The sequence below is a fragment of the Pogoniulus pusillus genome, chromosome 12 (assembly GCF_015220805.1).
Source record: "Pogoniulus pusillus isolate bPogPus1 chromosome 12, bPogPus1.pri, whole genome shotgun sequence".
Taxonomy (NCBI): domain Eukaryota; kingdom Metazoa; phylum Chordata; class Aves; order Piciformes; family Lybiidae; genus Pogoniulus; species Pogoniulus pusillus.
Window position 1 is genome coordinate 21,858,227 of NC_087275.1, and position 144,179 is coordinate 22,002,405.

The following is a 144,179-nucleotide window of genomic DNA, read 5'->3' on the forward strand; positions in this document are numbered from 1 at the left end:
AATTGATATTACCATGCAGTAAACAGTTGTTGCAAGTTGGTTGGGAATCGTCCAGATTCTCTGATGTTCTTTTTTGAATCTAGATATGCAAATAGTGAAGGCTACTCATAATCTACTGTGTAGCTTTCTAAGTAGGTGCAATGGTGGTCATGTGTGCCCTTTACTTGATGGCTTCCAGGCTGGATTATCATGGTAGCACAGTCTCATACTCAAGTATACAAGAAGCTCACCTAATATGACATGATACCTCCTCTGCTAAATAACAGCAATACTCTGAAGTGATGCTCTCAATATCAGTCACTCTTTGAAGGCAGTGAGTTAGAGGAATTAAGGAACCAGCTCCTCTTCAGTGCCTGAAATGCTTTTCAAGGGAGTTACAAAACACAAGTTATTAATACAGTGTTGTCAGTACTGCAAGCTTGACCATTTCATGAAGGTGGAGCCAACCAGGGAAATCAAAGGCAAAATTTTATTCTCAGCAATAATCACATGATAGAGCCCTTCTCTTACCCTTCTTTTTTTTCCTCATCACTGGAAGGTAACATTTTTAAGGGAGAAGTAATCATGCACCAGAATTGCCTTTTTTATTCTCTTTATTTTCACAGTAATGTGCTGAGTACAAACCTTTTCTGGATACTTTAAAATTATTTTTTCTACTTTTTTTATTAATAGAATGACTTTTAAATTTGTCAGCGGATACAAGACTGTCCTCTTGGCCTTCAGCCAGTGTAAACTTGCAGGGAAATTCCTTGTGCATTTAGAGATTAGTACAGACGTTTGTCTGCCAAGCTGTGTTTTTCCTTTCCTTCCATAGGGCTGTTTGGAGCTGCTGAGGGATTTGATGGTTTAAGTAAGTGGACAGAAGTTCATGATTCATATGTTTTGTTAAATGCCATCAGAAATAAGTGAATGAATTCTTCAAGCCTCCACAAGGAGGCATGCAGTACCCAGCCTACCCATCCTGACAGTTTTATCATAGAATCATAGCATGGTCCGGGCTGGAAAGGACCTCCTAAAGTCATCTAGTCCAACCCCCTTCTGCAGTCATCAGGGGCATCCTCAACTAGATCAGGTTGCCCAGAGCCCTGTTGAGCCTGATCTTGAATCTCTCCAGGGAAGGGGCCTCAATCACTCCCTGGGCAACCTGTTCCAGTGCTCCTCATAGTAAAGAACCTGTTCCTAAAATTCAATCTAAATCTGCTGTTCTCTACTTTGAAGCCATTGTCCCTCATCCTGTCACTGAAGGCCTTTGTATACAGTCTCTCTCCCTCCTTCTTGTAGGTCCCCTTCAGGTCCTGAAAGACTGCTATTAGGTTTCCCTGGAGCCTCCTCTTCTCCAGGCTGAATACCCCCAGCTTCCTCAGCCTGTCCTCATAGCAGAGGTGCTCCAACCCCCTGATCTTTTTCTTGGCTTTCCTCTGGATCTGCTTCATCAGGGCCATGCTCTTCATATATTCAGGACCTGGAAGGAGTACTCCAGGTAAGGTCTTACCAGAGCAGAGTAAAGTGATAGAATCAACTCTCTGGGTCTGCTGGCCACGCTTCTTTGGATGCAGCTCAGGATGTGATTTGCCTTCTGGGCTGCAAGTGCACAGCATCTGCTCATGTCCTATTTCAGAAAGCATTTGAGAACTTTGTCTTTCTGAGAGGAAATGGTAAATAAACGCCTCTCCTGCACTCTTTTGGTTGTCTAGTGATGCGGTGAGGTTAACTTAACCGGTGTGGGGAGGAGTTCTCACCTTGGAGTTGTTTCTACCTGCCCTATTTTGCCCTCATTGATGATTGCACACACATGAAAAAGTCACAGAGTGTTTTTTGGCAGATTGTTGCAGTATTCACAGGTCAACAGTGTTTTTTTCTTTTAAAGGCAGAAATGAGTTGGGGGTGGAGGTGCTGTTTTGGTTTTAACCATTCGGTTTGTGGCTACAACAGGGACATGTTTTGGGTAAATGAGATGTCAGCAGGGGGCACTTTGCCAACGATGTTCTGTGCAGGTTTTCACTTAGCCAGCTGTTGTTTGTGACATTTTTGTGTTGACGTTTTGGACTGGTTGAGGGAGTCAAACGCTGCTTCCTGCTTGTTAAGCAAAAATAAATAGGAAATCCAGTTCCATCACAATGTATATATTTGTCCCATGAGTCTTCAACACGATGATTTGTTTGTCCCCTCAAAAGTATAATATCAAGTATACTTGCATTAGTCTCTAAAGCCTTCCTGTAATGTAATTATCACTGAAAAATGAGGAGAAGTGTAGTATAAAGTCATAAAGGTATAGAATGAGGGAGTGCTTTTTGTTGTTTGGTTTGTGACGGGCCTGGAGCACAGAACCTATGAGGAGCATCTGAGGGAGGGGAGCTGGGATTGTTCAGTATGGAGCAGAGGACACTGAGGGGAAACCTTATTGCTCTCTACAACTACCTGAAGGAAGTTTGGAGCAAGGAGAGTGCAGTCTCTTCCTGATGTCACATGACAGGACTAAAGGAAATGGTTTCAAGCTGAATGTTAGGAAATATTTCTTCACTGAAAGGGTTCTCAAACCTTGAAATCTTCTGCCCCAGGGCATTGGTGGAGTCACCATCTCTGGAGATGTTTAAGGAGCGTGAGAACTTTGCACTTAAGGACACAGTTTGGTGTTGATTCTTCAGTGCTGGGTTGAGGGCTGGACTGAATGATCTCTGAGGTTCCTTCCAAACAGATGTTTTCTGGCATTCTGTGACCTTTTTTTTGCTGTGTTTTGTTGTTTTATTAAAAATTAATAGTAACAGCCAATGTGACTGAAACCCAAGGTTTCTAGGGAGGTCTTTTTTCAGGCCAAGAAGTACTGCTGGAAGGAAGCACATTGTTTGTGGAAGGGGCTGTGAGTTTGCAAGCTGACAGTATCTTATGTGTGTGTATATACATACATTTTTTTGGTCAATATTTTTTTTCAGAATGGGAGTTCAGCAAATTCCTCATATGCAAGTAGTTGAGAGTTGCCACGTATGCATGTTGTGTGCCTCACCATCTTTTCAGAAGTGGAGGGCTGCATAAGTGACTGTCAGATTTTTTAGAAGTCCCTGAGATTGAGGACAAGCTGTTTTGAAGTTTGGAACTCACAAACCTGTACAGATTCCACTTTCTGGACTTTGTGATTAGGCAATTAGCTTTACTAACTGTAGGAACAAGTGGAATACACATAAAGAACTCCTAGAGACCCAGCAATTGCTCTCATCATTTTTTCATTTGTGTGGGATTTTTTAAAGTCTTTATTTTTAATCCACTTTTGTTTTGAAAAATACATGGAATCTGAGACAAACATTTGGAGTGCAAGGCACAACAAGATAATAGCAATTCTTATATTTAACATTTGCTTTGAAGTGGGACCCCAGCTATTACACTAAACTGCTTCGTTCTCAGGGTAGCGTAAATACCTATGGAGCTTCAGCTCAGCAGCAGCACAGGCTGTGCGTGGGGCTTTGTCCCTTCCAGTGGGAAAGGGCCCTGTGCTAAGGAATTCAAAGTTAACTATCTCCTTTACCTCAGTGGATACCACACTAAGCTCTTTTTTGATTCTCTTCCCTTTCTTGCATGAACAATCCTTTCTTTCCTTTGCAAAGAGTGGAAGTGTTACAAACCAAAATGACTTTATGTGGGCCTCTCTGAGTCACTTCCCTCTGCTTGAGGGCTCAGCCAGGAATGCATCGTCGCAGTCACCACTGTTCACCAGCCTGGGCGAGGTAGTTCTCCAGGCAGTTCTCAGTTCTGTAAGAGTGATTGCAGCAGCTCTGGTCTGCAGCAAAACTTCTACAGTTTCTTGATAATGTTGATATACAGGATCCTTTCCATCTTAGTCTTCCACAAGACATCTATGCTACCTGAATTGAACATTGCCAGAACTGAAACCCATTTAACTTGCTTAGGTATCAGTTACAATTATTCTTTCCAGTTTTTAATTATTTTTTCCTCCCAAAGGTACCATTTTGAAAGAAGTGACATTATCACAGCAGCAATTTCTTATTGCACAGTTTAGCTTAAGACTCCAGCTTTTGCATAATGATCACATTTACCTTGCTGTATTTCTGACAAAAAGAAAAAGATTTAATTCAGCCTTCTAACTCCTGTGGCTTGTTTAGAAGTGGATTTTGTAATGATACATCACTTTGTTTATGCTGATGTTTTATGAACTTCCATCTTTCTCAGTCAGCTTCACCTTTCCACTGAAGAAATACTTTATTTCTTTTGGAAAAAAATGTTGTTATTGATAACCCATGATGCTTAAGAATTAAAATAGAAACTGAAGTTCCACAGGCTCAGGTCTCAGAAGGCTTCTGCCCTTATGTTCCACAGAATGCAAGCATCTTCCTACTTTCAGTTGTCATCTGATGCAGAGGGTAATTACCTTTTCTCCTTTCAATTCTCTTGAGATTTAAGGCCAAAGACCTCACTAAGGTCAGTTATAATGTGACCTTTTTTATGAGTCTTTTGCCCTGTGATTAAAGCAAATCCACAAATTCAAATGAAATGGTTCATACCAGCGTTGCTAAAGCTGGGATCTAAGAAACAACTGAAAAGCAGACTTGCCTCCTCTGAGTTTGGCTGCCTCTGGTGTTGTGGGACATAAGCAGCTGGTGCTGGCTCTGTTTTGAGTTATTGGTCTTTCACATGGCTCTGAAGCCATTTGCATGCTTACCCTATAGAGCTGTTTATGTCCATCAAGGTCTTCTGGTGAGGAGAACTTCCCAAAGAGAAGTTTGTCTTCCCCAATTACAAGTGCCCAAACCCCAGTATTACAAGAAAGTGGAAAGAGAGGGGAAGCATGGCCAGACATGGCATAGCTGCAGGGCTTCTGGAGGAGATCTTCATGCGTTCTGAAAAACATTGAAAGAGAAAGTCAGCAGGTGACCAGTGGCTTCACAACTCTATTCAAAGTTTGTGGATTATATTTTACATGAACACATCCATGGAAGACTCTAGAATCATGGGGATTGTGGCTCAATTTCAAAATTCCCCTTTGTTTTTCTTTGAGGTGTGTGTGCTATCCAGAAAAAAAAAGTCTCAAGGTGCTATGATAAATAATGTTTACTCCTTCATAGAAAAGGCACTGACACTCAGAAACAATGAATGAAGCTTCCTTTTTTAGTGACTGAGAATACTTGTTAAAAATACTTATGGAACGACTGAAAGAGTGTTAAATACAGTATCATTCTTGCTGCTCAGGGCCTGAGGTAGGCATCATGATTAATAGCCTGTGAATAATGAATATGAGTATTAAAAAGTTTAGACCACAGATGCTTAGGTGGCCGTGGTGCAGAAGCTGCTTGCAGCCCCTTGCTGGATGTATGGGGCCATTTGAGCTATATTTCTAGCTTAGACATAAAAAATCAGGAACAGACAAACTTAGACACTGGTTTTAAAATGAAAAAGTACCAGAGTCTCCAAGTGAAAAGGTAAACATGCCAGGGATAGGGTACAGAATGGCAACAATAGATAAGTTCATGTAATTCCTTTGAAGTGTTGAAAGCTTTATACCTGGAAGCAGAGCTTGTATCTGACTTTCTCACTCCTGGTGCTCTCACTGCTCTCTCTCTTGCTACTGCTGCTTTGGCTGCTGCTTGGCTTTGCAGTGCTGCTTACTTCATCTCTATTCCCTCTAAGGTTGCTATATTCTGTAATAATTTATTTGTGTTTTTGTTTGGTTGGTTTTGGGGGGTTTCAGTGGTGGTTTTTGTTTAGTTGGTTGGTTTGGTTTTGCTTGTTTGTTTGTCTATCCTGCTATATTTAGTCTACTTGTAAAAATACAATTTCATTATCTGACTTTTCCAAATCCTGAGTTGTGGTGAATTTGCTCTCTGGGGGAGATTTACAATAAGTTATTGGAGAGAGGGATCCACTCCAATCCATAACAATGTGGTATGCAGGTACAAAAAGATTTTGAACCTCTCATTTAAGCAGCAGAGAATTTTTTCCTATGAGATCCAACTTCTTTTCCATGAAGAAGTACGATACTAGGCTCTGGAGGGATGAGTTGTCACACTCTGCTGGGTGAGACTGCATGGAGAAATTGGATTGTGGTGTTCTGCCAGGAGTGAAAACAACAGCTCCCTGAAGCACTTCTACAGACTGAGCCATTTCCTAGATCAGTTTTCTCAATTCCTTTGCTCTAAAACTTGCCCAGGGAGGTGTGGATGCCCCTCTCTGGAGGTGTGCAGGGCCAGACTGAATGAGGCCTTGAGCAACCTGGTCTAGTGGAAGATGTCTCTGCACATGACTAGGGGGCTGGAACTAGATGATTTTAAAGGTCCTTTTGAATCTAAACCTTTTTAGGAATCTAGGAAGATCAGGTTGTACATTGTTTTCTATACCAATTCCTACACTGTTCCTCTTGCTATGTTATCAGCTTCCCGTGTGTTGCTGTGGTTAATTTATTGCTAGGAGGGGTGCTTCCTCCTGCTCCTTCTATAAGGAGCAACACCAGCTACTGCTTTGCAATAATTGAAGAGTTATAGCAAGGCTCCTGCCCTCCTGTGACCTCTTCCATCCTGAATACTTTAATTTTCCTCTGAAAAGGCATAAAATGAGTTTTGATTGAGCCAGATAAAGAGCTTCACAAAGCCAGAGTGACAGACAATTTAGACTCTTTGAAACAATTAGAAGAAACAATGCAGCGAATAAAGAGAAATGAAGCAGGAGTGAAACAGCCCAAACCTGTTTCTGTTTAAAAAGATAATAAATATCTGCTGATGTGATTATGATGACACCAAAGCATGATAACTGTTTCTGCTTACAGTGTCTTTGTTCTCAGCAGGACATTTACGAATTTTAAGTTCCTCCCAAAATAACTACTACAGAACTGATTTTCCTACTCCCTTTCTTAAGAAATTGATGAAAATAGTCAATAAATAAATAAAAGGAACCGTGGCTGATATTTTTCTTTAAAAGAAGCTGAGAACAAGAATCTTGTGAGAGTTTTTAAAAGATTTTTTGTTTCAAATCTAGGTTTTTGGTTTTTCCTTCCTAAAATCCAGCAATCCAATACAGGAGTACCTTCAGGTGTCTAAAGTGTGTAAATTCAGTTTGTTCTCCTGTAGCAAAGCTGAAATGTTCCACTTTGTCCCAGTCAGATAGGGGTTTTGTGGGTTTTTCTTTGGGTTTTTTGTTTGTTTGGGTTCTTTGGTGCTGTTTGTTTGTTTGTTTTTTCCCCAGTGAAAACTAACTTTTCATACTAAGAAATAGTTTATAATAAGGAAAACTTGCAGGAAAGTTGTCAGTTGGGTCTGGCATATATACAGCTAGCTCCTTTAAATACAATCTACTTACCAGTTGGTTTTGAGAGACTTCCATTGCTACTGCATTAAAAAAATTGAACCTTAATAATGTCTATTTTTTTTCCCTTGTAGAAGGTAAGAGATTGCTAAGGGTTGGAGTGGATCCCCCCAGCAATAACTTCATGTAAATCTGCTCTAGAGAGCAAATTCACCACAACTCAGGATTTGGAAAATCAGAGAGTGGTGGAGCTACTTTTTTCTTTCTGGGATGGCTGTATTTTGCTACACTTAGTAAGAAAGAACAAGAACCATTAAGTCTATTGGACTTTCTCTACTCATTGTATTTTATCAATCTTGCAAATTCAAGTCAAAACACTGAAATATCATGTAGCCACTCTACAAGTTAAGGGGTATTGCCTTACCAGAAGGGAAAGGAGTCTCCTCAATCGTAGGTGGAACTGGAAAAAAAAGCAACACAATAATCAAAGTTAGTTGTTTGAGGCTAGAACAGAAAAAGGGTACCAATAAGTGATCAGAGAGTTAGTATTTTGTTGATTGGTTTTGCTAAGAAAGCATACACTAGTCAGCTAAATGGAGAGGCTGAGGGAGCTGGGATTGGTTAGCCTGGAGAAGAGGAGGCTCAGGGGTGATCTTATTGCTGTCTACAACTACCTGAGGGGTGATTGTGGCCAGGAGGAGGTTGCTCTCTTCTCTCAGGTGGCCAGCACCAGAACGAGAGGACACAGCCTCAAGCTACTTCAGGGGAAATTTAGGCTGGAGGTGAGGAGAAAGTTCTTCACTGAGAGAGTCATTGGACACTGGAATGGGCTGCCCGGGGAGGTGGTGGAGTCGCCATCCCTGGGGCTGTTCAAGGCAGGTCTGGACGTGGCACTTGGTGCCATGGTCTAGCCTTGAGCTCTGTGGTAAAGGGTTGGACTTGATGATCTATGAGGTCTCTTCCAACCTTGGTGATACTGTGATACTGTGACTGTTCCATCAGTTTAAGTGTGATCACGGAATTAAATCAGAGTAAAGGACACCTTACTGTTCCCAAAAATCAGACCATGAGAACACTCTGGTTCTACATTTTCCAAACACTTCATTTTGAATACTGCCTAACATTTCACTTTGAAAATTTCTGCACATGCCACTTCACTTTAAAAAATATTTTTCTCTTGAGAAGGATATGCATTAAAACAAAGATATTAAAGAGCTTGTATTACTTTAAAACTATTTTCTTTTTCTAGTTTAAGCATAATTAGTTGTGTGCTGTTAACCATAATGAACATTTTCAGATGATTTATTCAAGGAAGATGGCTTAAAAACCTATGTTTTGTTTTGACATGTATCCCATCTTCTTAATTTGGTTTTCAAGTTAGCCAGCTGGTCAAAACCTAGTGCCCCATCTTTCTGCTGGCCATGCTTGTAGGCAGTTTAAACGTGGTAGCTCAGTTGTTTGTCATTACTCAAGCATGTGTCATGGTCTCACTCATTTTCCTAAGGAAGGAAAATAATAATTCTTGTTGTGTGTGTCCAGCCTTGCCACCAGATCCATAACTTCCAGCCGCAAGGGATAAGGTAATTAGCAGTTGCCTGTCTTTCATCTGAAAGGGTGTATGGCCTGGACTTTGGATTGAATTGCCAGAGATGAAACAGATCTGAGTGCAAACTGAAATAAACTCTTGTTCCTCTGGAGCAGGGTGGATCAAGGACAATACAAGCTCATAAATAACCAAATACTTGAAAGGTAGGGAGACCTCAGTACTTACTAATGTCTCCTGTGAAGGGAGGGGGGAAAGGGCAGGCAGCTTTCCTTCAGGAGGCCCGCTGCTTCTGAGAATATGCTGTGCTGGAGCTTAACAAAGATGATTTTTTTTCATTTTTTCCTCTTCTCACGCTTTCAACAGAAGCAAGGAATGGAGTGAAAACCAGTAAAGGTTTGCTTTAAAATCTGAACTCATCCTTGCTGTAAAATATAGCTTTATCTTACTTCCAAGCCATCTGAGATGGTCTAGTAAATTTTAGTGGAGATGTGTGTATGCGTGTGTGTGCATGTGTAATTTCCCAACCCACCACACTTGTCAACAAGAAATGCTACCTTCAATTTCCTTCCTATGAACTACAAAAAAAATGTATCTTACCTGTTACAATTAGTTTAACTTTAGATTTCTGTGTTTTGTTGGGATTATCTCCAATCTGTTTGTAGATGCAAGTATATGTTGCTGCGTCCAGTAGCTGGACATTGGAAAGCTTTAAGGAAAAGTTGCCATGCTTAATTTGGTCCAAAAAAAGGCTTGTTCTGCCATGGTAATGTTTGTCCTGGAACTTCAACAGGTTCTGCCCGCTTTGAAAGAAGTGCACTACGTGAGAGTCTATCTGCCAGTACAGCCTTGAAGTGGAAGGGTTCAGTTCCCCAGGAGAGGTGGCGGTGCAAGGCAAAATGACAGTTTCTCCAACAAAGGCGTTGCATGTTTTGTCTGGCTGACCTGGAATAAAAAACAAGTAAATTTCTCAGTGTTCACCAGAGCTATGGAGACCAAGTTTCCTATAACTTGGCTTCATCGTGTCGTTATTGCTTCTCTTCCTCCTCCTTCTGCTCATGCTCTCCTGCTCTATATGCTGTGACATGACCAAGGGACATGTATACTTAGTGCTCAGACAGCTGTGCAGCAGGACAGATGTTGCTGTGTGCAAGCTGCCTTCACTTTGTTGGTGTGGAGGCTGCTTGAACTTGTTTCCATAGCCGGTGACTTTAATCTGAGCTTCTGGCCATCTTAGTTTTTGAAATCATGTGTCTGGTTTGATTTTAATTGATCTATCACAAGAGGAAAAGGGCATGCAGAGAAGTGAAGATGGGCAGACACAATTAAGCAAGCTTTGGTTTTGTAGGAAGTCTGGCTAAAAAAGGAGAAGTGTGAAAAGGGTGTTGTATCAGCAAGAAAAAAGTCCTGGGTGAGTCTCCTCAGACTCACCTGTCAGACTGTGGCTCCCGACTTGTAAATAGTGTGCTAGAGTCCTCCATTTCCCATCCCTTGTGGCACCTTGCAGAGGGTGTGACAGAACAGAGCTTTTTTGTCTGCAGGTCCTGCTTGGTGCACTCTTGTTTATACCTGTCCTGTGACCTCCCATATTTTTCAGCATATTTATTCTCCCAGAAATAAGGTCTGTTGTTCCCACTTTAGGTAAATAACTTTTCCAAGGCCTTGAGGAGACATACTTCATACAAGTGGCCTGGACGTCAGGCAGAAATATGACCAACTTTACAAACCAATTCCACAACACACAAGAACCAGGGTGAGGGTAGCCTGCTGGTGAGCAGATGTGCAGGGCAGGAAGCCAGATGTGTCTCACTTATGCACACTGTTCACTTAATAACTTTGATAATACTTATTTATATAAATTCTTCCAAGTTAGCTGTGATTATACTAAAATTTGCACAAATAAGGGAGTCTGCCAGTATCATGTGGGACAACTCTTAGTAAATTGTGGTGTTACATTTTCTAGGGGAAGGCTGGGTTGTGTGCAGCTACAATGCAGAGACAACTAGATATTTTCAGCACAGAATGTGGGCTTAAATTAACACTTTGACCAGACCGGTTTCATAAAATGATTTTATAAACTAAAATGCAAATCAATTAATTTGGATGGAAAACTCATTCCCAGCAGGGAGCAGAACAAAAGCAGTGCCATTCTGCAGTTATGCCAAGAAGAGAAGCTAAAATTCACTGTGAAACAACACAAAATTCTTTGAAGCATGAGGAGCAAGCAGACTCAATATAAAGTAGGTGTTCTTGGTCACAGTGTAGTCGATCCTGTGTTCTAACCCATCTCTCTGCATATATTAGGGTGAAGACTAAAAAGTGCCCCAGGTTTCCCTTGAATTCACTGATGTCAGCCAGAGCTAAGCTTGCCACATGCTTGGGCCTCTGTTTCCATATTAATCAGTGTCTGTTTTGAGGTTTGTTTGGTGTCACACTGTGTCCAGACAGACAAAAGCAGAAGGAAAAGAGTAATTCAAAAAGCTTGATCACTGAGCCAAGTAAGTGTCTTTGATTATAACTCTACCACCAAATGTCTGCTTTCCTTGGGTTTTCAGACTTTTCAGCTGAACATCAAAGTTTACTTTTGTCCAACAAGGTATACTTTTGGCTGGAAAGAACACATATCCCCAGTCATATCTCTGGTTGTCAGTGGAAGGAGACTTCCAAACACATATCCCCAGTCATATCTCTGGTTGTCAGTGGAAGGAGACTTCCAAACACATATCCCCAGTCATATCTCTGGTTGTCAGTGGAAGGAGACTTTCAAACACATATCCCCAGTCATATCTCTGGTTGTCAGTGGAAGGAGACTTTCAAACACATATCCCCAGTCATATCTCTGGTTCTCAGTGGAAGGAGATCTCCCTTATGACATGGAGAGCTCAACCATTTTCAGATTGTGTGACTCACTGACCAAGTTTTGCTCCTCCAGGGGAACCTGAACTAAACCAGTATTCAAACAGGGGGCTTATGTTATTTATAATAAGGCTTAGCCTCCACTGCACTATCCCCTTACTGTCACTGCGTGTATCACCCTACGCTCCCCAAAGAAACTGCCTCAGCCCTGCAGTTAGTGACATACCACCCAGGATCGTGGGATGTTAGGGGTTGGAAAGGACCTCTGGAGATCACTGAGCCCAGCCACCCCTGTCAGAGCAGGACCATAGAATCTAGCACAGGTCACACAGGAACGCATCCAGACAGGTCTTGAAGGTCTCCAGAGAAGGAGACCGCACAGCCTCTCTGTGGAGCCTGTTCCAGTGCTCTGTGGTACCTAAGGAAGTTCCTCCTCGCGTTGAGGTGGCACTTGCTGTGCTGTACTTTATATCCACTGCCCCTTGTCCTGTCAGGGCACAACTGAGCAGAGCCTGTCCCCTCCTTCTTGACCCCCAGCCCTCAGATATTTATAAACATTGATTAGACCCCTCTAAGTCTTCTCTTCACCAGATCGAAAAGCCCCTGGTCCCTCAGCCTCCCCTCTCAGGACAGTGCTCCAGTCCCCTAAACACCGTCATAGCTCTCTGCTGGACTCTTTCAAGTAGAGTCCCTCTCGAACCGAGGGGCCCAAAGCTGAATACAATATTCCGGGTGAGGTCTCACCAGGGCAAAGTAGAGGGGGAGGAGAACCCGCCTTGATCTGCTGGACACACTGCTCTTAACGCACCCCAGGCAAGGCCATCAGCTGTGCCCAGCCCCTGAAGGGCCCCACCAGCTGAGGAAGGGCCTGCAGGGGCGGGAGAAGCCTGAGAGCCGCGGCTGAGCTGTTCAGGCCCAGGCAGCTGGGTACGGCTGCGCTCAGCAGAGCCTCTCTGAGGCAAGGCCGTGTCTGGAAGCAGACTGTGGTTGTGGCTGGCTGTGGTTAGCAAACCACAGCAGGAAGATGAGCGTGCCCGAGGCTGCTGCAGGTGGTTTATGAGCCCTGGAAAAAAATGAATCTCCAGAGGAGCTTTCTGGTAGGAATCCTGTCCCCAGGATGCCATTGAGAGAGGGAGTGCTCCTGGTGTGTGGCATGGCACTTGGACGAGGAGAAAGTCCTGCCATGAGGAGAACTTGTAACTCTAGTCAGAAAACAGACAACAAGCGTTTGCTCAATGAGCAAAAGAGGCAGAAAGAATATTGGTGTTACCTCCCTATTGCAGTCACTTCTAAACTGGTTTTAGAAGTTAATTTTTGTTTTGCTTTTTGTCTCTTTATTCTTTTTCTGAAGGTGGAGGGCACCAATGCTCAGCATACCTGAGCCTAGCATAACCTTTCCTTTCCTGCATGTTACACTCTACAAGCCCTGCAACACTTAAGAACGACTCTACAAACACCCAGCGGGGGCAGCCCATATCTGCCCTACATTGCTTTCACCTGGGGAAACTGTGGCAGCAGGGGGCAAAACAGGAGGCACTGCTGAAGTTGCCTGGAACAAGAGCAGGTGACTGAAATCTGGCTGTAATGGGTTACTTAACAGAGCCTACAGGTGTGTGAGCTCTTTTGTGGGTGGGAAGAGTGGACTTCTGGGGACAAGCTAAAGAAGTGTCTTCATAGAAGCCAGTCTTGAGAAGACAAAAGTTACATTGAAGATTGGTGATGCTTTCTTAAGCTTCTTACTGAGAGTGTGGATGCACCAGGAGGTGTGGAAACAGATTTTTGGCCAGACAACTGAAGCAGTCCTGCAGTGAGCAGTAGGGATGGTGGAAGCTGCTGCTGAGGTGTACAAGAGAAAACAACATTTTCCAGGTCTTTCTGGTAAGCTTTGTATGTGGAAGGTGCAATTCTGTACCTCAGAAGAATTGTGTGGTGACAAACAGCTTTCACTTGAAGTTGTAAGACTTAAAGGTAAGATGAAATTATTTTATTTTGTGATTTTTTTTTTTTAAGTTGTGTGGTTTAAATGCTGCCTGAATGCTTAAGGCTGTTAAGGTGAAATTGAGCATGCTAACTTAAATATCTGTAAGAGTCCTATAATGGCAAAACTGCTGCTTCAGTACCCAAAGTGTCGTGCAAGGAAACTCATAAAGACTGGGCTTTTTTGTTTCTCCCTCCTTTCCTTTCCTGAAGATGATCTGGGCTAATCATCTTTGTTTATTGATTATGTATTGCTTGTAATGGAGACATCTGAGTAGGTGATGTAGAGTTTCTGACTTGTGGAAAAAGGCCTGGAAATGGAATGCTCTTGAACGTATTTCTTAAGTTCAGTCTGGTGGTATTAGCACAGTTCTACTGCTATATGAAGTAGTTTAATAGAAGAAATACCAGATTAAGTAGAAACTGTTTCATTGTTTTAAAACAGGGTGACAGGGTTCCCGTGTTTCTGGGTACTTGTGAACTGAAATGTGTTACCCTGACGAGGTTGAGTTGTGTGATTCTTCAGAGGTTTGTGCAAAAGTATTTTGGGGAGGTGTAGAGGGCTGTTTGAAACACCAGTTACTTGCTCAGAAACACTAAACTTGAACTCTCTTTTACTGAGGAGGAAAAGAGATTATCCTTTGATAGTCACTTAGAAGGCTCCACATGCATGCAGGTGCACTTAGCTGCCGAAGGAGTGCATCTTGACAGTAGTTTTTTCACACTGTTCTGTGGAAACGTGGAAGTTTTCCCTAAAAATCAGTTGTGCTTCCAGAAGAGAGACGGGGACTAGTTCAAGGTGAAGTATAACCTCCTGAATCACCACACCTGGTAAATACAAGCTATTTATAGGAAAACAGAGTCTTGACCAAACACAGGGGTCTTTATATTGCTGACTGGGGTAAGAAAATTACAATGAGTTGCCTCTATAGCTTGTAATACACTCTCTCACCAGCATATACTAGGGAAGATTACATCTAATCCATATAATGCCAGAAAACCAACTTTACTAGAACTTGGCTGAGCATTTGCAAAGATTCAGGGAGAGAGGACTGCTGCTGGGCTCCAGTCCTTCCACTTAACTGCGAGCTCAGTGCCACAATGATTTTAACTACAAAAACTGTTGCAAGGCAGTTGGGAGTTGTAAAAGATGAGATTCCAAATCATCTTTAATGTTATGGAAATGTTAAGGATATTTTATTCTGCCCACATCCTTAAAATGTTATAGATAAGAATTGTGGGCCCAAAACATCTCAACCTTGAAACCACATCTTTTAGATATAGAGGTTTATCTGAAGGTTGTTATCTGTTATTGCAAACCTTGGACTATGATGAAATATATTCAAAGCAAAGTATGTAATTGTTTTGTTTTGCACCAGGATTCCAAGTTTGCAGTTCATGTATTTGCATGTAAGTATTTCCAGAAACTCTTAGGTGTGTATTATAGCATATTTACCTCTAGGTAGAGACCAAAACAGTGAGCAGGCAACCATCCAGAGAGCAGTCTCCCTAATGAAGTGAGAGAGAAATGCCAAATAGTTTGTTAGAATGCTAGAGCAGACATCAAAGACTTTGTTTTTTCTGGCACAGATTAGGTTCTGTTTCATGTTATCTGTGAAGATAGTGTAGATATGAAGCTGGATGGGTTAGAAGACCTCTCTTGTTTTGCTGTTTAGTATTGGTGTGTATTGCATCTTCTGCCTGTAGGTATGAGGTTTCTCTGCATTGGTAATGGGATGGGGCTTCAGACATAAACACCAGACCTGTGCTTCCTGCTTGCGTTGTCACGTGGACAAAATTACAGAATCCCAGAATTAACCAGGTTGGGAAAGACCTCTGAGATTGAGTCCAACCTATCACCTAACACCTCCTAATTAATTAAACCATGGCACCAAGTGCCTCATCCAGCCTCCTCTTAAACACCTCCAGGGATGGTGACTCCACCACCTCCCTGAGCAGCCCATTCCCGTGGGCAGTCACACTTTCTGTGACCAATTTCTTCCTAATGTCCAGCCTAAATCTGCCCTGGTGTAGTTTGAGACTGTATTCTCTTGTTCTGTCACTGGGTGTCTGGGAGAAAAGATCAACCCTCACCTGCCTACAACCTCCCTTCAGGTAGTTGTAGACAGCAATGAGGTCTCCTCTGAGCCTCCTCTTCTACAGGATGCACATCCCCAGATCCCTCAGCCTCTCCCCACAGGGCTGTCCTCCAGCCCCCTCACCAGCCTTGTTGCCCTTCTCTGGACATGTTCGAGCACCACTCGAACTAGGTGTGGCCTAACTAGTGTTGAGTACAAGGGCATAAAGACTCCTCTGGTCCTGATACAGCACTTTCTGATTTGTTCTGGCATATAAACTAGAAAGAAAACTGCACAGCCTCTGAGATCTCAAACATTGATGCTGATTCAGTTGGTGACAAGGCAGTACAATGCCTTGATTAACTGCATATATGTAGTTATAGTTTGCTCTTAAGGTTTTGTATTGGTAGGTAAATGAAGTTCCCTTTGCCTCTAAAATTCAGCTGCTTTGCAGCACAGGAAAAGCATAGCTCACCATTTCATTTTTTGTGCCTTCCCAGCCTTTATGAATCCCTCCCTGTTGGAAGCTTCATCAGGTGCTCCAGCTGCTTCTTCAGTCTGTGCAAAAGGAAAAGAGCGAGAGGCTCTTAATTTTTGTTGCTATAAGCACTTCTCCAGAAGGGGATAGGTTATTTACAAGTACTTAATTTGTTCTGGTTCAGTCTGTTTTCTTTTACTTCGTGAATGTAATACAGGGAGTGTATACAACAGTGTGTATTTACACTGAGCACACACTTACAATACACAGAGTGTGTTTATTTTCACGTGTAGGATGGATATGAGTCACCAGCTGTGCACTGACTAGTCTTAAGCTTCCAACCAAGTGAAGGGATGCTTCTCTATAGGAGACAACTGAGATCAAAGAAGGTGGTGAAACATAATGGGTATTGCATTTATTAATAAGTGTAAATGCTGTCTCTCAGATTACCAAATACCACCCAAGCTGCCTATCTACCCACAAAATACAAACACAGCTAATAAACATGTAAGTAAAATGCTGCTTAAAGGACTTGCTTGCTTGAGGAGGTTGTTAAATCTGGTACTTTCTTGGGGTGGGGGAGAAGAGAACCATGATTAGAGGAAGTATGTGGATTTGGGGTTGGCTCTCCCAGTCCTCACAGCATCGGGTAGCTTAAGAATTACAAGTATCTGACTGATTGTTCCTCCCTGGAGGGCTCCAGAGATAATGCTGGTGGTGAAAGTAGTGGTTTATTCAAAGCACACTTTCTGCTGAGGCAACTCTGTCTGGGGAAGGTGCTGGTGTCTTTCTCCTGCCTGTTGCTCCTAGTGCCTTCTGAGGTGAGCAGGACCCAAGAGCTGGGTTTCTCTTTGGTCTTGGTTATGCTTCAGTGACTTGGTGCAATTTAACTGCTGTCTTTTTCTTCCTTGGCATTAAGATCAGTGCAACCTGTATGTTTTTAATGAACTTCTGTGGATGCCTCTCTCACTGTTGCAAAAGTTATTGCTTCAAGAAAGAGTGTAAATTTATGCAAAGTGATCTTATTCTATATGTTTCTTTCCTACCTTCCTTTTGTAAAAGAAACTGGCCATTCTTATGGCCAGATGCCTGACAGATTCTCTGTGGTGTCCCATGCAGTTTGTCTTCCCTCTCAGCTTTCTATATATCTTCTACTCTAGAGTGTTGTGCGAAAAAAACAGAATCTTATCCTGTGTGTTTGCCTGGTGCTGGGGCAAGAATGAAGTGGATCTAAAGAAACGAGAGCTCTGTGCAAAGTTGCTGTTAGGTAGCAGCAAGGTCATTTGCCAGCCTGGCAGCTGGAGCAGTGCAGCTGTGCTCTATAGTAGTACAGTTGCCATGCCTACTTTCACTGTAGGTAAAGAGGATCCTTATGGTATATCCTATGCAGAAAGAATTTAAAATTTGGTAGGTGTGGCCAGTGAACAGATGTGTGTAAAGGTGTGACAGCAGCAGACAGGAATGACCCAAAACTCAGAGCTTGTCATGGTTTTAAAGAGCAGACAGATATAATTTTTCTCCCATGTGAGAGTAAAATAAAATGCTCTTGAATTGGAAAGAAACACAGAATTACACTTCAGAAAAGGTAGAGTAATACGGAGCATACAGTTCTTTAATACCTATACAGGATATATGAAAATCCCCTTAAACCTTCCTCCAACTTGACTAAACTGCACTCCCCAATGCTCCTCTGCTGCCCTTAGGCCTAAACAGGCCAAGTTAGTCAGGATACTGCAAGCCATAAACAGGATTACTCCCACATGTTACTGGATAAGGGCCTTTCACTGGAGGCACAGCAGGCAGGAGGGAGAGGAGGAGAACAAGTTTGCCTCACTGCCAATTTATAAAGAGATAGCATAATTAACAACATTACAATTCTGTGACTGAATTAACAACATAACAATTTCCTGGGTCTGCCTCCTGGACTGGCTAGTCCCTGGAGGATTTTTCAACTCCATGTTAAACCTATTACAGAGCTCCTAGAAGCCATTTCTCTGAAGAGTCAGGCATTTTCTAACAGTTTTGATTCTGACTCAAGAACCACATGAAGGTGCTTGTTTCAGCTTAGCCAGCTTGTTTGTGATTTTGGCTTTGGCTGGAGTACTCTCATGGAGTCCCTGAGGGATTTCTGGTTCTCAAAAGTGCCTCTGCAAAAATGTTGGACTGGGGAGGAAGTGGGATCAGATACACTGAATTGCATCTGAACTGCATGCGAATGTTCAGCTCTCTTGTCATCTGCATGCTTTTGTTACTTCCCTGCCAGAGCTTAGCCTTATTCATAAAGAAGGAGGCAAATTAGGCCTCGTTTTAGAAAGCACTATCTTAACTGCAGGAATGCTTCAGACCAGTTTAGCTGGAGCATCTGACCCTTTACTTAATCAAATCCTGTGCTGCTCAGTTGAAATAACGTTTCTTTTTGGAATGAGCTGCCTCTGGAACAAAATGTTTACAATGAGCCTCCAGAAGAGTTATCCTTGTTTTGTTGAAGACGAGACCTATTTCTATCAGTGTAGTTCAACTGGTGCAAGATGTTTCAGTCACTGTATAGACCAGCATTAAAAAAATAGTTTCTATTTGATGTTTCATGTATATTTTCTCTCTAGTTTTGAAGTGCTGGTTTGAATGAAATGAAACTTTGGGAAATTAACAACTTGTTTTTTTTTTTCTTTTTTCAAATGTAGAAGTTGATCCCTTTTAATCTGACAAAGCAACTGAGGACTTATTTTTCAGAGGTTAAAACAATTAACTGAATAAGGCTTTGTAACTAGGAATCACTTCCGGAGTAATTAATACTAATCAGTTAACATAGTAACCTACTTAGAACAACTAAGACATGATGTAATGAAATTTTATGATTAAATTACATAACTTTGAACCTTTTGGCAAAGTCTGGCATGTAGCTGTTGTCACGTGAGGCCATTTATTGAGTGTGTTAACACAGACTTCAATAAAATTAATCAAGCAGGGAAGAAAACAAATTTTCCCAGTGCCTGTAGAATAGCAGGACTTTATCCCAAAGTTGATTCAAGTTGTCTTTTTTCAGTCAAAGGTGGATTGAGATGAAAGAGGGTCTAAATGCTACACTTGAAGGCTTTATGCTCTTGGATTCCTATGACTCTCCATTTAAGTTCAGAAAAATGTCATTTTTCTATAAATGTTCTGTTAACCCTGGAAAATAGTGTGGTTGCAATAGATACCAAAGACATTCTCCTGTGAACAGCTCTGCTAGTCAAAACAGCTGGCATGTGTTTTCCTATTCTCATAGTCCTTTCTCTTAATTTTTGTGGTAAGTGGGTGGCAGTTTTGGTGGCTGAGTGGACAGGTTATGATACTAGAGAAAAACAAACCACAAAGCAACAGCTAGTTTCAGTCATCAGTCCACCAATAGCTTGTGGCCACTGTGCACCTGTACAATCTAATTGCAAAGAGGGTTCAGTTCAGGAGCTGAAAATCTAGAGTGGGATCATGAGAGGCTGTTATGGGACAATGGGCTGAAGTTGGATGCTGGCCAGGGCAGGGAGAGAGATGCTGAGGCTGACCCTGATGAGATGAAATTTTTCAGACTGAGGAGGTACCTCGGTGGTGACAACCAAGCTTGATGCTTTTAAAAGTCATTGTTACTTAAGTGGACATGACAATTTGGATGTTATAATATTGATTTCTTTGTGAGCTCTTCGACTTCATTTGTCAGCCCCTGGTACTGGCTAAGGCTGATAATGCAGCTGGGCACTGAATGGATGGTGATACGAGTTGGAACAAGCTCCAGCTGGAGAAGACACCAATAACCCTGATATCACTTAGGAGATGAATGAAGGCCATTGTCAAGAAGGAAGCTGCTCATTTTGCCCCTGGCAAAGTTTTGTGGCTTAGTCATCCTTAGTTTCTTCAAGTGTATGTAGAGTTTTGTGTTTGTTTTTTGAGGATGGCTTTTACTTGTGGGAGGTTGTTGTATGGATTGGCTTGTTTGTTGGTAGGGGTGATTTTGTGGAGGTTTGGCATTTTTTGGTTGTTGGAGTTCTTGTTTGTTCAGGTTTTTGTGGGGATTAGGTGTTGGTTGTTTTTTTTTTCCCTCCTTCCCTTTCTTGTAAGCCTTTGGCTTTTGAGAACAGAATTATGTAAGCAAACTGTTATTACTGATGTGTGTAGGAGTATGGGGATACTCTTATCACTGACTAAAATCCTGTGAGTGCCCTGATCATAGAAATGTAGCCTTACTATTCCTTATATCAAGGCAATTTTCTGCCATTCCTTAAATGTTCTCCCCTCAGGTTACCACAGTCTTCTAGCTTTAGTTAAAAGCCAATAGCTATTAGGAAAGTAACGACTGAAGCAATCAAAAATAACTGACTTCTTGGGGAAAGTTTTTATGATGTAACTGGGTGATAACTTCTTATCTGAAAGCAATGTGTGAACAAAATGAGGCATCATTTAGTGACCTGTCCTGTATTAGTTCAAGGAAAGGTATTTAAGAGATCTCTGTGTGGGACGTGCTGGCGTGCATCGAAAAATAACAGTGGGTATATCTTTTAGGGGTTTAGACTTTGAAATAATACTCATTTGAAAGCTGTTTTCTGGGAATTTGTGAGCAGTACCTAGCTACTGTGTGATTCTCCATCTCAGCTCAAGGCAGTGGGAAGATGTGTCCTTTACAGCCTGGGGGACTGTCCAGATCTTCAGCCTGCAAAATGTGCTGTTGTGGCAGCTTAGTCTTAGACTGAGTTCTTTATCATCAGGTATCAAGTTTCATTCACTTGTGAGGGCAAGTGATCTGGTTTCCATGCTTGTTTGTCTTGGCAGTGTTTATAGTTGTTTGAAACTCTTTGAACTTGTTCTTATCTGCTGTGCACTGGAGTGTTGTGTACTTTACCTATGCTCCTTCTCTTCTCTCCCTGTGCTCTAGTTGCACTACCTATGCTATGAAGGTGGCATATGGTGGGTGGAGTGCTGCCTTTTGACTTGCTCGTGTTTCACTCTGCTGCTGTAAATTCCCATTGCCTATTTAAGGCTTGCTGTTGACTGTAGCAGACCCTGGGATTGAAAGAGTGTTATCAGATATATATCTAAGCAGAAAAGTGATTCTTGCTCAGAGTTAGTGAAGGAGTGATGGTGTATGACTTGCTTCCACTGAAAAGCTGTACCTCACACAGGATACTGCAGCAGGAAGTTAGGCACCTCCCTTTGACTTTTAGAAAGTAGCTTTGGTAAGAAGAATTTTATCCGTGTGTATAGAAGCCAAATGTGTGTGGTAAACAAATTGCAGATTACATCTAATTAGATTTTTTGGGATTCAAACACACAAACATCTTCCCTAAAGGTCTGGAGGAAAACAGCAAAACTCTGAATGTGTCTAGCCAAAATGAGAGTTTGCATGTGTTGTCAGCTTGAGAAACTGGAATTCTGAGGAAATTTAGGCTTTCTTCTTGAGTTCAGAATAACCTTTCTAAATAGCTCTTGGACTAAATGTGAGTTGTTTCTGACCTTGTAAAATGTGAAAGGTTTAGGTGGATCAAGAGGCTGATGTTAAAAGCAGCATGCTTCATTTCGAGTTTTGGAAGGAAGGAAGCAAATGATGCTGCAGACTTGTGGGTCTTCAGTGGTTTCATGTTATTTTTGGTCCGATTAATTTCTCACAATCAAAGTCCATGCCATCTGTATTTCCAGCTATCATTTCCAGTTCATGAGGAATTTAATATCTGTCATCTCCTTGATTCCCTTTTATCCAGGTACTAGAAGAATGTCTGTATATAGATGTCAGAGGGACACTGTGTCACTGCTGCCTGTGAAGTCTGTGTTGGACTGTTCAGCATGACAACTGTCTAGAATACATTTTCTGTAGGTGGGCTGTTATCCTATTATCTTCAAACCTGTATTATCTTCTCTGCAACAGAGTTTTTGTGCTAGATTTAGCAAGATGTCAAGAAGATGCCACTGCTGTGATGAATGGCAGGGCAAAGGCTTTTGCTGTTTTGCTTTCTGTCAGAAAACCTTGAATTAGAAATTTCCACCCTCCACATTCCCAGCAAGTGTTCCCAGACCCATCTATCCCTGTCTTGTCTATCATAAGGCCTCCTGGATTTTTGACTGCTGCAGGTTGGATGCTGCCACGGTGGAAGCTCAGAAAGCACAAGCTAAGAAACACATGGTTTATCCCACCCACTGACAGTCCTTGTGCTTACTGGGAGGGAATTACTCCCTGTGATTGCGTGATGTGGCCTCATGCTCTTTTGTGAAACTTCTGAAGAGAACCCAAAAAGTCATTGTTCCTTCTTGTGTTGTCTTTGACAGCTTCCCCCACAGTTCCTCTTTTTATCAATTCCTTTTTACTTTTCTGAGAGTTTCCACTGCTCTTTATCTGCCCGTTCCAACAAAATGTTTTTTCTCTCTTTGTTCTGAAGAATTTATTCAAGAGATGGTCTTTGAAGACATTGCAATCACATGAGAAAAAAAAAATCATAGGTGTGGAGTGTTTTGATTTTGTATTGTGTTTTTTTTTTATTTAATGTACTCTTAAAGAAGTCTCACATGAACATCAATGCAGAAAGAAGTAAAGCTTCCTTTAGCTACATCAACAGAATGTGTTTTCCCTCCTGACTTTTGAATCAGTATAATTTTTTTTTCTTTCTGACTTTGGAGGCAATTTGGAATATCTGCAGCTAGCAGTCTCTGTTTTACTGTTGTTAAACCTCTTGAGACAGAGGTATTGTGAAGCAAAATGTTAACACAGAAATAAGAAATTTATTTTTTAATCTTTCACTTCTTGATTTTTTTTCCCTCTGCTAAAACTAAGCCTTAAATCAGTAGCACTACCTGATTATGGGATGCTCTATTAAACAACCAAACAGCTAAAACAATGCTTAGATTTGTGTGTATGAGGAGTCCTGGAGACATCATTAAGGTAAATGTTTTCAGTAAAAATGTGTTTGATGAATACAACATTGACCAATGCTAGTATTTTTCAAGTGGATGATCTGAAGCTAATTGTGTAAATGAGACCTGGTTTTGAAGAGAGAGTTGATCCAGTTTATGCTACTAATATTGCTTTGGAGTAGAGAGCTCAGTTTATTCCATGAATATGGCTCTCAGTTGCTGTTTACTTATTGCCATAGCTTCTAAAACGTTTTGTTAGCACTGAGGATCATGCCAGTCATAAGCCAAAGAGAAATTTTCTAGGCTGTATTGGGGTATGAGGGAAGATGGGTGAAGTTGTTTTACTGCACTTATCCTGAACCTCCTAAGTACCTAAACATCTTTTTTTTTTTTTTTAACATGAATCCCTGTACATAGCTACTCATAAACCAGACAGAGGAAAAAGAACAATCAACCGGAACACACTGAAGTTCTTGAGTACTATGGGTGTGGTTGATGGGTATTTCTCCTTGCCCTTCTATGTCTGCCTCATAACCTTTTACTCCCACTGATTTGTAATTTGCTTTACAAGGTTTTGTGCTTCCTGGTTTAGAGAGTCATTATGCAAAGCAATTCTTTCTCATTGAAGGATGGCATCATCTAATGTTGCTGTTAATGTTATTTGTAGAAGCATCTCTACCCCAAAATATCTGCACCTAGATTAAATTTCTGCAAAGAGTTTGTAACTCCATCATTCATTGGGCTGAGTTCCTCAACTTGTATCTACATAGGAAATCTTGTGATGACTTGAACGTTTCCTTTATCTAAGCTCCAGCAGAGGGCTGAGGACACCTTGGTACATGCATAGCTACAGATGTGCAGAGCTGGTTCAAGCTTCTTGAAAAAGTAGGCTAAAGAGGACACTGCTGCTGGAAATCATGGAAAGGACAGAGCAGGCCTAGTGGTTGGCAGAGATAGATGACATGAGGTGCTTCCTTCTGCTATGGAGGGATGGGTGTTGCAGGAGCAGCAGCTGCTTTGTGCTTCCCAGCTCAAGCCAGCTACTAGCCCTTTGGTTCAGCAGAGCTCTGGGTGATTTAAGGGAGAGCATGCTTTGCCTGCATTTCCAGCTGGGCCTGCTGTCCTGCAAATGCTGAAGCAGGCATAAGGTCTGGCCTTGGCTCTCTGCCTGATACCTTGGTTATCTCAGCAGTCTTGGATCTCTTACACTGATTACAACTAATAAGTCTTTAAAAGGAAACACATTTGTGAGGTTTTATCCTTGTTCTCCATCCTATGTGTACGGCATCTTGAAAGAGTTGAAGCACCATAAAACTTAAAGAGGTGTTCCTGAACAGAAAATAAGAACAGTATTGAGCTATATATATTGTAACAGTCTGCATTTCACAAGTATGTCTTTTCTCAACAGCCAGCAGTTATCTTTCACACCAGGCCAGGTTTGTAAAAACCCCTTGGTAAATGTCATCAGTCCAAAGGAGGAGAGGAAAACTCCCTCCCTCTTGAAATTTCAGATTTTTATAGTGGATAAAGGCTGGTCACAAGGAAAAGTGAGAAAGGGAAATTCTGGAGGACTTTCCTTGGAAGCAGAAGGGAAACTGTTTGAGGCTCAAGAAACTGCTTTGAGCTGATGGGATTGTCAATAGAGTGACTTCTTCACTTTTGTTTAATGCCTTGTCTAGAAGGAAGTATAGCACACTGACAACAGAGAATTTCCATTCCCCAAAATTATTTTTCATCTCAGTTCTGTGAGAACAGGGAAAATCCTGGCCTACAGATGTTTATTTTTGCTGACAACAGTTGCCACTAACAGGCTCAAGAAGTATCAGTTGTTTATGCATTGTGAGCCCTCTCTTCTCTTAACTATGTTTGATTAGTATATTGCAGAAAAAAAGCTCTTTGCAAGACAAGATGTTAGCAGAATTGCATACATGTAATACTAAGATTCAATATTTTATTCTTTATCAGAACTATTGCTATACAATACATCCCCTCTGACTTTTAACCCTATAATTATTTGGGCCTGTGTTCTCTGACAGGTGAGAAAAGGAAGAGAGTTGGATGAAGCATATTCAGAAAAATAATTGATTGTCCTTTTGGGGGAGTTGTTAAGTATTTGTTAATGAGGTGATGAACTTCACAGGCAAATGAGGCTAGTTAGTAGCCAACACTGTTGCAGTTGCTGCAGTAGATGAGGTGTTGGAAATGGTGGGTCTGAAAATGCAAGCTCAGGATGTCAAAGTGAAAGGAATAGAAACTTGAGGTTAACTAAAGTTGGTGTAACTTGCCTTGGCTCTTCCCCACAAAATGGTGTTAACTCGACTGCCCAAGCCTCTGCTAGACGCCTTGCTGAGGGTTTATATGTATAGAAGACAAACTTTATGCCAATGGCCTTGCTGAGTGAGAGAAATCACCTGAATTACATCCCCTAATTTTCTAAACTCCAAAATGCAATTATGTTCGTGAAGATTTTCTAGCCCTTGAACAAATCCTGAGACCCATCAAAGGCATTAACTTCTTAGTATTGGAGCTACTGAATCCAAAGGAGCCAGTCTGCATGAGACTATCTGCTCTTTCTAGAAACATGACTCTGTTAAAGCAAAAGCGAAGGTGCCTGGGTTTTACTTGTGGTTTGTTGTCTTTTAATTGTTGCAAACAGATCTGCAGCTGCAGTTTGTGAGAACTTCTTAAGGGAGGAACTGTTCATAGCACAACTTTCCTTCGCAGCATACACTCAGTATCATCTATCTTCTAGCAGAGTATCTCTGATACTCCTCCTTGGCATGGTGTTATGCAAGATGGCACCTGGTGTGATGCAAGAAAAAAGTACAGTCAGATAATTGTAGTGAATGTAAACAGCTAAGAAAAGGAAGAGCTATCCCCTTCTCCAGGAGCTCATCTTTGCCTCCTTCATGTAGCCACACAGTGCAAAATGCAAAGTGCTCATGTGATACTTCAACAGCTCTTGAACCAGTGGCAAAAATAAGACTGATAACTGCCAAATATTGCAGGAAGTCTTTAGTTGTATGGCTGTTACAAGTATTGGTATGCTAATGTTGGACTTCCAGACATCAGAGATGAACACAGATGGAGCTTCTAAAAGTGCCTGTAAGCACTTCATGATTGTTTTGCTAAGCTGTAAATAATTGTTCCAAACAGAACAGTCAGAGGTGATGTGATGTACATATAATATACAACACGGGATTGTGCTTGAGATGCCCAAATTATTGTGCCCAAGTGTGGGAGGACTAGAATATTTGCTATAGCTGAGAGAGATATTTGTTGTCTGAAAGAGATTTTGAACAACCAGTTTAAGGAGAAAGAAGAGTGGGGAACATAAATACTTCCTGCAGGCACTCTATTCTAATGTTTCTCAATACTCCTAAGAACTTAAAGATTTTGCTGTTAATGCTCAATCATATCCATTTCAGCCAGAAAAGAAGTTGAAGGGAAGCTCTTACTGCTCTCTGCAGCTACCTGAAAGGAGGTTGGAATGAGTCTGGTGTTGGTCTCTTCTCCCAAGTAAGGAGAAAGTGAAAGGATGAGAAGAAATGGGGTTAAGTTGTGTCAGGGAAGTTTTTGATTGGATGCTAGGAAAAATTGCATTGTTGAGAGAGTCATGAGGCACTGGAACAGGCTGTCCAGGGAGGTGGTGGAGTCAACATCTCTGGAGGTGTTCAAGAAGCTGTAGATGTGGTGCTTCAGGACATGGTCTAGTGGTCATGGAAGCTGGGTTATGGTTAGATTTAAAGGTCTTTTCCAGCCTTAGTTATTCTATGATCCTAAATCATCTGCAAGCTGAAACTCAAACATTGTAAGCATCATCAGATCTTATTCTTGTCCCACTAGCAAAAGCCTTTCTGTTACCAGTGCAATAGCATTATGGTTTTTTAGCTCCATCTAATGTAACCATGACCACACAGAGTTGCTGTCTTCTCTTCAAAGTAGTGAGCTTGGGGTTTGGAAACAAAGCAAGGGACTACTTTCTTTCAAAGCATTCTGAAAGACCACTTGTGTTTGCACCTTGAAAACGTGTTTCTCTTCAGAATCAGCTCTTTAGCAGGCATCCTCACACTTACCTTTTTCTGGCAACAGTACCCTGTTCTTCCTATGGCCACATGTGTGTACAAATCTTGCACATTCCCTGCTGTGTCCTTTAGGTCTGTGTAGAGAATCTCTTGTAAGTTATTCCATTATTTCCACCTGTGCATGTGTTTTGGCGGGAGGGTGTGTATGTGTTCCTTTTTCTGTCATGATTCAGTGTCTTGACTTTGCTCTTGGAAACGGTAGGAGTTCAACAGAGTTTCTTCTGAATTATTTTAAGTGAGGGCTGTAGCTGGCTGAAGTGTTGCTCTTCCAGGAATAAATGATTCTCAACAATGTTTGGGGTAGGCTTTACATTTGGTTTAAAAAAAACCCAAAAGCATAATCCAACATCACCATCTCCTATTCCTTCTCTGTCCATTCCACCACTGGACTGCTTTGCAGTGAAGCATCTTTTCCCCCAGAAGGCGGCAGAGGAACAACGTAAGCTGGAAGTCATGATTTTTAAATAATATCATATTTCTTGCTGCAGTAGTATATTTCTTGGACTTGATTTTCCTGTTGCAAACCAGCGCTAGCAGCCTTGCAAGCTGTCATCTTAGGGCACAACTGATTTCTTCTGTGCTTGTTTTTCTCCATAGGAGATTGTGGCTTCTGGTTTATGCACTAACATGTTTTGAACTGACAATGGGTTAGACTTCATGCACAGTGACTTTAGCAGCTGTATTACAGCTGAGGCAGTGAGAAAACAAGCTTAAGTTTATAAACTCAAATTCTTTCTGGATCCAAGTTCTGTTTTGAACCCCTAACTTCTGGTGTGCTTTTGGACATTAATACTGCCTCAGATAAGTTTGGAGCTGTTAGAGGGAAAAAACGTTAGAAACCACTGTTCCAAGCCTAGGAAAATCTGGAGGAACCACTTCTCTACTGTTGGTCTAGACCACATGGTTCCTCTTCTGCCCTGTAGCACGTGGATGCAATGTGATGATGGAGCTGAGGTAGCGCAACAAAGAAATCTAGGAGAATAAGGTGTGGCTAGGGATCACCTGGACTAGTCTGCACTGTCAGCCTGGTGCTAGGAAAGGCCTGAGATGGATCTACAGGAGAGGATTCTGAAAATCAGGTACAAAAGTGTACCACTCATATCTGATCCTTACAGTTAACAAATGCTGATTACTGTTATGACTTGGGCAGTATATGTGTTCCTGCTCTGGCTTCAATCCTAATTAGCACATGTAGGCAGCCAAACTTTACTTTGCAGGACTATACGAATTGTGGATGCGAGGCGGGGGGGGGGGGAGGGAGTATAAATGCAGTGAAAGCCTGGCCAGTATCAGAGATACCTGTTCTTCTTTCAATACAGTTTCCTGTTGTTAGGATCCTGTGGGAGACTTCTGATGTGGGCAAGAGCTGCAGAGCGTAAATCTCATCTTTGTCTTAAACACAAGAAATAATTAGGATAAAGAGTCTAGGAAGTTCAACTGATATTACTACAACAGTACAGGTTGCCTGAAGAGCAGAATTGCCAGTACCCAAGCTGGAAATGGTTTGCCTTGGATGTTGTAGAATGCCTGTGTCACAGGGAAGACAAACTGGTGTTCCATAACTGCTGTAAGAAAACTATGCAGAAGTTCATGGAATAGGCAAATGAATTCTGACATGGATTCTGTAATGTCTCCTGCTATTCACACTTTTCCTCCATAACAAAAGTTCTCTGGACTCTTGCAAGAGCTGACTTTCCAGGACTGTCTTTGTTTTGTTGTCTTCTCTTGCCTTTAGAAGACTGCTAACAATCTCCTTTTCTTTTTTCTTCTTTTTTTTTTTTGCTGCTTCTTATTGTGGGAAGACCTGTACAAGAGCTACAAGTGATGTTTGGGAGGAACTAGGCAGATACTTTTCTTGACCACTTGAGCCTTACTTTTCTCAAGAAACCAGATTGTGAGCTGTTAATTGCATTTTTATACATTTGGCCTATACTGCTCTTTCTGGACTGGGAGAACAGAAAGGATAGACCAGTCTTTGAATGTAGCAAGTGAAGGCAGCAGCATAGTATGCAACCTGATTATAGCTCCTAAGAACTATGTGGATGATACAAATCCCAAAAGTTGCTGATTTTTTTCAAGTGGTCTTTATTTTGGCTTTCTAAGGTGGTACAATTTGGTGATTAATGCAGCTCTGATAGCGAAGAGCTTACTTCTCAAAGAAAGCTTACTTCAATTGTAGCCATGTAACCCTTTCACCAGTTACTGTGTTTATCAGAGAGAGAGCATAACACTTGTCATCTGAAAGTAGGACACAGCTGGAAGGAAGCTGGAGATTTAATATCTGAAGGCAACTAGGTGTTGCCAAGCTTATGAATGCTACCAGATGTCTTGTGTTGTAATAGCATCTCATAGTTGCTTGATAATGGGCACCAAGGTCATGGTGAGGTTTGTGCAGAATATCACTTTAGAAGTGACTCTGAGCCTAAAGTAGTTTAGCAAGAAGCCACTGCATCAACTTTGTACACCTCTACTACAAGGGCAACTTGCTAGGAAGGCAAACTACATGCAGACTAGGAGAGCAATGCATGGGAAACTGTTGCCACCTCTTTTCTGTAATCAGGAGCTCACCGGACTTAACTTTTCTTAGTGTCAGACATGCTGAACAGGATTTTTATACGTTTATGCTCTTTCAAGTTGTTACTTACCAACATGCTTAAAAAGGAAGAGGACCAGATTGTGCAAAACCACAACTTTTCATGCTATGAAGGAGCAGCCTGACCTCTCTGCAGTTCTAAACTTTCAGTGCAGGAAAACCCCTGTGAAAGTTAGGTGAACTTAGCTGTACAATGTATTTTCAACTAGCCCCAAACTGGAAGTTGAAAGTGAAATGCACATCCCAAATAAGGTTTACAAGTTCAGCAGTGTGTTTCACTGACCTACAGTTCTGTGTCTAGATCTCTTTTCTCCATTGAGGATATGAGCTTTGTGAATGGATTAAATTATCAGCTTTGCAAACGATAGATATGTTCAAACATCTTTGCAGTCACTGAACTGATCTAATGCAAGATCATCTGAAATTTTTTAAGAATTTAGTCCTTTGTGGTGGGACTTTGAACTGAGACCTTGGGTCTGCAAACCACAAACAAGCACAGGAAGCAGCTGCCTAAGGCACTGGTCTACAAGGAGCAGCTAGAATCTGAGGAAGCATCAGCCTCCAAGGTGTAAGAATTGGCAGCTGCTCTTTGAGGACAGGGTGGTAGAAGATGGAGAATTCTCCTCTGCAATTTTTACACCTTCCCATCCCTCACTCTTCCTCTTTGCTCTGTAGTGGCAGAAGGGACTAAACTATTTCCTTTCCACAACAGCAACATTTAGCTTCACTAGTGCTGTTGAGAAGTCTAAATGTCTGAAGCACTCATGTGACATATCTGTTCCCATCTCCCTTCTATGCCTGCTCTTTCACTTCCATTGACAAATACATGTGAAATACTTTCTGACAGCATCTCGCATCAGGACCTTTTTGCTAGAATGATCCAGGCCTGACAGCTGCTTCTTCAAGGGCTGAAGACCCACTGGTTGTGATCAAGTAGCTGTGGATAGCTGGAGCTGCTGGTTTGGTCTCTGCTGTTGTAACAAACATACAAGCTCTTCTGTACAATAACAGGGGCCAGTGGCACATATATTTCGACATCCTTCAGGCTCTTGGCTGAAGTTGTGCAGAAATGATGCAGTGTAAAGCATACAAGTGTGCCCTATTTTCCTAAATGCATTAAAAACCAAGACATGAGAGGAAATCTCTCAAAATACCACCTCAACTCTGCATCCTTATGTACCTTATCCAAGAATGTCAGAACCAACATAATTTGAGAGGCCGCATATAACTGAGCAGATGGCTACTATTGTGTAGCTGCAGGGCTAGTCTTCTCAAGTGTTTCTGCCCACATATCCTAGCGCCATCGTTCTATCACTTCTTTAATGATCTCCTAAGGTGCATATTTACCCAAGTCAGGGTCTTTGCTTTCTGTCATGTCACATACACATTCTGAAGACTGTAAACACCAGTGAAATAGCTCTGCTTTCTGTGAGAACGTGACATGTAAAATACCAACTGAGGGATTGTGCTTCTGTATATGTAAGAGTTTCTCTAACTGAAACCTATTACACTCGTTTAAACCCTACTTTATTAATTTCTTGCAGAAGATCCATTTATAAGTATAGGTCAAATTCTCTTAAAGTAGTATTTACCCATGTGTACAGTATAGAGTCGGGATCGTGCCTTGTTAGGTGTTCTGGCACCTTGTGGATATCATATTAGGATTAAAGAGTTGTCCAATCTTTCATGTCTCAAAGTACTTAAGAGTATTTTTCTGATACAGCCAATCTTTCATAAGACAGTAGTATTCAATGCACAACAGTTACAGTAGAGCATTTTCTGCTTTGCCATCAGATTCTAGGGAAGTAGACACTTGTAGGGAGACATCTAACAAAGCTGTAGGCAGGAGGATTTTTGTCACTAATTTATTATTGGCTTTTATTCTTGACAGATGTAGCAACTGATTGAGTCTTCCTACTGCTGCTGAGAAGGGATATGCTTCCTTGGCCACAACTAGGCTACTTGAATTCACACCCTCTTGCCACTAACACTTTATGAAAACACATCTTATGAAGATGGCCCAAGCCATCTGAGTATTTGTGGTAATGTATGACAAGACTTGAGGTCTCAGAAATGACTAAGCTTGGCATCACCAAATATCAGTCAATTTACGTTCTCATTGAATGCATCAGCTCTCTTTACGAGCGAGCAAATGCAGTGGGAGAGGGAATCCTGTCTTTCTAAATCACACTTTCTGTATAGTTTTGATGCCAGTGTGGAGATCACCTACTGCTTAACTCAGCCTGCATCTTCTAATTTCAACTGGGGATGGGACTTGCAGTGTAACCTACTGGATACATAACTCTCACAGAAAAAAAGGGCTATGCTGTGCTCAGCTAATGAAAGTGCAAAGTGCTACTTGATATGCCATTGTGCTTTACTTTACCGACAGCTGCCAAACATCTTGAGGACTCATAATGCAAGCAAACAAAATATTTTGGTTTGCCCTATTAAATGACATTAAACATTATAGCTGCCCTTGTATACATGACAATGTGTAATGCAGCAAGCTTTTATTTCCCCTCCCTTGTGGACGTATTTTTGGAGAGTTAACTAACATTAAGTGTGATTGATACTATGCTTTAGCTGATAACTGTTAAAGTAGAGGCTTATGAGTTGAACACACTGGAGAAATCACTGATAGAAAACACTGAAGCTACGTAAACTTTAAGTGCCCTAATTTTGAAGTACTTCCTCTGAACATAATCTATGATGACAGACATTTTCTGTGAAGAAATTTAAAGACCTCCCAGCCAGACCTGCCATAAGACCTTGATAGTTCTTTAATTTGGTATTTTGGTTTGAGAATATTAAGAATTCGTTCAGACTGTAGTGCAGCCACATCCAGGTACTAGAAAGGGATTCTGTGTTCAGCAACATGGTGCTATGCTCCTTGGCTGCAATGGACCCTAACTGTGGGCTCAAGAGCTCTGGTTTCCTCAGAGTATGCTTTTTGGGTGGAAGATGATGCTTCAGACAAATGAATATGCTCTGTTCTGCTTCATTGCTGTGCAAGGAGCAAAGAAATGAGGGAGAAGGTAGTAAAATGGTGTTATAGGGTTTTACATTTTTATCACAGATGAAATGCTGACCCCTGACTCTAGCTTTGCAGTTATTTCCCAGCCCATCTTTCAGAGGAGACTTTTCCCAAGAAAACCTTTTAGCCTCAGAGTTGTTGTTTGTTTGTTTTGGTGGTTGTTATGGGTGGACTTTGTTGTTGTTGTCGTTTTTTTTCTTCCCTCTCCCCCAGCAAAGGCCTTGGAAAACACAAGAGATGCAGCACAACATGAGTACTTGAGAGCTCTCATTCCTATCCTCTGAACTTCATGTTGCAATCTTCTTAGGCAAAATTCCTTCCTCTAAATTAAAAACAACAACAGCAACAAAACAAACCTAACCCCGAAAAACCCACACTGTAGAAATAAACGCAAATTTTGCAGTAGGAGACAGTAGAAACTCTAATAGCTTCTACTCTACAAATCCTAGCACAAAAGGACTTCAAATGCCTCATGTCACTCTCTGCTTTCAAAACTGTCTTGGAGATAAAATCTCCACTGTAGTGGCTGCAGGATGAGCAGATGCCTAAGCCAGCTGTTAAGCAGCTGCTGTGCATTTTAGCAGCAGATGAGCAGTGCATGGCAGCACAGGAGTTGGAGTGGGCAGCAATGAGTGGTGCTGCAACTGGCTGTACAGTGTTTGACATGGGCTAGCCCCACTCTAGCCGTAATTCTACCAGCTGCAAGGACAATGTAGCACGCAGCCTGAGTAGTCAGAAGCATTGCTGAGGAGTGCTTGAGAGTGAATTCGCCATGGAATGACTCTTGCTGTGTATGCAATACAGCTGGAGAAGTGGTGACATTCCCTTTATCACCTCCTCTGGGGTTTGCAAATGTTTCTGGACATTCCCTTCTCCCCTCTCCTATTTAGGAAGTCCTGAATATGTATTTCTGATGGGTAGGGAGAAAGAATGTAGATTACTTCATCACAGCATTTAAGAGATACACTCTTCTCTGGGTAGTACACGTGGGAAAGAGGAAATTGTTTCTCAGGAGGAAGAGTTCATGTTAACTGCAAGATAAGTGTGTTCTGGGTGCAGCTGAGTGTTGTTTGCACTGTGCAATGGGGATGAGGGCGAGACAATTTTAGCTCCTCCAAAGCTGGGTAGCTGGCACATGCTCAGTCTGCAGGTAGACCAAATAGTCAGTTTGTAGGCAAGCACGGCTGCAGAAGACAAAATGCATCAAATCCCTATAGGCTTTGTAAATCTATTCTTTAAAAAGAACAAGTAGGTTTAAGCTGGACCACCTCAGTAAGGAAAATGTTGGAAGTTCTGGATGCTTTTCCCTTTCCTCATGTCAAAAGAAAATTATTCTTTTCAGAAATGATGGCAAGAATCTTCTTGGCTTTAGTTCAGCTCTCTGGCTCTGGTGACAAGTGACATCACTCTGGCAAGATTACTGAGAAAGGAGCTGAAACTTCTGCTTTGGAACTTGAGCACATGGTAATGTAGAACATGGGGAAACTCAGATGTCAGGAAATGGCATCTGCGAAGCCAGAGGTGAAAAGGTTATACTTCAAACACATTTAGTTGAGAAATACACTTGGACTCTACAACTATCTAACTTTTATTCATAAACTAAAGGGGGAAAAAAACCAAACAACAAACAGAAACAACCAATTTAAAAAAAACCCCACAAACCCAAGAAAATAGTACTCCACTTCATCTCATTGTACTTAGTCTTTCCAGCAGACTTGCAAGGAAATTAAGTGAAATAAAACAATGTAGAAAAGTGCACAATATTATGTGCACAAGGAAGTGCAAAACCAGGTTGTAGAAAACTTTTTTTTTTTAATTAAAAACTCTTCAGTGTTCTCTGGATGAATAATTTGCCTGTTTCCTCTAGCTTCCCCACTCCTATTAAAGCTGCACTTTTCAGTTGCACCAGAAAAAAAATAAACTACACCTGTCACCAGCACTCCTTGTTTATAGAAAAAAAGTGCATTTGGAGGGAACCTTTGGTAAACTGTAGTAACTGAAACTAAGAGACTTGGATTCTTGCAAATGACACTGAGTCCTGTGATTTCATTCCCTGCACTCTCAGGATGCTGCTGTGTGCTCTTTACTGTTAGACTGCCTTAATGCTGACTGCTCAGTAGGTGGGCTGGGTGCCTGAGATGTGTAGTACAATTCTGCTTTCTGGGCTAGATTGCTATATGGATCCTATAGTTGTAGGTTTTGGTTCTTGATGCTTTTGCAGATCTATGCAAATGAACTTTACTCTTCTTGAAATCTTGCCTTTTCACTGCCTTTCAAGTTTCTTGCTTGAAAGGGCACAGTTGAGTCACTTCCCCTAAGAGTAAAGGGTCCGGAGGGTGTGATAAAACAATTTATATGTGAGGAGCATTTGCCAGTATTTATTTTTTAAGTATGATAATGTGGGTTTGAGGCCTTTCCTTCTACACAAACTTGACAGGAGATGGACACTGAGATAGTAGCTGGACTAGTTATCTGAGCTCCTCTCCCAGACCAGCAGCAGCAGCAGAGCCCTGTGAAGCCTGTTGGGAAACTGCAATTAGTAACTCAGCGTCAGCACAGGGAATTCATGCCAGTACAAGACTGCACCAAGATAGCAGCACTTCTCCAGACCCTGTTAGCACAAGTACTTCTGCTCCACGCCTCGGCATGTGGTTAGGATGTGCCTGAAGATGCTGAGATGACATTTTAAAGACATATGTGAAGACATGAATGTGAAACTAATGTCTGAGGTCAGGTTGCTTTGAAAAACCTGTGCGCAGGTTTATCTACTGTATATATGCATCCCTATATGCCTCTGAAAAATCAAGTGTTCATTGAGAGATTTCACTGAGTATATATTCACATTCTGCATGTGTGTGTAGGGATTTACTAGACTGTGGCTGAAACATTTCATTGTTCAAAGGACTGTTAATATTTTATTACTCCCTTCCCCTTTTTTCTCTCACCTGTTAAAGCTAGTCTCTCAATTAACATGTGCCTGCAATGTCCTGTTGCCTGGACTGGACTGCCACCTTCTGTGTGTGTTTAAGTATGTTCAGCTTCTGGGGGGGGGGGGGGGGGGGGGGGCGGCGGGAGGGGTGGCTGGTTCTATGGCTCCCACTCAGGATGACACTAAAGCTGTGTAGCACACTTCAGAAAAGGAATCTAAGTAGAGGTGTGAGAAACGAAAACCAGATCAATTCTCTGATTGATTGTTAAATACTAATCATAGAAGCCTAGGCTGGGTTGGAAAGGATCCTTAAAGATTATCTACTCCAACCCACTGCCACATGAAGAGGCATTTTTTTCTGGATTAGATTACTCAAATCACTATTCAGTGTTACCTTGAACCATCCACAATTTCTTTGGGTATCCTGTTCCAGTGCCTCACCACCCTCATAATAATTAATATCACTCTTACAACCGATCTAAATCTACCCTATTTCAGTTAAAAAGTCACTGCCCCTTGTCCTGCCACTATAGACCCTGGTGAAAAGTCTCTTATATGCCTCTTTACTTAAAAGCTGCTTTAAGATCTCCGTGGAGACTTAATTTTCTCCTATGCTGAACAACCCTAATGTTCAGCCTTTCTTCAGATGAGAGGTTTCCCATCACTGGCCACTTCTGTAGACCTTTTCCAACAATTCAATGTCTGTCTTCTGTGCTAGCAGCAAATGTAGATGCCATCTACAGTGATAATGTGAGACATATCAGCAAGCTTCCTGAAGAGCTGAATGCACTGTTGCACACGTGTTTTTTTGTTGTTGTTGGGCTTTTTTTGTTTGGTCGGTTTTTAAGAGGAAAATCCTCTACCACTGCCCCGTAGTAGCTTCTCTGGCACACAAGATGTCAAGAAGTGGTAACTGTTCCACCACAATATCCGTCTTCTGAATGTAGTGTGTATCTGCACAATCTTATTTTAGGGCTTTCATAACTGCAGTGTATTGGAGACTTCTTTTGGTTTTTGTGGTGCTCACCTTGGTAAATATTTCAGTAGCCACGTCTGCATTACAAGAAGAGGGCTCAGAGCTGAAAATTTCATAGCCCCTTTCCAGATATAACTGATTAAGTCTGCTAGAAGGAAAAATACATCCTGATCTCTGGCTTTACTTTGCTTACACTTGTATTATCAGATTAAACTCAAAGCAATTGCTTTTTGATTTTGTGAGAATTGAAATCTATAGCTGTGAGGTCTCACTGCTAACTCAGGATTCAGTTTTAGTCAAGTGCTAAAATACTTCTGTCAAGTTAATCTACAGAAAGGCAAAATTATCCTGATTTCAAGCTCACATAGATGTATGAGAAATTGCCTTCATATCATCAGTTGCTTTGTACTTTTCCAGGGTGATTTTCCTCCACTCTTCTTTATCCTAAGACCCCACATGGAGTACCATGTTCAGCTCTGGGGACCCCAACATAAGAAAGACAGTAACCTGTAGGAGCAAGTTCAGAGGACTGGAGCACCTCCCCTATGAGGATAGACTGAGATTTAGTATTGTTCAGCATAGTGGGAAAAAAAACTAAAAGGTCTGAGAAGACCTTAGAGCAATCTTCCAGTAAGTAGAAAAGGTCTACAGAAAATGGGAAGAAGGACTTTATACAAGGGCTTGTAGTGACAGGAGAAGGGGTCACTGCTTTAAGCTGAAAGACAGTAGGTTTAGATTAGATGCAAGGAAGAAGGTCTTTACTGTGAGGCTGGTGAGGCACTGGAACTGGTTGCCCAGAGATGACATGGATGCGCCTTCCCTGGAGGTGACTGAGGTCAGTTTGAATGAGGCTTTGAGTATCCTGTTCTAATGAAAATTGTCCCTGTCCATGGCAGGGGTGTTGGAACTGGATGATTTTTAAGAGCTTTCCAACCCAAACCATTCTATGAAATACCCTACTCTAGGAACTGGTGGCTGCATGTGGGTTTATGAGTTCTCTAATAGAAATCTTCCCTCAAAACTCAAAGGCAACAAATTAATCTGAAACCTACATGTGCAAAAATATCTTGTTATCTTGTTTTTCAAAGTCCACGTTGATTTGTATTAGAAAAGCATGATGACTCATGACTTGGGCAAATCCTTCTGTGTGATTTCTTGCCACCTTATCTTTTCTTTCACATTTGATTTCTTTGCTAGCTGCAAACTGACACCTGGGCTTTTGTGCAGCACTGACTTTGTGACTCTGTGTGTGCTACGTAGTGCAAGGAAGCTCCTTGTGTAGGAGGTTTTAGCTGCTGTGGCATGCTGTGAGTTTGTAAACAGTGACCACTCATAACCCGAGTAGTTAAGCAGGGTTTCGGGTTTTGGTGTGACTAGTAAGCTGGATGTTTTGTCTGAGTCTTTTCTCTTATTCAGCTGGCATGTTGAGGCACCAAAGTGCCTGTGCTTATTTTCAGCCTAGTGTTCGTTCTCCGACCTTCGCTAAACTGGAGCTCAGCACGTTCAGTTCAAGGACTCGGGAAAAGCAAAAGGTTAAAGAGTAGAAATAAAGGCAAAACTGTATTTGAGAAAAATAGTTGGGGGTGCCTTTTGGGGTGTCGGGTGAAAGCTGCCTTTTGCGTTACCGATAGCCTGAGCCTCACTTCTCATTTTGCAGCCGAAGGGCTCCCCGTCTGGCAGTCAGTGGAGCGGAATTACAGGGCTGAAACGTTTTAACCAGGAAACCTTTCAGCCGGTGTCTTTTCTCTCTCCAGCTAACTGCCACTTAGTACAAAGAAAAACAACCAACCCAAACTCAGCTTTTCTTTTTCACTTTTCCCGTTTCCACATCGGAAGCAATTCTAAAAGACTTTAGCAAAAAACTCATATTCCAGATACTCAGTTTTAGCACTTAATACAAGATAGAAAACTTTAATCTCTTACTTACCTATGTGGAACCTCTCAGTTTCTGTGCGAATGTGCTGAGATTCAAACACGCTGCTGTGAGGAACTGGTGCCTTGAATGAGGAAATGCTGGTGCAGGGCAGGACGTGGAGCAATGACTCAGATCACAAGGGCTGTGTTTCTTGACAAGCCGAGGAATAAAAGGACTTATTGACAGTGCTCACTCTAGTGTGCTCAGCTGATGTAAGAACTTGCTGTCTACCACTTCAGCCAGAGACAAAAGCTCAGGAACATTAAATATCTCATCTCCTAACTTTCCCCAAGTTTTAGCTGTTTATGATAATGCAGTATTCTGGTATTGCAGTCCTTTCCAGGAGAACTGTCTGCCTATGGCTGACAGAACACATGTTCCTGTTAAGAAGCATTTCTTCGCATGAATGTGCCACTTGAAGATGTTCAGGGTAAGCATTTTGGTAATGCTTCTGAAGTAACTTTTGTCTCTTAGCTCAATCAGGCACTTGAGATTTTGCTTGCTTCTTTTCCTTAGGAAAACTACAAAACCCAAACCAATCAAACAAAACCCCTCAAAGCCAAATGAACAAATAACAAATACAAAAAACCCCAACACATACATTTTTGCAATTATTTGTAATTGACATTCATGTATTTAATGTCCTAGACACTGAAACATGGAAGCTACCATCATGCCTCTCCAAACTTGTGTTGTCAAAAAGCTATCTGTTGTTTGCTGTACAATCAAGCACTGTTCTTTCACAGGCACTCTGCTCTTGATGCATAGCTACTGAGCAATGTTTAGCCCTCAAGTTTTAAAACAACTGAGGTAGAAACCTTTATCTTTCTCCTAGAGAGAACTCTTGTTTGCACCTTGCTGAGCTGTTGCCTTGGGTATGGGTGCCTAGGGTGCTCTGCTATGTCATCTCCCTCTCTGGAGATATTCAAAACCTGCCCAGATGCATTCCTGTGTGATCTGGTATAGATGATCCTGCTCTGGCAGGGGGCTTCAACTGGATGATTTTTTGAGGTACTTTCCAGCCCCTGACGTTCTGTGATTTCATACAGGAACGTAACTTTTCTTTGTTTGGGCATTTGCTTCCATGGATAATATGCACACATCAGAATTGGAGAAATACACTAGGTGGATTACATTCAACTTTTGTCTTTACTAGTTTCTGGGAGGGCTCTTTTGAGTTTTCCTTTTGTTTTAAGTAGCATGTGTGAATATGCACTTAAAATGTGCTGTTAGTGTTGAACTTTTCATTTACATAAACATGCCATAAATAGCATACCAATTGATTTAAAAGAGTTGGTATCCTAAACATTTTTCTCCATCTCAACTTCTCTGCTTATTCCTTTTCTGCTTTGGTAAGGCTACAAAATCCCTTTTCTCACCCTGTTGCTGTTCTAGCTTGCAGAAGATGATAGATCTGGATTATTAATAATGCATTCATCTAAAACTGCTCAACATACAAACCAGTCATGTGAAGACCATTATGTGGTCATGTGGCTGGAGAACATGGCCATAGAGCTATTACCTAATTTGATTTTTTTCAGTGATAAAACCAAAGAAATCCTGCTGGTCTTTACTTACCAGGATAAACCACAATAACACGTACAGAGAGTGTGGTTATGTTTTTGGTTTGCTGTGGACAAAACCACCACAATTGACAAGTCTTACTAGTTGCTCACAAGACAGAAGGGAGGTACAGTGGTTCCTTGATGTTCCACTACACTGAGTACAGTTAAATACAGTTAAATATGAAATATGATAACTCAGTAGAAGTGCTGCCATGGCTTTTCACAGTACTAGGTCCACACCCCCCCACACCCCCCCCCCCCCCCCCCCCCGCCAAAGCAGGAGATACCTAGGGCAGGCTGCACAGGAATGCAAAAAGGCAGGTTTTGAAAGTCTCCAGAGAAGGAGACTCCATAAACCTGTTCCAGTGCTTGGTTACCCTCATGGTAAAGAAGTCTCCTCATGTTTAGGTGGAACCTCCTGTCTTCTAACTTGTAGCCTTTGTTCCTTGTCCTATCACTGGGCATCACTGAAAAGAGACTATAACCTTCATCTTCACACCCACTCCTCAGATATTTATAGACATTTCAGTCTTCTTAAGGCTAAGAAGCCTTAGGCCTCTCTGCTTTTCTTCATAAGAGAGAGAGAGATGTTCAAGTCCCCCAGTCATCCTTGTAGCTCTCTATTGGAGTCTCTCCAGCAGGTCCCTGTTTCTCTCTTTGGAGAAAACTGGGGAGCCCAAAACTGGATACAGTATTCCAGGTGTGCTCTCACTAGGGTGAAGTAGAGGGGGAGGAGACATTCTCATATTTTCCTGTGTAACCAGATTTTCTGTCTCCATCAGTGGGCTCACTATTTCCCTAGCCTTCGTTTTGTCCTCTCTGTGTCTGCAGAAGCCTTTATTGTTGTCTTTGACATCCTTAACTTGATCCAGTTTTAGGTGGCCTTTAGCTTTCTTAACAATATTTCTGCATGCTCAGACAGTTCTTCTTTATTCCTTTCAGGTAACCCACCCTTGTTTTCCCTGTCTGTATGCTTCATCATTGTATTTGAGCATTGACAGGAGCTCCTTGTTCATCTATGCAGAAATCTTGGCGCCTTTCCTGACTTCCTACTTGTTGGGACCAAACACAGAACATATGTATGTTGAGACAAGCTACCAAACCAACAGCAAATGTTTAAGCTGATGGATGCACTAAAGGCCATTGCCTAATGCCTTGTTGATTTTTTTTCGGTCTCTGAGACTGCTCATTTCAGTGTTTGGAGATGTTTGAATGGTCAGTACATTTTCATGCTGCTTTTCTCAGTCTTGCTTTTTTCTATTCTCATCACCCTCTTTGCTGTGTCCTTCATATTTGCTCAAAAGCTTTCAACAGAAGCAAAATGCAGTCTGCTTTTCCATAGAATACAGCAGTCTGTTTAAAATAACTTCCTGTTTTTGTTATACAACAGCTGCCCACACATCTGCTCATTCACACACTTAATCAAATGCTTTTCAAAGCTGGAGCTAGACTATTTTCACTGCATATAGGTGGACAAATAGAAGGGAGGCTTATATAGTTTTATTTCCAATATTTGGAACTAGATGATATTTGAGGTCCCTTCCAACCTAAACCATTCCATGAATCTGGAATATAAACTTGGTTTCAAGTAAGTATTGCTGTAGGCAGGACAAGGGACCTGTGTAATCTCCTTCAGTCCTACATCAGCAGATTGTAGCCTTGTGTTCATAATCAGACTGGCTTCTGACCCTGATGGCAGAAAACTCCAAATAAGTCACTGTTTTTTTTATTATTATATGTCACTGTCACTGCTGACCTTACCTGACATTATCAATACATTTAGAAATTTTTATCTCCCCTCAACTCCCCTGCTGTTATCAGTTGAACAAGACAATGCAAACAGCCTTACTCAGGCTCAGTTCAAAAGGAAAATACAACCTCTATTAGTCACTAGTCTCAGAAGATGGGTCTTTTGTGGGTAGGCAGTATAGATCAGCTGTAGCTTGTTTACTCTATCTACTTGATTTTGGTAAATCTTACCTCCTTTTCAGACTGGTTGGAAACTAAAAAGGTATTTATATCAGGCTGATGTGCTCTTGAGATCTGTGTACTTGACTGTAGACTGAGGCTTTACTGTCTCTGAGAAGCATTTCAGTTGTGACTGGTCTCATTGCTTCTGCTCACTGGAGGTTATCTCTCTCCATTCATGTTACATGACTAGGACTCAGTCCAGAATGACAGAGGATGCAGAGATGCAAAGAAATAATGAGTGTTCATTCTGGCTTTGGAATCATTTGAGCAATAGTGAAGGTCCTCTCACAGCAAAACAACTGGAGTAGTAAAAACTGAAGAAGTGTGTTCATTTGCAAACAAAGAGGCAGCATTCATCAGTGTTCCCATCCAAGATGAGAAATGTTCTTTCAAATTCTGGCAACAGGACGTACTTGGCAAGAAATGCGCATACATGGCTGAGCCCTAATGAACTGAATGTACAAACAGAAGTGGGAATAAAAATTCAGCTCAACTGTGAGAAAGGAATGAGAGTGGAGTTGATGTCAGCCCAATCCCTTAAGCAACAAGGTTTTCTGGCCAGCTGATTAGCTGCTTGCTCCTCTCCCCCCAGTATACCCTGAAGCAGGTGACTGCACAGGTACTTAGGATTTTGGGCACTCAGGGTGGAGAAGGATTTGTGTTTTTTCTGCAGAAGTTTCCATGTTTGCCAAGGCTTCTGGGATTTCCCAGGGAATAGCAGCAAGCTAAGGGACACTCTGAAAGCGTGAATTGATCCACCTATCTGTTTTTTCTCCAGGCATAGGGTACAGTGTTTTGCTATGAAGGGACCTACAGTGATCATCTCATTTAAATCCCTAACCACTTTAGGGCTGACCAAAGGTCAAAGCATGTTAATGGCATTGTCCAAATGACTCTTAAATGTTGATAGGCTTAGGGCATCAACTACTCTTTCTAGGAAGCTTGTTCCAGTGTTTGACCACTGTCTTGGTGAGGAAATATGCCCTTGTGTTGAGTCTGAACCTCTCCTAGGATCATAGAATATTTTGACCTGGAAAGATTGAGTCACGCTCTTCACAGGACTACCTAAAACTAAACCATCTTATTAAGAGCACCACCCACATGCTTCTTGGCAGGTATAGTGCCGTGACCACTTCTCTAGCACAGTTTGGAACCTTTCCCGCATGTCCTGTCACATAACGCCACACAGAAGAGATCAGCACCTCCCTCTCCACTTCCCATTCTAACAAAGATGTAGGGAACAAGGAGGTCACACCTCAATCTCCTTTTATCCAAACCAGACAAAATGATGTGAACTGTCCTTGTTGGTTAGATGAGCAGGGCAAGGCCTGAGTAGTCTGAGCAAGGATACCTACCTCTGCTGCAGCAAGGGGACCCTGATTTGTGCTTGGCAAATAATTCTGATGAGCAAACTGTCATTACAGGCTTGACTCACCCCACCTTCTCCACCACCCCAGTTGTATATTGGCCTTCCTAGCTTTCCTGGTGCTGCTGCCCCATCTCTCAAGCCCTCTGGGTGACTCACTGAAAAGGCATGTTTTTTGTTTCATCTCTTCATTGGATTCTGGCACATCTCAACGTGTGTTACCTATCTCTTCCACAGACACTTTCCTCCCTTCATTTCTACATGCCAGCCACAGGCCTACCTGTGCTGGCCAGAACAGAGTTGATGAAACTGCCCAAGGTGGAAATCTGAATGATGGTGTAGAATCTGGTCTTGTTCTTGGGGCTGGCTCAGTAGTGGCAGGGAGAGGGCTCTCCTCTGTCTAGGATTACATAGGTGAGCATACCATCTTCTGATGGATATTTCACATTCCAACCAGCTATCCATCAGAGATATGTACTTCAGACCTTCGGCATAGTCACAGGAATGATGTTTGCAGTCCTTCGGAGATCCAACTGCTCAGACTATTGCTAGTTATAGGAGTAGTCTTTTCATTCAGTCATGACAGGGAAACCATGTAATCCAAACGCCAAAGCCCTACAACTTGATTTATATATGACCCTATATATGCTGTGTGGTATCTTGTGCAAGGTATGTCAAACCTAATACATACATTCTAAACACAAGTAATTCCTGCACCCAACAGTGCAACTCTCCATGGGTGGTACTCTTCTAGATCTCATTTTTGGGTTCCTAAAGTGCCACTCTCTACCATGGAAGAGGAGCTGCCTAGGGCATTCCTATCATTCAGGTTTTAGGCTGCTTTCCAGGAAACCTTTCAGCTCTGCTTTCTTCTAAATCTGTTTTCTTGCTTGACTGATGATCTGTCTGCATGCCAACCTTAAGACATGTCTACCATCTGTGTCTTAAGCAGCTGCTGCCAGCCACAGCATCTTGAGTATTCTCAAGCCTTGTTTCCATTGTGTAAGGCAGGGCTATATAAATCATCATGCTTTTCTTAAGGCCTGTGACACCTTGGCTCACATCCTCCCTGAAGGAGAGATGCCTTCTGTGGTTAACTGAACCATGTGTTGAGACAAAACGTCCTGTTTTATCTCTATGCAGCACAAATCCTGCTCTTGCAGTGGTCATGGCCATGCTGAAAGCACTCCCTTCCTCTGCAGAATGCTCCAGTTCTGGGGGCAAAGGAACTCCCTTTTTCCATCTTGATGAAATCTGACCTTTGCTGAATATAGTGCTGCAGCTCCAGTCACTCCTGGTAGATATACATATAAATTTTATTTTTCCCACAGAGATTTCTTGTTCCCGAAAGATTATGCTCTGTGAATACTAGTAGCAATGAAGTGCCTATTTTCCAGGTGCTATCTGCAGTTCTTTACTCCTAAACTGTCAGACATTGGTCTAATAGTCAATTCATTTTGGCAACTGCTGCTGTGCTGTGAGTGTCCAAAGGCCTGTGTAGCCCAACCCATTCTCTATGGCTGTGACTCACGCAGATACTGAAATGAGCAAAGACTTTGTGTCTGCAGAACCATCTGACAGTAAGTTCAGATCTCTCCATGTCCTTCACCTAGAAACACGCTATTGAAGTTTAGCTAAGTTTCATGAGAAGCAGCAGACCTTTTCCAAGTGTGAAAGTTCAGGTAGACTTTAATAACTGCCAGTGTAATTAAGTTCTGCCAACCTGTGGGATGCATTATGTCAAGAAGGTGAAAGAAGCACATGTTGCTTCAGCAGTAAACAGTGACACTAGCTTTGGTATGTTGGAATTGGAGGGCAGATAGGATTCCAATCTTTCCTCCCTGAAAAGTAAATAGTGTGAATGAAAGTAGTGATGTTGGGATTGTTTGCATTCAGAGTGGGGTAGACTTGCCACTCAGATAAGGATGTGTGTTTTGCTGGAGCCACACATTTTCTCATCTTGCAAAACCTGACCTGCTTTTGGTGTGCTGCTCCATGGCACTTTGCATGTTCAATTACACTTTGGTGTGCTGCTCTGTTGTGCTCACGTCTGCAATTACACTGACTGCTTGCATGGAGCTTCCAGTCAGCAGAGATACGTTACACAGTTATTTATCTGCAGACTGAGTGATCTAACCCAGCACCTAGGTGTGCAGTGATTAAGAATATAGTATGCTTTGTGAAATGTGTAGCGAATGATGTGTGAGAGTGCTGGGTTGTAAATCTAGACTTCCACAGGTGGGGATTAGGATCTACTTCCAGCTTCAAAGCAAATTTCTTAATCTGTTTTTTTGACTAGGTCTATAAATCAGGTAGTTTCCTCCTAGTTTGTCTGGAGCAGCAGCCTACAGATTAAAACAAAACTCCTTTCTTCACCTGTCTTCAAACCCTACCCCAAAGGCTTCTGAAAAGTATGCAGACAAGGGTCACACCTTTATTTCTGCAATCCCACAGGGCTGTGAAGTGCTCAAGCCTGAGCACCTGTGACCTGGGGACAATCAAACCAGTTTTAATGGAAAAAATGGTTCACACCAGAAGAGATAGTTGAAGTGGAATGCCTGTTACCTTTTCTCAAGACTTGAAGACCCAGCAATGCCTTAAATGCACATACAGATACTGGTGGATTACTTTTGCCAAGTTTTCAGAGGAACAGTTTATTTGACTTTGTTTGTTTAGAAATAATTTTCCATCCAGATCTGTTGTGATGCAATAAGACTTGCTCAAAAGTGAAGCTAAAACACATTGTATGAAGCCTGTCAGCAGCTGCCACATTGCCAAGAACGCTAAGGAAAGGCACTGGCTCACTGTGCATAGCCTGGTAGGTTTTGTGGTTGGTAATTCCAGTTGGATCATATGTTTCTGAAGAGGGGCTCATATGAAGGGCCAGGCCTTTTTTTTTTTTTTTCTTAATTAAAAAGAAAAAGCAAAAATTTCCCACACAGAGCTTTATCTCCAGAGGAATGGTGAAGTGTCACTGGGCTCGAGCAGACTGAAAGACTTTCTTTTGTTATTCTCTTCTTTCTTCTTCCTTCTCTCAGTTGGATAAAATTGTTCCATGAGAAATACCTTAACAAGCAGCCATCTGCCTCATGCAGGCATGTAAAATACAACTTAAAAAAAACCCACAAATCTGAAATCAAACAGAACAGATGTGTGGACTTCATGGTTTTGTTTAATTCTTTTGCTTTTCACCACTTGAAGGCACCCCTCAGATCTGAGCTATGCCCTGACACGCTAGAACTCCTGACTGGGAGTCTCTCCTGAGCAGAGACCTGGCATAGTGGCTCACCCTGGCTGATAATCCCTGAAGACCTGTCTATGTAACTACTTGCTCTCCTTCTCCAATCCTTCAGTTTCTGGGTGTGGTTCTTGCGTGAGCTGGTGCTAGGGGCCTAGGTGACCTTCTTGGGATGCCAACTCCCTGCCTCGCCCTATGCACAAATGGTCAATACATTTTCCTGGAAGGGACTTTCATTATCTTGGCAGTTTTATTGCTTGGTTCAGGAGGTCAGGAACCAACACAGAGGTGGACTTATCATTCTGGTATGAGCATTCAATAGTGCATCTCAACTGAAAGAGTAAACCCCTATGCTGCAGACAGTACTGATGTGGAAACAGGCATGTGCATGTGGAAAAAGAAAGAGGCTTTAAAAGACCAGTTCTATGATAGGACTTGTGGTATTTTGCTTATACAGAGTTTAATGTCATTGGCAGTTTATCAAACTGATTTGAGCTGGCTAATAAGGTTTCCAATAAGGTTCTAGAAATACCTCAAGTTTGCCTTTTGGTGAAAAAGCAGCTGCAGTGGTTTGGCAATAGTTCAAACATTGTACACTTTTATCCCTTGACCTCATTTTAGTTACTACGATTGCAATAGTGATGCATTTTATAAGTTAGGTAAAATAATAATGGAACATCTGACTGGCAAAAGAGATGAACTGAGGAACAGCATGATGCTGTGGAAAACGTTTTGGAAGCAAACAGTTGTGTTTTGAAGCTACAAATTCAGCCTTGTTAGAGGGATGACATGTGACAGCAGAGATCTCCTGCCAGAAGAAATTAAGAAGGAAATATTAGCACTCACCTGCTGTATTAACGTTGCTTCTTACTGACACATTCTTAAAAAGTTTTCCAGTCTCAACTGAAAGGCATTTTGTCAGCTTTTTTCCTCTTTCCTTTTTTTTTTTTTTTTAAGGGCAAACTTTTTTGTTACGCAACAGATATGAAAGTATAGTCTGACAGCTTGTATGCAATCCTATCCAAAAATAGCAAACAGATTCTGTCGACTTATGACCTCACTCCCGTAGACTGTTGCAAGAAGTAGACTTTCCAGACCAGCAAGTGAAAGGGAAGAAGGTCTCTGCGTGCTGGAGATGAGAGTTCAAGTGCCAACTCAGTTACAGCCTTATGTGATGGTGACCATGGGACTCGGGTGTCCAAATTTCCCAATTAGAAAACATCCCTAGGCAGCACTCCTTGGAATCATGAGTTTTATTATTAAACTCTCAGACTTATTTTGAGGAAGTTGGAAGGTCAGCCTAAGCCTCTGTTGATTAAAAGAGCATCTATCTCGACATAGCAACTTTCTCTGACAAACTGAAACAGGAGACAGGCTTTTTCCTAACAAACTACTTGAAGTTGTCATTAATGGTGAGGTCATTATTGAGCAGTTCCCAACAACTTGGGTTCTGCAGTATGGGACACTGATTTGGACAATCTACTTATGCTTATCAGTGGTGCTGAGAACATACCAAGTGTTGGAAGCATTTTTGTCGTTGTCGTTTTGGAAAGTAGTTGTACAAATTGACACATTGTATAAGTGCCTTGAAAGATGAATGAGACAGGCTACTGGTCTGTGGCATTTAATACTCTGGGCTGAGGAGATCAGCTCAAGGAACATGTAGGGTGCCTTTTAAAATCCTCAAATGAGGGTCAATTCACAATGATTTTATCTTGTATCGTTCAATGAATATGGTGAAGGTCCTGATGCCGCATCGCACATCGAGAAGAAAAGTCCAAAGAGCCTAATTAACTTCTATAGGGATGGAGTGTGCTCTCTACAGAGCTGGGCTGAAATTGGTTATTTTTTAGAGCAGTTTCCATTCCTCTGGGAAAGAGAGAGGTTAAAGAGATTACCCTCATGCAGTAATGTGAACTTTTGTGCATATGTACTACAATTAAGAGAAGAATTGACTTTGCAGTTTGGAAAAGTATCTAATAACCTTACTTTGACATAGCACAAGAGGCTATGAAGAAAGAGTTTGGAATCAGGGTTGTTGAAGTGAAAAAAGGGAAATAGGGTTTTGAGCAAAGGAGGTATTTCAGATCTCACAGGTGAAAATATTTAAATAACGAATTTGACTACAGGATGGATGGATTCGGACTACTAAGCAGCAATAAATGTGTTCTCTTGGGGCTTTCCATCTATGGTTTACCAGCTGTGCCATAATGAAAGCCTTTCTCTTTTCTGTGAAAGTGAATCTGTTTCTTAGTCTTCCCACAAAGCTGTGGTGCTTTCCTCTGCATATATTTAAGTTGCCTGTGACATGCAGTTCATGTGAGTTCATCTCTAATGAAGAGAAGCAACTGAAGAGATGCTGGTGCTTAAGTGCAACGATGACCTAGGACCATGCAATGAGACAATTTCTGTTCTGGAAGCAGAAGAGTCTGTTGTACCTTTGCTTGGCTAAAGGATATTATGTTGGGTGAGGAAAAGGCCATACTAGCCTAGGCTTAGTGCTGCCTTCATTGTGCCATTGTGTCATTGACTTTGTTCATGGTATTTTGTTGTATGACCCATAACAGAGCAAAGATTGCCATGTCTGTGTTGTGTCAGTTTCTCCTCATCTGAGAGCTTTGGAAAAAGCACTTGCACACCCTGAGTGATGCTGCTGAAAGTAAAACTGCTGCTTTGGGGTTTGGAGTGCCTTGTCTGCGCATTGTGATAGAGATTTAGGCAAATATCCAGAGGAATGAATGGATTTTATTTAAAATATAAACATGGTATGTGATATGCTGCTATTACAAAATTCTGAAGTAGTTTGAATAGTAACAAACAACTGTCATCTAGGACTTATTTGCCTCTAAAAGTAGCTGGAAACCCAAACCAATTGAAAGTATGGATTTTGCAAGAGCAGGCTGTTGCATTTAGATATTTGCTATGTACCATGAAGTAGCCTAGGAGTAAGAAAATCCACCCAGTCTATATTAGCTTAACATCATATTGCAAAGCAACTGTTAGGCTACTTCTTGCATCTCTAAATGATTACAGCTTCTTGCAGTTGCAAAACGTAAAGGCGGAAAACCATTTTTAGAAAAGGCTTTTGTCAGTTGCAGCAGCAGCAGCAAAGACGCTGCACAAAACAGCTTTACATGGTAGGGAGGGAGGAAATGTCTGCAGGACTTCTTACTGAGCCACTAGGAAATGGTTACCCTCCATGCCTGCACAGACGTTGTTCACATTTTTAAGGTCTCTGCAAGCTTGCACTGAGGACAAGACACGGATTCAGAAAACGGATGTGAGAGAAGACAAGGAAAGGCTGACATTTAAAGTATTTTATGGGACCTCAGCAATTTTAACTGACAAATCCCTACCTGATAGGGTATGTTACATTTGTAGATTGGAAGGCTACAGGTGACAAAGGTGAAATGAATAAAACAGTATTTTTTTTCACAGATGCTAAAGATTCTAGCAAATATGCAATGTACTCTTTTGGACATTAATAATGTCTCTAGGAATCTACAATTGTGCACAGTTATTTGCAGTCGAGACAGGAGCTTAATTATTTAGTTGCAGCTTGTTTTTTTGTTTTGTTTGGTTTTAAACAACTTCCCTAACCTGGTAAAATTGGTGACTAAGCCTAGATAGTAGCATCAAGTGATGCTGCTCTTAAATGCTATGGAGGCTGAGTCTGTGCAGCCCTCCCACAAGATACTGGTGCAGCAGTGGTGCAAAGCTATCCAACTTGGAGACTTCTTGGGGGGTGCTGCTAACTATACTGTTGCCAAATGGTTCAGGACTCCACATGGTGGAAGAGCAAGACAACAAAATTTATTTTCACTTGGCTGAGATGTGGAATGATCTTGGTATGAAAAATTGTACATCCTGTCTCACAGTTGATGCTGGAGTGTCTTTCCACACAAGAGCTAGGACAAAGCAAGCTGTGCTTATTCACAGAAATGGTAGAATTTTAATCTAGCAATTGGTGCAGGAGAAGAGAAGTGTTTCCAGGGCTCAGTGTTTTGAGGTGGAGGGAGAGGTTCACTTAAAAACTCAGTTTAAAGTCTGTCCCTGGATACCACAGGAGTGTGCTTCTATAAAGACTAGGAGAGCTTGACCAGAGTTTTTGTTCCACCCTGAAAAGGTAAGTCCAGATAACCTGACATTAACATAGCAGAGCCCACTATTTTTGGGTAGATTTCCACAGCATGTTCTTTCACACAGTAAGCACTGGCTTCTGTCAAAAGTGGAAGTTCCCTCTTTAGTGGAATATTCAGTAAAAACAATGTCAATACCATTTAAAAAATGCAGATTCCCTTACGTTAACATATCCAGTGCTTAAACTCATCAGAGCAACTCCTATTTTTGGAGAACTAGGCCAAAATGTTCTACCTAGTTCTGTACACAATAACGTGCAGCTGGCAAAAACAGACAATGAAAGGATGTGCTGTAGAGAGGGGAAGGTGGAAAAAGTCACAAATCTCACTTTGCAAAGAGATCTTCAGAATTCTTTCTTCCTTTTTTTTTTTCACTTCAGCTGCCTTTCTTCACATTCAGTAGTCATTGTCAGGGTAAGGAGCTAGACCCTCCCATGCTCCTGAAATGCAGCTGCTTTTGCTGCTAGGAAAGTCCTCGTGGGTGATGCACTCACCAGCTTTCACTGGTCTGGCACAGAGTAGCTAAGTCCCAGGCTTACTTCTTTCATTAGTGCAGCAGCTCAAAACACTGACAGACTGTCCAAAGAGGTTAGCTGGTGTGGTAACACAGCTTGTGTGGATACCACCAATGGCTGGAACAGAAATCCAGAAGATTTTGCTGTCTCTTGTATTGGAGAAGCTTTTTCTTGCCACTTCCCTTGGCCCACTCTGCAGAAATTTGTCACTTGTATTACAAGCAATGCTGCTGCTGATATGGGGGGTGATGCTTCTCTTGACACATCTCCAGGTGCCCCAAATGTTGGCAGACTTTCCATTTAGACAGAAGCTGTGAAAACAAACCAACTTTTACAAAACAAAGAAATGGAAGAAAATCCCCTAGAAGTAATCATATCCCAGAGCTGGTTTTCCTGTACAACCAGTGGAGCAAGCTGCAAAGCTATGGAGAAGACAATACTGAGAGAGAATCAGATGGGGTGAAGCCCTGTCTCTGCCTGAGAACCTGGGGCACTGGGAGCCCTCTGCCCTCTTGCTACACACTAGAAGTGAGTGTCTTTGTGCAAAAGCCAACAGTGCTCTCCTGCTAATATCCCCTGCCCAGTGAAGGGATGTCAGCATCACCTTTTGTGCATTTGAAACTATTTCAGGGAACGAGATGCACAAAGCCTATGGTCAAGGGAAACCAACTTCATGAGGCTCCTCTACAGTCAGTGAACTTTCTTCCACAGAGCAATTCAGAATTGCTCTAGCTTTGAATTTCTCCTCACAGAGCATCCTGTCCTAGTGATAGTAACGGGTGTATGGAGAGACTAACCCAACTAGGATGAAGTTACCCTTCTTTGCAACCTGCCTTCCTCAGTTTCCAAAACTTTTTGGAGTTAGTCTCAGTGGGTTCTCTTTCTTTCGCAGTATTTAGGTTTCCCATCCCTTGGGAAACAATATGATATTCTTCATAAAAGGAAATCACTGGAAACAGAATCAGTATTGAAAAGCAAAATGCTTTTGCTTTTGCAGTGTCCCCATGGGTGAACATCCACAATGAATTACTTCCCTCACACACAACTTGCTTTAAAATATCAAACAATGTTTGAACTAGGCTAGAATTCTTCCAAGTGCCCATCTTTTGCCCCAGAGTAGTACCAGTTATTAAAAAAAAAATCTTAACAGATACTGGTTTCCTCTTTAGTAAAGAACAAAACAGAACAGCAACAAACCTGGACTTGACAGCCTGCACAAACTCAACTACAATGGTGCTCAGCTACCATTACCTCTATGCATTATTTTCTATCATGTATCTAGCTTAAATAGTTTAAGCCTGTTGTGCTGTTATGTGCTGTGTCAGCTGGATTAGTACAATAATTAACTCATCCCATCTTCTTTAAGGACTCTCTGAAGAGGGCTGTTATTGCAACCTTAATCAGCCTTGCCTTCTCCAGCCTAAACAAACATAACCAGTCTTTCATCAGAGGTCACATTCCCTAGACGATTCTTGTTTCTCTGGTATCTATCAGTCTAGGTGGCCCTCAAATTGGGATGCTCAAAACGCACTGCCTTAAGTGGCTCTTTTGGCAGAAAACAGGTGGTGTCCCACCATCAGAGGTGACCCACCAAAGCTGCTTCTCTTCCACAGATGGTGTGATGACATGCCAAGGAAAAGATGGTGTCTGGAAGGAAAGTATCTTTGTTTGTTGTTACTGAACAAATTGTGCTTCAGTATAAGATAAATATTTACTCTGATTTATGTCACAGAGGTTTTCCTACTTATAAGCCAAGTCCAGGGATCTCATCAAATAGAGCCTGGTGTAAGTAAGTCCATCTGGAGAAGACAATGTTGACATTAAATGAACTGCTTGTGTCATGTTAATGCAGCTCATAGGAATGGGGAGAGTAAATGTTTCTTCATTTTAGGAAGAAAATCCATCCTCCTTTCTGTATTATGCTCTGCAGGAAATGGTGTAATGCTTCTTTATGTTTAGGAAATGCAGAAGCGGTGGATGAAGCTGCGGTTGTGTGCTGGGTCTGAAAAATAGCTGACCCTTAACCCAGTTATTAATTGGATACCTTCACAGCATCTGCTATAGCAAAGTATACTTAAACTATGTCAGTTTGGATGAAATCACAATACTTTCTGCCTCTTATGCACAGACACCTATGCAACTACCAAACATAACATTAAATAGGCAGATACTTCACTCTCTCTGTACTGTTGCAAGTCCCTGTGCTGAGTGTGTTGTTTTCAAATTCTGTATTGGATTTAATTGGTCCTGTTTTTCTTTTTTCTCCATTATATAAATGATAAATGAATTGTAAACCACCTAGCCTGTAACACAGCATTCTTGCTTATAAAAAATATAACCATCTTGAAGGTCTGAACTGCAGATTTTTTTCTTTAAGGGGGAATGCTTAGGACTTTTTTTTTTTTTTTAAGTTGGGCATATATAAGCTCAAAGACAGAATTTCATAGGCATGAAGCAAATCATCTTTCTGTATCCTAGCTAAAGACCTTCTAGGATGTAGTGCCTGAAAAGGCACAGAACAACCATTTGATGACAGATGCTGACATGACGTGAAGTGATAAATGGCGAGGGTTGTTCAGATTTGAAAATCAGTATTTAAAACAGATTTTCCAAGTTTGGCTCTGTCTTGATGGAAACAGGAGCTTTAGCATGGTTGTAGAATAGGAAGAGAAGGTGGCTTTAGCCTCTATGCTCGGTCTTCTGTTGCTATTTAATATCCTTTGGCCTGACCTGTTGAAGGAACTTCTGGGAATCAAGGCTCTCTGCTTTTAGCAATGCATAGAGAGCTCAAGGAAAGGGCTTAGAGAAGAAGTAGGGCTACCAATTTACATGCTTGAGTCTGTAGTCTGCAACCTCCATCAAGTCTAATCCAGAGGCTTTGTTCTGAACTTGAATACTGAAACCATGAAGTTGTTACTCTTGAGACAGGCAAGAATAATATTTTTAACACTTACTGTTGAGTCCTCCTTCGTCTTCGTCTAATTGAACATCTGTTGAAACAAATGCACTATTGTAAGCAGGTAGGGTAGATAAATATATTTTTTAGTGAGATGGGGGTAGTATTAAGCAACATCCACTGAAACTGGGGATTCAATGTGCTAAATGCTTGTTGGACAGCAAAATGTAGTCTGAAAATGGAAAAGAATTGTTCTGATTTGGTCATGCAAATGCTGTGCCTCCTTACCTGTGTAGGACACTAGTTTAGAGGACCTCCGCCTTTGTCTCCTCAGCCAGCAGGTTAAAGCAACTAGAACACCTATCAGAATGACAATGGAAATGATGCCAACTGCTTGAGCACCTCGTTGTTTTTTTTCCAGGTTTTCGGGACTTTCTGTGCTAGAATCATTGCTTTGCTTCTCCTGTGTGTCTGGAATAAAATAGAAAAAAGATACAATAAGGTGTAAGTTTTCACACTTTGTACATGTATGTTTCAAGTGGAATTTTCACATTTCATTTGCCACATAGGCAAGTATTTGACTATATTTTTCACACATACTAAGTTCTGAAAACTAAATATTTGTGCTATTCATATCATTGTGATTCAGGTGGTATTCTTTCTGAGCAACACAGATTGCCAGTTTATACTGTCTAATAATACAGCACTAGTTTATTCCTTCCTGTTGTCATACTGTATGCAATCCTCTGTTCCTTTTGGTTGGTTGTTTCCACCAGCTTTGGGAGACTGTATGTTTGAGCTTGACCCTGTTGAAAATAAACCTGTTGTGTACAGCTCTGGGCTTTCCAGTTCAAGAGGCACAGGGAACTACTGAGTGTTCAGTGGAGAGTTACAAGGATGATTAAGGGACTGAAGCATCTCTTACGAGGAAAGACTGAGAGACATGGGGCTATTTAGTCTGGAGATGGCTGAGAGGGGACCTTATCAATTGCTACAAATACCTGAATGGTGGGTGTCTGGAGTATGGAGTCAATCTCCTTTCAGTGATGCCTGGTGATAGGACAAGAGTCAGTGGATGTGGACGCAATTGCATGAATTTGCATCTCAACGTGAGAAAAAACTTTTTTCCTTGTGAGCGTGATGGAGCACCGGAGCAGGCTGCCTAGAGAGGAGGTGACATGGCTTTCTCTAGAGATCTTTAAAACTGTCCTGGATTCATTCCTGTGTGACCTGCCCTAAGTGATCCTGCTTTGCAGGAGGGTTGGTCTTGATCTCTGGAGGTCCCTTCCAACCCCTGGAATTCTATGATTCTATATAAAATCTAAAATGTAGATCTTACAGTATTCAGAAAAGTAGGTGAAAACCTTTTTCCCTGAAGTCAGTGAATTTCCACCAGCTGCTGCACAATGAAGTTTTCAAATCACACCATTTACTATTTCAAGTGTGGCAGTGCTTTTAGAAACCATCAAAAAGCAGTAAGGTGACTATCTTCCTCCATACAATACAGTATGACAGCATACCATTAGGAAACTAATGATAAGTTTGCTTAGTTTTCCTTTAATTTGGATATGCTAACATATATATAAAAAACACTCTACTGTGCAGCTTTTGTTTATACATGGGTTTTGGTCCTGGAAATAATTTACATGATTATCAATGTTTGTGGGATTGGTGTCATGAGTCTAGAGTATGTGATTTCTTGATGTGTTCAGGTAAACTAACTGTGGGTATACAGCTACAGTTATGCAAGCAATGACAGGATCACAGGATGTTAGAGGTTGGAATGGACCAAAGGAGATTGAGTCCAACCCTCCTGCCAGAGCAGGACCACACAGTCTAGCACAGATCACAGAGGAACGCATCCAAATAGGCCTTGAAAGTCACCCTCTCTGGGGAGCCTGTTCCAGTGCTCTGTGATCCTTTGGGTTGAGGTGGAACCTCTTGTGCTGCAACTTACACTCATTGCTCCTTGTCCTATTCCAGGGAGCAAGTAAGCAGAGCCTGTCCCCCCCTCCTGACCAGCCCATAGGTGTTTATAAATATTTATTAAATCTCTCAGTCTTCTCTTCTCCAGTCTAAAAAGCCCCAGTCCCTCAGTCTCTCCTCATAAGGCATGCCCTCCAGTCCTGTAGTTATCCTTGTAGCCCTCTGCTGGACCCTCTCCAGCAGATTCCTCCTTGCGCTAGCACTAGTGTACAGAAACCTCTGAGAGAAAGGTGTGATGGGAGGCAGGATCAGGAACAGCAATGAGACTGAACAGCTACCACCAGTACGTTCTTCCACTTCAGATAGATTCTATATAGAAATGTTTGGAAATATTCTTGGTTTTACAGTTGATCACTCATATCAGCAATAAAAAGTATATTATATTTGTGCTATTACGCATATCAATCTATTGGGTTAATACTACCTGTTTGAAATACACCTACTTTAGGTTCATAAAATGGCAGGGGTTGGGCAGGGACCTCCAGAGATCACTGAGTCCAACCTGTCTGCCAAGTAAACAGTGTTTGGTATTAAATTGAGTTTTGGAGGCTGAAATCAGAAGTTTGAAATGAGGCAAAGTAAAAAGCAAACTTGAGCGCTGCAAAGCAGTCAGGTAGGGGTTCAGGAATTCGGATCTGCTATATGATGCCCTTTGACAAATAACAAATCTCCCCAAGTGATCACGTTCCTGAGGAACCACAGGGTAATGTCCAGTGACTGTCTTGGATGCAAGAGCTGTGCAGCCTGGGTGTCTTCCTCTATGAACTGGTACAGGTGATACTGCTCTGGTGGGAGGGGGTGGACTAGATGATCTTTTTAGGTCCCTTCCAACCTCTAACATTCTATGAATATTGTCATAACACACTGGATTTGGTATTCACTCAATGTGGAAGAGGTAGACAAAATCCATAGCCAAGCATAACTAGCTTGAAACAAAACTTGAGCTCTTCTCAGCATTTCTTGGAACTACTGAATTAATGTGTACCCTAGTTGATATTCCTACTATCTAGAAAACATGAAGTAGCATGAAGGTACTTACAGTTAGCTGACAGGTTTTCCTGCAGTATTTTATTTTCTATGGAGCACTCTATTTGCATGTTAGGAGAGGCTTTAACCTTCAAAGTGCTAAAAACACTGTAAGTTCCATCAGCATGGTGGGTGATCTCTAGTTCTGAAGGCAGACGACTGTTGTCAGTTTTATTTATCCAATAAACATTGGGCTTTGGGTACCCACTGTCAGATCTGCAGCTGAAAGTCACCTCCTCTTCAGTGTTGTTTCTTATTGGTCCTCTGAGTATTGGTTGGCTATAACTAGCTGGAGAGCAAAAGAAGAAGAAATAGTCATTAAGAGGTTGAAAGGTATTGAGAAAACAAAATTACGACAGTAGGTTCTAGGGGAAGAGTTCTGGGTTTTGCATGACTTGAAAAGGAAACACCTGAAGGTTTGGCATGCAAGTCAGAAAGCTGGAAGAATTACTGGAAGGGTAGAAAGCTGAAGAAAAACCCAAAGAAAGCAAGCAATGTCTTAAGGGCAAGAGACCTCATGTTAATGAAACCCAAGACAAAAATGACCCTCACTGGAAAAAACAGCTGTTGCAACATATCTCTGTGGTTTTAGATTCCCTACCTGAAACATTTACATTAAGCAGACTTAATTTCAGCAAAGGGCTGAAATACATTTCAGAGTCAAGGGTATGCTTAAATATACCATTGAAGTAGCACAAATTTGAAAAGCTGTAATGGGACTATGGGTAAGGGCAAGTGGTATGAATTCTTACCTGCTAAACTGAGAGCCACGTTTGCCTGGTGAATCATTTTAGTATATTCACTTTTCTGCAGCACTACACATTTGTACATGTGTTCATCACTCTGGCTGACATTCAGCAGCAGCAGTGAAAAATTCCCTTCTTCCAATCTATCCCAGAATAACCGGGTCCTGTTTTTAAAATGTATGCACTGCTCACTTTCATTATCTTGGCCAGAGATCAGTGCATGTACAACTGGACACTGGTCTTGATCATCAGCTATTTGCCAATATACGCGTAGGCTTTCTAAGTGCAATTTTCCTCCTTGATAAATGCAGCTCAGTGTAACATTGTCACCAGGTTTACTGATGATCTCTAGTGCAGTAACTGAAAGATAAAAGGAGAGATGGGAAAAAAGGGAGGTAAAGTTGAAAAAATGTCATTCTTTTCAAGTGCATTATACCACATGTGGACTTTAGCATTACTATTTATAAGAAGCAGCTGAGTGTGTTCACTTCATAGCCACTCCTAACTCTTGACTTGCTAGTGGCTAATTCTCTGTATCTATTTGTCTTCTGTTTTGCAAAGGGATCTTTCACAATATAAAGCCTTCTGCTTATTTCTTGCTCCAAGGACCAACCAGTCTAAGAGTTCTTACCCCCACAAATACCTGCATAACTCACTTTTCCCACTGAGTAGACTGACTGTAGACACATGTTCAGATCCCAAAGCTTTAACAATTTGTTTTTAATTAAAAAGGATTCCAAGTAATACCAGCTAAATCACAGTAAGTGAGTGATATAGGTCACTATTATTTTTTTCTCACAGACAAGGATATAATTTCTCTCATTAAAATATTCTGATTAGCCTCAAACCATCACACAATAATCATAGTATCATAGTATCATCAGGGTTGGAAGAGACCTCACAGATCATCAAGTCCAACCCTTTACCACAGAGCTCAAGGCTAGACCATGGCACCAAGTGCCACGTCCAACCTTGCCTTGAACTGCCCCAGGGACGGCGACTCCACCACCTCCCCAGGCAGCCCATTCCAGTGTCCAAATAAAGAAGAGTGCTACTATTATTTTGAAACCCAGCAAAATAAGCAGAGGAAAAAAAATGTTTCTCAAAGGGGACTTGTCATATCAATAGTCTTGTGTCACTACTACTGGTGTCACCCTCTCAAACACACTCAGCTGGCAGACCAGCATATCCCATTACCTCCATTAGATCACATCCATTAGATGTTTACAACCTCTCATGGCTGCTTGAGGTAGGCTAGCACAGTATCTGGCTTTCAAAGCACTTTTTCTGGCCTCCAGAGATGAGAAAGGCAGCTTCTCCTCCTTCTAAGCAATGGGAAGGCATGAGCTGGCTGACAGGTGATGCAGAAAGCACAGGTCAGGGAGTTTAAAAAGCCAGGGTGGTTCTGACCACAGCTTCCCCTGCTCAGGGGTGAATGTTACCTCTCTTCCCCAGTAACGGCTAAAAACCTCTCTGGTGCGACTCTATTTTGAGACCAAAGCAGTGTGCAAGTTTTAAGTGTTGGACTGGAAGGTGAGAGAGTGAGGTATGGGGTTGGATGGGAGAGATTACAACTGAAGGAAGGGATTATGTGGGTGGGTGAATTACAGGAAAAAGATAACAGAATGCAGGGATTTGACATGTGAGAACAGTGCACAGTGGAGTGGGAGAGAGACAGCAATGTTAAAAGGAGACATGTGCTTATGTTGGTGCACTAGACTCAGACATGTAGATGAGCAATTTCTGAGTTGGGCACTCTGCCTTAATACCACTGAAGGAAATACAGTACTTGTACAGAGGAAGGCAGTACCTTAGTACATTCTCCAGGCTCTTACATACTGCTAGGTGAGGAAAAAAGAACATGCTTTATCTGCCACAAGGGTGCTGCAGCTCAGACTCTGGGAAGGAAAAGTGAAAGTCTGGAAGCATTGGAGGGAAGAGGGAGGCACTTCCATCACTGGTATTTGTTAGGAATATGCCAACTGGCATCTATGGAGATTATACCTGGCACAATTTGTTCTGATTTTAGGGTCAGGGAATTTCCTTGATTACTTTGAGGTCCTTGTTGATTAAGCAAGAACAAAGGAGAGAAATTTAATGTCATTTAAGCATACCTTCATTTGGAAAGGGATTTTTGGAACTGTAGTGAACTTGATACCTTGATGTATAATTGTAGTATGTACTTTATCTATACATGCTAGATCTGCTTGGCAAAAGCCTCGATTACCCCACTGCCTTTTTTTTTTTTTTTTGGCAGAGAGAACTATGCAGAGCTATTTGAGCAAGGGCATACACAAGGCTGCTTGCTCTTCTGTGTACCTGAACTGATAGAAATAGATTTTTAATTCCTTCCCTAATGGATGTCAGAGAACATTTCACATTGAGGAATTCATAAGTGTCTTGCTGAAAACATGCAGGAGTTTGAATTGTACATATCACAACTACTTTATTTGGCCAAACATATTAAAGGGAAGGTGGCTTAATTTTTAACTAAAGTGTTCTGAACTTACCAGCTCTCAGGATATGAAGGAACAGTAACAGAAATCTGTACCTAAAATAAAAAGTAAATGAGCATTATGTGATTGATTTTTAGCATCTCTGTTGTTTAAATAAGCAATAAACTTAATGCTGATTGTTTTAGGATAGTAGAGGAAGTAGGTAAAATAGGTAGGGCTATTTTGTAATGTCCCATTAAGTATTTACATTTTTGACAGCTGCAAAACTTCTGTCCTAACTCTGTGGGTGGGTAGCCAGGGCTGCTACTGGAATCAGAGCAGAAGGCATGAAGCTAGTGTTGTACCTGTCTGTTTTGTGGAGAAATAAACCATAATGGTTTACTGGACAAATAGGCTTTGGAGGCTATGCTGCATGGAATGGTGTGGTCAGCAGGAGCAGGGAGGTCATTCTGCCTCTGTACTCTGCACTGCTTAGACCACACTTTGAGTACTGTGTTCAGTTCTGGGCCCCCCAGTTTAGGAGGGACATTGAGATGCTTGAGCGTGTCCAGAGAAGGGTGACGAGGCTGGTGAGAGGCCTTGAGCACAAGCCCTACGAGGAGAGGCTGAGGGAGCTGGGATGGTTTAGCCTGGAGAAGAGGAGGCTCAGGGGTGACCTTATTGCTGTCTACAACTACCTGAGGGGTGGTTGTGGCCAGGAGGAGGTTGCTCTCTTCTTTCAGGTGGCCAGCACCAGAATGAGAGGACACAGCCTCAAGCTACGCCAGGGGAGATTTAGGCTGGAGGTGAGGAGGAATTTCTTCACTGAGAGAGTCACTGGACACTGGAATGGGCTGCCTGGGGAGGTGGTGGAGTCACTGTCCCTGGGGCTGTTCAAGGCAAAATTGGACATGGCACTTGGTGCCATGGTCTAGCCTTGAGCTCTGTGGTAAAGGGTTGGACTTGATGATCTGTGAGGTCTCTTCCAATCCTAATAATACTGTGATACTGTGAAATTCACATCCAAGCCCTGCACCCCACTGTTTTGCTGAAACTCAATGAGTTTTTGCTTTATTAGGTTAAAGGACGACAAGCAGCTCCTTATACTGCCCACCAGTTTGTGCACTCAGTAAAAATGTGTAAACAGGAAACATGCTGATAGTAGGGAGATGTGCTAAGGTTTTTTTGGAAAGAATTCATTGTTTGATTACTCTGCAGTGGCAAATCTGTGTTTGAATTTCCTAAGGGAGTCACCCATGCTGGATGCTATAGGAAAACCCATTTTAAACTGTCTGTAAAGTCCAGGTGATTTCATTCTTATCCCATGGCAGCTTTTAAGCAAGGTAAACACATAGCCTTTTTCTAAGAGTTACTTTAGAAGAGCCTCTCACCACCATGCTACTTATACATTGTGCGTTGTCCCTTCCCACAGTGGTCTGGAGGAAGGTGCTGGAAAGGTTTTGGAATGAGACTTGAGTGGTTGCAGTTGTCCACCTTGGCACTGCCCTCCTGAGTGCAGCAGAGGGACAGAAGCATCTGCTCACCCTGTTTCCCTGCTAACTTTCACAAACAAGCAGGACTGTGAGGCCACTCTACCTGGGTGCAGCTGCTTCCTTTGTTGCTCTCAACCCTCAGTCAGGTCTAGCAACTGAACCATGGGCTGGGCAATGGGAAGGGCTGCTACCAGTGAGCTCTAGGGTCTCCTGTCCTAGCTGTTTACCTTCTTCCCTCCACACCCTGCCCCGCCTGATGCTCCTTCCTCCAAACCCTAACCTAAGCTCAATCTCTCAGCAGCCATTTCTCACCTCACTTTCCCCCTACTCCATCAGCTGTGCTTTACCACATCCCCTTTCTCACTCAGGCTTCATGCCCTTTGCCCACAGTTTCTGCCTCTTTATTCAGCCAAGCACCTTTTTCCACCACCTCTCTGGCATGGTCTTGCTTCTGCACAGCTTTACTCCTACCACTTGCATGGGCACAGGTTAGGCTGCCTCTTTTGTGCAAAATGGTCTCTAATTCCCACATGTTCTCAAGAAAATTGTGATCTTCCCAAATGTATTTGGCTTCCCATAGAGAAAGCAGAGGACTTTTCTGACACAAAGTCTACTGCCACTTGAAACTCCTCTCTCCAGAGAATTACATGGATAAAGCTAAAGGAAGAGTCAGTCCAAGTTGTATTACTTTTATATGAAGAAAACACTTTCCCTTTTCTCCATCTTTTGAAATGGTTGCTTAGACAAGGTTTCAAAACTTTAAGTTGATGTCTGTGTGGAATATTTCTGCAGATTTAGGAGAGTGAAATGCTTATTTTCCTAAGTATGTGTACCTAAACATTCCAGGGAGTCTGTTCTGTCTCTGGCATTGACTTCTACTGGCTTTTACATGTGGTCTTGCATTCTATTTCTGCTGTGCTTTTATACTGTGCAGGAGCCATTGCTTTTGTGTCAGGCTTGTAGAGGTCTGCCTTGACAAGATCATCTTAATGTCATTTTTAATCCCATGGCTGTGCTTGTTTTACTCTTCCCTGCCCATAAAAACTATGAATATAGCAAGTAATTAAATTAAATGACGAACAACAATTGACTAATCTTTACAGAGCTCTTTAGGGATTTTCCCACAGTAGGCATTTGATGATGCAAACAAACATTTAGATAGGCAGCCAGAACTGATTCTCTAATGTATGTATACAAAGCAAGTCTTCTTTTCTTATTTTAATAAATGATAGCACAGCCAAGGTTGGACAGATCTAGGGATGCTCATCTTTTCACTTGGAGGAAATGGCAGCTGTGGTAGTGTGGGGGACAGTGTCAACCCACCGTGGCCCCAAGAAAGGCTTTAATGCCAAGGTCCTCTTGGAAAAATGGAGACACACACTCACCTGCACAGAACCTTTCCTTTTGCCCCACATACACTCAGCCTCTGCATCCATCATGCAGGTAGTGAGCTCCACTAAGTGCAGGTGTGCCTGTATTAGTTTCTTAGGTTCCCTATCTCACCTTTCTTGATGTTTATTGATTTTTTAAAAATTATTTTAAATTTTTACTGTTTTTTTTTTAATGTTTCAATTCTTTTGCACACCTTTCCCTTTTACATGGTTCTTATAAGGTCATGTGAAATGGGAGAAAGTTGCACTTCCTCTTTCAATGCATTATTGCCTGACAAGATTTATTCTTTCTACTCTCACCTCACCCTTTTCATGCACACTTTGAGTCACAGGCTGTGCCGCTTCTGCCACAAACCGTCAGCACAAAAGATGTCCTGATGCTGGCAATAATAACTTTTGCTGTGCTGCTAAGATAGCTTTGCCTCTACGCTAATCTTGTAGTGACATTACACCTGTTCGCCTCCTCTCATCGTTTTCATTCGGGCCTGCAGCCCTCCATGGCCGGACACAAACGGGCCTCCGAGCGGGCTGACCCTCTAGGCCGGGTCGCACCGCGGCCGCGGGAGGCACCTTGCAAGCTCTCCTCCCGCGCTCTGCGCTCTTAGAGCCGCGGGCACTCGGGAGAGCCGCGCGGCCAGGCGCGTTTAACGCCGCAACGACCTGTCCGGGCGTCGGGCAGGGGACTCCATGCACTGCGGATCCCTGTCCCCCTTTCGGAAGACTACCCCTTCCAGAACTTTTCCCGCCCGCTGCACTGCAACTAAACCCAGGTTTTACTAAGAAGGGTGTGCACCTTGCTGCCTCCGAACAAGAAGCCGGCGTGTCCGCCTCCTGTCCCAACGACACACAGGGGCGGCGGCAGCGACCCTTGCCGCGGTGTCGACGCTTACCTTTGCGGTTCCATCGCAGCGGTGCGGGAAGAGGACGGCTGCCCAGACCAGCTGTGCTGCGCCCGCTCACCCGCCGGCTGACTCAGTTTAGGCCATTCCCCTTTTTTTCCCTCCCACGGCTCCTCCCGGCGGGGATTTCCGCCTTCATTGCGCGAACAGCCCCGCTACCGGGCCACCGTGCGAACCGGCCGCAGGCCCGCTTCGGTGTAGCACATCTCGGTTCGAGAGAGCCCTGTCCCGTGCAGCTGCCGGGGGGGTCTTCAAGTGTTCGCTCCTCCGTGCTGCCCCCCTTGTCGAAGCCTGGTGGGGAGTCCCTTTCCACTGGCTGTTGGCGCTGCTGACGAAGTCCTAAACTGTCGGGGCTGGACACCGGCTTTAGTGATAGGGACACAAGCAGCAGCATCTTGTTCCGGCGACGCGGCAGAGACCGCTCGCACCTCCCGGCTGAGTTTGTGCACGGATAGGGAGCAGGGTATCGCAACCCATCTGTTGGCAGGGCTCTTCGTGGAGCCTGCCAGGGACTCTTGGCTCTTCTGTTGATCTGTATTTCGAAATATACTTCAAAAGATACTAGGCTTCCGATCCCATAATTAGTAAATGGCCTTAAACGTAATGTGACACGGCGTGTGACTGCAGCTGAAGGCGTAGAGAGTAAAAGTTCTCACAGTCGCATTTATAAGGGGCGTTGAAACAGCAGCCTGCTACGTGAAAGCTACGGTTCGCAGTCACCGGCTGTTCCGTTTCTGCTTCCACGTTGGTGGCTGTCTTTGGTTTGTTTGCTGTCATGCACCGCAACCAAGTAGGGACTTCTTCACCGATCTGTAAGTTTGTCTCAGCTGTCAGTGCTACACTGCAAACAAACGCCACAGTGACAGTTGTTACCAAAGAAGGTTAAGGAGGTTGCCGCGTTAATGTTTTATTTGGTCTCCCTACGGAGTCACACTGGGATTAACAATTAATTTGCCCGTGATGAGTGATAAACTCCAGGGTTGTGAAAGACCTGTGTGTCTCAAATGCTGTTTCTGCTGCCAACCACCAGTTCTGAGTCTCAAAGACGGTTACTTCAGCCCCTCTGTGTGTCACTAAGAACACTGCAAATTAGTGGTCAGTTTGGGAGAATAGGCATAAAATTTTCATTAAATTTAAAGGATGACAAAAGTTCCTATAAAATTATTGTTTAGTCAGAATGTATTGGTAGCAGCCTATTCTCTTACTGAAATATTTCTTGATGAAATATTCTACTTTGGGAACTAGTCTTTTGGTATTTTGGTTGCTGCTTTAATAATAGGCAATGAATAGGGATGCATATGACATCAGTTCTTCGTGGCTAAAAGCTTCCTGACTTTAAATGCTTCTGGCTTAACTGTATAGGTGAATTTTCATCATTCTGAGTATAAAATCATTCTTTCTCCAACGCATAGCTTGAGTGCCACAGTTTCTGTCATTCTCTCTTCATTCATGAGAAGAACATCCTATAACTATGTGTGCATAATGGTTCAGGTGGACAGGAATTTCAGAATAAGTAAGAAACCAAACATGTCTCTATAGCTAGCAGACTCTAGAATTGGAAAGGGAGGGCATAGACCTCTTCACTGCCTGCACCAGGCTTTTGAATCTGCAATCGGAAATTAATGTTTAATTTATAAGATAGCCTCATCTTTTACTTCTTTTCCAAATGGTATTTCATTACGACCCTGCCTGAGGCAGGTTCTGAGTTGTCCCTACCTGCAGGATTCCCCAGAGGGCTTGAAATACAAGGATATTCTCTTACCAGTAACTCCATTCCTATGACATACACAGTGAACATCCTTGTGGTTAATAAAAACAGGCTCTTGCTGCCAAATCACATTCCTTGGAGAGTTCATATAGAATTATAAAATGCATTAGGTTGGAAGTGACCCTTAAAAGTCTTCTTGTCCAAGGTCTTTTTGCAGTAAGCAGAAGCATATTTAACTAGATTCAGTTGCTCAAGTGCCCATCAAGTTTGACCTTGAAAGTCTCCCATGATGGGACCTTTTCCACATCTCCAGGGAACCTGTCCTGCATTTCACTACCCTCATCATGAAGAGCATTCTCCTGATGTCCAATCTAAATCTAGCATGTTCTTGTTTTAAACCATTGCTCTTTATCCTATTGGTACTTGTCCTTCTGAATAGACCCTTCTCTGCCTTCTGTAGGTCCCCTCAATATATCAGAATGCCACTATAAGGTCTCCTTGAATCTTTCTCTTCTCCAGACTGAATAACCCTGACTCTCAACCTGTCTTCAAAGGAGAGGTGCTCCAACCCTCTCATCATCTTCATGGCACTCCCCTGGATCCACTGCAAAAGGTCCATGCCCTTCCTGTGTTGAGGACTCCAGAGGTGGACACAGTATTCCAGGTGGCGTCTCACAAAAGCAGTGTGGCAGAATCACCCCTCTGTTTCTGATGGGCAAACTTCTTTTAAAACATCCCAGGACACAATTTGCCTTATGGGCTTCTTCCCTAATTTTTTTTCCCATGTAGCCAAAAAAAGGAGAAACAGCTGAAGTGGAAGATCATTGCAGCTTATATGGTTCTCTCTATTGATACTGAATAGCAGTATATTTTTAGATATAGATTTGTAGACTGGTGTGTTTGGCTTTGGGTCAAAATACAGACCTGTTATGCAATCTTTCCCCTACAAGTATCACATCAAAGGTAAGATGAATGATAAAAGGCAAGAATATTTGAAGAACCTATATGGAAAGTTTTTATCAAAGATGTAGCTCCTCATCTCCGCTGTCATATGCCTACAGAAAATTTCAGGCAAGAAACACCTCCTAATGTTACCTGATGCAACCTCAACCTCAAAGAAAATCCAACTTCAAAGTCCTTTAGCAAAACTACTAAGATGTGGTTGAAAGTCACTATTGCTGTTTCCTCATGACTCTGAAAGTTATTACAAAACTTCCTTTTAACCAGAGAATACTGTGATTTTTTTTCAGCAGTTGTCTTCACTTCCAAAGTTCTGGGTTTAGTGGTGCAGAAATGTGTGGGGTTTGTTGTGTTGGTTTGTTAAAAAAAGCAGTAATATAGGGTAGTCACAAGTTTTTCCTTGTTTTTAGGTGGAATCTACTGTGTTCTAGTTTGTATCCGTTGCCCCTTATCTATCACTGAGCATCACTGCAAAGAGCTGGGCCCATCCTCTTGACAGCCACCCTTTAGATAAGTATAAGCACTGAGAAAACTCCCCTCTCAGCCTTGTTTTTTTCCAGACTAAGGAGCCCCAGGTCTCAGCCTCTGCTAGTAAGGGAGATGTTCCATTTTCCTAATCATCTCTGTAGCACTCCATTGGACTCTTTAGTTCCCTGTCCCTCTTGAACTGGAGAGCCCAGAAAGGGACACAGTACACTAGGTGTGGTTTCACTAGAGCAGAATAGAGGAGAAGGAAAACCTTCTTCAGTCTGCTGGTCACATTCTTCTTAATGTATCCCAGGATACTATTTGCCTTCTTGGCCACAAGAGCACATTGCTGGCTCATGTTTAACTTGTTCAACAGGACTTCCAGGTCCTTCTTCACAGAACTGCTTTCCAGTAGTTCCTCACATGTACTGGTGCATTGGGTTGTTCCTTCCTGTCCTGTTAGACAGCAAGTTCTCTATGGGACAGTGAGGTGCCCTTGTGGCCAATAGAGCCAATGGCATCTTGGGATGCATCAGGAAAAGTGTGTCCAGCAGGTCTAGGGAGGTTCTTCTCCCCCTCTACTCTGCCCTGGTGAGACCACATCTGGAATACTGTGCCCGGTTTTGGGATCTCCAGTTCAAGAGAGACAAGGACCTGCTGGAAAGAGTCCAGTGGAGAGCCACAAGGATAACTGGGGGACTTGAGCATCTCCCCTATGGAGAGAGACTGAGAACCCCAGGGCTGTTTAGTCTTGAGAAGAGAAGACTGAGAGGAGATCTGACCACTGTCTATAAATATGTGAAGGGTGGATATCAAGTAAATGGGGCCAATCTCTTTTCAGCCATGTGCAGCAATAAGGCAAGGAGCAGTGAGTACAAACTGGAACATAAGAAGGTTTCACCTCAACATGAGGAGAAACTTCTCTACAGTGAGGCTGGTGGAGCACTGGAACAGGCTGCCCAGAGAGATTGTGGAATCTCCTTCTCTGAAGACTTTAAAAATCTTCGTGGATGCATTCCTTTGCAAACTACCCTAGGGGATCCTTTTCTGGTAGGGGAGCTTGGACTGCATGATGTCTGGAGGTCCCTTTGAACCTCCAATGTTCTGTGTTTCTGTGATTTTATAAAACAGGTCTACTAAACGATAGTTTTAATACTACAGTAAAAATCAAACATGCATATGTTCTGTTCTAAGTCACTGCCACAAACTATTTTGGAAAATAAGAGCTGAAACATAAAAATATTTCTTCTTGAAGAAAATCATAGCTGTAGTCCTGAATGTTCTAGCTTCCAGACCAAAACAATGCCCATCACATATCTAAAAGAAAGTTTTAATGTTATCTTTAGAAACCAGAACATTTAGAAGCTTATTTATTTTCCTCACGGCACAGTATAATAGGAAACTGTATCACAACAGGATGTGATATGGGTGCCAAGTAGTGAGGAACAGGAACCGAAATCTCTGTGTCTTGTGTTGTTTATTAAATTATTTGATCAAAACTGTTGCTGCCACTAGGATGAGGCTTGGTGAGAACTGTAGTTTCATTTTATTGTAAAAAGCTGTTCTGATTCTTGAGTGAAAAAGTTCCCTCTGATACTGCTTGCCATAGAAAGTGTAGATACAGTATAGTGTGGCTTTTGAAAATGTGACTGTAAGACAGATGAATGGTTTGGCTGAATTCCCCTAAAAGCCCTGTTTGCTAGTAGGTGTGGTGGTCATTTATTAAGACTGATTCTGTAGTTGGCATAATGTACCAAATAATGTTACTGATCAGATGCATATCATTAGCTCTCAGTCCTCCAATGAATGCAAGTGGATATGTAACTGTGAATAATGTCTGCTTTTGTGTGTGTGCACTGTCATGCCATAAAATACAGCTGTAGTTGTACAGCCTTCTTTCTTCTGTCCACACCAGGCCAAGGTTTTCCTGAGAGAGTTTACAGGATGCAATGCTGCATGGCTGCTCAATTCCCAGCTCTCCAATATCTTCCTTTGGCTCCCAGTGATGAACTTTCTTGCACTACTTATTGCATATATACAATATAACATTTTAATTCTATCTCTTTTGACTACTTCTTTCTTGCACTTGTCTGTAGCTAATAGTGTTATATGATCTTTTTGCCCTTTTCCCATCACTGATGCTGGTATGATGCAATGCAGGCAAGCTGTGGTGGAGCAATGTAAACTGCTGTACCAGCTTCAGTTTAGATTGAATTAAGTGATGTTTTGTTTTTCAATGTTGTTTTTTTGTCTCATCAATTACAACTTCAATTTTTCCTTTGTGGTCATCTAATGTATTTCTTATTAGTAGTAAATAATGAGAGAGAGAGAACGAAAGATAAAGAGATTTGGAAAAGAAAATTTACATGACAGCTGGTAAGTGCTTCCATGACAGATGAAGACAACAAAGTGATCTTTGTCTAGACAAATCTCAGGGATAAATCACTTTGACTTCTATTTCTGAAGGTGAAATTTTGAAGACTCTGCTCTTTCAAAATTAAGTCATTATCTGTTGTAATTTGATCATATTTAAGATAAATTTTTGTCTGTAGTGACACAGAAGTTGTATTTCCTGGGCTAAACCGGAATGTGAGCTGGCAGAATGTCGACTGCTCTGTGGACACTACCCATTTCCATGCTACTTCCCCAATATCCCCCAGAAAGCAAATGAGCTTTCCCACATGGCAACATGCTCCCAGGCTGTTCTTGCCGAGCAGCTGCTGCATCAGAAGTTCACACATCTGCTTTCCCTGGAGTAATTTTCTTATTTTCTCAAACTGTAGTGAGGCAGTTCCCTTGGTACTGAGAAGAGAGAAATGGTGTGGACTTTTATGGGGGGTTGCACTTTCCAAAAGCTTTTGGAGCTATCCTGAGCACTCAGGGAGCCGCTATGGCCACCTCTAAATATGAGCAGCTCTGAGCCCAGGGACTGTCCAAACCTGGTCATGATCTGTGTTAGAGCCTGATTCCAGAGTAGACTGGGACTCTGCTGTGTCTGGCAACACAGGAAGGTGGGGCACAATCTCACCTGTAGCAAGAGGCAGAGAGTGAACAAATTACCATTGGATGATCGTGTTGAACAGCTAGCACAATAGAGCAAACACTGAGACACTGTGTCAGAGAAGGGACCCTGTCTGGCAGAGGGCTGGCTACTGTTGTCCCTTCTTTGCCACCTGTCTTTTTAGCTTCCTCAGCCATCACCACAAGATTCCCTTTGTTGCAAAGAACAAAGAAAAAAAACTGAAATGTTTTCTGATTATGCTGCACCACAGTGATAAGAAGGCAGGCTAGTTCCCACGGTGGGCATACTTCCCTGCCGATTCTACCCAGGCTTCCTTCAGACACCACCATTCTGATCTCAAAGGCAACAGCAGCTGGGAGACTGTCATATTGCTTTCATGGTGTGGAGTGGTACTGCACTCATCCCCTGTCTTGGTAGGGATTTGTATTTGATGTGGTGACTTTGTGCATAGAAAACAAATTTGTGATTAGAAAACAAATTCAAAGCCAATACAATGAATAAAAATGCTGATGTGCTTTAAAGGTGCAGAATCAAGTTTACCTTTGCTCCTTCAAAGGAGCTACACACCAGATGAATTTTAAACCTATGAACACTTCTATCTCTTCTTAGCAAAGCACTGAAAATGCTGTCTTCGTTGCACTGATGTTATCAGAATGGATCTTCCCAAAAGTTTAAGTGGAAAACATGAAAAGAACAGCAGAAAGGCAGGCAGATATACAAAACCCTGATAAACCCATTTTTTAAGAACAGATGACTTACATAGATAAAGCCAAATTAAGCTGCAAGTTAAACTTTGTAGGAGCTGATCTTGTGAGAAGAAAGCTGGGCTAGACTTCATACTTTCCTCCCTAATTTTTACATTTGTACTGTGCCTCAGGAAAAAAATTCTGCTGTGGTTGTACTTTTGGTGGTTCCTAGTTTTCTTATTAAAAAATGCAAATAATTTGCTCTCTTGTCTAGCAGATAATTTTTTAAAAGAGTCTTAAGTACATATATTTGAAGTGTACTTAGCTCTACAGGAAGGGTTCTTCTTAAGTGTGCTAGTTTGTTACACTTAATGTCAAGTGGAAACAAGGAAATTGCCTTTGTAAAGACAAACATTTATTTCATTATTGAGAGTGCTGTGCATGTGAGGTCTGGGATTGCTAAGAGATGACAGGCATCAGATGATTTAAGATCCTATTCCAAATTTTGAAGAGATTACAGACTTAACTCTTTTCGAGTGCTGTAGAAAATTAAGTCTCAATAGTGTGAATGAGGACTTATGATTCCTTTCATTCTCCTTTAGGTTTATAGTAACAGGATCTGTTTAAGTCTGCCAGTCTGCCACAGATAGGATCAATATGCCAACTGCTCCTGCTATATCTCATTTAGGGCACAGAAATGTGCTTTCCTCTTTCCCTCTGTGTGCATGTTTTGGCCATGTATGTGTGTTTGGCATGTAGTGAGACTGCAAGGACTGCTGATGCGTGTACAGCTGTATCCCTTCTCTGTCCCTCCTCTCAAAACCTTGGGTATTTTTTTAGGAGTAATAAGCTACTATGCAATGTTTAGACCTTCCCTGACTTTCTGTTTTGGGAGTAACAGATCTCTCAGCAGTAGACGTTTTCTTACTATGCAATGTTTAGACCTTCCCTGACTTTCTGTTTTGGGAGTAACAGATCTCTCAGCAGTAGACGTTTTCTTTCAGTCAGTTCTACTTCATTTCCAAAAGTAGGAGAGCTAAGGGTCTGTGCTCTTCATCTCCCTGAAAAGTCCTTGTGTGTGTTTAGTCTTTTGCTAAAATATAGTGTAATTTGGCTGTTGGAGGGAAGGCAACAGATGGTTGAAGCATTCCTGGGACAAGTTTACAGGGCAACTTGTCTATAAACTAAGGTTGAGGTTAATTTTCTTGCTGTAGTGTTTTTCGCCCCCGCTCAGGATGTATTATGTCATCCTTGGTTAAAAGGAGCATTGCCCTTTAGACCACTCTAGAGAAAGTGTTTGGGGTTTTGAAAAGTTCTATTTGTTTTTACTTCTCATATGGACCAGGTTGTGCATTTCAGGGAGGTGGTGGAATTCCAGGTCTCCTGCATGTTGCTCATATTATCGATGCAGAAGATGCAGTCTGCACTGTACTCTGCTTTCAGACTACCAGGACTATGGCAAGTGAGACACACATATGTATGCATGTGTGCATGAAGCCAGCATAGATTCACCAGAAAGCTAAGACGACTTTTGGTTAAAATGCTGTATCTGTCCCTTGACCACTCCCATTATGAGATCTTCCACATGTGAGAGTAGGAGGCTAGAAAAGAAAGCAGTAGGAATGAAAATCACAGGAATACAGTTGTAACACAACACATCACTGAGGCAACTTAAAGCTCAGCAGACACTTATCTTTCAGTTGAGTCTCCTGGAATCACAGTTGGAAGGGTCTCAGTCAAGCATGGATGCAGAGCAACTTCCTCTGCTCATGCTCACACACATATGAGTCCCTTGATGCAGCTCATACATACTACCCATGCCTGCCCACCCACACAACCACAAAAGCAGAAGAGGCTGAGAAAGCACAGATGAAAATGGTGTAGTAACTACTCTGTGACACAATGGAAAAAATGTTGTGCACTTCTAAATAAGTACAACTGCTAGCTACAAGCAGCTGCAGAAGTGTCAAAACACCCAAATCATTCATTGCAAGACTGCTGGGCAGCATCTGTTTCTAGTGGGAATGTGGCTAGTTTCCTTGGCAGTGGAAATCATTGGAGAGTGTTTGAGATATTTCTGTACCTGAAAGTTCTGCTCTTTAGACCACAGTATAATGTGTCTATCTGCTAAGTATTACACACATTTGCAACTTTATTACCTCCTTGGTGTTAATCAAGACATCACTCTCTTAATTTCTAAATAAGCCTCTGTGCCAGTAACATTTTTCTAGCTGACTACAAACCTTGGTGAGTTGTCTGGGCTGTTTGTATCTCTATGGCTCCTAGATGTGTTTGGTTTTCTATTCCCCCCCCCCCCCCCCCCCCCCCCCCCAAGTGTTTTAATTTTTACTGAGAATCGATGAGAGTTTTTTGGTGTGAAGTCGGTCCAGTATGGTCTTGCCCAAGGAGAAGACATTCCATCTGACATTCCTCTTGTTCCCACTGGAGGAAAAAGCTCTTTGAAAAGTCATTGAAAAAAAAAAGTGAGTTCTCCCGGGTATGATATCTACTGCTTTTGTATCATGATGATGAGCATTTTCCATCTAAGTAATATTTTATAGAAAAGATTTAACCTTCTGCTGACCATTAATAAACTGAGAAAGTGTTTAAAAAGCTGGTTTTGAGGGTGCCTTGAAAATTGGAGGTGTTTCTCTTGCTTTGTGTGGTATGATGATGTCCAGCTGTTGAATACATGCCTGGCTATATGGCTGAAGGGACATAGCATGCTTAGAAGAGTGAGATCTGGTCAGGCTTGTCACTGACTGCACCTATCCCTCAACAAGACCATCTGCCAAAAAGGCAAGGGCTTTTGAGCCAGGGCTAAGACTACAGGGTGAATTAGTCTATGGCCAGAGTCGAGGTGGTGCCATCAGCAATGGTATGTGCTTCAAGAAAGGTCTGTATGGCCTGTCCTCGAGTGCTGAATGCATTTTTCTCTTATCCAATAAAATAAGAATGTGGCTATAATTTAATGTGGTTTTGGTCCTGCCTCCACCTCTCACCTGCTCTCACAGTGGATGTGAATTTAAGTTACCCAGAACAAGAGACTAACGTACAGATGGGATTGTACTGTTTACACTGACTTTATTTTCCACTTTCCTGGCAGTTCTCAGGAGATGTTGTTTTCTGATTATTATCTGATTTCTGTTCAGATATGAAAAACTTTTCAGACACACCTTTATGAACAAGGTAAAATGCTTTCAGTAAATGTACAGTAGAATTTTCCCCTTTAATTCACCAAGACTCAGAACTTGCAGACTGAGAAATCCTGCTTCTGTCTCAGATTCAGAGTCCTCAGTGGCTCTTTGAAAATAAGAAACATCAAGTTATTCCTAGTTGTACATAAACATTGTTTAGCTAAGTTCTCTAGGCAAGTAGATCTTATAACTGAGTACATACAGGGTTCACTGGGGCTACCCCAACAAGATATTTACAGAATCAAAACCTTGGTAGTCTACTAAATCACCACATTATTTTTCTGTAGCTGATCAAATAGCATAAAAGCAATCTCATCCTCACAGCAAAAATGGACAATTATTTGGTTATGGAAAAAAGGTGAGGTTTTATACAGCACCATGGAGGAAACATGAATTAGCAAAGTTGTAATCTAGATCCAACTTGAGGCTATCAAGGGTCAACGAGAAAATCTTATTTACTTCAGGGAGCTCTGAGCCAAAACTTAATACTGAAATGCCTCAGAAATCTTACAAATTTTGTGTAGCCTCTGATCTGAGAAGAGTCCTTTTTAATCAGTGGTGGCTGCAGTCCTTGTGTATCTACCATTGTGATGGTTTGGGCTCTTACCCGCCCCCCCACACTTTGTAAGTACCCCAGCTAACTCAGATGGACCCTGGGAATATAGATGAAGCAATTTATTTACAGCTAGCAGAATTTACAAGCAGCTATTTACAATATATACAGTTATATACAATTATATACAGCAATATACAAAGGATAAACTATACAAAAGCACAACTCCCCTCCCAGAAACCTGAGTCCCCAGGAGGGGCTTTCAAACCACCCCAACACCTCCCCCGGCCCTCTCAACCTTACCCCAGTTCTCAGGAAGAAGATAGGTGTGGCCAAGAGGTTAGGGAGCAGGGTTAGAAAGCAGTGATGTTAGAAAGATGTGTCTCGGTCTAAGGCAAAAGCAAGAGTGAAAGACAAAAATGGAGAAAGTTTTCTTCTTCTTCCCAGAGGTCTCAGCATGACTGTGAGAGAAGGAGACACAATTGTTTTTCATTCCACTGCCTGTTATCAAGTTCTTTTACCAAAACATTCCAGCTTGCTTCTAACTAGCACAACCATATAACTGATAACTTATGTATGCCATATGCATCTAACATATATATACACATATATGTATGTATTCTTATATAATTTGCAGTTAATTGAGCAGTTCCCATAGAGCGGGGGGAATTAGTAGCCCAAGTGAGGAAGACTTTGTTAGATGTGTATTTCAAACTTGCCAGGAGACAGCGGTATTAAAAACAACTCTCTTGTACTAGGAATGTTTACAGTGTTCTAAAAAGTGAAAGGACATTTTTATAGTGACTGGTAGCAATAGAAACCAAGGCTTAGCCATGATTGTGCCCAAGCAGGCACTATCTGCTTGTGATTTACCTAAATAAAAATGTGACCTTACTGTCTCTTGTCAGCTTTGAACAATGAAAATGAGCGTATTTGATTTGTTGAGGAAAAAGATGAAAGTGCTTTAACAGGATTTTCATTGTATGTCAAGCTAAAGGCAGTGATGAAGTTACTGTCCTGCAGTTTATGTGTTAATTTCATTCATCAGATGATGTGGTTCTGGGAAGAGACTTGTTCTCAAGAAAAAAAAGTTCTGGGAACGCAGGAAGTCTGAAGCAATCCTGTCTAGTGGCTTCGTTTCTCCTAGAGGCATTATGTGTAATTTGAAAGTACATGTGTTTTAAATAGCTATTGAATGGAGATGGCAGAGATATCTTCAGCTTTTTTAGCCTGAGGACAATACAATGAAGTCTCAAGTCAGGTGAGAAAAATTTTAAAAGCTCCTCATCAAGTTAGTTAAAGAACCTGGTCTAGCAGAAAATCAGATCCTAGTATGGTGTTGAGGTACATATAACATGGCAAACATTGTCCTTCAGTAGTAAAATTAAGAGAATTATAAAAATAGCTGAGTATTTAACTTCAAAAACTATGGCCAGAATTGTGATGTGGTGATATCTTTTGGCTGTAAACCCTGCTGGTAGATACTTGCTCCTTGCTCTAAACTGGTACTTGCTCTTTTCCTTTGGTCTTTATTTCTCTGTAATTTATTTCAAAATGCATGTAACAGATATGTATTAAAAAGAGCTCATTTTTATAGACCCTGCAATTATTAGTCTACAATTTCAGCCAGATTTTATTGTCATGTTTGGCAATGAAGTCACCTCATTGTGCACTGCATATGGCGAACACCTTCTCTCAATGTGGGAAATGAGGGAGGGTCAACATTCTTTTGCAGTTTGGCATTTCTGGAACATTTATAGTTTAAAACTCAGAATTATGTGTGAAAACTTGAAAACATCTGATAGAGAAGGTTGTTTTTTTAACATCACTGAGCTAACTGGTATCTTTTAAACAAATGGCTTTAAAAGATGAGTGTTTTTGCTAAACCCAGTGAGTAACTGGTGCCTCTCTGGGCTGTTTGCCTTCTTTTCTATCCCTTTCTCTCCCTGTTTTTTTGTAAGGAAATAAAGACTTTGTAATTTCTCTTCCAAGCACCATCCTAAAATGATAAAAAGCACTGGCTTTTCACAGAATCACAGATGCATGATCTGTAGACTCTCTTCTTCCACTAAAGTTTGCTTAGCAGTCCCTTACTTAACTATGCAGGTCTCCTGGCTCCCTTTCTCAATTTCCCACTTGCTGGGATGCACTGATCTTGAGCTTGGAAGAAGAGATCCTTGAACGTTAACTATCATGGGCCCCTCTGCCTTCTAGTACCCTATCTCATGAGATTTCACCCAGAAATTGTTTGAAAAGGCCAAAGTTTGCCCTCCTGTAACCCAGGGTTGTAGTCCTGCTTGATGTCCTGTTTCTACCAGACAAGATCTTGAGCTCCACCATCTTGTGGTCACTAAGACCAAGGCTTCCCTCAACCTTCACTGCTTCAACCAGACTCTCTTTGTTGGTGAGGATAAGATTTGGCAGTGGTCTCCTCCTAGTTGGCTCCTCCACCATTTGCATCAAAAAGTTATCACCAATGTACTGGAGCAACCTTCTGGACAGTGGCTGGCTGTTGAGTAGCTCTTCCAGCAAATATCTGGATAGTTAAAATCCCCCATGAGAACCAGGGTCCAGGATTGCAAGGCTGCTGTTAGCTGCCTGTAGGCCTCGTCAGCTTCCTCATCCTGATCAGGTGGCCTGTAATAAACACAACTGTAGCACCCATGCTAACCTGTCCTTTAATTTGCACCTACAAGTTCTCAACTTGCCTCTCATCCACACCTGAACAGAACTCAAGACATTCTAATTGCTCCCTCTTGTAAAGAGCAACTCCACCACTTTGTCTTGTTGACCTGCCTTTCCTAAAAGGGACACAGCCATCCATGACTACATTCCAGTCATGTGAGCTGTCCTATGATGTTTCTGTAATTGCCACCAGGTCATAACCCCAGGACAGCACATGGATGTCTAACTCCTCTTGTTTATTCCCCATGCTGCATGCATTGGTGTATAAACATTTCAGGGATGGAGTCAATATTTTCATGGGAAAATATTTACCAATACTTAATAGGAAAAGAAAGCAAGCATGCATAAACATTTAACCCCAGAGACAGGGAGGCAAAAGGAATGTGACTGTGCTTCTTCACCAACACATGCTTAAGTACGTAATGACACAAGAATTGTGTTAGAGTAATTGAAAAAATATTTGATGCTGTTTTTCTAAATTAACTTTCAGATATTTCTCTGTTTTTTTTTTTTTCCTAATTAATACTCAATCTTACTGTCATTTGAGGCCAGCTGTCCCTGACTACTGCTGGAATAGTGTTTACCTGTTTCTTGTGTTCATAATTTCTAAGAATCATCATCCCAACTCTGTGGGGATGGGCTTCTGTGACAAAAATGACTGCAATGGCAGTAAAACATTGTAACGATTTTTACATGCATGGATGATTTCTAATCCTTTAAACATCAGCTATAGAGCTGTTTCTGTTTTTGAGGAACTGTTATTAGGATCAGCTATTACCCATATAATCTTAGAATCAACCAGGTTGGAAGAGATCTCCAAGATCATCCAGTCCAACCTATCACCCAGAAATTCTTGAGGAAATAGCTACTGTACAGTGGTAAGCAGAAGGCATACAAAAGTCTGACTGTTTTCACTGCATTGGTTCATATGTAATGATTAGTGTGTGTGGTGAGTTGGGAAATTCCCGCCCCCACCCCCCCCCCCCCTTAAAATTCACCAGACTAGCTCAGAAAGTTTGGAAGCAAGATAAAACTGCATTTTACAGCATGCTAATTTTACAAGCATATATACAAAATATATTTACATGCATTTAGAATTATATACATTTAGAAAGAATACAGAAATCCAATCTTCACCCCCTCCCTGGACAAAGAAAGCCCAGAAGGGGCCAATGCTACCTTCTTCTCTCCCCCCAGATAGAAAACCAGCAAGATCTCATCATATGTTACCTGGTCAGTCAAGGTTAGTATGCAGTTGAACACAGAGAAGCAGTGGAGGGAGGTGGAAGGCATAAGGCAAAGTGAATGAACTGTGAGAAATTGTTTGTACGTTGCCATTTTATCCCTCTTGGCAAACCAGGGAATGATACAGACTTTATCATTGCTATTCTTTTTACAACTAATGCCCTGCTCATTCAGTCTATATTCAAAAGAATGTCCAGAAAGTTCCTCCCTCTTGATTAAAGTTTAGAATCAAAATAGAGTATTAGCTCTTAAACTACTACAGTGCATCAGAATTGGAAATACTGGCAGACTCTGTGATTGCCATTTTAGGGACCTTAATGGGATCAGGGGACAAGATGAGATTAATTTCGGGATGTAATTGGTATTTGCAAGCAATTCAGGGTCCCTGGTATGAGGCAGTATGGACAGATGCTACACTGCTTCTTGAAACCTAATGGTGTCTGCAGTGTTACAGATGTTTACAAGTGCCAGGATACATGTACAAAAGAATGTACAAGCTAAAAGTGGCATAGGAATAATCAAGCTCATACATAAACCACTCTGGAGAAACCCTGCAAAATAAAAAGAAGTGAGGAAAAGGGAGGACAGTGTTGTAGCTCAGGTGCCACTCCAATACAGTCACAGAATTAATCAGGTTGAAAAAGAACTTCGAGATCATTGAGTCCAATGTGTCACCCAACATTATCTAATCAACTAAACGATGGCACTAAGTGCCACATCCAGTCTCTTTATAGACACTTCCAGGGACAGTGATTCCACCACCTCCCTGGGCAGCCCATTCCAACAGACAATCACTTTTTCTGTGATGAACTTCTTCCCAACATCCAGCCTATACCTGCCCTGGCGCAGCTTGAGACACTGTTCTCTTCTTCTGTCACTGGTTGCCTGAGAGAAGACACCAACCCCTACCTGGCTACAGCCTCCTTTAAGGTAGTTGTAGACAGTGATAAGGTCCCCCCCAAACCTTGTCCAGGCTTGACAATCCCAGCTCCCTCAGCTGCTCCTCCTAGGGCTGTCCATAACTAACTGTTCAGGATGGCAATAATTTGCTCCTGCCCAAAGACCCCGATGTCTCCAATTAAAATGTCTGGGCAAACTTCTTGTTTCCAGCAGTTAAAATGGCCTTATCTGAAAGTACTTTAATTCTCCTGTGTATGAAGAGGAATCACTCCAGAGAGGCTCTTGGCCCTGCATAACAAGGACAGTTGCATTTTATGTGAATTTTAAATGATGCCTGAGCTCAGGACTTGTTATGAAATCTCTGAGCAGCATTTGTGTGGATAAGAATGGAGCCAGAAAGTTAGTGTGATTTATATCAGCTGAGCCAGAAAGCTAATGTGATTTATGTCAACTTGATCCTCCTATTGCTCAAGAGGAAAATTGCTTGGGAAAAAAAAAAAGCTTTCTGACCTAAAATTTAGAGCAGGACAGTGGAGGTCCCTGGGAAAAGCCACTAGGAGTGCTTCAACTCCATGCTTGAAGAAAGCATAAGAATGCTGTTACAGAAAAAAAAAATCACCCCCACAGTTCACTTCAATTCACTGCAACTTCAGTTCTGCAACTGACAGCACTCGGCTTCCCCCTCCTGGTACAGGATGAATAGACAAGAACAGGCAGATGATTTCACTCTTTTTGCTCCACTTCGAGATTGGTTTTTAACTGCTAACTGTGGACACCTATGGCTTTGTACTCCTAAGGTGCCTGTGAAGAACTAGATGACTAGGAAAAGCAAGCCTGTCCCAGTAGGATGAAGCCTACTATAAGGTGTTTGGGTGGCGTTTTTTCATGTGTGGGTTGTGCTTTTTAAAAATCTCTGTTTGAAAAAAAAAAAAAAAAAGGATCTAATAATCAAAACCCACATTTTGTATTTTATAATGGTCACTGGGGATAATTTTCATTGTTTCGCTCATGTATATGGAAGCCCTGTGTACACCTAAGACAGAAGCTATATTCTGGGTCACAGGAAAATACCATTACTTTTTCTAACTTAAAGATCTCACAAAAGATATGACTGAAAAGGTTCAAGGCTAATCGATCTTCATTCTCTTTTTGGAAGAATAATGGAATACATTTGGTTGGAAGAAACCTTCAACGTTGTCTTGTCCAGCCTTTGACCTAGCAGTGCAAGGTCAACACCAAATCATACCCCTAAGTGCCAAGTCCACAAGTGGTTTACACACCTCCTGGGATGGCAACTCTGCCACTACTCTGGACAGACTATTCCAGTGTTTGATAACCCTATCAGTGCAGGTCTATTTTGAAAACAAACCCAAGTCTTATTGTAAAGGGATGGACAAAGGAAGAGAATGTAGAAGTGGTCTGGCTCAGTATTAACATCCTCCCCTTCAGTTAATCTGTTAAAATACAATGGAGCTTTCTTGCAGATCCCTGAACACAAAAGCACCTCACCTGTGCATGCTGTTTCATATTTTTCTTTAGTACCTGGTGGGTGCTCATCAGAGATACATAAAACATAGCCAGTTACTCATAGCTTCTACTCTCACAGAAGTGTCAAGGGCATGCAACACTTGAAGCAGTAGCACCTGTCGAATGAAACAATTTCAGAGCTCTGCAAGCCCATTTCCATGAGCGCTTCATTTTTCTAACTCTTTCTCCTTTTAAAATCACACCCAAGAGAATGTAATTTTCCCCTCAGTTATTCTGTTTGGGTTTTTTTAACTGAAGATGCTGGTACATATCTTGCCGTTGATAAAGTGCATAACTTTAGATAAGCACAAGTTCAAGAAGAATGAAAAAGAAAACAGTATTTGTTTATGCAAAACTCCATGTGTGGTATGCCTGAGGCACAAAGAACTTTGCATTTTCATTACAGGTGGCACTGCCACATACATCCAGAAATCTACTCATACGTTTCATCTTATTTCCCAAGGCAGCTTCCTTAAATGTAAGGAAAACAGCTCTAACTGTCTTGGACTATCACTGAGCTAAAAGTCTAAATGTATTGAGAAAAACCCAAACCCACCACTTCTTTGTGGTTTAGGAGGCAGAATCTTTTTTTTTAAACAGAGTGATTTAATCAAGGTGGAAAAGGCTGCATCCTGTATCAGGCATCCAACTCAAACCACTCTATGCATCTATGTTTCTAAAACTGTGGACTTCGCTGGAACATTAGGCTTAAGCATGAGAAATGCTCAGTCTTGCACAAAAAAATACTTGGTGGAAAAAATACCTGGTGCTTGAGCATGTCCAGAGAAGGGTGACGAGGCTGGTGAGAGACCTTGAGCACAAGTCCTACGAGGAGAGGCTGAGGGAGCTGGGATTGTTTAGCCTGGAGAAGAGGAGGCTCAGGGGTGACCTTATTGCTGTCTACAACTACCTGAGGGGTGGTTGTGGCCAGGAGGAGGTTGCTCTCTTCTCTCAGGTGGCCAGTGCCAGAACGAGAGGACACAGCCTCAGGCTGCGCCAGGGGAAATTTAGGCTGGAGGTGAGGAGAAAGTTCTTCACTGAGAGAGTCATTGGACACTGGAATGAGCTGCCTGGGGAGGTGGTGGAGTCACCGTCCCTGGAGCTGTTCAAGGCAGGATTGGACGTGGCACTTGGTGCTATGGTCTAGCCTTGAGCTCTGTGGTGAAGGGTTGGACTTGATGATCTGTGAGGTCTCTTCCAACCCTGATAATACTGTGATACTGTGAATGTACTTGTTATTATTAAGCAGTGCAAATTATTGCCATCCTGAACAGTTAGTTATGGAAATATCTATTTCTAATTGTGTCAGCTTCAGCACTGCTCCCAGGACTTTTATTTTCTAATGTTACCTGCTGTTGCCCAAATCAACATCTAAGTCTGCATGATTTGTTTGTAGAAGCAAGATCTTCATCTTTCAGTTTTGATTTGAAAGAAATCAACAAGCAAGTTAAATGTCTTTAGCCAGACAGATTTCCCCTTAAGTCCAGATCTTTTCTACATCCCAGCACCACAAGTTTTGAGGATCAGGCATAGCATGCTCATGTATGTGCCTAAAGTGAGCAACAAACAATTGTGACAGATCACCTTGATCTTCATCCTGTTCTGAAGATGCCACCTAACACCTATGTTGCTTATTTCACAAAGTGTTGCATTTCTTCACTAGGTGCTAATAGTGGCAACTAATTATTGCTAATTTCCCAATTGTAGGACCTTTGGGGAACTGACTGTAGAATTTGGTTGGGCTGCGACAGGCATGGACTTCAGAAGCCTTTTCCCACATGAAGACATTTATTTGCCCAACTTATTTTTCTTATGTACACTTCCAGTTCTATTCATATGGCAGTCTACAGATAGTCTTCAGATCACATCCTTTACTACCCATGCATGCTAATTACCGTGGTTAATTACATCAGACCTACACCTGCATTCCTTCCTTTGGATTAGAGTTACAATTTATGACTCAAGTGTGAAAGTATCCTTGATCCTAACTCTTATTGTAGCTACTTTTTCTTACTGTAATTATTTTTCTCTTTAGTAATCCTATTTTTAGTTCATTTTTCAAGTGATGGAACTGAAATAAAGAATAACACTAGTGGGAGCCCTCGACTGACACAACAGTGCTAACACAGCTCTTTGTGCTCCTTTCAGGGTAGGACCACTCACAACATGTAGCTTTATCTCTCTTTATCCCAGTTTTTAACCCCCACTATGGTTTTCTGAGATTCATGGCTCTTTTTTTTCAAAGCAAACAGGAAACTATTTCATTCGTCATACAGCCTTAGTTAAGTAGTTTCTATCTGTTTGAAGGACAGCTCACTGGACCCATGCTTGTATTTTAAATGATCAGCATGAATCTTCCAGGACTATTCAGCCTGCCAAGACAAACCTCAGGCAGACCTACTCTGCCTACACCATGCAATAGGACCATAACTTCACTTCTGTTTTCACTCTCCCAAAGACTTTCCAGGAAGCTTTGGAAAACCTCAGTTTCTTTTGCTGACTTGAGGCATCGGTCAGCAGGAACAGGGAGGTAATCATCTCCCTGTACTCAGCACTGGTGAGGCTGCACCTTCAGTGTTGTGCTCAGTTATGTGCCTTTCACTACAAGAAGGACATTGAGGTGCTGGGGCACATCCAGAGAAGGCTTGTGAAGGGCCTGGAACACATGGCTTATGAGGAGCATCTGAGGCAGCTGGGGTTGTTCAGTCTGGAGAAGAGAAGGCTTAAGTGACACCTCTACAACTACCTGAAGGGAGGCTGGAACGAGAAGGGGGTGAAGTGAAAGGACTAGAGGAAACAGTTTCAAGCTGTGCCAGGGAAGATTTAGACTGGATGTTAGGAAATACTTCTTCACTGAAAGGGTTCTCAAAGATTGGAATGGTCTGCCTGGGCAGTGGTGGAGTCATCATTTCTGGAGGTGTTCAAGTGGTGTGTGGACGTGGCGCTTAGGGATGTTGTCTAGTGTTGACCCTTCCATGCTGGATCAGGGCTTGGACTGGATGATCTTTGAGGTGTCTTCAAACTGGATGTGTTCTGTGATTCTGTGGTTCTGATTTTGTGAGTCAGAGAGATGATTGTCTATCTCTTCAGCTTTTGCATGCTGTTTGCAGGACAAGGCCAATGCCTTATGATGCAGAGGTGTGGGCTCTGCATACCATGGGGTGTGCTGGAAAGAAAAGGGGAGCACCCAGGTGGATTTGTAGATTTATTCCTGGTGGGAGGAACTTTTCCTAGGGAGTACCAATAGAGATGTTGGAGAAATAGAAGAGAGACATTTGCTATTATTTACAAATTTTTTCTGTCTTGGAGATGTTCCTATGTGACATAGGTTGTGTGGCAGCAGGCATACTAGGTAGTGTAAGTATAGATGAAGATTATGCACCTTATCATTACATAAAATGGTCAAAAATGTTTTCAAATAGCTCTAAATATTTTTTTTAAGTATTGAAATAGCCATTAAAATCCAGTGGATTTTAAAATATCCATTTATTGATTTCCTGCCTACAAACACAAAGAGTAACGTGCGTTTTATGAGTCACCTCATGGGTTTAGGAGTCACCTCATGGGTTTAGGAAGGGCAGATCCTGCCTTTCTAACCTGATCTCCTTCTATGATCAGGTGACCCGCTTGGTGGATGTGGGGAGGCCTGTGGATGTGGTCTATCTGGACTTCAGCAAGGCCTTTGACACTGTCCCCCACAGCAAACTGCTGGCTAAGCTGTCAACCCGCGGCTTGGATGGTAACACTCTGTGCTGGGTTAGGAACTGGCTGGAGGGCCGGACCCAGAGAGTGGTGGTGAATGGTGCCACATCCAGCTGGCGGCCAGTCACTAGTGGTGTCCCTCAGGGATCAGTGCTGGGCCCCATCCTCTTTAACATCTTCATAGATGATCTGGATGAGGGCATCGAGTCAGTCATCAGCAAGTTTGCAGATGACACTAAGCTGGGGGCAGATGTGACTGAGCTGGAGGGCAGAAGGGCTCTGCAGCGGGACCTTGACCGCCTGCACAGATGGGCAGAGGCCAATGGGATGGGGTTCAATAGCTCAAAGTGCAGGGTGCTGCACTTTGGCCACAACAACCCCATGCAGAGATACAGGCTGGGGTCGGAGTGGCTGGAGAGCAGCCAGACAGAGAGGGATCTGGGGGTACTGATTGATACCCGCCTGAACATGAGCCAGCAGTGTGCCCAGGTGGCCAAGAGAGCCAGTGGCATCCTGGCTTGTATCAGGAGTGGTGTGGTCAGCAGGAGCAGGGAGGTCATTCTGCCCCTGTACTCTGCACTGGTCAGACCACACCTCGAGTACTGCGTTCAGTTCTGGGCCCCCCAGTTTAGGAAGGACACTGAGATGCTTGAGCGTGTCCAGAGAAGGGCGACGAGGCTGGTGAGAGGCCTTGAGCACAAGCCCTACGAGGAGAGGCTTAGGGAGCTGGGGTTGTTTAGCCTGGAGAAGAGGAGGCTCAGGGGTGACCTTATTGCTGTCTACAACTACCTGAGGGGTGGTTGTGGCCAGGAGGAGGTTGCTCTCTTCTCTCAGGTGGCCAGCTCCAGAACAAGAGGACACAGCCTCAGGCTGCGCCAGGGGAGATTTAGGCTGGAGGTGAGGAGAAAGTTCTTCACTGAGAGAGTCATTAGGCACTGGAATGGGCTGCCTGGGGAGGTGGTGGAGTCGTCGTCCCTGGGGCAGTTCAAGGCAAGGTTGGATGTGGCACTTGGTGCCATGATCTAGCCTTGGGCACTGTGGTAAAGGGTTGGACTTGATGATCTGTGAGGTCTCTTCCAACCTTGGTGGTGGTGATACTGTGATACCTGGTGACTCTGTGGAATTCATGTATTGCCTAATGTATACACCGCTTAAGTTTTTGGTGGTAAATGTAAAGGCAGTTTTAGCTCTTAAAAACCTAAAGATTGTTGATGGTCTGCAGAAAACTATTTCTTTAAGCTAACTGAGCTATTGAGAAATTGATATACTTATTTTACTGTGCATTTTGCTTTATTAGAAAGTCTATGAATTTTAGGATTTAAGGCTGAAGATTTCTGTTCTTGTATCTTTTACTCACGATAGCTAAGAGCTACACTAGGCTTTCTAGGTGGTATTTGATTAAAACATCTGTGAGCTTGAGTGTATTAATTAATTGGTTTCCTAATTTAAGGATTTTTTTGAGCATATGTTTTCTGCCTGAATGGCAACTCATCGTCCCATGCAATATCAGATAAAACTGGTTCAAATATTCTGTCACTAATTTTCCACACAATTACTCTTTTTTGCCTTTCTGATGTGTTTTATTCCTCAGTCCCTTGACAGAAATTTGTGACACCACAAGTAAATGTGAAATCAGTTATGGATTGACATGATGTGGTTGCAGGTTTTTTTAGTTGTCTGGTTTGAAAGAGCTTATCCATGGGTGTCTTCACAGCTTATTATGAAATTCTGCTTCAGAAACATCACAAAATCCACATAATTAATAAGAAATGCAGTTGTTTGTTACTGTTATGATTTCCTTTCCAAAATCCAAACATTGTTCTCATTAATCAATGGAACCTTAATTAAGTAAAACCTCACATAACTCTATCTCATCAAGGCTCTTATGAAACTTTTGTGTTTTGAGACCCTTAGCTGAAATGTGCTCTGCAGCTGCAAAATGCTTCCCTTGTTAATTAAGTGAGCTTTCTAAATGCACAGCCTGCTGCTTGCACTTGAAGGCTTTTGGTTTTGGTGTGGTTAAAAATAAATATAAGAGGAATGAAACCCATCATATTATATACACTGTCCTAGGAGAAATTAATATTTGTGCTAAAGGGACACAGCATAATAGCAGAAGCCATGAGCAACAGTGTCACAGAGAACTGAAAAAATAAGACTAAAGATAAAATGTGGAATGTGAGAATACTTTCCTGCTGTAGATGAAGAGATTAAAAATCATTCATGAGGGGGAAATGTACATATTGAGACCCTGCAGCAAACAAATGCCCACATTGAAGAAATGGAGGTAGAAAGTAAACATCAATTTACTGTGTCAGTATCAGCTAATATAGCATCCAACATATACAACACAGCAACGTGACCTCTTGTGTCTAGCCACTAGTGTAAGAGGAAAAAAAAAGTAGACAATTAACTGCAGTGGAGAGAATAAAAATGTTAATTCAAGAACAGTGTTAAGTGATACATCATGTATTCTCTTCATCAAGGTTACCTAAAGTTTGGGCTTGCCAAAGACATTTAGCAAGGTGATCTGTAAGACTGCATGCAAACATTAACTTAAAATTGGTGGGAAACTAATGCTTTAGTCAGAGGAAATAAGGTCACTATAATTTTGGACCTTTCACTTTGAAACAGATAAAAATATTTTGCAGGTAAGAGTGAAAAAAATTCATAGTGAAAAGAGTCCTGACTTAGAGATCACAGTCTTTTAGTGGTTTGAGCTCTCACTGATTTAAGCAGGGAAAGAGAGAAAAGTTTAACGATGAAAGAGAGATCAGAGGAACTAATGGGTGCTAAACCAAATGAAATCTTCTCTTTATGCAGTGAATAAATGCGTGCTGCTGGAATGAGAGAGGTGTGTGGTTGTTTTCTGCTCCTCTTGTATTGCTCATAAATCAATATGGAAAGAAGTTAAAAGCATTTAACGTGAGTAGGAACTAGTTTGTACACAGGAAACCAAGCCAGTGCTAAATTCTTTTAATTCCAGCTCGAAATACATCTAGTCTATGGGGTTTGTAATTTTGTTTGGCCTAGTGCAGAGTTGGGGTTAGCAGGATTGTTCAAGCCCACATTATATAACTTCTCTTGGATCTTTGGGACCTATTCTCTATCTAGCAGCATTGTGGACGCAGCATATGACCTACCACCAATGAACAGTGGGCACACTATGTTTACACTGCAACTGAGAGGTCCAATTCAAAAGGCCACACTATTTCTGACACAGGCCAGGATGCTGTTAGCCCTTATGGCCACCTGGGCACACTGCTGACTTGTATTCAGCTGGCTATCAATCAACATACCCAGGTGCCTCTCTGCTGGACAGATTTCCTCCTTCCCAAGTCTGCAGTATTACTGGTTATTGCTTCAGAGGAAGTGCAAGACCCAGTATTTGGCCTTACTGAAACTCATGCAATTGGTCTTGGCCCATTGATCCAACCTGTACAAATCACCCTGCAGAGCCTTCCTACCCTCAAGCGGATCAACACTTCTGCCCAGCTTGGTGTCTTCAAAGTTACTGAAGACACACTTGATTGCCTTCATGGCACTGTCTACTGTTACATTATGCTGCTAAAGAGCTGTGTTCCTCTGCATTTTCCAGAGCAGTGTAGAGATCTGGAGGTATTCATGCTCTAACAACATTTCTTTAGTTAAACCTTCATTTAGTATCTGTTGATCCTGATTGAGTCTTTTCTGAAAGTAATCCTTATTTACATTATGAAAAACCATGAAAAGGAACACGAATATTTGCATTATGGAGACTAATGCTTGGGTAATGATTTGTGGGCTTGGCCCCTGAAGTTTCTCATAAGCTTGTCCATGGTTTTATGGCTCTGCAAAAGAAGCGTCTGTGCTTTACCAGATCTGAGCATAATACATTCAATAGGTTTTGTGTTGAACTTGTCAGATTTTCAATTATGAGTTTTGTTTACTGTTTTATTGCATTTCTTCCCTTCACAAATATGATTTATTTCTTTCTGAAGCATCAATGAATTGGCCACAGTTGAAGGGAATCAGTGATAACCAACGATATTGTTGTGGTTTGGGAGTTTCTCCCCCCCCCACTAGATTAATCAGACTAACTCAGCCATCTGGAAGTTAAGGAACAAAGCTGTATGTATAGCATGCACAAATATACAAGCATATATATATAATATATACAGATATTTACAATTATGTACAGGTTAAAAGTAACACAGAAATTCAAAATCCCTCACAGAACACCAGACTGCCCAAGAGGGCTCCTGCCCAACCCCGCCCTGCTCCCCCTGCCCCCCCCCCCCCCCCCAATCTCAGAAATAACCAGATGAATCTCCATGTAGTTCACATGATAAATCTGCAGAAATCTAGAGATCTGAGGTGAGATGTCAAAAGACAACAAGGAGATTAGAGGGAAAGGTTAGATCAGGTTACATAGGTTTCATGCAAAGGAGTTAAGGCAAGATGCAACCAGATGAACAGACCAACAGAGAAGCGAGTGCCTTATCTTATATTTTGTCTACTTATGTCTCTCATCAGAACAACTGAGTGATATAGGCATCAATATTATTTTTTCCTCATAGCCAAGGATCTAAGTTTTCTCATTAAAATACTCCAATTAGCCTCAAACTAGCACAGGAATTTAAAATGTCTATGTAGGAGATCATTTTAGTTCTGAACTGTCTTGAGAGTGTCCAGGAATATTTTAATGAATTTTTAAGTAGATTCTAGCCTTGTACCTGTAGATGGGTTGTGAAGCTCCAGTGTCCTTTTCCCAGTAAAGGTTATTTTTATCTGTTAATCATAGCACATTTTTTAATATCCTGTGCCTCAAAAAACCCCAAACAACTCTCCTATTCCTCTCAAAAAAGTTATCTAAATGTTTTAAAGGTTTTAGTACTCGTATTTCAATCTTGTTGACAGCTTAGTTGTTTCTAGAAAAAGAAGTCTAACTGAGCTCCAAGATGCAAAGACATCAAAGTATGCACAGAGCAATCAATGTTCTTTGCAGCTTTTTAATGTGCCTACACTGCATTAAGAAAATGAAGTACAATTAGAGTGTAGGCTTATGTGGAGCTAAAAAATAAAGGCATTTCTGATATAACCATTATTGTAAGCAAAATCTTAATTCTCTTCCAAAGAAGGTGATGGAGAAAATGTTGTTTGAACTAGCAGAGTTCTCTAGCCAGCAGCACATTGGAGCCCCATGCCATGGTGTTCTTACTTCTCTGACTTCCTGGCCAAATGCCCCTAAGTGAGGCTAGTAAATCTGAAGGGTTGTATTTCCCATAACACTCCTTTACTAACTCATTCTTGCAGTTGTGTGACTGCATTATATTGCACTGTGCTGCAAGAATAAACTTAGATGCTTGAGTGAGGCAGGCTGGTCTGGACATCCAGGGATAGCCTATGGGACTGGATTGTTCTCATAGTTCAGGTGTCTTAAGAGACTTTGTTAAGTCTACTTAGCAAGAGGTGAGATCTTGTACATCAAGGAAGCTTTATCAACCACAGTCATTAAGGCAAAAAAGAAGAGGAAAATTGTAGGCTGAATAAGAGAATCTCAGAAGGATGAGTATGGAAGGTCAGCTTGTGAGTCTGCATAAAATAGTTTCATTGACTCTGTTGCCATAGTGTCAACAGCTGCATGTTATATTGTATATATTTATTTTGCCACATTGCTGTGAGGTGATGTTATTATTTTCATGATGGAATACCCGTTTCAAGGATAAAGGTCATGGCCAAGCAAGATATCTAAAGTGTAGAAGACATCCTCTTCATCTCAGTTACACACTTAATCCTCTGCTATAACTTCTTTCTCTTCAAGCAGAAAGTTTGGTGTGCCACTTCAGCTGAGTGAAGTACAGCTGAGCTTCTTGACTATTCCAACGTATGGCATTTTTGTGAAAGAAGTTAGCTCCAATTTAGGCACCAGAATAAGTGGCTTTTTGAAAAGTTGTTCCCAAATGTCAGTTCAAATGGTGAATTTGGAGGGTTTGAGGTTAAACATAAGTACATTACTTGGCTTTCACTTGCTGTCAGTTTTTGTGTGTGTAGGTGGCAAGCTCAAACAGCACCTGTCAACTCCTTACTGGTTATTGGCTTAGGATAGAGCTGTTAGTCATGTCCTTCACTTACGTTTAGTTCTGTGGCATCCACTTAGTGTATTATTTTGTATCTGCTTTCAGAACTGTATGAAAAATTATTAAATCTAAGGGTCAATATAGTACACAGTATCAATGCAGGCGTTCTAATTTGCAAGGACTTTGTAATCAACAAAGAAAAAAATGCATCAGAAATCAGAGGCAATGTGTCAGCTGTTGAATTTACAGGAGAAACAGGCATTATATTAACATTTTCCAGACTGTCTTTTAAAACAAGAGTATCTGGACTGTATGCACAAGGTGTTTATTGAGACCTGTTCTTTGTGCCCTGAACTTTCATCAGAACACATGCTGCAAGCAGAGAAGGCACACAAGTGTACTATTCTAATGCAATTTGTGTGATAGAACAAGGGGACACAGTCTCAAGTTGTGCCAGGGAAAGTATAGGCTGGATGTTAGGAGGAAGTTCTTCACAGAGAGAGTGATTGGCATTGGAATGGGCTGCCCAGGGAGGTTGTGGAAGCATCGTCCCTGGAGGTCTTCAAGAAAAGACTGGATGAGGCATTTGGTGCCATGAAACATTTTAAGGTGTTTTTAAGTCACGAATCATATTTGAGACTTATTGGCAAAAATCCATTTAAAGTAAGACTGGAGGACTGAAGGAAGTCCTTCATGCCACATTAAAGAACCTTTTCTGGAAAGCTTCTTCCAGAAGAAAAGGTTTGCCACCCAATTGGTTTCCAGCTCTGGGACTGCATGAGTTTTTCTGAGGCTTAGTTTGACTTGAGCTAGCTAAGTGAAAAACAAAAATCAATTTGGAGCCAAAGTAGGGTGTAAACACTTCCAACCGTAATTAGTTCCTTATTCTTTGCATTCTTCTATTTAAGACAACAACTGATTTTCCAACTCCCCCCTTCACAAAGGATCAGTGAAATTATTAAGAAAGTGTATTGGATCACGTAGTGCCAAGTGGCCAACTTCAGATGGAAGGGTTGCCAAGACCCTGCAGTGTCCTTCTGAGCTTACCTGCAGGCTGGAAACAATGGAGGAAAAGAGTGTCTCCATCAGCATATTTCAGCCAAGATCTCTGTGGCACACAACAGTGCAGACAGGAAGAGGTTTGAGATGAGAATTTCTGCTGGAATCAGACAGATGCCGTATGTCCTTCATAATCGTGTTGTTTTAGTAAACTGTGCTAAAATAGTTGGTTTATCAAAATGGAGGGCTCAGATTCTTCAAGAGTAGCTCTAGACTAGGGAGAGAAGGTTGGTAGTTCTATCTCCTCACCTCTCTCTTTGCTGCCTGGTAACCCATCTTCTAGCAGCTCTTTCTTACACTGTCAGATGTTTTCCTTTGGCAGAAATCTTTTGATTTTTAATCCTCTATGGGAAACAGTCTCGTCTATGGTAGTTTTAAAGGAGAGTTGTCATGTCATAAGATGCAATTCTGTTTTTTAAACCCAAGCCTAATGCTCTAAGTATATAACCACTCCCCCCTCCTCCCCGTTATTTTACATGTGTGAACAGCATCATGCTTCTTAAACACGAATATTTCCAAGACTGTTGCCAGATTCTGCAGATACAGAATTCTAAGATCACTCATTTGCTGTCTTTCCATCAAGTGTACTCATTACAGGAAAAAAATGGTTTCTTTTTACTACCTGCCAATCATGGAAACTCTGAAAGTTGAACTGTGTTCTTTCTTTCTGGCTTATGAGTCATCACCTCTAACCTTGACTCAGCAATCACAGGGGAACCATTAGACCATGTTTAACTTACATTTTTCTGATCAGAAAGATTCAGTAGTATGTGTTAACATTACTCATTATTTCTTTAATAATGCTTACATAAAATCCCACTCATGATCTTTCAGCTATGTTAGTTCACTAGAGCTCAGGGAATAAAAAAGTGGAAATACCTTTTTAGTCTTTTGAGACAGATAGATCTGACATTAAACATGTCATGAATGCAGAAGAGATCACTTTGTTGTCTATAGTTAGCTGAAAACCAAAATAATGTATTGTTTCAAGGTGGCAGCTTTTCGTCACTTTCAGATATAATGCTCTGGCCAGAGGAGAAAATGTATTTGTGTGTCACATGTCAGAAGAATATTGCAAAAGATGGTATTCTTCATTATTAATATAGCTTTTGGATATACTGTGATTATTTATAACTGTAAGGCGAAAAGTGCTTTGCATGAAAGGCAATTATGCCAGTTAACAGCATGTTCAAGCTAAGATAATTGACTGAACAATCTTTCAGTATCTTGCCCCTTCCAAACCTGTTGCTTGGATACCACTTTCTGTGATCTACTATGTACCTTGCTGAAAATTACACAGTGAAAAGAAAAGAAAAAAAAAAAAGGTTGTAGTAGCTCTTTCCTTTGTCTTTTCCATAAACTCTACATTATAAAAAAATTACAAGTGGGAAGTGGAGTCAAATGATTATGGATTTCTGGAAATAAAATATGGACAAGAACAGCTGGAAAATGCAACTCATACACAATCTTTGTTTCCTAGGTATAGAATTTTTATTGCATTCAAGCTTTTCCTTCCTTTTCTAAGGGAGTTTGGCTTTGGGATGCAACAAATGGGTTTTCAAATTGTAGATATCCTGGAGTAACTGGATGACGTATCCAGGTAAGTCTTTATTAGAGAGAACAATTTCTTCCCTGGTCACTTTTACTCACTTACTAAAATATGTAATCTGAAAGTTTGAGATAGTGTTTATGATTTGATGATTTTATGTAATGAAATGTTCTTTGGTCTCCATCTAAGTGCCAAGTATTCTATTGAGTGCCGTGAACTGCTGTGATTTCTTTAAGCTATGAGCTACTAGTTTATCAAGACACTGAACTGGACTTGATGCAAGGGTTTATATTTGTCTACAGGGCTCACTTCATGTTTCAGTGTTGCAACAGGTAATCTAGCTTGCTTCACTTTACCCTGATACAAGTGAGAGGAAGTGCTGGGGATGAATGGTCTGCCTGGCTCAGCAGGCAATGTCTTTAGGATCATCCTTTTCTGGGGTCATCATACTGGTTAAGTTTGGAGCTTAAGTTATGTGACATTTCTAGCAACCTGAAAACTCCAGGCTTTCTGGAGAGGGTGCAGCCTCTGATCAGGGAAGTTACCTGTTTACAGGGAAGACAGCAACTCCAACCCAGGCATAATGTTTTAACCAAGATTAGGCAAAGGGATCTTTATTAGAGATCTATCCCAGTGAGGATGACTTTTATTGCTTGATAGAAGTTGAAGAAAACCTCTTGCCAGTTCCCTATGCCCCTTGTGCTTGCGGAGGGCTATTCTGCTCTAGGCCGTAGACATGGTGCTCCTCCCTGTACAGCACAGGTATGAGCCAAGGGCTTTGCTGGAGGTTATGTTAAGAGAACATAGCCAATGGGAGGAAGAAAATTTTCCTCAAGTAAATCCTCATGCTGCTCTTTATGAGAGCAAGAGTGAAAGCTCTTGCACTGGAGTTGGTGGCTGTGGAGGGTTTTAGCAGTAGGATTATACTTGTGAAGATTGGAAGGGGCAGTCACTGCTCGTTTCAGCACCCTAATTGCATGGCCATGCTCCAGTGGTGCAAATTTTATCTCTCCACTTCTACACCCAACTACATACAGGGCCCATGCCAAGTAGGTGGACAGCATAGGTTAAGTGAAAATACAGACAGCAGATTTTTACAGCATGTTACTCAGGCAGACTAATTGTAAACCACAGGCTGTACCTTGGGAAGCAGTATGTGCTGCAGCAAGAGAACAGTCAGGACTTTGGTGTAGCTCCTTGCTTCAGTGGGTGATGAGGCAGAGCTGCAAAGATAGCTGTGGTCCAGTGGTCTCAACTCTTCTCTGCTTCCAATCATGAAAACGAGCAGAAGCAGAAGGGAGATTCTTATCTGGATTCAGAGTTGGACCACAGACATATTCCAGCCTGGATGTGGGGATTTGCCCATGATCTCTAAAGCAAAAGGAATGTTTTGTCATTTCACGTTCGTAGCCAAGCCAGTCAGTAGCGCTGTCGAAGTGACTCAGAGCAGTGCTAAGACTGTGAGTCACCGCTGTGTCCTTTCTGGAAAGACACTAATCCTCCTTTCCTGCTGCTTGGGCTGTTTTGTGAACCACAACATTAAGCACTGAAAGGCACATTTATTAAATGACACATGCTAGGACTGGATTTTGTTTGTAACAGTGAGAAAGTGCTCTGTGGCCTCTTTGCTGGTGACTAGATGCTGACACATCTGGCACCCAGGCACCAGAGGATGGAGAGGTTTGGGTATTTGTTTCACTGGTTCGATCTGAGTGTAAAATCTATTTCAGTCATTGGCTCTTTGGGCCGGATTCAAGAGGTTTTTTAACTACCAACATCTGTCAGAGGGGAACTTCCTGAATCCAAAATAGCATGCTATTTTGAGGCACTTACATTTAAAATAATAATAATAACAAAAACATCAAGACTTTTCTCTGAGTAATTTCTTCACAAGGAACTTGGAAGTCTTCATGTTTCTTTCTTGCCAGTGATAGGATGTGGTGTGCCCGCCAGGAGTCAGTCATCCAACCTATTGCCACACAGACAGTCTGGCCAAAAGCCTTTGAGAGTACTTATGGGGCAGGAAGAGCTGTGCCTTGTGAAGGCACTAGTCTGGTAACTCTACCTTAGTTGATTACTGGTGTAGATCCTTCCTTAAAGTATGGTATCTCTGTTTCAAATTGGCAGTTGGTTTGTTGTGGTTTCTTAGAGCCTTTAGCTAGGGTGGCTATCATCTTTTATGATCTTCATGTCTTGAGACATTTGCAGAGGATCTCTTTAAAGTCAGTCTTGCTAGGCTCAAATGACAGTCAGTGGTGAGAAACAGGCATTGCAGAGTGTGATCTATCTGACATGATTTAGCACTCCACTCTTGGAAGAGAGACATCATGCCCTAGAGATGTTTATTTCTCTTTGTGCATTATGAAGTGGTTCATGGGTGATAGCTTAAACAGGAGGGTATGAGATGAGTCAGCTGAACAACACTCAGAACTTTAATTTAATGAATATACACTCGAGATCAATTTTACCCATGCAAATGCCAGTTAACTCACTTTCTGCAAATTTTTGCCAGTGACTGTCCTTTGCATATTTTTTTAAAAAAGCTAATTAAGAATAGGATCTTTTTTCTTGTAACCAGCAGAGTTATGTACCTGTGGTTTATTTGCTAAGTGGGACAGATGCAGTTACACCACTGTCCAGCACTGGTGTGGCTTCACTGATTCACTTGGACTGTGTCAGTGTTTCCAACTCTAACTTAAAAGGTCATGAAAGATTTTTAAACAGCAAATCTGTGAAACTTCCAAGTCATTTTCCAATAGTAAAAGCATACAGTAAAGCCTTCAGGCAGTTCTGAAGAGGCATGCAGCTGCACACATTCAGAAAAGGAGCCCTTTTTCCTAACTCTCTGCAGGATACAGTGTTTCCATCACTAGCCTCAGCGCTCCTCTGACTCAGTGCTTTCACTTACGTGTTACATATCTCCCCCCTTTGCCTTCCTTTCCATGTCTTTTGTTCCTACCTTTAATTCTGCATCCTGTCTATTCTACCAGTGCTGGAAAGTGCCACCAGAGCTTCTAAAAACCTTTGTCTCCAACTAGACTGATGCTTGGAAGCATAGCAGTGTTTTTCACATCCTTTTAATGTAACTCTCTACATACTAATAGAGACATTTAGCTGGAGGAATGACCCCTGTCTTAAGTCTCATCAGGGTGTGCAAGTTTCTACAGTTTCTGTTCCTAAAATGTAAAAGGGATGTGAAACAGAGTCCTTTGTAACGACCCAGAAGAGTTTGTAATGATTTTTTTTTAATATGTTGAAAAGTGTCTCCAGAAAAATTCAAGTCTTCTAACTCCTGTTCTTTTATTTGACATTTCAAAACTATGTTGTAGTTCCTGTCACCTTTTCTTACTAAAATTTAGTTTGTTGCAGACAAGTGGAAATCTTGGAAGAAAAAATATTGCAATTCTGATACAACTTTTTTCATCAGGGTAAGAGAGATCTTGTGCTTGCTGTTGGAGTTTTTGACTATTCTTGTCACAATGACCACTGGATGAAATTTAGAACAGGTCATTGATTTCTCAACAAATATCTGACTTTTATAAGACGTAAGTTCCCAAGTGGTGGTAGTAAGTCTCAGCAATAGTTTTGTTACCTAAGTTTTCTACTGTTAAAGGGAATGTGGTAAAATAGAAATCAATATTTTGAAGAAAGACATCTGTCTAAAATATGAAATGATGATCTAATCTAAAAGCAGGAAATATACAAGATTCCATGGTGGTGTAGTATTTTAGTGAAGTGCTGTGCATCCCTCCTTCATTTCATAAGTGAAATTGGAAGCTGGCCATGCTGCCAGGTAGACATGATCAGGATGTCCCATCAGCCTGAGCAGAGCTATGAGGCCATGCTTCCTATCAGGGTTTCATATGGAGCATGTTTTCACATGAAAGTGTGTAGAGGTGGTGTAACAGATGTTGGACTTCTAATCATTAATAATTTTCCTCTTTGATGGCATGAGGCTGTTCCATCCCACAGAAACATGAATTCATTTGGTTTCCCACGCTGTCCATATGCCTACATTTCAAAGTTTGTTATCTTATTAGCTGGTGGAGTATGTTTACTACAATAGTAGCAAAGAAAAGTGTTTTACTGCACCTTATGCAATCAAAGCCCAAAGTTTTAGATCTACTCTTAACTCAGGAGCTCTTGTAAAACATGATGATTCAAAGGATTATCATGCTATGTTTTGCATGCACTCACTCTTTGCACTGGGGAAACTGAATTCATTGGAAATTGTAATGTAAGTTGTTTTGATGCCTACCTTGTTTTGGTGCTGAATTTGATCAGGCATTATGGGATGCTAGAAATTTTAGATTCAGTTCATTTCTCAATCTGAGAATTTACTATTTCCTATGTAATCTGCAAATCCATTTTGTGAGGAAGACGTCCATGTTGAGTCTTAGCTTTAAGAGTTCAGATGTGAGACTTTAAGAGGTAGGAGACATCTCCATGCAGATAAAAATATTATATTATTCAAAACATGAGTATTAATGATTTGGTTAATTTGCTCTGCCTCACAGATGTGTAAGAATGACAATTTATAAAGTAAGATGTGTCATGCCTCTAACTGATCCTTCTTGTGCAGTAAGGTGCTGTGATCTGGCAGGTCAGGTATTGGCTTGAGAATGACAAAAAAATTCTCTTCACCTAGTTTTCCTAGCTATTACATCAAAGAAAATGCAACAACAAACCCTAGAAATGATGAACCATAACATATGAAAAAATCAGCATATAAATAAATTTGATGTTTTTTCGATACCAAACTTCCCTTCAGTGCCTACCTTAATGCCTTTGTCACAAGAACTGGTGTATTCATTATGCTTGTAGCAAGGCTATATCCAGGCTTTGGTCTTTAAGAGCAATTTTAATCTGATTTGTAGGTCTATTTCTTGCCACGCAGAAGCTAATCATGTTGTTTTCTGCACAAGTGGCTTAGTTAAATCCTCTGTATCTTTTCACATGGAAATGCTTCATAAACTCAGAATTATTTTGGTTGGAAAAAGAACTTGGAGATCATCAAGTCCAACCATTATCTAACTCTGCCAAGTTTGATGCTAAACTGTGTCCATCAGCACCACATCTCTGCCTCTTTTAAACACCTTCATAGATGATGAATTCAACCAGCTCTCTGGGGAGTCTGTGCCAGTGTTTAAGAACTTCTTTCAGGGAAGAAGTTTCTTCTGACGTCCAGCCTAAATGTCCATTCATGCAACCTGAGGCCATTTCCTCTTGTCTTATCACTTGTTCCTAGGGAGAAGAGACCAACATCTATCAGGCTCAAGATTCCTTCTAGGGAATTGTAGAGAGCCATAAAGTCTCCCCTCAGTCTCCTTTTCTCTGGGCTAAACAACCCCAGTTCCCTTCATTGTTCCTCACAAGATTTGTTCTCCACTTCAAAAGCTTTGCTGCCCTTCTCTGAACATGGTCTGGCATCTCAATATCTTTCTTGGAGTGAGGGCTCCAGGGTGTTGAACTCGTGCTGAACGCAGGGGCAAAATCCTCTCCCTGGTTCTGCTGGTTACACTGTTTCTGATACAGGCCTGGATACTGTTAGCCTTCTTGGCCACCTTGGCACACACTGGTTCTTTTTTAGCCAGCTGTTGATCCACATCCCCAGGTCTTTCTCTGCTGGGCAGTTTCCAACCAGTTTTCCCTAAGCCTGGAGGTGATTGCAACCCAAACACAGGACCCAGCACTTGGCCTTCCCAGTCTCATACAGTTGGCCTCAGCCTACCAATCCAGCCTCTCTGGGTCCCTCTGTAGAGCCTTTCTACCCTCCAGCAGATCAGTACTCCCTCCAAGCTTAATCTGCAAAATTCACGAGGGTGCCTCAGTCCTCTTCTCTAGGTCCGTCCCCCAATCGTAGCATAGTTGAAAACATAGCAGGAGAAGCAATCTCTTCTTACCTGCCATCCATGCCTGCTAAACTGCATTATTTCCCCATCTCCACATTTATAACTTGGATTTAGTGGTTTGTAGATGCTATTTTGACTTCCCACATGAATTCAAATAGCATGACCAGATGTCTACTTTATTTCTCTTGACACACTTCACAGCCCTAATCTGAAATGTTAACACCAGTTAGGAAAGAATCATTCCCTTGTGAAAATTACTACAATCAGATGGCCAAAATATTATCTCATGCTGACCTAGGTGGTATGGGGTTTGCAGATAAAATGCTTCCTTAGAATCCAGCCCAGAGGTCTCTGGGCTTTCTGTCTGTGCTTTGTTATGGGTAAAAGACAAACCTCTCTGTGTTAAGAGAGCATATGTGCACACTGAGTTTTACACAGAGAGCATACCCTGAATCACTAACTGTGGGCCCCATACATAGTAGTTCCTTCAACAAAAATGGCAGGAAATCAGGCAAATCTGAATAATTTCTAGCAATGCAAACCATTGCCATCTCCCCACGTAGAAAATCTCTTGTTGGAGCACAGGCTAATACAGGACAAAGAGTATATGTCACTATTGCATCAGCACCCAGAGGGATGAAGTGATCAGCTGTACAAGATGCTCCTGAAAAGGAAGAGTCTATGTAAATGGGTTTTAGTACAGAGAAGATGTTAGTATTGCCCTTGCTGAACAAACCTGCTGTGTTTGAAAATCCTGCTTGCTTCAGTTGACAGTTCTACCTGTTGGCAGTGTGAGCAGAACAGTCCAGGGGTCAAAGGCAGAGATTGACTGTGAAGACAAGCAAAAGGGCTATGTCCTGAGAATCTGAATCTAAAACTGTCCTTGATAAACTCTTGGTTGGGTGCTGGGCTGTAGATAGGATTATATACCTGCCACTGGCCTGCTAATCTTTCTCCTTCTTTTTTTACCTTTAAAAAAATATTATTTATTTGTTTGTGCATTTGTAAAAAGGCATCTCCTTTATTAAGATTCACAGATGGAAAGTACTGTGTTAAAAAAAAAAAAAATGTTCCTTTCACTACTTGATTATATTTTTCCCAAGGCCTGGGTGAGAATACAAATACGAGTTCATGTGCAGAAGTTGTAGTTTTGTTTTGTTTTGTTTTCCTAACCACTTCCACATGCAATCAAGTTTTATTGCCAGCTGCTCTCCATGGTTGGTCTCCTGGGAACCTAGACTCCTGTTTGTTGTTAAACTCATAACAGTTGGTTAGTTTAATTTTTTGCAAATGTAAATTAATCAGGTTTGAATTTCCATCAGTTCTTTTTACACAGTGGGCAATAGAGTGAGCACTGATGTGTAAGAAGGGCATGTCAGAATCTAGGATTCCTCTAGTGGGAGAAATGGCTACGTTTGTGGCCGTTCTTGCATTCTTTCTCAATTGAAATTAAATATCTTGACATTTTTCACTTCCCAAAGAGCAGGCGTATGAAATTTCATTTAATTAACTGAAGAAGGATTTTATTTCAAAATTTTAAATATGAAAGGACAGGGCTCCCCATGATGATCACAGCAGGGATCCCACAAGCCTAGACATGCTGCTCACCAGGGAGGCTTCCAAGGAGGCCAGCAAGCTAGCAGGAAACCAGTCAGGTTTCCCTAGGAAGTGTGTCTGGTTGTTGTTAGAAGATTTGATTCAACCAGTCCATTCCTGCAAAATATGTATGTGTACTTTCCAGGGCCTAACATTTTCTTATGGAAAAGCATTTGGCTGAGTTGAAGTTGGAAATTAGCAAGTGTGCTTTCCAGTGAATTCTAGCTGCACTGGTGAGAAAGCCAACATGCACCTTGTCAATATATGTAAATATATAACAATATATCATGATGTGATGGTTTGGGTGTTACCCCCACACACTCACTTTGGAGAATCACTCAGACTAGAACCAGTGGCTCTGGAAATTGAATGAAGCTTTATATTTACACCTTAGCACAATATACAAGCAGGTATTTACAATGTATACAGAAATACACAAGTTAAAAAGTAATACAGAAACATGACACCCCTCCCAGAAACCTGAGTCCCCAGGAGGGGCTCTCAACCACCCTCCTCCTTTCCTCTACCTTACTCAAGACTTTGCCTTATGCTCAAGGCAGCTTTGGAGGGTTGGCCGGGGGGGGGTTAGGAAGCAGATGGATTAGTGACACAGATGACAGGTTAGGTTAGAGAGAGTTCAGCACAAAAGAGACAGAGAGTGAGTCTGTTACCTATATTTATGTTCTTCTCAGCAAGCCTATAAGTGAAGTAGACATCACCATTCTTTCCTTTTCACAGCCTGTAATCTAACTCTTCTCACCAAAACATTCTAGCTAGGCTCAAACTAGTACACAAACAGTTAGGCAGCCACACCAGACCTTTACAATGGGGACTATGGATGACCTAGAAATCTTCTTAAAGATTTTTGCATGGTTGTCTGTCAAGTTAAAGCTAGCACTGGAATAAGCAGATAATCAAGATACTTCTCTGCCTTGCAGAAGAAAGTTATGTGAAAAGCAGAAGCAGAAGTCAGCTATGGTGAGAATATTTTTTCATAGTTTCAACAAATGAATGTGGTATGATGTGAGTCCTATGCATTTGCCTGTGTAATTTACTATTTTAAAACAAACTTCTGATTGTATGGTTCATACTCTGGTACCTACATCTGGAAAACTTGAGGAAATGGCTATCTGCTCTGGGTTTTAGAGTTGGTTATTGGTACCAGATTGTGAAGTCCTGACCACTGATTGTACTTTCTGCAGCTTGCAAGCTAGGCTTTTTTAGGGACCACCCAGAGATCTGACAGTGTTTCAGAAGCTAGTGGACAAGCTGCTGTAGTGCTGGCACTGACAGCTTATGCTAGTGATGGTCTGGTGCCCACCAGTGGAAAGACAAAGCAATGGTGAAAAGGAGGGTCTGGGGCAGTGTGGCCCACAGCCAGACCCACCAGTTCTACTCAATATTCTGGAAGAGAGCACAGGGGAGGGTTTAGGTGAAATCAGGGTGGAAACAGAGTGTCTGCCCCCAAGCAACAAAAATCAGAAGCAGCAAATTCTCCTGTGTTGCCCTGGTATGTATAAAGGACAAATGCCTTTGGGTCTGGTGTACTGTTCAGTATTTATGAATCTAAACTAAAAAAAAAATCTAAATAAAACAAATATTTTCCACACATTATTGAACAGAGATGAGCTCTCTTGCAGGAGTTTGTAGCTGGTGATCGTTCTACCTATTGGGAAATGGTATGAGAACAAAAATGTGTGGTAAGGCAGGAAAGCATTTAACTGTTGAATGGGCTGTGGAGACTGCAGTATTTCCTACTACACATCAAATCATGCCATGTTACTGTGACCATAGGATCTTCTAGAGAAAACTGGGCTTTTGTGGTGGTATCTTTCTCTACACCTGAACACCTTTAGTTAGAGCCATGCATCTATTGCTCCTAGCTCCATTTTGCAGAGAGGGAAGAGGAGGTCTGGTGGAGCGTTAAGGTCTATATATGGCTCTGCTTGAAAAGGAAAATGTAGGTGGGAGAACTAAGACTAAAGGCCTAAATATGTGTGTACAGATGTGGTAAGGAGACTGACTTCTTAGGAACACAATACCACTGCATGATATGATGGTTTTATTTTTCATAACTGGATGAAATAATCTAGTTTCTCAGTTGGGCAAGAAAGAAAAACTCCCTAGATTTCTGAATTGTCACTTACAGAAAGCTGTTGTACTCATTGTCCTGTCTGGCTGGAATGGTGTTATCCCTTGGCTGGATCTTAGTTTGTATTTTGGTGGAAACACAGCTCCTTTGGAAATGGTATGTCCCATAACACTGAGCACCATCAGTGACTTGGTGCTGACTCATATGAGAGAGTGCCATTCACTAAATCAGCTACACAGCTGTGGTACAGATTGATGTTTTCCTTGGCTGTCTCCATCAAAACAATGTTCACAGATATGTAGAGCTTGCTTAGGTGAATTGAGATCACAGCTAAAGAGGCTAAAGTCACACCAGGGCATATTTGTAATGAAGGGGAAATTAATTAATGTGAGATTATCTTTTTCCAAAATTAATATTGTTTATCAATGTTGATATTCAAAACTCTCGCCACCCCCAACTACTAATTTTAATAATAATAGGTGCTTCTCATGGTTATGGAAACATTTTACAGATAATAAGTAGATCTAGTAATAACCAGCAAAATATATAAGCATTAAATGAACTGGAAGAGAATGTTCTTGTGGCCAAATACCACTTGTAGTCAATATACCACTTGCCTACTGGATGGACTCAGGGAGCTCCTTCTTATGGCAGAAGGCAATGGTGAATTAGAAAGGCTTTAAGCATTTACTCACAGAATACTATCTTCTGACTCGTGAGGGCTAGCCACAACCCCAGACAGTACTTTCAGGGAATACTGTCTTGTTGGCTGCTGAGACTTGTTTCTTCCCAGGCTTCTAGGGAAAGGAGGCAGACAATCTCTGACCTTGTCTCCTGGCTCCTCTGACTCTGATTCTGCTGTTTTCCCTTCACAAGTTTCCCTTGCAATGGCATTTTCTTTTTTTCCTGGAGTTTCTTTTTTAAAGTTCCCATGATATCGGCTGCAGTGCTTGTCAGAAGGAATAGTGAAAAGTGCTAAAGTTATTTCATGACTACATTAAACTCACCTTTCTAATACAAAAATCATAAGCTGAATTTTGGAAGATGCACAGTATGGAAACACCACATTAAAAGAAAGAGATGATAGGGAGAAAAGCCATTTAAAGTTAAACTTCACACAGCAACTTTGTTATTCTGAAAGGTGGATGAGAGAAGATTGTTAACACAGCACCTGTATGGAGTGTGTTCCTTCAGTAACAGTGCAAACAGTCATCTCTCTCTCACTGCTGGTGCCTGTCATCACAGCAATAAGAGATGAATATTTGCTCCCTGTGTATTTAATGCTGGGACACTGCTGACCCTGTCATCCATTTGTTTTTGGTACTGGGCTGCCACGTAGTGGTCTCCTTCATAAGCCTAGAGAATGGAAGGAAGGAGAAATAATATCCACTTGATAATAAAAATGAGCAAATACAAACCTAATGACTCAGGTTACAGTATCTATTAGTTCATCACTGGCTGAGGAAGCAGAATTTGATTTTGTACAACTCAAACTACAAGAACAAACATTCTTGATGATCAGCAGAGGCTGGTGCTGGTCTCTTTTCATTAGTGATAGATCAAGAGGGAAAAGCCTCAAGCTGCTACTGGGTATATTTAGACTGGACATAAGGAAAAAAAAGTAATGGAAAGAGTGGCCAGGCATTGGAATAGGCTGTCCAGGGAGATGGCCATGTCCTGCAATCATTCTCATAGCCTTCCACTGGACTCTCTCCAGTGGATCCCTGTCATCTGCAGTATTGATGAGTGTAGGAATGTGGGGAAATAAAAGCAAACGTTGGGTGAGAAAGCAAAGTTGGACATTTCACACTTCTTTTGAAAACCTTCCTGGTGCTCTGCTGACAACAGTGTGATAACTTGCTACCCTCCTACTTCTAAATGTAAGACTAAAAATGCTGCTAATGGTGAGCTGTTACTTAATTAGTTCTTTAATTGTTCTTAATAGCTGCTTCTACTGGAACAAGGTATAGAGATTTAGATCCAGCTATGTATATTTATTCACAAATGTGAAAGAGAGGGGAGTTTCCACATGCATACATGCTTCTAATTGAATGAATTTTCTACAAACACAGTTTGAGAAGAAAAAATGATGACAATAGACAGAGACTTCTTTAAGCTTTTTTCCTGTCAGTAACAGAAAATCACTAATTACTTTGCAATCATGCCTCTTTTTTTTCGATTTCTGTTGGCCTTTTTTTTTAAAGAGAACATAAAATAAACACACTATGTTTGGACGTTTCTATCTGATTATACTTATGGACTTAACAAGAAATTAGGGTAAATAGCTCTTACGGATCAGCATTCAGTTGAACAAATTCCTGGAAATAATGGAGGCCAGATGAGGGAGAGAGAAAATTGCAACTGGCTTGCTGTGGCAGCTGCTTTCCCAGAAGGAAGTATTTAGGAAAAACAGCCATGTTCCATAACTTAATTTATGCTTCTTACAGGTTATTTATTTGGGAAGTAGAAATTGGGTTAATTTTAGAAGGAAAAGCCTATACTGAGGAAGTTTAAAGTCTGCTCTTACATCCCTGTTGTGACAGCCTTGCCCTTTGGTCTTCAAAATCTGTCTGATCTTCCAACTTGTTTTGCAAATGGATTGCTTCTATTTGTGGAGGAGGGGGAGTTCCTGTGGAGTTCAGGTGATCATAGTGGGCTGAGAAATTCCTGCAAGAGGGGATATAGGGTAGATGTATGAGGAAGACACACAGAGATGTGTATAGGTAGCTAAAGAGTTAAAAATCCAGCTAGAGGAATAATGTTATGTTTGTAAAAATACTGAAGGTAGCTCAGGTACCTCAGTTCATTATCTAGTGCTAAACACTTTTGTAGCATCACAACATATGATGCTTTTTATATGTCACAAGAAAAAAATGTCGTCACCAAAGCAGGCTACTATCTTCCTGTAGTGTTTTAAATATCACCATTGGGTTTTTCATAAAGTTCTGTTGAGCTGGGCTGTATCTTTGAATGGCACAGCTAATTAAGTTATCCCTGAAGTGTCTTTTGGCTCCAGATATATGCTACACTTTGATAAGTTTACAGTGCAGGCCTGAAAGAAACAAAGTAAGATTTCTAGAGTCTACCTGCTGGAGGGGAAAAAAAAAGACATTATGCATTGCCAGCTAGCTCTACCAGTTGGATTTTTGCTGTTCATGTACAACTTTGTCTCTGTGCTCTTATTGTTTTACAAAGTGAACTGCAGATGTCTGAAGTTTGAAAACCTCCCAAATGCATGTTGATATGCAAGAAAATTTAGGAGAGAAGCCAATGCGAGTGGGCATTTTAGGAACTCACTGCTGTTACGTTGTTGAATAAAACCAATTTGATGTTTTTAATGAAAGGAGACAGCATGAAGGCACAGAATAGCTCATGTGTTTACACTGTGGGAGAATTGGAGAAGCTGTCTGTTCCAGAATTCACAGTACAAATTGTTTTGCAGCTAAGGGTCAAGAAGAAAATATCCTTTTTTCTCCTCCTCTGTATCGTACAGGACACTATAGAACAATTAAGTTCATTGGGCAGGGGTGGCAACGGGGGTGGGGATGGGGTGGGTGTGGGATTAACCTCTCACAGAAACATCTGGAACTGGTAAATATCTAAAGCTGGAGACCCTCTTAGAACAGAGTATGAGGGATTTTCATAGTGGAACAGACCAGCTTTTATGCTTTCCTTTCTCCTGTTCTCAGTTCTTGGTTAAGTGAAAGAATTTAAGACCTGAAACAAAGAAAAATGTGTCTATGCTTAAATGGGAGATTTGAAGCATGAATTTGAGCCAAAATGAATATTATAGATCATACAAAGGATTTGTTTGTTCAGGGTGAGGTGGAAGCAGAAAATGAGTATCAAGGGGCATAAGATCATTTGATCTTTCAGATACTTGGGAGTAATATTAGTAATGGCAGATTTGAGTGGAAGTTTCTTCTAGAGAGTAGAAAAACAGAGGAAGGAGGGAAGTGGTTGGTATGTCTCAGAAGGCTGTTTCTCTAAACACAGGTTAAAAAGGATGAATGAATGGTAGATACTTGCTCCTTGCTCTAAACTGGTACTTGCTCTTTTTCTTTGGTCTTTATTTCTCTGCGATTTATTTCAAAATGCATGTAACAGATATGTATTAAAAAGTGCTAATTTTTATAGACCCTCATACCTTCTGGTTGAGAAGACATTTTAGAGTAGAAAACCAGAAAATTCTCATGTCTCAAGCAAATCAGACCTTCTTATGAGAAACTCCTTCCGTATGGTAGTTTTACATGGGTTATTTGGTTTGTGCTCATTAGGATTTCTGCGTGGTTTTCTGAGTCCAAACAGAAGAGGCTGACTCTGTGGTAATACTCTTTTCTTTGTAGAGATATACTAATATGATAGTTTTCCTGCACAGAAATAGTTTGTTTTGAAGTTTTTTCTCCAAGTCTAAGTGTCTCAGCTAATATTCTGAACTGACTGAAACCTACACACCAGACTTCAGGAATTTATTAAATGCGACTTGTGTGGTATATGCTATACTTTTTAAGCTTCCTGCCTATCTCCTGCCAAAGGCAATTTCAGTTAGAATACCTCATTTCAAAGACATCCCCCTCGCCCTTCTCTTTAATGTATCTGTATTTAACAGTGGTATTAGATTGTAAATATATGTATATGTTTAGCAGGAACTAAACAAGAACTGATTGTGCTGAAGAAGCTACAGTTCTCTTCATATGTCTATTAAAAGCCTTTACCCCCCCCCAAAAGTTATGAATTTGTTTTCTGCTGAAAATCACCATCTGTGTCTTCAGTGGTAAATTGATTTGATTTACTTTAGATTTGTGTCAAATAACATTTCATCTCTATTGTAAAATTGTAATTTTGGATGCTGCTTGATTCTGTGAATACCTTGTTCTTGAACTTCCAGCAGCATACTTCTTAGAAATTACTGTAATCAATTTGACCTGTTACAATTTCAAATAGTCAAAAAAGTGGTTTTCTTTTTCTTTCATATATACAGCAAATATTGTGACAGCTGGCTTATCTCAGCCTTCTTCAAAATCTTCCTCCTGAGATTTCATATAAGTGCAATTTTTGTGCCTATGTGTTTGACTTTGTGGACGTGGGCCTGTCTGCATGTCTGACTGCTGTTAACAAGCTGGGCTTTAGCCTGAACACAACACCAACCTATACATTTTCCAACTCTATGTGGGAGATGATTAGGGCTGTGACAAGAACATTGGTGCCTGTCTTCCAAGGGCTGTGAGAACATAAACATAATCTTCTTGTGAAGATCTGAATCATTGGAGCATCTGCTCTGGGACTCTATAATACACACCATACAGCTTCAGCTGTACTCTTTGCACTGGGCCCAGGGATTTTAGTTTGATTACTGATGTGGGTTTTGTGAGCCACTTCAGCTAGATTTCCAGTTAAGATGTTTGTGTGCTTGAGATACAGATGTAAGACTTGTCCAATATCAAGTCAACTAATCTAGAGTCAGTCATTTTTTCCTAGAAGCTTTGCTTGAAGCATTCCCAGAAAGAAAAATAATTATCTAAAGGGTTATCTGATGTTCCAGAGACCAAGTGGTGTGATACCAAGAAAGAGCACTTAGCTGTAATTATGCTGAGGATGAATTTAAATCTGTATTTATTGATCACTTTCAGTATTGCAGTGAAGTGTGTTCTTATTTTGATGTCTGGAAGAAGTACTGTAGAAACTGAAGAGCATTTCACATTCTCAGAGATATTGCAAGTCTCCATACACATGTATAAAAATATTTTGTCCTTTTCCAGGCATGATCCCATTAGATGTGATAGAGACTTATGTACCCACTCACAAGAAAAATGGTCATTTCAAAACCACTGTAGAAGTAGGAAAGGAGATCAGAATAAAGCAAACAAAAAGTAAAGAGGCTATTTCAAAACTGTTGCTAAGTAAATTCCTGTTTAGACAGAAATATCCAACCTAGTTGGTATCAGTCTATGGGGCAAAGAAAGAGGCTGAGGGCTAAAATCTACAGAAACATAGTGAAAACCAGAAACAGCTAATAAAGCACAGTTTATTTGCTGTGTTTTTTGACATTAACACTTTGCAGTCCTTACCTGAGAATTAAGAATTCCTCTGGTTTTCATTGCCACAGTATGAATCACTTTGTTTAAATACAGATAGCTTGAGTGATTCTGCTGGCATCAGCAAATGTACTAGGTAGTTTAATCTTCCCAGCCTTGTTTACATGACCATTGGAACTGTGGCCTAGACATTTTGAACATTAATTTGAGACCTGTAAAAGTGAAAGTTCTCCTACTTTTATAAATGTCAGCAGAATGAATGGTACAGTTCACTTGAAAGAATGAAAGTAGTTTCACAAAGTGGCAGAAGCGAAAACCCATTATTGAAATGATCAAATATATTAAGGAATTATATGTGAAATAGATACAGAATTTGGTCTGGGGCTAGGAATGAGCAACTAGTGGGATCTGTACACTACCATGAGGTACTGCAATAAATTTCCCAGGGAGGTGGTTGAGGGCCCATCCCTGGAGATATTCAAGATGAAGTTCAATAGGGCTCTGGGCAGTCTGACCTAGTTGAGGATGTTCCTGCTTATGGCTTCAGAGGTCCCTTCCAACTCAGACAGTTCTATTGCAAGATATTAGGGGTTGGAAGGGACCCAAAGAGATCATCGAGTCCAATCCTCCTGCCAGAGCAGGAAGGACCACACAATCTAGCACAGATTACAGAGGAAGACGTCCAGACAGGCCTTGAAAGTGTCCAGAGAAGGAGACTCCACAATCTCTCTGGGGAGCCTGTTCGAGTGCTCTGTGATCCTTACAGTAAAAAAGTTCCTCCTTGTGTTGAGATGGAACCTCTTTTGATGCAACTTACACCCACTGCTCCTTGTCCTATCACAGGGAGCAAGATTCTATGATATCTATTGAAAATGGGGATATAAACCTAGACTGGGAAAGTGAATTCTAAATGAGCAATTGCTTTGTAATCTCTCCCTCTCTTCCTTTTTATTTTTTTTTCCTTTATTTAGCATTGTTTTCTCCACTTGGTGCTTGTGTGGTCATTGGTCAACTTGCATTTTTTAGCTGGTAACAACATATATGGCACACATTAAAGAAGCAGTTGTGAGACACAAATAAACAAAACCCTATGACTTTAAAGGTAACTCATAACTACTGAGCATTATAAATCCCACCACTTGTCCATTGGTAATAAAACAGGTGGGCTTGGCAACTGCATGAAATTACTAGATGTAAGTTACATTGAATTATTTAATCATCTCTTTCAAAGTAGTTACTACTCTTTTGCTTAGCAGGAAAAAAAGAAGTCTCTGTGCTTATCTTCTGACAGGTTTCTTTGAGTGTTGTGTTTCCAATAATTTTCCTGTTTTAATGTTTTTATTAATTTCTTGTTTGAAATACTAGTTTCTGGGGTTTTGTTTTTGTTTTTCCTCAGCTTTTCTTCCATACAGCTGCCTCAGTAGCACTTTCTTTCATCCTTGGTTTACTTACTCAGCAGTATCTATAGGTCATTTGTCCTATGTGCAGACTAGTAAGGGATTGTGGTATGCAGGAGAGCTGGCTGCTTTGTGAGGAGGGAAATGCTGCAACTGCTTAATAGAAGCAGCTTACATTTCTCACCTGAGGGGCCAAGTGGTTAAACTGGATCCACTGAGCTGTCTGTGGATTTTGATTCCTCCTCTTAGTCAAAGTGCTCTTACTTAGAATTGGCATTTAACGTTCTTGCTTACTTGAAGTCTAAGACTTTGAGGCCATCTGCTCAAAATGAGTCTTCAGAGATCATTATTAAAATAGCAGCAAGGGATATCACTCAGACAGGAGTGCCCTTGTTCTAGTTCCTGTGAAAATGCAGAAAAGGAAATATTCCTTGCCCCAAAGAATGAAACGGGTGAGACAAAGCACACAGAGGTACCTGGAAGTGCAGGAACTTGGTTATAGTCACACAGCAAATCAATCCTTGGCAAACCTTGAGGTCTCTTTAGTTTTGTGCGATTTGAAATGGTATCCACGATGTCAGAAATGCCCTTTTTTGTTTCTAGTTATTGGACCATAGCTGGAAATATCTTTCTGCTATATCAAGGAAACTCACTGACTTGTTACAGTCCGTAATCCTTGTCAACTGTCCTTCCTCCTTCATCTACTCTGTGATCTAGGCAAGGGGTGAAAGAGTATTTGCTGCCTTGCATCAATAGCCATTTGTCACAGACAAAAGAATCCTGAAGTGGGGAAAATGTGAGATATCTTATGGTGGCCTAAATTATAGGATGGTAACTCTTTTGCAGAACAGCAATTAGGCCAATTTCCCTTATTAATGAACAGATTCAACCACAAATTTGTTTACCTAGAGTCACAAATAGGTAGGAGAAATACAGACATACTGTGTTTTTATACTGTCTTTTCATCTGGTTTCTGGTTACCTTTTTTGCATATTTGTTTCCTCACTTATCTTCCTGGCTCACATAGTGGTACTTTGAAGTGTCATTGTACACTTTTGTATAGGTCTCCACCAAGGTGAGTGAGTGGAGCTGTAGAAGTACCACTCAATTTGCCTTCTGGTGGAATGTGTAGATTCTGCAGCAGGACTAAGGAAATGAGAGACAGTGCCATGATGAGATGGGTTTTATGTTTCTGTCTCATGTGTTGTGCACAGGCAGTCTGACTGATGCCCGACAAGTTCCTGCACTGCATGGCAGAGACATTTTGTCAGCCAATGCACTCCATATACTGCTAGGGAGAGTCAAAAAAGGACTTCTAGGCATCTCCAGAGGTTTTCATGGGAATGTGGCTTTCCTCATCCTCCTCATAGCTCAGCCATTAGCACTGAAAAGCAACAATTTCCATTCAGCAGTCAAAACAGACTTTGGGGATCACTTCATATAAGTGCAAATTTTCCTGTACTATCTACAATATGTAGATTATATTATTGCTATGAGCAAGCTAACAGTTCTAGAAGCAGTTGAGTACTAATTGCAAACTAACCCTTAATCAAACATGCTTTGCATTGTCTGGGATCATCAGTCACATGATGGTTGGAACAGAATAAAGCATCTGCTTCTGATTTCTTTCCTAAATATTTAACAACCGTTTTTAATGTAGATAATTGTAATAGACCAAGTCTTGTGGTGTTCTGTCATATCAACTGATTGGTTCTGCCTGTTCTACAAATAATCTTTCTCTGGTAAAGTTATCTACTTTTACTACATTAGTATGAGGCTTTATCTGCAGTAGGTGTTGCAAAATGTTTAAGTGACTGGTTTAGAATTTAGTAGCACTTAGAGGATCCTAACTGCAACCAAATGCACTTTGATCTTAATTCAGGATCAAAGTTTTATTATTGTGCTAGGTGCTGTGAAAACTCACATGAAGGAAAAGCTGGACTGGAAAATTGTCTTATCTAAATATGCAAGAATAGCCAAACTCAGAAGATGAAATAATGGTGCATGAAAGAAAAGCATTAGCCAAAGTCACATCTCAGGACAGTACAAGAGGTAAGAAATGAAATCTTCATCTTCATTCAGTGTCTTATCCAGAAACTCTGCTCTTTTCTGTAATAAAGCTATTAGAGAATAAGATGAATTACTTAAATGAAGACAAGGACTAAAGTAAAATCATACATCTCAAAGAATATTTCTGCTTTCAGTAGTTTTTAGGGCTTCTGTCTGCTGCTGTTTGCCTAGTATTTGGACTCAGATTTGACTTGGGAAAGGTAGACTTTCACTCTGCTCCAGTTATAGGCTTTTAATTCCTCCTGTTCTTTTCAGCATGGAGACTTTTGATTGAATATCTTCTTCTTGGGCATGAATAAACTCACTACTGTGTTTTTCTCAGGACACATATTCTGCAGGGCATTCATATTGCTACTTCATTCTACTTCTTTCGATGTTTCCAACCCAGAGCAGCTAGGGTGCTTTCCCCTGGTCTTGACACTTTCCTCAGAGTGTCTATGTGCTCAAGCATGTGGTTTCCACTTACTCTCACTTCTAACCCTGTTGCTGTGGCTGCCTGCTGTAATCTGTGTATTGTTGCAAACTCACCCACCACATTTTCTATTGCATGCTCGCTGATCTGATAATTTGACCCAGGTTTTCCAGTTTTCACAGAATCACAGAAACATTCAGGTTGGAAAAGACCCTCAGGATCACCAACTCCAAATGATAACCCTACTCTACAAGGTTCACCCTAAGCCACATCCCCAAGCACCACATCCAAATGACTTTTAAACACATCCAGGTGTGGTGACTCCACCACCTCCCTGGGCAGCTCATTCTCATGCCTGACCATTCTTTCTGTGAAAAAAATTTCTTAGTGTTCAGTCTAAACCTACCCAGTCACAGCATGAGGCCATCCTCTTCTGTTCTATCACTATTTACCTGTGAGAAGAGACCAGCACCAGCCTCTCCACAATGTCATTTCAGGTAGCTGTAGACAGCAATGAGGTCTCTCCTCAGCCTCCTCTTTTTCAATCTAAACAGCTTCAGCTCCTTCAGTCACTCTCCATAAGATTTATTTTCCAGGCTCTTCATCAGCTTAGTTGCCCTCCTCTGCACTTGCTCCAGCACCTCCCTCTTGTATTGAGGTGCCCAAAACTATCTCCTGTAGCTGGAACTCCTTTACTGTAATGAGGTGCTTGTGTCTGGGGCTCAGCTGGTGCTCCATACGGGCCATTACTTACACCTGGGACTGTAGCTGATGAATGGCAAAATCCTGGTATTGCAGTCCCAGGGTTGTGTTGCTCTAGACACTCCAAAGAAGGTGACACATCCCAGGAGTGCCGAGTTAAGAAAGGCTTTCAATAATTTATGACTGATTCAGAGTGACTCTCCCGTACCTTTATTCTTGCCTCTCCTTCTTCTGATCATACAAGATCATTTAAGCTCCTTCCCCCTGTTGCTTGTTTTTTTCTTTTTGTGTAGATGATTCTTTGGACTGTGATACCTCCATTCTCAGCCGTGTTTTGTGCAAGTGCCTGCACATATAATGATTTCATTTTTTTTCAACAGTTCATCTCCTTTTGCTGTCTGTGTGCCTTTGTTTGGGTTCGATCTGCCTGCAAACTAGAACAAATCCTGCTGACTCAAGCCACAAATACACCTTTCCTTAATTAAGGAACCTTTAACATCTCTGAGCTATGGATTGGCATGTGAGTCCCTGGGTCAATAACATGAGTATGCAATTTATATTTTGCTGTTTTCTTCTAGTTCAAGGCCTCTTCCCACCTGCATTCTGCCTCAGGAGCCACAAGAGTTCATGGTCAGCTTTGTGGTAGCTTCTGACACGATAATGTGTCTTTTATGTCCTTACTTTCCACCGAGACAGCAAAAACTCTACCTTTATTTTCTCTGCCCTGCCCACATCAGGAGGTTTGTTTATGGAATTGTTGCTCTTGCTTCAGTGAGTTTGCAGATTCATAGACTCAGAAGTTTAGGTGCTCCTTTGGCCTCTTGAGTCATGATGTATGTCCTCTGTCCTGGTATGTGTTCTGCTTGACTGACCATTGGTGTTGTATTTCTCATACATTTGTTAGGGAATAGTAAAAGAGCCTTAGTCTCTGAAACTATGTCCACTTCTTGCCAGGGAAATTCTTTATGGGGATGCTGCCGGTAGTCCTAGTTCTCCATTTGAGTGTACACAAACACACAGTTTTTGTTTTGTTTTTTTCCCTCTTTCATCAAACTTTTCTGTTTAGGGCTTTACAGTTTTACAATATAGCAGGAAAAATTACAGAGTCCTGATAAGTGGGGCCACTACCTAGTGCTTGCTGTAGCTCCTTCCTCTCTAAAGCTGAAGAAGGGCTGAAATTACACCAGAATGAGCTAATGGTGAGTGTGATGGTAAAAGGCACTGAATGCCATATGATGAGTGAAGGCTTCCAGAGTAACAGCACTGATAGTGCCTGAACTAGGAACTGAAACATTTAGGAAGAAAAAGGTTCCTTGATATTGGATCATTATTTCCATATGTGATTCAGTTTCTTGTCCTGGGCTTGCATGTGCTCAACATTGATAAGACTACTAGGAAATATGGAACTATGCCCTTTTCTGTCTACAAAAAGTTACAACATATTTCTTATTAGTCAAGTAACTAACCAAAACAAATCCCTTTTTGATTACTCCTTCCTTTGAATAAAGTCTTCTTGGAGTCAAGCATAGAGCAGGGTGATGCAGACATCTCCATGGCCAATGTCTTTACATGTTGCAAATTTTGAGGGCTTCCTTGCAAGAAAATATCTCTGGAGACAGATTGCTTTTTTTTTGTTGCAGAGACTTAACTATGCTGGTCTTTCCACTCATGGCATTTTAGGTTGAGTTCTTTTCCTCATGCATGTATTTTATTACGTGCCTGACATCTGCTAGTACAGAAGACCAGGTGTGGCATAATGAAGATAAGGACTAGGATACTTGAGAAGTTATGTAATCTAAGAACATTATGTTCCCATGTTAAAGACTATTTATAAGTTGGATTAGATGTTTATATTTTATGTAGAATAAATGTTTGAATGTTAATGCAAAATTGCTGGAATTATAAACCCCACTTCGTTGCTTCATGAAATGCCCCCAAATTTTCCTATTGCATTGGATGTTGGATTTAGCCCTTTGTCCTGGTTTTACCTCATCTGGCAGCTGAGGCTCAGCAAATCCACTCACAGCAGAGGGCTTTTGCCTTGCCACCCCACTCCCATCTTCCCACCTCCTCACCTCCCAGATCAGCAAGAAGGAAAAGGACCCAGGAGGAAGAGATATTAATTGAGATAGACACAATTTACTACTCTGTTGTGGGGACTTCAGATTGCACAAAAGAAAACAGAAAAGCAAATAGAAAACAGCAGCAGGGAAACAGACAAATAACCAACGAGCTGGCATCTAATGATAATGATGTGCTTCGTAGAAACTTTCTCCACATGGCTGTAAACATGACTTCATCTAGAGCATTTTCAGCACATCTGTGTCCTCAAGTATTGGATGCCTTTCTCCCGGGTGATCCATCTTCCCAGATGACCCATCTTATCCTCCTTGAAGGGGTGCTGGTCCTTTACGCCTGGTAGAAGTTGTCTCCAGAGGCTGAGGGTTTGTGCTGCTTTTGTAATGACCTTGTCAATGCCTCCCTTCCCCACCCCCCTGACAGAGATCCCAACTACTTGGCTTCCCTTCCCTGCCTTCTAATTCCAAACTACTGGCTCCACTACCCCATCGTCGAAGCAGCTGGGTGTCAATGGGCTCACCTGGATGGTGGCTGAAGTCCTTTCATATGTCCTGCAGCTAGCCTAAAGTACAAAAGATGATGTGGTGTCGCAAACAGAGAGGAAAGTGAGCTCTATAAAAAACAGATGGGCCAAACACAAAGGTTAAATCTGGGCTTTGAAGGCTAAATCAGGTGAGAGGGCAGCCCAGGCTGAGGTTCTGAGCTTCCAACACTGGCACTTCACTTGCACACTTAACGTTTTGGTCTGTGTATTATGCTCTGCAGCTCATGCTGGTTCTCCAGAGCAGCAGAGACAACTCCCTGGCATTGCTTTGCTAGCAGCCGTGCTTCTGGCAGCAATGAGAGGCAGGAGCATGGTTGTCCAGGAGAGGATCCACAAGGATTCAGTTATCCTGGTTCTGGGTACACATGATCTTAAAAATAAACAGAAAAAACCTGCATTGTTTACTCTCCTCTTCCCCCCCTTTTTTTTATGTGCAATGTACATCTCCTTTGGAGTCAATGCCAAATGATGGATGTTTAGTCATTTCATGTCATGCCCACCTGCTATTTTCAGACATTTCAGCAAATGACCAGTTTCACAATAGGAGTGCAACATATGTCAGAGAGGGACAGGGACATGAGGATAAATTTGGAAAGGGAGGAAAAGACGAATTCATCCAAAGCTGTTATTTCATGTTAATATGCAGATGTTTTTTATTACATAAAGACATAGGCAACTGTGCAGAACTAGCTCTCCTCACTCATTTTGTCTTGTTCCTATTCCTATTTTTTGAATTTTCTTTTTGTCTAATTGTTGCATCTCCTTTAACCAAGAGTGCATATTATCTTGGAGGCACCATCTGCTTACTTTGTATCTGTGTGACGTACCACCATGGGACCTGGCACTTGTGGCCTCTGAATGGTCCAATGATATCCATTAATAGTCTGATGCAGTAGGGTAGTTCTGTAGTTCCTTGATACTCCTGTAAGCAGAATGTGAATAAACCAAGCCCAAATACAGGCAGTTCTTAATTGCTGTTTAAGTGACAGAAATTGGTCCAGACAAGTGAAGATTGCAATAAGGTGTTTGGATTGCTATAGGAAGTTTCTTCTTGGAGTGTACTTGGAAAGAGTCTATTTTCTTATGCAATGCAATCTGAAAATGCAATTCTTATTGCTCGTTTCAACTGAGTTGGAATCTGATTCAGCTGTCTTTGAGCTGCAACTAAATTAGCTCCTAAATCAGTTGTACCGCACCTTTGGAGTCTGGTAGGAATCCCCTTTTACCCTGATGTTTTAATCCCACTGACAGTAATTCAATCTGACCTAAAAAAAAATGGCAAACTCCATTTTCCCCCATTGCAATCAAGGATGGCCTCTTTAAGCAAGAATATTTTTCTCAGATCATATTTCTTGATTTGTTTTGCAGAGCCCAAAACTCAAAGTCACAAAATAATAATCAGCTATATGTTCTTTTTATGAAGCCCACATTTTGTGTGGTTGTATACGTCAGCATTCTTCTCTTCTACAATGCAGCAGAGCAGAGATGAAGCACATCTGAAATAAGGCTTATCAAAGATCTCTTTGGTATTTAAAGAGAAGTATATGCGTATATAAAACCCCCTATATTTTATGAGTGAAAGCTGAATTCTGTTTGCTTCAAGCTTTCCATTTTCTTTCAGGGAAAAAAAACAAGCTATAAAAGCACGAAGCAGTATTGTGAACTCTTGTACAAAGAAGTACAAAGGACACCACTTGAGGGCAGCAAATACTAAACTTCTCTTTGACAATCTAAGACTCTAGAGAGACGACTGTCCTTTCATTTTCCATTTCTTTATCTTGTAATGTTTGACTTGCTTTGCAAGGAGTATTGTTTACAAACAACTGCACTGATAGAAAAAAAATGCTTGGGTATTTTGTGCTTGGTTTTGTTTTATATATTCAAAAAGGAAAAAAAAGACTTTTTTCTTTTTTCCTTCCTCCTGGGTTTTTATTTTTGTCTTGGAATTCAGCAAAAATATGAAGGTGCACAAAATTTTTTTGAAGGTAGCAGAAAAGAAATCCATCAGCAGAAGCTCATTTTCACCAAATATGTCCTCAGAATATTATATTGGTGTAAAGTCTTCAACATTAGTGTAAAGTATTCTCATTTGAAAATGGGATAAAAATCCATAGGAACTTGAAAAAATATTTTCAGTCAATATAAATGACAGTGGGAGATAATGCAACTTTCAAATACATAAAGAATGAAGGCAACATCAAAATGCATATTAGAGGATGTCAGATTACATCTGCACGAGGAACTTAAATGCTAACATAGACTGAATTCTTATGCCACTCAATTTCACAACCATATCTCTTCCTGAAACCTGCTTCAGTTTTAAAATGCAGCAAAATTAGAAAAGAAAATCCATCACCTAGAACTAAAGTTATGTCTTCCAATAACATCTTTAAATTTAGGTGTAAAGCAGAGAACTTTACCAATTCTGGTCAGTCGTGCAGTTGTGTGGGAACTTGATGTATAAACCTGTGTTCTGCTCTGATTTACAGTCTGATGATGATGGAGAAATACCAGGTTGCAATCTGGCTTTTGACATTTCTCCTAGTACCATCTTTTCTCAGCATCTTTTCTTGTACCAATTGCTGCCTTCCCTGTAGCCCTTTTGTCCTCACAGAATGTATCTATTTCAACGTCCTGCAGTTTGGGCTACTCCCCCTCAGCTCCTTGCTCCCCTATTGTCACTGAACCTCTTCCTTGCTCCTTCTCCATGCTGGTCCTGCTTCTCTCCTCCACCTTGCTGGAGCAACAGGATGGGAGAAGCCAGAGTGCATTGGGAGGAACTGAGAAGCCCAGAACTGGACACAGCACTCAAGGTGTGGCCTGAGCAGTGATGAGCACAGGGGCAGTAGAACCTCCCTTGTCCTACTGGCCACACTGTTCCTGATCCAGGCCAGGATACCATTGGCTCTCCTGGCTACCTGGGCACACTGCTGGCTCATGTTCAGCCTACTATCTACCAGCACACCCAGGTCCCTTTCTGCCTGGCTGCTCTCCAGCCACTCTGTCCCCAGCCTGTAGTGCTGCTTGGGGTTGTTGTAGCCAAAGTGTAGAACTCTGCACTTGGCCTTGTTAAATCTCATCCCATTGGCCTGTCCACCCATCCAGCCTGTCAAGGTCCCACTGCAGGGCTCTCCTACCTTCCAACAGATCAACACCTGCTCCTAGCTTGATGTCATCTGCAAACTTACTGATGCTGGACTCAATCACTTGGTCCAGATCATCAGTAAAGATATTGAACATTGAAATGTATAAGCCAACTCAAAATATATCTGCATACAGAAATATAATTCAAATTCAGCTCCATAAATGGCAGTTTCAGCACATGTGAGCAAAGCTGGTGAGATCTAACTGAAGACAGACCTGTGTAAGGGAAAATGTAAAAGATGTCTTACCTATAGGTGTTGTTATTGCTGTCACCTCTGTTTTGTTTCTCTTGTCTGAGGCCATGTTGTACTGTGTATTGCAGAACCACAGAACCATTGAGGCTGGAAAAGACCTCTGAGATAATCAAGTCTAGCCTACAACTTAACACCTTGACATCAGGTAAACCATGTTGCAATAGGTCAGAATGGCTCTGGGCAACCTGTACTAGTTGACGGTGCCCCTGCTTACTGCAGAGGGGTTGGACTAGAGGACCTTTGCATGTCCCTTCCAACCCAGACCATTCTATGAAGTGCCACAAGTGTACATGCAAGAATATTGGAAAGGAATAAATGGAAGAATGTCTCAGTTTCACAGAGAGAACTACTGCATAAAAAAAATTGTTGGTCCAAGTTTTCAAGATTTGGCACCAGTTTTGAATTTTTTAACTTTCAGCTTTTATTATCCAATCTGAGAGAAAGAAGCTGTTTTTTTTTTTTTTCAGAGGGACTTTACATTTGTCCCTCCCACTGAAAGTAAACTGTGGCTATCAGACCAGTTTTCTGAAAACCAGGCCTTGGGTGTTTCAGACAAAATCTGCAAATGCTGGCCATTACCAAAATGTTGGATTCTTTTACCCTATCTTGCACAGGAAATCTGTTTCAGAGCCAGAAATACAGATTGAATCTCAGGACTTCTACACCTTTGGTTCAGCAGCAAGACCATCTGTCACTTCTAATTTCTGCTATGTAAAAGACAATCTAGTTATCTTTGAGGATATAATTCTGAATTTTCAAGCTACGTTCTTCTCTCTTTCCCTAGTTAGATTTTCCTTCTCTCATACATATTGGAATCTCTATTTGAAGGTTTAGGCTTTGGATAAAGATAAACCCCAAAAGAGTGCTTTTTAAAATCACTGTCTCCTCATTGGATGTGATATAAACTTTTAAAATATGCAGCTCCTCTCCCCAAAGCAATCTTGACTTAGTTTCAGAAGAGAGAGAAATCTGGAAATGGGTGAATTTCTTGTCACTAGTTTAAACTAAGGATATGTAGAACTTTTGCTCCAGTTTAAGCTTGACAAATGTTTTGGAAAGCAGAAGATTTACAAGCAGGGGATGGGTATCTTTTCAGATATGTCTACATCTTAACTAGCATCTGCATATCATTCCAAGACTGCTTTTAAAAATTTTAGATTCTCATTCAGCTTTGTCTCCTTCTCCTTGGTGACAAGTGACAGGACTAGGAGAAATGGTGACAAACTGCACCAGATGAGGTTTAGGCTAGAGAGTAGGAAATGCTTCTTCACTGAAAGGGTTTTCAAACATTAGAATGATCTTCTCAGGATGGTGGTGGAGTTGCCATCCCTGGGGGAGTTTGAGTGGCATGTCAACCTGGTGCTTAGGGACACAGTTTAGTGACTGTTCAGGGCTGGGTTGAGGGTTGGGCTGGATGATCTTTGAGGTCTTCTCCAAGCAGATATTCTATGTGCTTCTATTTAACTTTCCAAGGCAAAATATTCTTTCTCATATCATGATTAAAAACATGACTAGACTTTTTTTTTAATAATGAACAAGCAAATGTTCTTCTTTTGAGACAGCCATCCTCATCTGGGTGAAGATACATTTTCTGAGATCATAATGTGCCCTGTCTTTCACATACACATTTTTGTGGGGTAGACTACAGATAAAAAGCTCATGATACAAATTCATCATTTGTATGGCTTTATTTTTCAGGAACATGAGGGGAATGTCTCAGGCAGCTCCTTCCATCGAGCTATTGTTTTTCCCACCCAAGTATGCATAAATGCTTTCTGGAAGTACAAACTCAGTTGTGTTTGTATATTTTAGGCCATATCACTGCCATTAGTTTTTAATGAGAATATGACTGAAATTTGGGGGATTAATGACCACTTGGCAAAAATTCAACTGCCATCTACTTTATCTGCACCAGTTCTTCCAACCTTCCATCTATAATGAATAACTAAAAAAGACCAAGGAACTGAAAGCTGTTTCTAGGATACAATGTGCATCACTTTCTACACTTGGCTCCCTATAACTTCAGCATCTCAGTTCTCATTTTTTTCCTGCTTATGAATTTAAAATAGTTTTTGCCACCAGATTTTGAAGTGAAAGCAATAGCATTGGTCCCAGCTGTTAGTGGGATCACCATGGTGATCATGGTGAAATCGATGGGGCTGATTTTCATGAGGATTTTGTAGTAGGGTAATTTGCACACATTACTTATCCTGCCCTTTGGGAAGAACAAACAAACAAAAAGAACAACCAAAAAACAACCCCCAAACTTTTCTGAGTTCAGAATCTTTCTGTATGTATGAGAGTGTACATATGTTCCTATGGAAAGCATGGCTTCTCTGCATTGGCATTCCAACTGGTGGTTCCTGGAAAACTCCAAAAGGTACTGCAAGCTGGAAATCATGAATGATACAGTCTCCTTCCTGTCATTTGTATCTCTGGTGGCCTTTCTGCACTCCACCAGTGCTCATGTATGGGCAGAATGGACAAGGGCTCACTGATCTTTTGTAATCCTTCTTGAAGAACAAATTCCTGATGGGGCTGCTTTCTTTAGGAAGCCCAGCTGAGGGGAAGAGAAGGTCTGTAAACTGTGTTTCTGCAGGTTCATTTGGGTATAAACACTTTGGGTACATTGATCCATTGTAAACTCCTGGAACAGGAACAGGATGCAGGTATAGTGGATAATTATTCTGAAACAATTGCTGCTCTATGTACAACCAGTTTACAGCTTTCTGGTGTCCCCAAGATATAGGTGTTGGTTTCATGTTCTTGGCAGCCTTCCATTCCATAAGTCAAGGTCCCTCTTTCTGATCAGGAGCTGGCAGGAGGCTCACAGGTCAATGGTGAAGGCCAGCTGGGGAAAAGCTACTCTCAAACTTGAAAACAGAAGATATTTTTCTTGTCGTTTAGGTTTGAGAGACAAACCTCCCTCGCCAGCATTTTGCACTTTCAGTACATGATTACTTTGAGATTTAGAAAGCAAACAAACAATAACCATTAATAGCAGTTTATTAAATGAAATAAATTTCTGCTTGTGCCGTTCACTGCAGAGCAGGCAATTTAGCTGTTCCTAATTATGGATTGTGTCTAGATTTTTCTAAACTGATATGACAGTTCCATGACATCGGCTTTTTGAGATACAAATGCACTCCTCAAGGGTTTTACACAAATAAGTTACCTCTTCTCTGTCCACAAGAGCCACCATGTACAAGTGATTGAATGTGGTGGTGTAAATCTCGGTGCTACTTCTATCCAATTACAGAGCCTTGAATACGTGACACATACTCACTGCCCTGGTGTTGAGCACAGGGGTGTTTATTCTCAGCCAGTTCAAGCAGGACAGATATGTTCAGTCCAGTCTCATGTTTGGGATGACAAAATAAAATAGTTCCCATAGTTGTTCCTAGAAGTTAATTAACTGTGACAGTGGGAAAGTGACAACCTCCTGATTCTTGGATATTTATAACAAGGCTGTCACTTGCTAGGTTAGTCAGGTCACAGAGAAGACAAGTGTGTGAAGTCAGGTTTCTGGCAGGACACAGAGCTGAACTTGCATTTTCATGCTTCCTTGCCATTGCTTAGATGTTGGCAGAAAGAATCTTTTGGTACAATGTTTGCAACACTACACCAGCATATGATCCATGTCTTCAGGAAATGTGTTGCAGAGCTCTGTAGGTGTGCACATGTTGCCTTCACCAAATGCCCTTAAAGTTTCTTCTGGCATTATCAAAATCAAAGTGTCTTTTCTGCTCCTGCTTTCATGAGCTCAAGGTCAGATTTCCAGAGGCAAAGTGTAGCTGTGGCATAGGGAGGTCATAGAGGACATAAAGAAATGCAGTGGTGCCTTCCCTCGGTATGCAAGGTCTGCTGAGGTGGACTACATCTTTTTGCTGTGCTTGCAGCATAGTGCCTTTCTGCACCATGCACTGGTTGCTCCAAGGGTGATACAGACAACTGATTTGGGATCTTTTGCCTCTGCTTTGTGTGTTTAGCAAGCAACACTGCTATTGTTGTGCTTCAGAACTAATTGTTGAATGTGGAGTTTCCTAATGCAGGAAAAGATGTTAAGAGTTTGTTTGACTCCATTTTCACCATGTAATCAAGGCTTAATGTGCTAAATATGTTCACTGTACACTGGTAATGGCATAGCTGACTATGGCTTTTTGTTAATACCTAGAGAGCTGCGCAGGGCCAGAAAGGCTTTTGGGAATATTCCAGAGAACATTTTTTGTGTTTTGGAGAGTTAAAAGAGCAAGCAGTTATACTAGCAGAAAAAAACTCTTAAATGACACATTTTGTGCAAATCACAGGTATTTTATTGGTAATGGTAGGCTAACCTGGAAGAGATGATTAAAAAAACCTCTCTCATTCAGAGTATCATTTATTAATGTTGCTACTGCTTACAAAAAGAGCTATCTCACTATAGCACTTGAAGTTACCATTATGATAAGGAGAGAGCACAAAATTTGCCTCGTTTTTGATCTGTCATTCCAGCCCTTCATTTTTAGTAGGAAAATCTATTGTACAACTTTCGTATGATCTCTATAGAATTATTTATCCATAAAAATTTCCTACTCATAATCTGCAGATTTTGTAGTGGGTTTATCACCTGCCCAAGATATTTCAGAAAAAGCAGCTGACTGTTTTCTTCCCAATTCTTTGTGTTTGTTTTTTTTTCCTAATACTGTTTCTTCAGAGCTCACTTGAAGAGGGAACAAACCTCCAACTCTAAGTGATCAACCAAACCCAGACATTTCTGTCAAAAACATGTAAAGCCTTGGAAGAAACAAAAATAATTTCATGCAAATTTCTCTTCCAAAACTGGCAATATTTCAATAAGCATATTATGAGAAATATTATATTTCACTGAAAGGTGGGACACCACTTTTATTTTTTTCTTTCTTTGCTGCAAACCCCCATTGGAGAGCAGATCTGGGAAACTGCCAAACATCTCGTACCTGCTGCGACAATGGATAGCTGTATCAACACACACAAACCCATATTTAACTAAACTGTTCAATTGAATTCTAATCTCCAGCTAATCACTAAAGCTTTAAAAAAAAAGTCTCTCTATTCAAGTTTTATTTCTAAAAAACACCTTCATGATACAATGCAAATGAATGAATGGATGAGAGACTTAAGCACAACACGCTATCTACAAAACCGAATGTGCTGTGCAGCACACATTCTGTTAGTGTTAACTCTCAGTTAAAAAGAACTTTTAAAGTTTCTAAGGCTCCTCAGAATAGAAGGTGATACAGAGATGTGGTTTTCTTTTGAGCTATGACATCTCAGGCAGAAAGCACTTTCAAGCCTTCATAAACATAGGGGCAACAATGTGCCCTTGTAGCCAAGAGAGCCAATGGCACCCTGGGGTTCATCATGGAAAATGCAGTGAGCAGGTCTAGGGATGTTCTTCTCCCCTTCTACTTTGCCCTAGTGAGACCACACCAGGAATACTGTGTCAATTTTGTGCTCCCCAGTTCAAGAGAAACAGGGACCTACTGGAGAGTCTAATGGAGAGCCCCAAGGATGACTGGGGGATTTGAGCATCACACCTACAAAGAGAAATTGAGAGACCTGGGGCTGTTTACAGGATCACAGGATGTTAGGGGTTGGAAAGGACCCAAAGACATCATCCAGCCCAACCTCCCTGCCAGACCAGGACCATAATCTATCTCAGGTCACAGAGGAACACATCCAGATGGGCCTTGAAAGTCTCCAGAGAAGGAGACTCCACAACCTCTCTGGGAAGCCTGTTCCAGTGCTCTGTGACCCTTAAAGTAAAGAAGTTCCCACCTGTGTTGAGGTGAAACCTCCTGTGCTACTGTGCTGTCACTGCAGCCAAGGCTACACTTCAGCTTCACTTCACTCACCAGCCCCTCCTTGTTGGTGAGGATTTGGTCGAGCATAGCACCTTTTCTTGTGAGTTCCTCTACCACTCTGTGTTCAAAACAGAACTTCATCCTCCTGAATAAAGCATGCACATATGTCTTGTAGGAGATAGGGAGGGCTTCCATCTTTTTTACCTCAAGACTATGTTTAGAAGAAAGTATGCTGGTTTTGAATCTGTGCATCAGACTTGACATCTTCTGTGTGATAGGCAGTATCCAAATTAAATTATTCTCAGTGTTTCTTAGTAGGAGATCCTACAAAAGCAAAGACATCCTTCTCCTGTGACTTCTTTGGGATGTAATTTGGAGTTCATAATGGGTTAAATATGAGGTTAAAACACACAATCCCTTAATCAGCACCTCACAACACTTCACCATCCTTTACAAGACTGAATGACTACTGAGCACTGATGTTCCTGTTAAAAGCCATATCTGTGGAAGAAATGCCTACTTGTTACAGACTCAAACCAAGATTTTGTACAGGGCTGTTGTGGAGCAAGTGTGAAGAACGAGATTTTGTGTACAGACAGTTTTCTCTTAAGTCTGTCGTACACCAGAAAATGTATGAAAAATAGAGAAGTCTTCTCTGGGCCTCCTGTGGCACTTACCTTCTATCTGGGTATCTGTTTCCACCTTTTTTTTGCAAACCTGAACATAAAGGCAATCTAATCTGTTCTTGTGTTTGGTTGGGGCACCCAGCAAAGCTCTGCAAGTATTATGGCTCCTCTCTGTCAGTTTAAAGAAATTCCTTGCGAGTGGCTTATTCTCATTCTGTTGTGTTTTGTTTTTTTCTACCCTGTATAGCAAGGCTGGGTGTATTCTTAATTTAACCTGGCAGTGAGAAATACTGGACTGCACTTTCAAATGAAGTGACTCTCCCTGACCCAAGTTGTATGTTTGTGTAGAAACCCTGTCAGTAAAAGTAATTTTCCAATGTCTTTCCATTTGTTCTGTTATTGTACTGTGTCTCCAAATCTCCACCTTTTGAGTGTGAATAGGCCAATGTGACCTTCTTACCAAGAGATTATTAAAGACTACAGCTAACAAAGTGTCCAAGGGGCTATCAAATGTCTCCAAGGTAAGGCATGCATAAAACATGAGCACATAGTCATAAATAACCAGGCTCCTCTTCATTTATTTTAAAATAATGATGGTTGTTTAACTGGCTTGCAAGGGTTACTCTTTCACCCCTTGCTTGTTCTGAGCACCGTGGGAAAATGACACCAACACTGTTTAGTTTAAGAGATGTAGTCATGCAAAACCTTTGCTGTACTTGTGGAGGAAGATGCAGTGTTTCAAGAAATAATGAAGGTGTGAATCATCACATTTTTGAATTGCCTGATAAGAAAATCTTTTAATCTCCTGTAGTAATGCAAGAACTCCAATTACTGCAGTTCCCTTTATAAATTGTGCAATAAAATATGGAATAAATCATTGCAAAAGAAGCCAGGATTATCAGCAGTATCTTCCCTTAATATCAGTAGTTCTGAAAGGTGTTCTTTAAAGGCTTTTGCTTGTTAGTTTTAGGAGAAAAGTAAGATAATTAGTTTGTTTGTTTGTTCATTTGTTTGTTTCTTCCACTTCATGGTCTATTCTTGGCATGCTTAGAAAACATTTGAGCTCAAACAGTTAATTTTCAATTGTGCCCAAAAGCAGGAAGCATTTCATTTTTCAAAACCAACTTGAAGATATTGTTTTCATTAAAACTATATGGAAAGGGTAAGGACTTTTGTTGTTCACTACTACTATTATTGCTATTCTTAGCCTTAGTATTATTAATATTTTCAATATATTTTATATGGCATGCAAAATATACCAAAAAGTCTTTAGTTTCCTACATTTTTGAGAGTTTTTTTATGGAACACAAAGTTCCATTTCAAAAAATACTGTAATTTCTGGATGGTTATTTCTGGAATTTGACTCCACGTGCTTTATGTGATTTTACAGGGCAACTCCTATGTTTTTTTTTACCAAGTTTTAATGTTTTTATTTACACAAACCTGACACAGCACAGTAGGATGTCAGCAAAGTGAACAGCCTGGGAAGACTCAGGATTTTGAGGTTCCTTTTATGATCAAGAAAGACCTAAAATCATATAAACACTCAAATTAGGAACCTCAGAACTTAGTTTTGATGTATGACTCCACTCATAATACAAAATAAACCTTCAATTACAGATTTATCATTTAATTTATCACTTCCTAGGCAGCAGCTGCCCGTTGGGTAGAGAGGAAATCAAACTTTTCTATGTTTGCATGTGGATGGTAAAAAGATATTTATAATGTAAGATACCTACCATAAAAGAGTAAAATAGTGGACCTAGACAGGAGGAATGAACTCCAACAGTAAAGAATACAGTTAAAAATGTTAAGGTTGGATTCTGTGGTGATTTATCTGTCAGCTACTTGCTCAAGCTGTGAAACGTCAGAGCAGAGTGCCCTGGGTAAGAGCTACAGAACAAAATGCAGCTCTTTTGCTGGGTGCTTGTGAACATCCTCCATGCACACTGTTTGCAAAAGGATGCAAGAAAGTGGCAAAGCAGTTTCTGGAAACAGCATGTGGACTTGCATTTTTGGCTGTGGATTTTTATCTCTGGAATATGTTTTATAAATACTTGATGGATGTGTGAAAAAAATATGAACAGTCGTATTAATGCTATGATTGCTTATGGTGCCTTAACGTATTTGGACTGTTTACTTTCCATGGAAAATTGTTAGGTAAAATACCTTCATGTGCAGATTAAAGATATGTGACATGCTCTGGCTGATTGTTTAGATGTCTAGCTCAGACAAGAGGGGCAAGCTGCCTGTCACCTCCCTCACTTTATACAGCTGTTTGCTCCCAGTAACTGACTCGGGAAATAACTTATAGTACAGCCTCTGTTCATATTGCAATCAGGAGTGATTCTTTTCCACAAGTAATTCCTAAACTGGCTTTTGAAGATGCCAAAATAAAGCTATGTTCCTGCTTGTTTAGCCACAGCTGCTTTACCTGCTGGCCTTTGGGTTCTAGAGGGAAGAAGCCAAGTGACTGTGAGCTGCTGCTGTGAGGGTGAGTGGACAGCAAGTGGCTTGGTAGTGAAATCCCGAGGCCACTTCTGACTGAGGTCCTGGGCATGTTTATGTCTCCTGGGACTCAGAAATAGGATCTGTGGCAGGCTGACAGAACAGTGTCTCTGGAAGAATGAGAGAGATCCTGAAGCTGAGTTGTGAGACCCTTTTGTAGCTGAACAAAGGATCTTGATAGGTGGTGAAGGCAATCCTTTAGGAAGAGGTGAGAGAGGACTGAGGAGATGACAAGGAGTAGGTGAAAGGCAATATCTGGTTAGTTTATGTACAGTTCACAAACTGAACTGGAGGACTTAATAGGGCTAGGTTCTGCTCACAGCCTCCTGAATTGTTGAGATAGGGAAAATGGTGATAGACCTAAGAGGATAAGGGTTAATCTTCATGTAAATCTGCCTTGTAGTGTGGCCAGATGACTCTGTCTGGATCTCTGTGATGCAGTATTGAGGTTGCCTTGCTATTCTCCTGCTCTGTATGCATTCACAGACCCGTGGTCTCCATTATGTGGAGCAGTGACAGAGCTGTGTTGCTGCAAAAATGATACAGAAGCTGTGTATGTGTGTGATAATGGGCTTTAAATACCATCTGATTCAGATATAATCTAATAGAGCATTTTGGACTGTGTGTGATCTGAGTGACTTCCCTTTAGGTTTCTTTAAATGCAAGGCAATCTAGAGATAACCTAGTGCAGAAAAATAAAGAGAGATGCTTCTGTTGTTCCCTTGACATTTTTACTTCCTCTCATTTTCTTCGAAACCGCCACTTATTTCCCTGTAGAGCTATGAAGTAACAGGAAACAAGCCTCCTCCTCCTCTGCCCCAGCCAGGCAAAGTCTTTTCTGTAGAATGACAGATTATGTCCTGTAGAAAGGTTAATGAAGAACTGAGATTCTTATGTGTCAGGATAAAGAGAACTGTTCACTTTCTAGTGCACTAGAAACATTTGTGAAGCCTTTTAGGAAATGACATCATATATATTTAGTGTAAAATGAGGCTAGGAACATATAAAAATATGTACCACCAGTCCTGGAACTGACTGCAAATTTCTTGTTTCCTTATTTCACTGAAAAGGAGTGCAGAGGACTTTATACAATATCCTTCTTTTCTCCTTTCCTCATCAGGCTCTTCCTACAAAATACATGTCAGCTGATGTGTGTGAGCCAGGCTGGTGCTGGACACAGGTCCAGTTGGACACCAGGCAAAGAGCACAGCACAACCTTCTCTTATCCAACTCTGAGAAGACTTTCCTGGCTCAATGCATATTGCCATTTCTCTGCTTCCCTCTCCTGGCCTGCACCAGCTGCTTCAAAGGCTTCTACTATGCACCCTCAGATTATTTTTTATTTCAAGCTCTGTATTTTAATTATGTGTCCTACATTTCAAAAGGCTGGATGTTTTGAGATAATGAGATGTTTCTACAGGTCATGCTACTTTCTCTTCCTCTGGATCTCTATTAACAGAAACCTACTGTTTTCCAGAAGGAAATTGTCTTTATTTCTTCAATCTGTTCTCACTGAAGCCACTGGCAAACCCTCTGTTTATTTTTCGAGGATACAAAACTAAGCCAAATGCCATCAGACAGAGATCAGCACATGTATTGAACTGTTAGCAAGGCCTGGGGAGCCCAGTTAAGTCATTCACTAAAGCTACTTTGAAAATCCTCACTAAATAGGTCTGGGTTTGGTTTTTGACAGAAATACTACCTGGCTGAAATGGAAACATTTTGTGGCAATGTATCAACTTCTGTTATGCAAAAAGTTATTTTGGGGGTCTCAGGTGAAATTTTATGGGTCTAAAAAAAAGAGAAGAAGGACTTACATCTGTTATACTATACTGAACAAAGGTAGCTACCATTTAGCAATCTAGCAATTCTGGGCTAGAATTGCTTGCAACTGTCTGAACTCATCTAGGTAGATGTACATAGCTCTTGATTTCAGGTATCAAAATTGAAAGAAATCTGAAAGAGTATTTGAAGTAGATAATCTTTAAAGATTGCTTGCAACTCAAACCATTTTATGACTCTACAAAGTATGCATGTTTGTGAAGTGTAATTACTGCACGTTCCTATTAGCATCTGATTATGAAAAATAACATTGGTCTGGAGAGAACCATCAACCTGATGAAAGCAAAAGTATGATTCTTCTGTAAAGATTTGGATTCCACATCACCATGAAGTGTGACACTCCTTGTCACAGGGCACAATGTTAATTCAGTACTCAGAAAGCAGTTAGAGGCATCACAGAAGAAGATCTTTTCAAGAATTCAGAGAAGAAACTGCTTTTAATTCAAGGAATTGCTGGAAGCTAGGAGAGTATGTTGAAGTAATATCATGCCATCTTTACCTTATTCTTACATCTATCTCTTGGCACAGGATCACTGTCCAAGCCAGGATGCTGTGCTGAATGCATACTTAGTTCACTCTGATACTGCTGGGCTTTTTTATGCTATTTTAAAGAAAGTTTGCAGGCAGGTACCAGAGAAAATAATTTCTGTCCCCCACTTCAGCTGTGCCTGCTCTCTGCAATGACTACTGTAGCTGCTTTGGCTTTTGTAGCTGATCTTGCTTGAGACTCCACAGGTGTCAGTGAAGGGAAAATGATAAACAGAGAAGTGATAAGTGCTGAGGCTGGAACAGGACCAAATAACCATTGACATTCCACCATTTTTGATCCACTACTGATGGTAAACTGAACTCAGGGGTCCACGTTATTAAAGACATACAAATATGTAAAGCTTACCAAAATCTCAAAGTACTTTTATCATCTTGGTCATAATAAACTCAATGAATTGTATTAGTGTAAAATCAGAAGGCTGATTTGGTTGATATTCAGGCCTGGTGGGAATACTGAAAAGTAATAATTGCCCTCCTGCAACAAACTCTTTCATTGTCATTTGGGTTCCTATGTTGTGTCTCCAGGGGTGGGATAATCTATTTGAACAAGATCTGGCAATATTGCACTGGAGCCTGCTGCGTGCTTTATTGGGAAATAAAAAGGTTGAGTTCTTTCTTTGCAGAGATTGCTGGCTTGGTATAGCTTTAATAGTAGGAGTGAGCAACAGGAATGAGGGAGGGGAGTGATAAATCAGAGGAACACTTGCTCCAGTAGAGATCTCTCTTATGGCAATTTGCACTTAGTACAATATTTAGGGTTTGTTTATCATCTTTTCTTTTCTGTGCGGGTGCAGCCTGGATGATTTTCTAGGAAAAAAGCAGAAAGCAAAATTAAGACAACATGGAGAAGGCAGGTTATATAGATAGGGATCTCCATGTATATGTTGTGAAGGAAGGAAGTGAGGAAGGCAGATGATGGCAGTGCAGAAGGTGCAGCATGATATGTAGAAGCGATACTGTGGAGGATAAGTGACGATTATTCTAATATTTGACAGCTATGGAGTGGGGAAACTTTGGCCAGCCCATGCAAGGAAGGACGTGGAGCATTATGCCAATGGGACCAGCAAGAGCCTGGGTTAGCCAAGAGCATTGTACCTGCCAGTGGAAAAATCAGTGTGTAACAGCTACATCTCTTCTTGGTGTCTAAAAACTTGGGCTGAATCAAATTACTGCAGATCTGATAGGAAACTTGAAAATCTTCCTGGTATTCATCACAAACTGTAAATTTCTAGAAACCTTGTATTGCTAAGCTCAGCTTAAACAAAATCAGGAACTGCTCCAGAGTTTTGCTATACTGCACCCTTGGACAAAAGTGAAGTCTAAAAAAAATGTTTAAGAAACATTCCTGCTTTTCAAGGGCTTCTCTGGAGCTGTCATCTCCCCCTTAGCCGTATAGACTGAAGATGACAACTGCAGTATAGTTATTCCCCTTGACAAGGGCACCTAGATAAAGTGCTTCTTGACTGGAAGAGACCAGTGAAAGGTCTGCACTGATGCTACATGCATGCTTTGTCATTAATATGCGTTAACAGTGGCTTGCAGTTAGCCTGGTGTCTTGTTCCTGTGATTGTGTAGGGAGTTAAGGTTTCAAACATTCAAGCTGAATGTTTTCTGTTTCCTCTTCAAGTGAATGTGCAAAACATTTGGCTCTGGCTGTTCCTCACACTTACTGTGAGTGATCTCTCCCTCAATTTGGTGATGACAGAGTGTGGCCCATTTTTTAAACCAGGGATTTGCAAACTAAAAAGCATTCACAAATGAAGTTCAGTTAGGAGGTTCTTCACATTCCTGTCCTGAATGGTCTCCAGACCCTGAAAAATGCAACTGGTCTGCACTCCATATGACCATGTGTTTCTAGTTCACTCACAGGAATGCCAAAAACGAATCACTGTCAGCCAGTTTCAGAAATGACTAGAAAGTATTCTCAAAGGAAGGAGTCAGTTCTGTCAAGCTAGAAGGCATGCAACATATCTTATGCTACTCCTGATATACAATAAGATGCAGAAATATTTCCCTTTTGCAAACAATTTGACTGATGGAAGACATGCTTTTAAAATTTGAAACTTCAGTTGGTGGAATTGTGAGATCTGGAGGATGTGATCAGATTTCAAAATGAACTTGATCAGATAGAGAGAAGCATAGGTGAGTAAATGGAAGGATGTTCAATATACCAGCTGTCAACTAGAATAGGGGAATACAAATGTCAGGTGGGTTGTGACTGTTAAGCAGCATTATGTCAGAGGTAGCTACAGGAATGAGAGTGAAACAACAGTCTGTATTTGTCAGCAACATGGTATTGCAAAAAATGAAAATGTCACCCTAGACTGAAGCTGAAGGTTGAAAAAATGTGGTAATCTTTGAAGTTGTTTAGCAGTAATTCTGCAATAAATGGCTCACTTAGGTCTCTTTAACTATTTATTCTTTGCATAGCTTTTCCATTTATTTTTGCAGTGCTAACACATTCACTAATAGTTAGCTCTTGGCAAAGAGGTGCGTTCAGCTATGTAGATTGGCTTATGATAGTTAATTTAAAGACAAACTTGTTCTGAATTAGTTGATACAGGCCCAGTGTAACTCCGTGTGTACTGTGGAGCTCCTTGTCTCCTAGAACTTGCTCTGTTAGAGTGAATTGTTCAGTGAAGAGAGATTTGTGCTGCAGAGGACATCCCAAGTAGTCTTCCTAGGACTCTCATAGTCTGCAGAGGAGCTCAAGGAAACCCAGGCAAGATAGCATTCACTGAGATTACTTGAATGACATTGATGACAAGCACATGATTTGTTTGTTGAATTCTGCACTTAATAACAGTGGTGTGGACCATCTATGAATAATCTTGAACATGGATTCTGGTTTTGTTTTATCTTAGAGCCCAAGGAAAACCGATATCTTCCTTATTTCCCCAGGGCATTCTTTATCTGTGCATATCTCTTTATCTGGGACACAATTAAAAAGAAAAATCTTCTGTCCTGTGCATTATGCAAAATTGTCAATAGTTTGATAGTTTAGCTTTTCATTTTATCTACTCAAAGCTTGGTTTAAGCTCTATACCAGCACCACTATCTCCTAAACCAAAACAGAACCCAACAAAACCTTGTAACAGTTACAGACGCACAAGTGACCTGACAGCCATGCCACATTTAAGACATGATGATTCATCACTTGCTTGAATAGACACTGGTGTTATTTCTCTGTACCTAACTGCAGTTATACTACTTTAAGCAGATAAAAGTGGAGAGGAGAATAAGACGACTGGTACCTGAGTTACCTACCATGACCTGTGAAGAAAACTGAAGGAAGTAGAGTTGTTCAGTCTAGAGAAGAAAAAGCAAAGGGGAAGAAGGAGAAGTTTTAAAATATGAAGACCTTTTTTTGTAAAGGAGATAGTGTTCAGTGGTTGTCTACAACTGCTTGAGAAGGGATAAGACAATAGCAGCTTGATTTAGAGCAAAAGGAACTTATGGATGGATTTCAATGGAGGCAGAACAGACTGTATGATAAAAGAGTAGAATGAGTTTATCTGGGCAGTCCAGGGTCACTTCCCAGTGCTAACCTCTTCCTTTAGGAATTTTGCAAACTTCTTCTAGGTGTAACCTCTGAATATTTAGTCCTGAGTTACCAAAGAAGGATTGGCCTAAATATCATTGTTGAAGTCCGTCACAATCTTTAATTCCTGTTATTTACTGTGTTGCATGCCTTCAGACTCCTTGTAGACATATGCATGCTAAAAAATATTTCCCTTGCCAATCAGAATACATCATCAAAATTAACAAAATATGGAGAAGCAAAGCCTGAATCGAAACTTTCAAAATGCAGTAGCTACTATATCTCGTCTATCCCTGGGCACGCTCTGTGTAGCAGTCTCCACTCACTGCTTTGTTTATACAGATAGGTCTTTTCTGGAAGTGTCTCCATACTTGAAGTTTATAATCAGAGCAGATGTATGCATCTCCTCTTGCTATAATTTGTAAGGCTGGACTGTCTGGTCCCATAAACATGACTCTGTTTATGAATCGACAATCTATTTTTCGAGGTTGCTTCATGGGTTAAGTGTAGAATGATATCTCCTGCCAAAGACAAACCTTCTCTGCAGCTGCAGCTAAATGTGCCTGGCAATATTTTTTCCCTTTTTTCCCCTCTGTCTCATACAAACATATATACAGCTGAAGAACTTATGAGAAAACAAGTAGAAATAATTGGGATAAAACAATGTAATTTCAAATCATTATCAACAGTTTTGGCCTCTGCAAAGCTTTAAAGCCACTTCTGACTGACTCAGCTGACAAACCCCTATCACTCCTGGTGGTTTTACCTTAGTAACTAGGAAGATGTCTCCCAGAGAGACTATTGTGCTTGTTTTTCCTCCCAGTAGTGCACAAATTACAGACACACAGAGAACTGCTCTAAACCATTGCCTGAAGTCAGAAATAGAACAGTCTTCAAGGAAAGTCAGAGGCAGTAGTGGGGAGCTTTTGAGTTGGGTTTATGGGCTGTTCCAGCATGGATCTTACTTACATTGGGCTGTGGTAGATGACAATTGACAGTGTTGGTCTGCATGTGGGCTATGTAATGAAACACATACCCAGCTGGGGTGGGTGGGGGGGTGGGTAAGCCAAGTAGGGCAGCTGAAACCAATGTTCCTGATCTGTCCTTGAGCCTTACCTTGGAACAAGGCCCCTCCAAGAGCTGCTGTCATTTCCTGCCTCTTAGCTGTTCCCTGGATATCCCAGGCGTGCTGAGGTGTAAGGCCTGTGTCTTGTGGCTTTTCTTCCTTACAAGAAAAACATGAAATTTCTCTGAATAAGAGTGTAACTGGTTGGAATATTCTTGGGGTGTGTTCAAATGATCTTCCCAAGATCAATCAAATCACTTGTCTAGAATTCAATCCTTACAGTCTATAAGATTCACAGCCAATTAATTCTTGAATGCTTTCTTATTACTCTTGTTGAACTCAATAGCTGTGGAAAATTCTCTTGGTATTTTGGATAAAATCCAAATGTTTTTCCTTATGCTCTGAAATAATCATGCATTATCCCTAAACCCAAGATTTCTTACATTTTCCCCAAATGCAAGGTTAATATTTACTGAAATCTTATCTTGATTAAATGCTCTGAATAGTGTATCCAGAAAACTAATCGATATTTTAAATGCACTCAGGCATATTAGCTGCTGACTGGTTACACAAAGAAATAATGAACTTGCTATATGAGAAGGTAAAATTAATGAATAATTCATAGTCACTAATTCATTCACTTTTGCCTTTTGAATTGATTTGGCAATTATTCTTGTACTGCACATCATCTGTAAATGCTTAGGTATAAATATTTACAGTTGCAAATATGCGGTCAAGTAATTTCTATTCTCTGATTAAATAGCTTCTGTAGTGCACCAAGGAGTGCAAATTGTGAATTTTACTGTTAAATATAAAGCTCAGTAAAATGTGGGTGCTTGAATTATCAAATAAAGCAGACAAACGCTGGTTCTAAATATGGCCCAACTAATGTGTTTCAAAGGCAAATAAATATTTGCAGGAAGACTTTTCTTCATCACTTACTGCAGTAAGAATGAAGGAAAGATCTTCTATGTCATGCTGTCACAGGCAACAAAGACTAATGTCCTTTGGCACCAATGTTTTTATTGTTTATTCAGCTCTTCTCTCTTTTTCCTTTGTTTGCAAGTATTTTATTCCTGCTGATTGTGTTCTACATTTTCAAGGATGATTGCAACATACAGGAAAACGTGAATTCATTCTAGATGTGGATAAGTGCCACAAAGCCCTCTGTTTCCCTTAACCCCATGCTGAAGCTGTGTACCTAAAGCATCCACAAGCAGAATATTATAGATCTGTGAGGGAAATGATGATCTGAATGAATGGGCTAATACAGAGTGGCTTACTCCAGCCAAAAGAGACTTGCCTTCTAAACTCCTCTTGTACTTACTGGAGAAAGAAGGGCTTCTATAGAGGATGATTCAGAACAAGATCCTAATCTTAAATGATCTGAATCACTCTCCTAGTCTGCTTATTTTAAACACTGCTGTTTATCTTCCCTCCATTTGCTACTTGTTGCCCCAACTGACGAGTCAGGATTTATGCAGAATGAATGAATTTCAACATTTTTGAATAAAGCATAGCACTGTAATAATTTAGAGCAGTTGATCTGAGACTAAATAACTGGTGAAAGCACTTAGGCGTTATGCATTTCTCGCTCTGAACAGTTAGAGGAGCCGTGAAAAAATCCAGCTTTAAGAATTGAAGGTGTTTAATGCATTGTAATAATCCAAAGTCACTTTGTGTGATTTTCAGTTTTCTTGAAGCACTCCAGAAAATTATTTTTCAAAAGTTCCTTCACTTTGAAAAGCTTCCACAGAAGCACTTGTGGCTGAAAGTAAATTTAATCCATTTACAGATAGCATGTTCAGAAAAGAACGAAACCTACGAAACTACAGAGTTTGTTCCAAAGAATAAAGCTGAGCCCATTAGCATCTGAAGCAATCCTAAAGTAAAACTAAGTATTTGGTCGTAAATGCATACAAGAAATGAGAGTGCTCTTTAAGGATAGGCTAATGGTGGTCTTAGGACTTCTGTGTAGGAATGTAAAGGATACTCAAAGGAAATTTGCTCATTGTGTGCAGTTCATGCACAAGTGTGAAAACATGTACAACCTTTTGGTGGCTATTCTGATTCTGCAGAACTGCTGAAGCTGCTGCTATTGACTTTTCAGTGCTGCTCTCAGGGGAACAGCATCATGATGCTGTGTGAGCACCTTACACCTGCTGAGCTGCAGCTGACATCCAGAGAAGAAAATTCTGACTAGTAAGCTCCATGCAGGCATAGGGTCTGCTGTAAGTGCTGTTCACAGACTTGCTCTTCTTGATGTTATTTTCTGTGTGGCACTGGAGATACAAGCTCCTGTCGATGCCATACTCTTAGTATATCAGTGTCTAGGGACAACCAGTGCTAATGTCTCCAAATTGAAATTAGATGACTAACAAATGCTTCCACAGGCATTGATAGATGCATAGTGCATCTCTGTATGGTGGCCATCAGTGAGATACTTAAAACCAGTGTTCCATTCAGGACATCAAGCTGCTGGGGTCTGCTCTGCAAGGACCTCCTGCCTCAAACACCTGCAGGTGGTCCCACTTCCTGTGGTAATTGGCTGCTGGTTTCTACCAGATGTTTTTTTTTTAGTGCTGTTGTCACCTCTTTACTCTCTGCAGACTTGGTAGGACCTTCGGGCACTCCCCTGAATGGCTTATCAGAAAATTACTGCTCTAAATATGATTTCATAGACAAGATCCATATTCATTTTGCTCCAGTTCAGAAATGGCATAACAGTGGAGCAGTGGAGCTTCTTAACGCTGTGTCAAGTGCCTGTAGGGTGTGTATATGCTCCCTTTGGTTCACAAACATGAATTGAGAAGAGGGGAGGCCACAAGGATGTTGTACTTAGGTGATAAACTCTGTGCTGCTGTGTACTGTGAAGGTATGAAGGATGCTTGAACTTGGCTTCCTGCTCATGATGTGGTAGGTTGTAGGGTAGTGTGCCCGTGAATTTCTCTTCCCCCACTGACTGAACAGACAGAAATAATGTTTGCTTCTTAGTGTAGTGCTAAAAGACTTCTGCAATCTCTTCAATTTTTTTTCTTCAAAGTAGGAACAAAATTCTGCTGTCGGTAAAATAAATGTCAGACAACTGCATGTATTGAGTTTAATTTCATTTAATATTTAATGACTAGGTAGGCTTTTCCAGAGATAATGATTTCACAAGGAAAGATCAGAGCAGACCTCCTGCTAGTGTAGCACAGCTACAGCAGGAACTGCAGAAATGCAGGGTCAATCCAACAGAAGGAGATTGTGCCATCTGTAGTCACCGTGGATAACACTTCACTCCTCGAGGATCTGCCCTTGGCTCAGTAGGACTCCTGCAGAGGAAAGGACACATTCTGTATGCATTGAGGCACAGAGTTTGACCCTAACTGCAAAATGCTCTCTCTTGGAAAGAATAAACTGCACATGGTTTAAAGCAATCCTCTATATATCTCCTGCTTTTCACGGGAGAGGAGTGGGATGTCTCCTCCCCTACCTCACGTCACAAAGTTCTGCTATGCAGCTCTTTCCAGAGTCGTATAAATTCCCTACTCAGCCATGTCGTGGTGATATTATTTTATAGAAATAGGCCTTTCATACAGTATTTCCACAACATGTTTGGAATAGCAATCTGCTTGCATTTCTGTATGGCAGACAATGCTAGAAACACTTGGCCATCAAACTGTATGCTTTTGACATTAATGTCCAAAGTAATGTTTCTATGTTATCAGGTTAGCAGAATAGGTGCTGATTTGTTTTCTGTGAGTTTTATTAGCACTGCAATGCTAACAATCTCACTAGTCCTTGTCTTTGGCATCCTTAGATGCATTCCTGTGAATTTTGAGTTAGAAGAACCATTAGGTACAAGGAAGGAACAAGAAGACCCACAGCATATGTTCAGTCTACAGGCAAACAGTACTGCCTGTGCTAACCCTAATCTATGTGTATAAAGATGGTCTGGGAAGCTAATTATGACAGGCAGGGAAGAGAAAAAAAAATAGAGACTGTAGAAATTTGCTCCAAATGACAGCAAATGCAGTTGGCAAAATGACTGAAGCTCAGTCCTTGAAGAACCTCTTCAGAATATGTAGCTTTCCTGACACAAAGTGAGTGGGCTTATTAGGTGGATCCAGTGACTTTAGAGTCTAAACATAGCCAGACTATTACCTGTAATTCTTCCTCTTTCTATTCTCCCCACCCCCCCGCCACTGGATAGAGACTGGTTCCATAGATCAGTTTGTTTATTTATGGAGTTCTTTTAGCGATGGATAAATTGACTGATAGTGTCATCACTGCCTTCTGAACCCAAGGATAAATTCACAGGCTGTTAGCAAAAGCACTGCCTGATGCCTGTCATCTCTACTGAGCTGGCATTTTTCCCTCCTCCCCAAACTCTCAGGGTGGCTTGAGGCTCCTTTTCCTTTAATGATATATTTTTCACTGAATTGCACCGTGTGACTAATTTTCCTTCTCACTTTGCATCTTCTCCTCGCCAGCCTGCACTGTTACATGTGTATATTCCACTTCCAGACCTCACAACTTTCTCAAGTGCAAAGTGCATGGAGAACCGGTTGCACAGATTTTTGAGGATCTGGCTACTTTCTCTCCTAGCTGGCATTAAAGAGCAAAGGACTGAAGATTTGCACTTGTTCGTTCGAAACAAATCCCAAAAGATTCGTGAAGACCTAAGAAAGATGGTTTTCAGGCACTGCCCTTGCTTGTGTACGAGGTGCCAATAGGGGGAGTTTCAGGCCCGTCTCAGATTTATGCTTCTGACAGTATCCTTGCCTTCAGTGATATTCATCATGAGAGACCAAAGTTATTTATTTTCCTACATGTTTTGTAATGCCTCTTTCCTTTAAAGAAACACTTTTGTGGCTCTTCTATAGTTTCAAAATGAAGGCACAGTGCATATCTGTTAGTGAAATCCTTTTACAAAGAGACCGGTGACGGAATGGGTCTGCAGTTTTTTTGCTAAAGGATACTGACTTGTCTCTCTGATGAATCAAAACCCGGTTTTAGAAAGCTATCTTCATTTTTCTCTTCTCCTTGAGAACCTTGATGACTGAAGCATAGTTGACTTCTCTTGCTCATTTCATATGAACTGAGATTTGAATGCTAAGAGCTTTGAAAACTAAAAGTCTGCCTCTGGCCTGTCAGTTTAAATCAATTAATTCACAGCCAGATGGAAAACAAATGAAAGGGAAAAAATTCTCCCTGTGATCTTTTGGTATGTTTATTTAAGGGGAAAGTAAATGGAGAAGAACCTCACTTGTGAGGAGTCAGAATGACATCTTAGGGAAATGAGATTCTGGCCTTAGAAGTGAGATGTAAGCCCTGCTGTTGCAGAAATGAATGGAGGAAGACTTTCTGGAGACACTTTTTGTTTCTGCAGCCAATTCTGCCAGCTCCAGGCAAACTGCAGTTCTTCTTTTCACAAACATTCTCATTTATTTCTTGTATGAAAAGTTGTTTTGGAAACTCTCTTCGAAGAACAAGGACTGCATCTTTTCTGTACCATAAGCATGCTATTTTCAGTTGCTACTGAAGAAAGTACCTTCCATATATTGAGCCTCTAGGGTTCACTCAAGTTGCATTTCAAACATTTTTTTACAGACCAGACTTCAACATCAAATCTGATTCATTTTGGGGGGGTGAAAACATGAACAGAATAAATCCAAAGCTCTTCAGGAGAAGAATGAAATGTCCTGAGTTCATCCAGTGAGAGCTGATACTGGCTTCTCTTTTTAAAGTCTTATTACCGCCTGGGTCTGAGCTTCAAAACTATAGCTAATTTCAACTATGAACTCTCAGCTGATGAGGTCAGGAGTCATTACCTTGTCAACAGAGGCTTAAGCAGTCTGTCCTCTTTGGGGGAATCCTGCAAAATGGACTGATTCCTGGTTTGTGGAAGGAGCATTTTTAAGGGATTAAAAATTCTTCAGATTCCACTTGACATATGAATTTTAGACTCTCAATCTGTGTTATTCTTTCTATACACACAGGAGAGACGTGCTCTATTTAATATACAAGAACATGTGAATAAAAATGTGTATATATATGTATGTAAACTGTGATTACCTACTTCAGATATTCAAATTAAAATCCATATCTGTAGCAGTGATGCTCATCATTTCACTCAGTCCAGTTTTGTAGTCGGATAAAAACCTTTTTGATTAGTGCTATCAGTAATTCAGTGACTGGATTGCTAGAATAGAGAAGGTTAAAGCTGTAACTGGGGTAGAGAGGAAGTCAACTTACTGCTGCAGAAAGTAGGATGTTTTTCTTGATTTGATGAAATTGTGTTGGAGAGAAACCCACTGTCTTGATATTCATGTAGCTGTGTTCCGTGTGCTGAAATGGCCTGGTCCTGTACTGGTACCAAAGGGCAAGGATGGCTTAATGCAGCATGCTGAGATGCTCTACTCCTATGCCAGCAGCCCAGACAGAAGGGGTGAATGGTTGCACGGATATTAGGAGGGGTGCCAAAATCAGTCAGGGCTGGCAGGTTTTACTGGGACAGTTGCAATATTGCAGTAATACATCTGCCTGGGCCTGGCTCTTGAGTAAGAAATGGAGAGTAAAAGTAATTCCCAAGGATACTGAAGTAGGTCACCTCCATCACTATCTGTGACCCAAATACCTCCTTTAAGAATGAAGCCTCATTTCACACTCCAGGCAAACAATGTAAAGATGGGGCTTGAAACCCTTTTGTTTTTCCTGTGTATGAACTTCTGTTTAAAGCTCAAATTGATTGTTCAGATGCTTGTAAGATTAGCTTTTGCCTGGAGAATAGGAGGCTCAGAGTGACCTCGTTGTTGTCTGCAAGTACTTAAAGGGAGGCTTTTGGCAGGTGGAGGTCGGTCTCTTCTCCCAGGCAACCAGCAACAGAACAAGGTGACACAGTCTCAAGTTCTGCTAGGGGTGGTGTAGGCTGGATGTCAGGAGGAAGTTCTTCAAAGAGTTATTTGCCATTGCAATGGGCTGCCCAGGGAGATGGTGGAGTCGCTGTCCCTGGGGGTGTTCCTGGGGATGTTCAAGACTGGCTGAGGCACTTAGTGCCATGGTCTAGTTGATTGGCTAGGGTTGGGTGCTAGGTTAGACTGGATGATCTTGGAGGTCTCTTCCAACCTGATTGCTTCTATGATTTTATTTCCAAGCCATCTGAGCTAGTCTGGTAAATTTCAATAGTGTGGGGGTAGAGGAAAGTTCTGAACGCCCCACACATGTGAGTATAAGGAAGGTGTTTAGATAAAGAGCTAAGAGAGGTTGTGACACAAGATTAAGACAATTTATGCATGATTGCACAGACGATTCCATTTGTGCTGTACGTACACCTTCTCTGAGGGAAGACTTCTGTCCCAAGCACAAGGGCTGTATATACATTATGGGATACATTGCAGTGCACCACAGAGATGTGGCTTCTAGCCATGAAGCAGCTTGTGGAGATATGTTGGTTTGCATGATGATAGTGTTTACCCTGTTTCCCTGGAGAAGAAAGCCTTGGTGTAGAGGGACAGAGAAAGAGCTGAAGCACAAGTATGCTGGTCACAGTAGCTTTGGGACCAGGTGTGCAAGGAATAATGGGGAGTTTACTACCCCATAAGCAGCACAAAGCCAGAGGTCGTGCCAGGGGATCAGGACTGTGAATGCATCAGTGCCTTGGTGAAAGTGGCTTTGAGGGAACGCTCTTGTGACTGCAAGAATGGGGTCTCAAGGCTATAGCCTTGAGTTGTAAAATCTTAGCCAAGGTTAGAAGTGTAGAAAAAGTTAATGGCCTCTGTAGGACATAGAACTTGATTGCTGTGACTTGATCAAGAACACAAAACTGGCAGTGTTGCACTAGTAAACACCATACAAAGCACTGAGGCTCATAGTGGTGTTTTAAACCAGATAACCAAGTCAATGGGTAGGCTGCTGAGTGTGCCACACACACCACTAGCTTTGTATATAACAACACTTAAAGCCTTGTGAACAAAATTTAAAACCTTGTGTGAGAGTAAATAGGAAAACTCTGGGTAGTTTATAGTATGAGGGTGGACATTTGAGGTACATTAAAAACTTTCATACCGGTAAATGAAAAATCAATGGAAAATGTCTTACATCTCTATGACTTCCAGACAGGCTTACATGGACATTAAATAAATGTATGCTTTCCTGGAGTAAGGCCAAAATGCTGTCAAGGATCATATATCCAGTAGTCAAAAGTGGTAAAATACCTCACTGTCTCTAGAGGGAGGAGAGATGTCTATGGAGGGAAGTGGAAATATCTGTAGAAGAATAGTTGTTTCTGAAAGCTGTGTCTTTAAACACAATATCCCATTAAACGCTGCCAGAAATGGGAGGCAATACTTTAGAACAAAATAAAGCAACAACTGAAGAAGCAAATAAGAGCTGTGTCTACCATGTGCTTAAGAACAATAGTGCTGAGTCAAAACCTGCTGGACCGAGTTGGGAATGCTGTGGTTTTGTTAGCCCAACTGAGCTGAACTGGAATGATCTCTTTG

The 144,179-nt window shown here is 41.3% G+C and overlaps 2 protein-coding genes across 3 annotated transcripts; both read right to left on the bottom strand.

Annotated features, from left to right (window-relative positions):
• Positions 1 to 3,210: 3,210 nt before the first annotated feature.
• Positions 3,211 to 38,827, bottom strand: LOC135180242 (butyrophilin-like protein 10). Its single transcript, XM_064152630.1, has 6 exons — positions 38,589 to 38,827; positions 16,172 to 16,254; positions 15,075 to 15,127; positions 9,386 to 9,730; positions 7,667 to 7,702; positions 3,211 to 4,847 (listed from the first exon to the last, which is right to left on the bottom strand). The coding sequence occupies exons 2-6, from the start codon at positions 16,177 to 16,179 to the stop codon at positions 4,744 to 4,746; spliced, it is 546 nt and encodes a 181-aa protein (XP_064008700.1). The 5' UTR covers positions 16,180 to 16,254; positions 38,589 to 38,827; the 3' UTR covers positions 3,211 to 4,743.
• Positions 38,828 to 49,441: 10,614 nt separating this feature from the next.
• ICOSLG (inducible T cell costimulator ligand) lies at positions 49,442 to 64,350 on the bottom strand. Of its 2 annotated transcripts, XM_064152174.1 has the most exons (7): positions 64,234 to 64,350; positions 60,535 to 60,575; positions 58,031 to 58,384; positions 57,292 to 57,567; positions 54,555 to 54,737; positions 54,325 to 54,360; positions 49,442 to 51,681 (listed from the first exon to the last, which is right to left on the bottom strand). In XM_064152174.1, the coding sequence occupies exons 1-7, from the start codon at positions 64,245 to 64,247 to the stop codon at positions 51,671 to 51,673; spliced, it is 915 nt and encodes a 304-aa protein (XP_064008244.1). In that variant the 5' UTR covers positions 64,248 to 64,350; the 3' UTR covers positions 49,442 to 51,670. The 2 variants fall into 2 exon arrangements, with proteins under 2 accessions (XP_064008244.1, XP_064008245.1); XM_064152175.1 differs by lacking the exon at positions 54,325 to 54,360.
• Between the last annotated feature and the right edge of the window lie 79,829 nt (positions 64,351 to 144,179).

Bases quoted from the DNA above. Each gene is read 5' to 3' on its own strand.
- LOC135180242 (XM_064152630.1), bottom strand. The intron at 9,731-15,074 runs GTAAATATGCTA...TTTTTATTCCAG, and splicing joins GTTTTGGTCTCTACCTAGAG to GTCAGCCAGACAAAACATGC. The intron at 4,848-7,666 runs GTAAGGCAATAC...AATGTTTTTCAG, and splicing joins GGAGACTCCTTTCCCTTCTG to AACGCATGAAGATCTCCTCC.
- ICOSLG (XM_064152174.1), bottom strand. The intron at 58,385-60,534 runs GTAAGTTCAGAA...TTTATCTTTCAG, and splicing joins CCTTCATATCCTGAGAGCTG to TTACTGCACTAGAGATCATC. The intron at 57,568-58,030 runs GTAAGAATTCAT...TTTGCTCTCCAG, and splicing joins CGTGGCTCTCAGTTTAGCAG to CTAGTTATAGCCAACCAATA.